Source organism: Balaenoptera borealis (assembly GCF_965194805.1).
Source record: "Balaenoptera borealis genome assembly, chromosome: 10".
In the NCBI taxonomy this organism is placed as follows: Eukaryota; Metazoa; Chordata; class Mammalia; order Artiodactyla; family Balaenopteridae; genus Balaenoptera; species Balaenoptera borealis.
The window spans coordinates 99,144,012-99,288,190 of NC_138874.1; the positions used below are offsets into that span (position 1 = coordinate 99,144,012).

The 144,179-nt window shown below is 40.2% G+C and overlaps 3 protein-coding genes and 1 long non-coding RNA gene across 8 annotated transcripts; 1 reads left to right on the forward strand and 3 right to left on the reverse strand.

Moving 5' to 3' along the window:
* Positions 1-9,155: 9,155 nt before the first annotated feature.
* On the reverse strand, positions 9,156-11,752 carry LOC309636210. The gene is made up of 2 exons (XR_014249305.1): positions 11,670-11,752; positions 9,156-9,669 (listed from the first exon to the last, which is right to left on the reverse strand). It is a non-coding gene; the product is annotated as an uncharacterized lncRNA (long non-coding RNA).
* On the forward strand, positions 11,258-98,683 carry MXI1 (MAX interactor 1, dimerization protein). Of its 3 annotated transcripts, none has more exons than XM_082408469.1 (6): positions 11,258-12,093; positions 30,930-31,062; positions 49,463-49,492; positions 88,743-88,857; positions 89,484-89,655; positions 93,237-98,683. In XM_082408469.1, exons 1-6 carry the CDS (start codon positions 11,832-11,834, stop codon positions 93,398-93,400), a joined length of 876 nt encoding a protein of 291 aa, XP_082264595.1. In that variant the 5' UTR covers positions 11,258-11,831; the 3' UTR covers positions 93,401-98,683. The 3 variants fall into 3 exon arrangements, with proteins under 3 accessions (XP_082264595.1, XP_082264596.1, XP_082264597.1); XM_082408470.1 differs by lacking the exon at positions 11,258-12,093 and adding an exon at positions 28,773-29,044; XM_082408471.1 differs by lacking the exon at positions 11,258-12,093 and adding an exon at positions 29,054-29,123.
* On the reverse strand, positions 11,976-28,629 carry LOC309636176 (uncharacterized protein). Of its 2 annotated transcripts, none has more exons than XM_082408496.1 (5): positions 24,022-28,629; positions 14,119-21,920; positions 13,487-13,632; positions 12,248-12,483; positions 11,976-12,065 (listed from the first exon to the last, which is right to left on the reverse strand). In XM_082408496.1, the coding sequence occupies exons 2-4, from the start codon at positions 14,444-14,446 to the stop codon at positions 12,259-12,261; spliced, it is 699 nt and encodes a 232-aa protein (XP_082264622.1). In that variant the 5' UTR covers positions 14,447-21,920; positions 24,022-28,629; the 3' UTR covers positions 11,976-12,065; positions 12,248-12,258. The 2 variants fall into 2 exon arrangements, with proteins under 2 accessions (XP_082264622.1, XP_082264623.1); XM_082408497.1 differs by having other exon boundaries at positions 11,982-12,065; positions 12,252-12,483; positions 24,022-28,607.
* Positions 98,684-101,559: 2,876 nt separating the features above from the next.
* On the reverse strand, positions 101,560-112,925 carry SMNDC1 (survival motor neuron domain containing 1). 2 transcript variants are annotated; one of them, XM_082408492.1, is made up of 6 exons: positions 112,769-112,925; positions 111,467-111,586; positions 106,528-106,670; positions 105,750-105,911; positions 103,712-103,865; positions 101,560-102,926 (listed from the first exon to the last, which is right to left on the reverse strand). In XM_082408492.1, the coding sequence occupies exons 2-6, from the start codon at positions 111,584-111,586 to the stop codon at positions 102,789-102,791; spliced, it is 717 nt and encodes a 238-aa protein (XP_082264618.1). In that variant the 5' UTR covers positions 112,769-112,925; the 3' UTR covers positions 101,560-102,788. The 2 variants fall into 2 exon arrangements, with proteins under 2 accessions (XP_082264618.1, XP_082264619.1); XM_082408493.1 differs by lacking the exon at positions 112,769-112,925 and adding an exon at positions 108,563-108,750.
* Between the last annotated feature and the right edge of the window lie 31,254 nt (positions 112,926-144,179).

The window sequence follows — 144,179 nt, forward strand, 5'->3', positions numbered from 1 at the left end:
GACAAATTTGGGAAGTTCTCAAACATTATTTCTTCAAGTATTTTTTCAGCCTTGCCATCTTTCTCCCCTCCTTCTGGGATTTCAATGACTTTAATCTTAGACGATTTGCTATAGTCTCATGTTCTGAGGCTCTGTTCATTTTTCTTTTTTTTAAATTCTACTTACTCTCATTTGTTCAGACTAGATGGGCTCTAGTCTATCTTCTAGATCACTGATTATTTCTCCTGTCCCCTCCATTTTGCTGTTGAGCCCATCCACTGAGCTTTTTATTTTGGTTACTGTACTTTTTAGTTCTAAAACTTCCATTTGGTTCTTTTTTAGATCTTTGATTTCTGTGCTGAGGCTTTCCATTTTTTAATTTGTTCCAATCATGTTTGTAATTGTTCCTTGAAATACTTTCATCATGGCTATTTCTCTGTTATCTAGGTGTTGGCATCCTTTGATTGTCTTTTTCCATTTGCTTTGAGATCTTCCTGGTTCTTGGAATGACGAATGATTTTTCTATTGAAACCTGGACGTTTTCATATTATAAGACTCTGCATCTTATTTAAACCTTCTGTTTCATGTGGCTTCCTCTGACACCGCTATGGCAGGAAAAGGGGGGTGCTGCGCTGCCTTGTTACTGCTCGGTGCAGATAGAAGTCCAGGTTCCCCTCTCATCCCAATTGACACCTGACGAGGATGACCTTTTGTTAAGCTGTGCAGAGACAGGAGTTCCCCATGTGATCTGCACTAACACTGTGGGGAAGGGCCCTCTTTACCAGCTGGTAGCAGTGAGAGTCCTGGCTCCCTGTTCTGCCTTCTCTGGGACCATTCTGGCAGGGGATGTTGGGGGGCCTTGTTACAGCCTGGCTAGGGTGGAAGTCTAGTCTCCCCACTTGGCCTTTACTGGTGTGGGTGTGGGTGGGGTCACAGTTTTTCTGCGGCGTTTGGCTGAAGCAGAGTGGTTATTATCTAAAAGTTTTTTGTCTTCCTAGGCTGCCCCTTTCCTGATCATTTGGCTAGAGAGGACAGACTTTTGTTTGTCTTTTTTTTTTTTTTTTTGTCTGCACTTGGCATTTCCAGGTTGCTGTGTTCTTCAATTCCAAGTCTGGGATAAATGAGGCAAAAATAAAACCCAGAGAATTCACCACTGTGTTGTTCCTTGGGTCCTGAGATCCCTAGCTGGTCTGTTTTTCTCTCTCTGCCTCTAAGAGTCTTCTTATGTTTGTTATATACATAATGCCCAAGGTTTTAAGTTGTGCTTAGTAGGAAGAATGAGAAGATTATGTCTACCTCATCTTCCTAGAAGTGGAAGTTCTTTCCTCCCTGTGTTTACTTACACCTCTTAGCAAAAGCAAAAACCCACTGAAATTTCAGTATCATGCTAACTTTTAGCATGACTTACCAACACTTTTAAGTGATCAAAGTCCTTTGCTAATAGATTATCTCCATGAGATATTTTGGGCCCATCTTCCCAAAGAGATGATCAGTCTTGAATTATGCAAGGATCCTCTCTGGGTAAATCTGTTATTAGAATAAAATTAACCCCATCGAAGGATGTTAACATTTTGATAGTTCAAAGGGGGGAGGTGGAGATAGTTTTATACCAGAATGTCTACCTTAAAAACACCAACATGACCAACAATTTGGTCTTCCTTCACCATGCCAAAACTTCAAATGGTTGCTGACAAGTTTCCCCCAAATTAATTATCTGCAACCCCTTCCAACCTTCTGGGTTTGATTTCCCACAGATATTGCCCAAATTCCTATTTTGTTTCTTTCAGCACAGCAATTTACCAAAACCAAATCAGGAACAAATCTCTGAATATGATTAATAAAGGAGGAGTTTCCTTTGAACTAGAGTCTTTTAAACTGTGTTTCCCAGAGATTTCCTGTGCAGCTTCAAAAGGAGTTCATGACCACTTTGATTAGGGCTTTATCTCCAGCGCTCATGGAGACAGGCGTGTTCTCAGACTATCCATCAGAGTGGATGTTAGCCAATTATGTCCCCTTGTAAAACAGTAACACAACCCCTCCTTGGGATCCACACTAATAAAGTGATCTTCTTCATCAGAGGTGAGAGTTGGCTGTTTCTCCAGCTCTGAGCCCTGTGGCAGGAAAACTTGGGGAAACCAAAGAGGACTTTTCTGTTGTTACTTGATTTATTTGTAGGTCCATCCTGATATTGAACACACATGGACAAAATGCTGTCTCTTGCAACCAGATTCTTCTATTGCACTATTATTTCAGTCATTTAGGGGTTTGGAGAAAGATGATGTGTGGGGGATGGCTAAGAGAGACAGATGGCCAGTGCAATTATCACTTGAGAAACAGGTTTGTCCTTCAAAAATGGCAACAGCAGTGGACTCTCAGTGGCAGGTGAACTTTGAAAAAGGATTAGTAAGGGATTACCTAAGAGAAAAAGAACAGGTGTATCCAGGGTGCTCCAGCTGGAGGGGGCACTTTAGCTTTTGAATGACACCCTCAAAGTCGCCCCTTCACATTTCAGGTCCATTTGCACCCGTGGACTTTGGCAGTGACCAGTGGTGATGAGTGTGGGATCATCTTTAAGAAGGGCAAAAGACAGAATAAACACTGAAGTTTCCCTCCATTCTTCGAAGGGAGAACATAAAGGGGAGGTATGTTGAACTTTGTAGCAGAGTATATATGTACCTGAAGAGAAGGCAGGAAACCCACAACTCTCAGAGCTCTCTGCCCGGCATGAACCCTGAAGCTCCACTTCAGAACCCTGGGAATAAGTAGAAAAAGAACCTTAATTTTCTGAGGACAGTGGTTAGGGAGTCAGGGCCAGAATTTCTACAAGAGAGCTGATCACAGAGAATTATGGCTAGATGTGACCATCTGGCCTATATCCATTTTACAGAGAAAGAAACTAAGCCTTGAAAAGTGCAGTGACCTGCCCAAGACCATGACCAGTTAGTGACAAAGTCACAAGTGGAATTCAGGGAGTCAGGTCCCTTTTGTGTAATCTGCCCTTTCCCTTTTGCTATGAGTAATTCTATCTTACAAGGCTTGGTCAAGGGCTCAAAGCCAGAAGGGTGAGAACAAGAGGGTCTGAGCTCATGTTCTGAACTCCTTGGGGAGCTCTGGGTTGGACAGTACTATAGTCACCTGTATGAGCCTCTTTTGCTGCCAAGCCTTGGGAGAGGAAGATCTGCAGGGGCACCTGGGAAAGGCAGCAGCAATGCAATAATAATAACAGCTACATATTGAATGCTTCCTCCACGCTAGGCACTGTGCTAAGCACTTTACAGGCATTATATCATTTGATCCTCACAATAACTTTGTGAGGTAAGTATAATTATCACTTCCATTTTGCAGATGAAAAACCGAGGTTCAGAGAGGTTATGTAACTTGCCCAAGCTTATATACCTGAGTAAATGACAGAAACAGAATTTGAACCTATCTCTGCTTGGCTTTAAACCCCAGGCTTTTTATTTATTTATTTATTAAAAAAATTTTTCATAAAAAAATTTTTTTTTAATTTTATTTTTGGCTGCATTGGGTCTTTGTTGCTGCGCGGGCTTTCTCTAGTGTGCAGGCTTCTCATTGTGGTGGCTTCTCTTGTTGCAGAGCACGGGCTATAGATGCATGGGCTTCAGTAGTTATGGCTGGCGGGCTCCAGAGCACAGGCTCAGTAGTTGTGGCGCATGGGCTTAGTTGCTCCGCGGCATGTGGGATCTTCCCAGACCAGGGCTCATACCCATGTCCCCTGCATTGCCAGGTGGATTCTTAACCACTGCGCCACCAGGGAAGTCCCTCTCCACCACTTTCTGTTTGGGGGTTACCTACCCTGGGCCAAACCACATTTCCCGTCCTTTACCCTCCACAATATTAGGTCCCTTCTATCAGTGATTCTCAAGCCCAGCTGCACACAAGAATCACCTAGGGAACCTTTTAAAAATATTGGTATCTGAACTCCATTTCCAGAGATTCTAATTTTGATTTTTTTGTTTGTTTGTTTTTGGCCACGCCACGTGGCATGCAAGATCTTAGTTTCCCAGCCAGGGATCCAACCCACGTCCCCTGAAGTGGAAGCGCGAAGTCCTAACCACTGGACCGCCAGGGAATTCCCCAGAGGTTCTAATTTAATTGACTAAGTTAAGCTCCCCAATTAAGTTGCCAGATAAAATACAAGACACTTGGTTAAATCTGAATTTCAGATGAACAATGAATAATTTTTAGCATAAGTATGTCCCCAAAATTGCATGGGCCCTACTTATACTAAAATATTATTTGTTGTTTATCTGAAATTCAAATTAAAGTGGGCATCCTGTATTCTCATTTGATAAATCTGGTAATCCTATCTCCAAGTCATTCTAATGCACAGGCCCAGGCTGAGAACCTCTTCCCTATGTGGTCAACAATCCTTCTAAGTGCACTTATGTGTTGTACTCAGCTTCACAACCTCTGGCACGGGCAGCAAATACGTGTGTTTTCTTAGGGCCTTCTGTGGCACGGTGTCTGGCCTCTGGCTCAGCAGTGAGACTAATTGTGTAAAAGGGCAGATAGCTCATGAGAAGTTAGCTTGGGTGCCAAGGGGAGATGGGCAATGTCTGATAAATAACACTGAGGGTGCTGCCTACACCCTGAGTTGGTTCTGTGCGGAGTTCCTAGTAATTGAACAACGTGTATTGCAGTTATTTTACGCAAGGCACTTGTTAGGCACTGCAGTGGATGCTGTGGAAGCTGTGGAAGAGCTCACAGCCTGGGAAGGGAGAATCCACGTTTCCTTTACTGGAGAAATTTTCGGTCTACAGTCTAAAGAGGATTTGCAACAAGCACCTTGTTATGTACATAGGTGCAAGACTGCATAAACTTACACCCAACCCACATGGGCTGGACAGAACTGGATGAAGGTAAGTTGGTTATAAACAGGAAGAAGGAACATCCTGCTGTGCTCGACTGGAGACCAGGGAGCGCCCCAGCACTGCCACTTGCTTGCTGTGCCATCTGGGACAAGGCACTTATTTTCCCTCAGTCTCCATTTCTTCATCTGTAAAATGGGGGTGATGATAATAGCTCATGGAGTGATTATGAGGATGAAATAGAATGTGCTTGGAGAACGGGGCCTGGAATATTAGAAGCATTCTGTGAATACTAGCTCTTATACTTACAGTGTCTCAATATGGGACCCCATTACATGTAAGTATAGTACACTCAAAAGCGCTCATGTCCAAAGGATGAAAAATTAAACTTACAAGATGAGAAGACATTTCCTTAGCATCAGTTCAGCCTAAGATTTGATAGAGTTCAGTTCTTCCAAGACTTTGAAAAATGAACCAGGAAATGGAGAAGAATTTCCCAATTCTAGCCTCCGTGTTTGGTACTTTCTACTCAATTCTACTTTAACAATGATGCAATTAAGAATCAAAAGTCTAAAGCAAATTCTTGCAACTATATGCCAACATGTTATTCTCATGTGCCTGCCTGTCTGGGATGGGTGTTTTTAGGGTGTAGTTATATGGAAATAGCCTCTGATTACATTTCTGACTTTTCCAGGTAAGTCATAATTTTAGACAGTTGTTTTGACGTGACTCTTTGACAGGCCACACATACCTGTGAGATTTTCAGAACTCTGTGAGTTAGAATAACATATGAAAATTTTTAAAAATTTAAGTATTCTGATACATAGTGTAGTATGCCTTACTATGTGAAAACACGCAAAAGGTCAGTGTATGCAAACAAAAGTCAATTTCCAAGGTAAGCAAGAAGAGAGAAAAGGTTTCCAGTGAGGGCAAACCCTTCTTTACTCTCCTTTATGACTGTTTCTGTGATACGTAAAAAGATATAACAGTCCCTCTGTATGAATCCCTATTACTCTGGCTCCAACTTGGAGTTTACATTTCATTTTCTGAAAGATATGGGAGTAAAGGGTTTTGTGTGCATGTATGTGCTTATGTGTATACCTGCATGCATACCACTGGTCCTATGTCACATGTATACCTGGGTAAGAAATAAGTCCCATGAGGGTGGGAGTTTTGGCTCTTTGCTCACTGCTATGTCCCTGCACCTAGAAGAAGCCTGACACGTGGGAGACAATGTCTTCTGATGGAATGAATTAATCCATGTGTTGAGTATGTGCTCGTGCATCTATTATCCCTGATAAATATACCCACTTCAGTGCTCATCAACCTTTTCACCCAGAACTGAGCTCTGGGTCAGGAAAGGGAGAGGGCAACCTGCAGGCCTCAGTCAGGAGAGATGGAAAACGAAGTGAGAGAAAAAAGCCTTCAGAGGGGAGGAGAGCGTGGGTGGTGGACAGGTGTCCAGGCAGAAGGTCAGGAACTAGAAGCAGCACCATTCTGGGCTGCTTCTTCCCTGTAGATTTTGTGTAGCCCCCAATGTGGGCGCTGATTCCCAGATTATTGAGTCTAGTGGTTCACAGACAGGGGTCTTGGTCCCCCAGACCTCTTTGAAGACAGAGATGGGTCTCCTCCACCTGTCTTTTGTTTGTTTTCCAAAAAGAATATCAAAGGGAAGCAGGTATTTTTCCCAGAGATAAGGCAGATAGGGTGACCTAAAATGCCAGTTTCTTCACTTTTGGCTAGAATTTTACCAGCTCGGTGCGGTCATCTGGTTCTCCCATGCTGACCCCAAACCCCATAGGTAGTGACATCCCTGTCTGTGATTAATGAACACGGGGAAGATGAATTAATGATGCTTTTCAGAAAGGGGGAAAGAGGTAGACTGTGTGCCAGTGGAACTCTCCCATCTTGGGTGGGGACACTGACACTGCAGATGGTGAGATTATTTCTCCAAAATTACACAACAGTGCAGTCGAACGGCTGGCCCCAAACTCTGGGGTCCTAATCTTGCTCCCATCCTTTTGCCATTCTTTTAGTTTTCCCTGAAAATCTTCCAAGACTCTCTTAGCCCAATACTATCCTGACATGTGTACAACACAGTTTCCAAATTTCCTTTATATATACCCTTTCAGCAAGGCAAACATTGTTCTTCACTACTGAGGCTCTGAGTGACTCACACAATCAATCAGCTCATCATCAGGAAGAAGATCCTTTGCCACCTGCATACTGCCTTTCCCTTCCATCTCCTGATGCCTAACATTTCACCATTAGAACTGTATTCCTTTAGCTTAAGGCATTGGCCATCTTTTATTTCCAAATGCCCCTGGAAATGATCATATTTGAGCTAGTGTCAGACACTGGTACCTTAATGTACCTGAATTTAGAATCTTTGTTGAATTCATTTAAAAAAATATGGAGATGTTAAAGAAAAAAGAGGCCTGAGGGACTCCCCCAACCCCTCGCCCCAGGTTACACCTTAGAATAAGAAGACATGAAAAAGTAAGCTCTGTATGATTCCCACTTTGGTCTCAGGCCACTGCTTTCATTGCCTGGTGATTTTGGAAGATTCTCCAGTAGAGGCAATTTATTACCTTGGAGACCCATCTTGTCACCAGATATGTAGAACAATAAGAACATGGGAGAAGGTGGCTGGGTTTCTGCACTTTTGGGGAAGGGAACCTCAACCATCTGGCTCAATGGGTTTCTGGCTTCTCTACAGAGGCAGCATTTTGATATTTAAACCTTAAAATGAGTGACTCAGGAATAGTTTTGCAGACAGTGTCAAATGCCTCTTTTTGCCATGCTGGAGCAAGGAAGCCATGAAGGGCCAGCACCAAGTTCTGGCCAGGCAAGGGAAGGTCATTGATCCCTTTGACCCTCCTGGCCTAAGCCTCTCTTCTGTGTCACGCTTGTGCCATGCTAGGTGCCAGGGGCTGGGGATGCTGGGGAAGAGAGGTGTGCTCCCTGCCCTCGATGAGCTCATAGTCTAATGAACCCTGTAAGTACTGGGCGTTGTATAGGAGAAGCCCAGGAGCTGGCTGAGACAGGAAGGGCCTGCCAACCTCAGAGGTCCAGGAGAAGGGCAGAGTCCAGAAGAGCAGAGATAATGCCCAGGAGCAGGTGACGTCCGGGTGAGCGCCCATGTAGGACGGAGGCTCTTTATCCTCTGCCCATGTCTACACCCGCTGGTGAGTGTGAGGTTGGGGGTGGGGGCATGGGGAGCGGTTGAAGGAGACCTGGTCAGCACTTTTAAGTGGGAGCCAGTGGGAGCAGGCAGAGTCCCACAGTTCTCCTAGTTCCTGCCGTTCTGCTTGTGCCTCATCAGTCCCTAACCCCCAACTCCTGGGCTTTCCTTGAAGCCACTTCTTTCTTCTAAAACATGAAGGCAAGATAAAGGCTCCCAAGGAGAGAAGGAGCCCCGAGCCAGCTCCTCAGATCATTATCGGACAATGCCTTTCCGAAGGGAAAGATGCCCAGGAAAAATTTGGCTAGGAAAACTCTGAGGATTAGGACTCAAGTGACAATGCAGGGGACAGAAGATCTCTTGATGGTGTTTACCAAGCCTGAGTGCAAAGACCACAGGTCAAAGACCGGAGGAGAACCTGACGGGGTTGTGCTGACAAGGTCCGAGGGAAAGCGAGATGTTGGAGGGTAGACTTAGGCAGAAAGGGCTAGTGAGGGGAGCACAGGTAAGGAGGAAGGGCAAGGCTAAGGAGCCCAGGAGAGCCAAAGTGGTCCAGGAAGGGGAAGGGCATCCCATATAAATGCAGGATGGGGAGGTCTGGGGGCAACTCATATCATAGCCTCAGTAATTAACCAGCTTGTGTACCTGAAGACATAATTACAGGCAAAACAACTCCTTTGATGTAAGAGTGTAGTGTAGTCTGGGGGAAAGGAGGGGCAAAAAGAAGAAAGAGTGATTTTGCTTTAATATGGAAACAAGACTGATGGAAAAATATTACCAAACAGGCAAACAGGCCAAATAAAGAAACAGAAGGTTGAGAAAACGAGACCAGACTGAGTGGGCACCCAAGACATCTAGGGCCCTTGGGAGCATCATGGCTGGCCTGGTCAGGCACTGCAAAAATTCACTGCTTTCCTTTCATAGAGTTCACATGTTCTTATCAGGCTGGTTGCCTTCTCATCCCCTACCTGTTCTCTGCAGAAATTCTCAGCAAGTTTCCAAAGAGACCTGTTTATTTATGGAGTCAAAGCCCCAGAGAAAGAGGTGCAGAGGGTTTGAATGGCTCCTCCTGGGAAGCAAAGGTAATCAAGAATGGAGCTGCGCTTGTAACCCAGCATCCTGGATGCCTGTCCCAGGATATAACTTCTGAAACACCACCCTTTCTGTTGGGGCCAGCTTTATTAGAGAAATCTGTTAATTGGGGGTTGGTGAGGGAGGAGGGATGCTAACATGATTTAACACTTGGTGGACTCTGAAAAAAATAAGGAAGGACCTTTGAGCTTTAGCACATTCATCGTTCCACAGACACGTTACCAAAATGAATATATGCAACTATACTGTATGTGACACTCTGGGGCACAATAGCATAGACTTTGTGAAACAAAAAGGCATTTCTCCTGCTTCCAATGTGTCTCTTGTGGTGCCATTGTCTGATACTAAGAAGTCACATAATAACAAAAAACAATGCCCCTATGATGGGGGGTGGGAAGACTTGATTTGGCACCAGCAGTGGTGTTTTCCATGGGAATGATGGCGGGGGCTGTGGCTGACTGTGGGAATAGTGCAAATCAGCACTTTTTTGTAGATTTTCTTCAAGCCATTGTTTGTTTTGGCTTTGGTCAGATCCGTGGCCCAGCTTGAAGATTCCCACTGGTCTTTCTGAAGCTTGCAGACCTATGAGAGATGAAACAGGGATAAATTAATAATGACAAAACACCCTACCTCCACCCTGGCACTCATGTGTGGGGTGTGCCTATCTTGGTGCGTGTGTATATACATACATGCAGGTCAGAATACTGCATATGTGCACATTTGGCCCATGCCTCCACTGGGGAATTAAAGAGAGACCAAGGTTTTCTCCGGGCTTAGGTGGTTCGTCATCTCACTATCATCTTTCATCTAGGGCAAGGGAGAGCAGTTTTTGCAAAATGGCATTGGAAAAAACTTGTTTGAAACTTGTTTGTACTTCCTAAAGTCCTTAGACGTTTATAGACTTTTAAGCATGAGTAACTCAGATTGTGGTTCCAATAGAACAAATAGTAATTGTTCTGATGATGGAAGTAATTTACCTCACAGCTTTTAGGAGCTTCTCCTCTACCCTAGCCAAAGGATGCAGAGATCAATCAAGACGGAAAATGAGCAGAGTATGTGTAGTATGATTATATTATGATCCCAAATGTGAATCTATTGGCTTTAAAATGCCAAATACTGATTGTTCCTGTCATATCAGCAGCAGGTTATTATAGACTACAAATACACAAGGCTTTGGTGAGGGTGTGTGTATTCTGTTTTACATAGTGAGTGTTTTTACAAAGAAATGTACTTTCATTTTTTCAAAAAGTTTCCATTTCCAGGAAAAGTCTTCCTGACAAATGTGTGTGAAGCTGACTCTAAGCAGGGTGGCTGGGTTGCACAGCTCCAGGGGCCAGCGTTCACTGTGTCTTCTAGGTAAACGGTTTCCCTGGAGGAAAACTCCAGGTGACCTCGCAAGTTGACAATATTTAGGTGGGCTTATTGCAGATATGTTTTCCAACAAAGTGCAGAAGAGTCTTGTTTCCTGCAACTTATTTCCCCCCTTAGCTGCAGGTAGGGGACTCAGGCTCTTGTCTGGGTCTATACTGGAAGCAAAAGATCTTACTATGGGCCAGGCAGTGTACTAAGTGCAGATATAATTTAATCAGCACACGAATCTTATCAGAGGTTTCGTGGATGGGGAAACTGAGGCCAAGGGCAGTTATAGGACTCGCCCAGGCACACATGCAGTCTGTATGCAGCAGAACTGGGACTTGAATCCTTCTCTATGGCACTCCCAAAGGGCCCTGACTCCCACCATCCTTCCCGGGCCTGGAGACCATCCACGGTTCCTGCAGACTCTCACTGGGTCTGCAGTAGCACTGAAACAATGTCAACTGGGGCAGGGGTCTTCAGAACCAAAAGGTGGAATTCAGCTGGGGTAGGGGTGGGAGGTTCCTGGGCTGCCACTTCTGCCTTTCTGTCAAATAAAAGAGAGCCAGGTGTGGAGGCACCCTACTGTGAGCTTTGCACAGCTGGACTATGGCTGGGAAGAGGAGTGTGGGGAGAGATGCTTACACCTCCTCCCTCTTCCTGGAAAATAACTTTGCATTCGAAGGGAGAAGGAAAGAGTGAGTAAATCTGTAACTGGGATTTGGTGGCCTGGGGATTTCATTTGGCCCCGTGAAGGCAGATGCCCATGCGTCTGTGAGTGAGTGAGTGAGTGTGCGTGCATTGGGGGAAGAGAACTTGAGGTCATATATGACGATATTTTGGATTGGGCTTTTACTTTTTAAGTCATAGCAGCTACCATTTGTTGGAAACCTACTATGTGCCAGGCATTGCTATTACTTTTATGTGAAGAAAAAAATAGCTTAGTAGTTTGTTTTTATGCCGGTGCGCTCAGAGCCTTCGAGTATTTTTTTCCATTCGTGTTTAAATCCTACGCTCTACAATGTGGTAAGATTTGGGGAGAGTCGGAGAAGTGTGCGGGGACGGGCAGGGGGCGGTCCCTGCCTCGCTTGCCTCCACCTTTTATTTTGACCGGTCCGATGGCGACCGGCTCGCACTAGGACCCAGGCGCCAGAGCGCCTCCGTCTGTCCTGTAGGTTCATTCAATCTCCCATACACACAGACCCACTGCGAGACGGACACACACTCACACTCAGACACACAACTGCACGCAGCGAGGCTCGGGAAGTCAGGTCGCCTCCTCGCCTCGGCGCCTTCTTCGCTCCAGCCAGCCAGTTCTCCCCTGGGGCCCGGAGCTCGGCCGGGCCGCGCAGCCCCAAAACAGGACGAGCTCGGCGGACCCCGGTTCCTCCATGGGCAAACGCGGACGGCCGCGCAAGGAGGCGCGCTGCGAGGGTGCGGGGCTGGCCCCCGCCGCGCCCCCGGCCGTGACCGCGCCCCAGCCCCCGGCCCAGCCAGAGGAGCTCGCGGGGGCCAAGCTCAGGTGCCCCTTCTCGGACATTTTCAACACCAGCGAGAACTCGATGGAGAAGCACATCAACACTTTTCTGCAGAACGTGCAGATTCTGCTCGAGGCCGCCAGCTACCTGGAGCAGATCGAGAAAGAAAACAAAAGTAAGTTTGGGGGCGCTGGCTCCTCCTCGGCGCCCGGCTCTTTCTTCCTCGCCCATTTGGGCGACCCCTGTCGCCTGCTTGACCCCCCTCCCCCAACACACACACATCCAGCCCTCGGCAGTAAAGCCGATGACACCGGAGAAAGGACACGCACGCACAAAGCTGCTAAAGATGTAACAAAGACGAGCGGGGGGAAGGGGGGGGCCTGTCGGTGCGTCCGTCTGTCCGTCTCCCAGAGGCTGGCAGGACCGCTGGGCCGAGGAGCGGGGGAGTGTTGTTGTTTGCTGACAACTGAGCCGAGAGCTCATCTCTTCGAGGTCGCCTTTCTTCCTTTTTTTTTTTTCCGGAGTCTTCTCGGGCAGACAAGTGTTGTTTTTCTGTCGCTCGTTCCTGGGTGGGGTGGGGATTAGAAGCCGAAAGTTGGAAACTGTAGGCAGAGCTCAGCGGTTCCAGAAAGAAAACACACAGACACACACGACAACGGTAACACCAACAACCAAACAGCCCTCCGCGGCGTGGGCTCGGGCTGGCTCGGCTCTGTTTCTCCCTCCTGTCTACTTTGCTTTTTCCTCTCCTCTCGCAGCAAGGCTGGGCTCAGGCCATCGCGTCCACGGATACAGTCCTCCTGCGCCTCTGGTGCCCTGTGGTTTCCTCACCGCCCCCCCCACCCCCCAAAGAAACAGGCCGGCAAAGCCAAGCACCGCCAGCAGCTCGCCCCGGACCCGCCGTCCTGCGCCCGGGAAACTTGGCGAGGGGGACGCAGCCAGAAGGAAACTTTGGGATCTCGCAGGAAACAATAGTTATGGAAGAAGGTGTAGGCTGTTATGTTTGGTTTTTTTATTTTCCGGGATACGGCTCCCGAGTGAGCGCGCTGGGCGAGGAAGGCAAATGCCTTCCTCGTGGATTTCTACTGTTCCCCCCCCCACCCCAGATTCAGGTGGAGAGCGATGTTTTGGGGGGGGTGCTGGGAGCCCCACCCCGGCCTGGCCTCCTTTTTGTATTTGTTTGTTTCATTTTTGCCTCTGCCAACTGGGTCCCCCCATCCTCCCCAGGCAGTCGCTCAGCACCGTTAACGGGGGCACGCGTGTGCGGCGTTTCCAGCAAGGTCCTCACAAATAATAGCTGCGAGAAGGGGGAAGGGGCCGAGGAATATAGACCGACAGAGTAGAGAAAAGCAGGCTGTTTTATCTGTCCGAACAAGTAGGAAGATCAATGAGATGAGAGAGAGAGAGGAGGAGAGAGAGAGAGAAAGAAAGAAAGGAAGAAAGAAAGAAAGAAAGAAAGAAAGAAAGAAAGAAAGAAAGAAAGAAAGGGTCCGATTGCAACGTGTCAGATCTTGCAACCTACTCCCCCCTCCCCCAAACACAACAACAACCCTCAAACACAAAAACACCTTATCTGACCGACACCCCAGGCCTTCGGGGTTAAAGTAACCGTGTGATGGCAGCGAAATCGTGCAGTAGCTTAAGGCAAAAACAAGGATTTTTGTAGCGTGGTCGGTAGTGCGTTCTTTTCTTCTCTCCTGTTTTCTCAGAGTGCCTGGGTTGCGAGAAAGGCGCATCGTCGGCCGTGTAGCTGAATGTTTGCGATTATTCACGGGGTTTTGCGGGGGGGGGGGCAGTGTGCATTCGTCAGTAGGGTAGTTTCTGAAAAGCCAGAGCTGGTGGGGAGGTGGGGGAAGACGTGGTTTTGTTTGGTGTGTTCGCTTTTGTTGGAGGGGGGAGGGGCGTGATTTCTTACGCTATCCCCCGCCCGGGTGCCCTGTTCCCCTGAGTCTGTCCCGTGGCGTCGGCTCTGGCCGGGGGTGCACCCAAAGAGGGCACCTTGGCAGTGTGTGGCAAACCTGGTTGGCCCCCTCCGCCCCCCTCTACAGAAGGGTGTACTAAACAGGCTGCTGGAGCTTCCACCGCATCCCTCGCCCTCCGCCCCTCGCACTCGCAGACAATCGGAGACCTCTGCTCCCCACCTCGCCGCCCCCACCCTCGCTCCCCCGGCCGCCTCGGCCGCCGCCACCTCCTTGTTTACCGGTGCCGGGGCTCTGGCGTGGCCACCAGTCACGTAAGCAGAGGGCCGGGCGCGCTGGGCCGGGCTGCCCCGCACCGGGCGGGCCAGCGGCAGCGGAGCCAGGCTCCTGAGACTGTGGAAGCCAAGGGGCTTCCTCCTGGTCCCTTTCCCGAGGCGTCCGCGCTGCAAGACCCCGAGAGGGGCTCGGGAACCTGGGCGCCCCAATCGAAGTCAACTTCGTGTGCGTAATCAGCCCCTCGGCCCCGCTGCCCCCCTCCTTCGGCCGGCTCCCCGCGGGAGTATTTTTAGCTCTCTTGCCTCTTTTCGCAGCCGCTGTTTGGCTCAGCATGACGTGATGCCAGCGGCCCCCAGATTTCCCCGAGAGCGGGAACTCCGCTCTAGGCTCTCGCCCCCTCCCCAACAGCTCACGCAGGCGAGGGTGACCTCCAGCAAACTATGGGGCGACCATCCGCAGGGCCCTCTATTATCTCCCCTTAAAATTGGAGCGGCCCACGGAGGCCACTTTATTTTCCCCACTCTCGCCCCACCTCCCGCCCAGTCTCGGTCTCCTGGTACGGAAAACAGCGGGCCCTACATCTGCCTCATTTTATTGGGGGTGCTTCTTCGCGCTGGCGGCGCTCGCCGTTGTTTTCTGCTCGCTGCACACAATGCCCGCGCGTCACGGCGGTCCGCGTGTGCACAGCAATAACGCGAGTCGGGGGGCGGGTCGTGCGTGCGTCGGATTCGGGCACTGAGGGTCCCTCCGCGCGCGCAGGACTTGTTTTGCTTCAGAGCCCCGCTTTCCGAAACGCTTACATCATTCGGTCGTGGGGGGAGGGAGGGGAATCTAGGCGTTCCGATAGGATTCCAGCGTTTCTCAGGTCCCTGGTTTTTGGAAGGAAGCAAGGACCCTAGCTTTTTAATTATTTTTATGATTGGGGGGGCTCAAGTTTTGTTAGTTGGGCAAGGTCTTTTTGTTTGTTTCCTTGTTTTCTTAGGTCACTACTGCAAAGGGCATTACTGGCCGGCTCAGGTGCACAACCTCCCCGCTTTCATTTCAGCCAGTTCTCCTGTAATCACTTGATCTCAGTTTCTCCGCCTCCTCCTCTTCCCCCTCCCAGCTAGAGACACATGGTTTCCACATGGAGACAAACTTCTTTCCTCTGACTGGACTTGACCTAGCAGCGTCCCTCAGCCAATCGGCAGCTTCAGCTTCCTCTGACGTCACGAGTTGCTGAGGCCAGAGACTGGGGGGTGGAGCCAGGAGGCAAGCCAGAAAATCACGGGGAGCTCTAGTGTGGCCAGCTGGTACAATCCCTTCTTAAAGGGACGCTCTTCACCCGGGTGTTGAGCCTCAATTCTCCATTTCGGGTTCTGTGAGACATCCTCGAAACGCACCGATAGGCCCTGGTCACGAGTTTACACGTTCCTCTTTTACCGTTTGCAAAGTATTTACTTGGCAGGAGCTTGCCTTATTTTCCGTTGTCACCAGAACTGCTTTTCATGGCTTCTTTGAGGTTTCCGTACTAGCAGAGCTGAGTGTACACAGTACTGAATTATTCTCAGTATATATAATGAGTTTTCTTGGGGTGTTCAAATTAAGTCACTCAGTATTGACTGCTCTGTGCAAGGCAAGGATTGCTTAGGATATGCTGGTACATTCTCCCAAAGTTCCAACTGATGTGAATCCCTGAGAATCTCAAATTATAGGCCTCCAGAAATATTAATCATGGATACTGTGACCCTGTTATCACAAATTCAGAAATTATACATAAATAACCTGTGATATATCACCCATATCCATTTGGGGTCCAGTGGAGGGATAGCAATTTAGGACTGACTGATTAGTGGAAAAAATATGTACTTCCTGTTTTAGAAAAGGTTAAAAATGAAAGGGAATAAGAAAGAAATTCACAAAAGGGTGTTCTGTGCATAAAAGTTGTTCAGCAGGCAAGTGGAAGTTACTATAACCCGTAAGGTCTACAGGACAGAAATGGGCTTCCCAGTCTGTAGGGAAGGTGGCTTTGGGGCAATGCTTAAGATAGAAAAGCATGATTAAATGGGAGTAGAAGCCATGGGTGGTTCTCTGGAGTGTATTACCTGGGTTTGAGGGTGAGGTGCTTTCCTAAGGGCATGGACAGGCCCAAGAGCAGCCTCTTCCCTCTGATAGAGTAAGCTGCTGCTGTGTGGTGTCATTTGGCCCTACCCTGCCTTCCTGACTTAATCTCTGCTCCCGTCCAGCAGGTCCACCAGCAAGCAGGCTTTACAGTCATGCCTCTGTGCTTCACTTAGACTCTTCTCTCTGTCTAAAATGCCCTCATTCTCTTACTCCCCTGGGGTTATCTGTGTCTTACCTACCCTTCAAGGCCTAGGTCAGTTCCCACCTCCTCCAGGAAACCTCCCCTGGATATTCCTTAAGTCAGGGTTGTTGAGAGAACAAAAGCTTTACAGTCACCCAGAGCAGGGCCCAAATTCCCCCTTCACTGCTTACTGTCTGTGTGACCTTGGGCACAAGTTACCTAACCTTTCTGAGGTTTCATTTCTTTTTTGTAAAACAAGGATAACAATAGCATCGGCCTCCTGCCATTGCTGAACAACTAACTGAGGTGCTCCTTTTAAAGTACCTGGAATATAGTAGGTGCTCAATAAATAGTCACTTCTTTGAGCCTTGATAATCAGCAATTCTCTACTTGCTTGCTGTGCATTAGCTTTATCCTCACAGGGAGAAGATTAGCATCTTAAGGGAAAAGATCACTTACAGTATTTCAGTATATGTCACCATTGCATAACACTGGGCATACGGTAGACAGTATACAGCCTTTGATTGGTTGGATTTGTCATTTACTGGCTATGGCACAGTGATCAGGTTTGAAGGCCAGGGGACACATGACAGACTTTCTGAAGACTTGGAGAAGAATTAGAAATACTGATCTCTTCCAAGAAGGGAGGATGTCTCCCATTATCAATGCAGAATGCCCTTGGGCTGTAAAGACCAGGGCTTATAAGGAGATGGTAGGTCAGGCCTAGAGAGCTGAAACTACATCAGCTGTGACCCTACAGACGGATCAGTTATTGGTTTAGAGAGCAGGAAACCAGTGCAACTTATGCTAAAATTGAGGGCTTTGGTGGCAACTAATGTTCACCTAGGTCACATTTCTGTACAGAAGGCATCTTACGATTCATTCATTCATTCATTCCACAAATATGTATTGAGCATGTACTATGTGCAATTGCTTTTTTTTCTGAAAACTCCATGGATTGATTTATGATGGGAGTGGAGTGATGTACTTGTTTTTGGTGGAGTTATGTAAAGAGCATTATTAAATCAGGCTTCTGTTTCCTCTGCATCCTAAATTATGTTCCTCAGATTCAACTTTTTTTCCAGTTTTAAATATTATCTCTGCCCATAGGTGAATGCCAGAAATAGACTTTTGAGGATACTGTTGTGGCTTTCAGAGTCCCAGAGCTCCCAGGGACTGAGTAACCTGTGGAGGGGACCCAGGAAAAGCATCCGGACCATGGGAAGTTAGAGAAGCTGAATTGAGCCATTTCTGGTTTGGGATGTGGTGGGGGTGGGGGGAAGCTCTATCAGATCCAAGGCAAAACAACAGCTGCTCACCTACCTGCCCTCTCTGACCAAAACACTCTCCCACTGATGCACCTAGAAATGGGGGTTTTCATCTGAGGATGGCTGGCAGAAGCCTGGGGGTAGAACGGAAGGAAATGAAGAGGGTGCCAGCATGCGGTGGCAGCAGCAACTAATTGCATTGTATAATGTCAACACTGGCAACTATTTATCGAGCACTGACTATACTTGGTAAAGAATGGGGCTAAACATGCGTTATCTCCTCCAATCTTCACAACAACCCCACGGCATATGCACTTCTATTACCCCCATTTTACAGAGGGGGTAACCAAGGAACAGGGAGCTGAGTAACTTGCCCAAAGGTCACGGGGTTAATAATGGCAGAGCTGAGTTTTGAACCTAGGCCTCTGATTCGACTGAGCCTACAGTTTTAACCATATATACGTGTATGCATTTTCCAGCCAAGGAATGAAGTCCAGAGAGGTGAAATGACTGGCTCAAGGTCGCCCAATAATCTGAAGCAGAGCGGGTGTTTGTAACACCCTGTTGATTGTCCAGGGTCTTCCTGCACACACTCTGCTTAGAAAAGGTTTAGAAGTGAAGCTGGAGACAGAAGAGCCAACCAGAGAGATTGTTTTTGTTTTTCAGAGTTGTTCAACTCTGCTGGCCCTAACTCAAGTTTAGGCTCCTAGGAAACACTACCCACCTCCTACTGCCTTTCCCAAGTCTGTCCTCTGGACATATTAGAGGACTTGGGGCTGTTGCTATGGTACTAGGGCCAACAGCAGGTTCACCAAAAGCTGGGTCTTTTGCCTTTTAAAAAAAGCCTGGCCCTGCAGAAATGAATTGGCCACAAAGATTTGCATCAGTCATTGTGGCTTGTTCTGTTTTAGATGCCCCTGCCTCCCTACCCCACCCCCTCTTCCCTACCACCACCACTTTCTATAAATACAGTTGGATAAATATTGATTTAAACTGGGTTTCTGGAGGAGAAGCCCATGGTTGCCCTGGCCTGGTCTTCACTTAGATACCACCAGTATGCCAGGCCTGACACACCTAACCCCCGATAGCACTGGCTTCCAAATGACCCGTTTTGGGGAGGTGACTTGTGGTTTTGTGGCTTTTGAGTTAAAAAAAGAGAGAGAAAGAAAAAGAAGTATAAAAATCAATAACCCAGCAAAAAATGGGAATCTTCCTGCAGAATGAATAAAGGCATTTTCAGCAGGAAGAAACGGGGGAAGGTTTATGGTAGCCTGGCCTTCTGAACCAGTTCTCTGCCCTTTCCCATTCCGCCTTCCACTCCCTTTTGGGTTTTGCTTTTAAAGGAGGCAGGTGGTAAGATGGAGCATCAGGGCCAGAAGGAGCCCCAGAGGTCACAGAGCAGCCATCATCCTCACTATACAGACAGGGAGGCCGAGGCCCAGAGAGGGCCAGTGGCTTACCCAAGATGACACAGGAGAGGCAGAACCAGGTCCTTCTGGGCTGTGTTCCCTCCCGCCTGACGTGAGAATGGGTCCCAGGCAGAGCCCCAAACCGGGCTTTTGTTTTATAAGTCAGGTGCTCATAAAGTCAGCAATTCTCAACCCTGGTTTACTGATCCCAGGGTGTGTCCGGTTATTGCAAAGGTCATTGCAACATTCTCAATAGTCTCTCAAAATTGAGCTAATTTGAATTCACCATTTAGAAGAAATATTTCCTTTTACATTTAGGGTGGGGGGAGTGGGTGGAGCCGGAAGGCGATGACAGTGACAGGATGGCTACCCAGCCTTAACTGAGGAGGAGGAATTCAAGTCTTCCTGGAGGGGCCTCCTTCTGGGGGTGGAGGGTGGAGCTCTGGCTGACACTGGAGAGAAGCTTCAATTCCGCAGGGAGAGACACCTGCTCTCTGGCTCTTCTGCTAAACTAAAGGGAAGTAATTTTCTCGATACTGTTGTCCCTGAGTGGCCTGGCTGGAGGTCTTAAAGCTGTCAGCAGCTGACTTGATCTCTCCGGCCAAAACGAATGGGCGTTTGCCACTATCCTCCGCAGCTGGAGGTTCCTTCTTTGCTTCCTCATCTTGGCAGAATGCTGTACAGGGCCCCTTGCTTGTGAAATATTTTGAAAGTTCAGGTGACCCTTGTTTTGAGCAATACATCTCCAGGAAATATATGTAAATAGGATCTCTTTTTTAAAAATTTAGGTTAGAGAACCTTTCTTTAAAAGGCCCCTGTGGCAAATAATTTTATAAAATGTGGAATTATATTGCATGCCAGGAATTCTCCCTAAATGTGTTCTGTGAGTTTGTTCATTCATCCATCCATCAAACTGGTACTTAAGGGGTACACACTGCTTTATGTCAGGCTCTGTGCTAGGACCTGGAAGTACAGTTTCCTGCCATCATGGAGTTATACTCTATTGCAGTGCCAGATTTTAGAAATTCAGTTGTCTTAAAGTAAACCCCAACAGTGTGGGACTGCATCTGACTTGGGCTTTGTGTCTTTGGTTCTAGCCATCATTACAGATAGAACAAAAATTTATGCCGGGCTTCCAAAATAAGGAATAGTCCCTCCCCTCCCTGCATGCACCCTGCCACCCCCCAGCCTGGTGTTTAAAATCCTTTGTGTTTTGTGTTTATCCTTGTAATATTTACAGATCTGACTCTTTTTTTTTTTTTTTTTTTAAGCTGCCTGAGCTTAGGAAATCAAGTACTGTGTAAGCAACCTTGTAAATAAGCACATTCCACTCCTAGTTCTTTACAGACTAGGGCACTCTGCACTTGGAGGATTGTCCATAGCAGTGCTCCTACCAAGCCTGCTCTCCCATACAACATGCCCTTGGCCTCATACCTCTAATATCCAACTCCAGTGTCTGCTAAGGAAATTTAAACACAGCAAAATTAGAAAGATAAACACAGTGTCCTGAGGGAGAGAAAGATTGGGAAGTTTAAAGCTAATAAAAGGGGATTTGGATTACCTGCTATTAGAGATATTTTACCCTGTGTCTTTATTGCCATTAGCAAGGATACTTGAATAAAGATGATTCGGGACTGTTTTAATACTGTTGTATTAAAATGGAGGGCGTGCCCAGGGCTGCTCTCTTTTTGGCCATGGGTGGCGAGTGTAAGCGCATGTGGCCTTTGTTTTTATTTCTACAGGGGCCCAGAACTTCATTATGATGTCCCTGTGTTATCTCCCTCTTACCTCCACTACACCTGACCATCTCTACCATATTTCTTGACTCCCAAGACTCTGAGTACCTTGCATGCAACTTTCTTTCCTTTTTTCCACCAGCTGTAAAATTTCTAACACCTGTGAGGAGCCAAGCACTGTGCTTGTTGCTTCCAAAGTGCAGTATGTGTGGTCTCCAGTTCTAGTTCTATATTCCAGTGCAAGTGACAGAGAAATAGAGAACAGTAAATAATACTTGCCTGTCTCCTGCGAGTCTGATAGCCTGTCCCCAAGGAGGCTGCTGACAAATACAATGTTGTCTCTGTTTTCCAAAGAAATAGTGATAATGGTGCCCTTTTACTGAGCAGTTACTACGTGCCAGCACAATGCTAAGTGCTTTATATTAAATCCTAACAATCATCCAACAGGAGGGTGCTATCATTATCCTCATTTTATAGATGAGGAAAGCCTTAGCCTTAGCAAGGCTAACTAACTTTCCCAAGGCCACCTGCTAACAAAGAGTGGAGCTGAGACTCAAAACCAGGTTTTTCTTTCTTCCTAGGAGACTTCAGAACTCTGAGAGAAGTGTCAGAGAGCAAGAGGCAAGAAATGGAATCTGGAATGTTTGAGGTTCAGGCTGAGGGTCCCCTTGGGAATGCCTCCCTGGAGCGACTTCCTTTACTTCCCACTCATCCTAGGGCAGAGAGAGGGCAGCCAAAACCTTCCGGGACTCTTTAGGCATTGACACTGAAGCCAGATAGGGCCCTTTTTTCTGGAAGGCAATGGTCTAGGGTGTTGCCACTTGCTCTTGCAGTACCACCTTGCCCAGCACCCCCTGGGGAACTCACCCAACCAGTAGGGCTCCTGACACTCTGGGTGCTACAATGTCAAGGGTGTGAATCCACACCCTGTCAGGCTCTACCAGGTTTCCAGAAGGCACTTGAGCTTGTAGGGCAACTGGTCTGGCCCGTGCTTGGCAAGTGTGAGCTGCACAGTTGAGCTTTAGGCCCTGGCTGCCACCTTGCCAGTGTGGGCCAGCTGGTTCCGGTCAAACGGCGTAGGTCCAACCTCTTCCTCTCCTCCATCGAGATCTAGGAAACAAGAGTGATCTTAGATATAACTGGGTTCATGTCATTTATTTGGTTAAAGCCCTTCAATAGTTTCCTTCCTATCTCACTTAGAATAAAATCCATCTTCCCTGCATGGCCGTCACCCTTACTGTTTAACGTGAGTGTGGTCTGAAGATGGGTAGCCCTGGTGTCTCCTGGGACCTTGTCAGAAATGGGACTCCCAGGTCCCACCCCAGAGCTGCTGAATCCAAATCTCCATTTTAGCATGATTCCCAGGTGATCTGTGTGCTCATTAAAGCTTGAGAAGCTGGCCTAGACAGTCCTTGTGATTGCCCTAATCCCTCTACCCACCTAAAGCTACCCCCCCATCTCATTTATTATTTATCCCTTATCCTACTTATCACAGTTTACAATGATTTTACTTGCTTATCATCTGTCTATCAGGCTAGAATACAAGCACCTTGAGGACAAAGACCACAAGCAGTTTTTGGTTTTTGTTTTTTGTTTTAATAAATTTATTTATTTATTTATTTATTTATTTTTAGCTGTGTTGGGTCTTCGTTTCTGTGCGAGGGCTTTCTCTAGTTGGGTGAGCGGGGGCCACTCTTCATTGCGGTGCGCGGGGGCCACTCTTCATTGCGGTGCGCGGGCCTCTCACTATCGCGGCCTCTCTTGTTGCGGAGCACAGGTTCCAGACGCACAGGCTCAGTAGTTGTGGCTCACAGGCCTAGTTGCTCCGCGGCATGTGGGCTCTTCCCAGACCAGGGCTCGAACCCGTGTCCCCTTCACTGGCAGGCAGATTCTCAACCACTGCGCCGCCAGGGAAGCCCCACAAGCAGTTTTGTTCATTGTTCTCTTTAGCATCTAGGTTAGTGCCCAGCATGTAATTGAGGATTAAGAAAGATTCGTTGAACAAATGATGAGTTCTCTGCCTTTAACCTTCTGACCTAGTGTTTATCAACAAGGGAGCTATTGATGAGACGGTTCTTCTTGAGCAGGATTTAAAATCCTTGGTTCGTACTCACTAAATGCCAGTAGAACTCCCCAGTCATGGTGACACTCAAGAAAGACACTCCTACACATTTCTGAAGCCTTCTAGGCGGATGGTATTACACCTGGGTGAGACCATTGCCCTAACCAATTTTGTCTGACCTTGTCTGACGGAACATACCCTGACGTATGCTGTGGGGTCTAAGAGTTGGGAAATCTAGGTTTGAATCCGTTTGCTACCTATGTGACCTTGGGCAAATCACTTAACCTTTTGGGGCTTCATCTGGGAAACAGGAATCTCAGAGGTGTGTAGAGGATTAAATGAACTGACTATACAAGTGGCACCATGCACATTGTTGGCTCTCATTATGTAGCAGCTAGTAGGCAAGTGGAGGCATATGTTCTAGGATCTCTGGAGAATCCCAGAATCCTAGAATCAGAATGCCGGAAATAGAAGTGAAGGTGAGATCACAGACATCTTTGGCCAGGCAAAGGCCTGGTGTTTTATTCTAAATAGTGCACCTGAAGCTGAGAACTCAGCCACGAGGCAGCAGGGCCGGGTGTGTGATTTAGTGTCCAGGGCCTGGCTGGCCCTAAGAGTGACCTCCACAAGTTTCTGCCGCTTGGAAGGGAGTGGTGATGCCAAGGGGTGGTGAGGCAGGGCAACTGTAGGCAGGCTCCTGGCAGGGGAGGGAGGGTTACCCAGGGCTGTGTCAAGAATGTGGGGCATCCTCTTAGCAGCAGGGGAAGGCCTCTGGTAATATATTTTTTTAAGGCTTTAAAATCAAGTTGCATTTAACTTTGAAAGAATAGGTCATTGCATCCAAAACCTGATAAGTGCAACAAAAAATTACAGTACATTCTTGCTTTTGAATAGAGATGCAAACATTCTAAACAAAATATTAACCCATGGAATGAGCAGTTTTAAAGAACAACATACAATGGCTGACCAGGATATATGCCAGAGATGGCTGAAAGTCACAAAATCTATCAGTATAAATGATTATAACCACAAATTAAAGGAGAATAATACATGGCTACAGCAACACATGATGAAATGTCATTTGAAAAAAAGTATTCGGGAGGCATTCCTAATGAAGGAAGCTACTTCCATACAACAAAGATCATTTACCTGTGCTGGTCTTTTAATTAAAGTGATGTAGCGAGGTTGGGCCCATGGCTTGTGGTCATCACCAGCAGAGGAGTTGATTCTTCCCTTTCCTTAGGGAAGAATGAACCTTGAACAGAAGATGAAACAGGAAACGCTTTGGATCCCTTTGGAATGTAACTTGATCTAGATATTTAAAGGAGAGGGTCTCCATAAATTTAAAAGACCAGAAAATGTATTCCACTTTATTTATCTATTTTTTATTTATTTTATTTTATTTTTTATAACTTTATTTATTTGTTTGTTTTTGTTTTTTGGCTGTGTTGGGTCTTCGTTGCTGTGCGCGGGCTTTCCCTAGTTGCGGCTAGTGGGGGATACTCTTTGTTGCAGTGTGCAGGATTCTCATTGTCGTGGCTTCTCTTGTTGCAGAGCATGGGCTCTAGGCGCGCGGGCTTCAGTAGTTGTGGCACATGGACTTAGTTGCTCCACGGCATGTGGGATCTTCCCGGGCCAGGGATCGAACCCGTGTTCCCTGCATTGGCAGGCGGATTCTTAACCACTGCGCCACCAGGGAAACCCCATATTTACCTATTTATTTTTAAAACCACAAATCAACTAGAAAAAGAATTATGGAGATGGGTAAAGAGCACAGGATGAGAGTCTGTAAGACTGAGTCCTAACCCTTGCTCCATCAGTTTAATAGATAACTGTGTGACCTTGGTAAGTTACCATACCTCTCTGAGCCTCAGTATTTTCATCTGAAAAATGGAGGCTGGATTGAGGAATAAGCTTAATGATACAAACTTCTACGAAACAAACCATGAAATGTTATTCGGGGGAACATTCACTTGGCATGCCCCTAGCAAGATCCTCCTGCATACCTTATCAGTTGCACCCCCAAGTGGGGTGCTCCGGGGTAAGCAAGAGTCTTGCACGTGCATATTAATTGAGTCCTGCAATGCAGATTTCTTCTTGGATCCAAGTTAATGCAAAAAAGAAGGAAGAGGACGTTCGAAAGATTAACACATCCATTACAATCACCGAAACAGGCTGCTGTTATAAGGGCCATTTAATAAAATGTAAGAAGCCCTTTTCTAAGAGGCAAGAGATAAGCCAGGATGGAAGTCAAGTGCAGCTGTTTGAGCTTCTGCCAGTGGCCTGATCTCACCAGAAAACCAAAGTTAAAAAACAACAAACTTCCAGATTCAGCGATCTCAGATTAACACTGCCTCCCCCTGCTGTTTCCTCCACCCTCATGTCCTTTCTTTCCCTTTATCCCCAGCTCAGGCACCTGGGTCGTGGTGCTTTTCCGTGTGGTTGGGATGTCAGCCGGCAGCCCTGGCGACTGGAGCCCTGGGAGGCGGCAGCTACCTCTCGGGTTTAGCATTACGTCATCCCTTCTAGACCCAAATTTATCTCGGCTGCACACAGACCCGCAGCTCTGAGCCGCTGCTGACTCGAGGAGAGCTTACGCATGAAGTTAGGCAAGGCTGACTCACTGGGCAGAAGAAAAGGTTTTCTGCTGCTCCTCACGTTTCTGGGCTCCGAGGAGAGAGGCGAGGAGGAGGCTGCGGTTGTCATTTTGGGGTGGGCAATGGGAAGATGTATAACTGTTAACGGTTCTTACTTAGGAGCTCAGGACTTACCTCCCCTGTTCCCAACCTTGATTATTTGAAGATCCCCACCCTTGAAGATAACTGCGGAAAACAGTGCCCTGCACAGTATACACTTTGCAGTTTCAGGGAAGTTCTCTTAAGCGCCAGGTGTCACTAAGACAGTGACTTCGGACTTGAACCTTAACCTCGTGGCCCCTTCCCCTCTATTCGTCTTTCCTGTCTGCAGAAACGATGTAACGCAGACCAGCCTTCTCCATTGTTCATGGATCTGCAGTAAATCATTTGAAAATTTACATTGAGTAAACGGTGCAGGGAGAGGACCCCTAGGAATGGAGAGCTTTGCCGTGTTCTTCCAGAAGGCAGACTGTCCCCATCCAGGCTGTTTGTTACAGGGCTGGGGGACTCTGGAGGACTTTTTCCGTCTTCAAAAGAGACTCCCCTGAGTGAGATACTTTAGGGAGAGGACAGAAGAACCAGAAACTATGGGTAAGATTCCAGATTCTTTTGTCATAGACTTTGGAAGCCTTGCTTTTCCTCAGTTTCCCCATTTGTAGTGCAGATTGGATTCATCTGCAAAAGAAAGGCCATGGCTGCCTCTGGGCTTCCCCAGGCTGGGCTGGTGCTGAGGGATGGTTTGTGGGTAGCATCACTCTCCCAAGGCTAGAGCCCCAGGCTTTGTGCTGTAGGAGGCCCTTGTGGCCAATGTCCACACAAGAACTCTGGGAGTCAGCCGGAGCCGGTCATTTGCTGTTAGAAGAGGCTGGATATTTCTGTACAGAAACCGGTTCTTAACACTGCCCACCATCACCATCACCTTTTCTCTTCTTCAACATATGCAGGTGGCCTTTTGGTGATTCTCGCACTACTTTCCATCTCCTCATCTCCCTCTTGGCCATGGCTTTAAAAGAAGGGTTGGTTAATTCATCTGGAGGTCAACTGTGAAAGGCCAGGCATGTGCTCCAAGCATCCTGCTTTCTCTTAATAGCCCGCTAGGGCTTATGATGTATGGATTTAAACCCATCTTGAACACATGTGTATTTTCAGTTTGTACTTTTTTCCTTGATTGCATGTCGCATGGTTTACCTCCCATTGGGTAGACTTTTATTTGTTATAAAGCTACCTCTTTTAAGTTCCTGGGGTAGCCCTTAGCAATTTGTGATCTGAAGTGGTAGAAACTTTCAACTTTATTAGAAACTTTCAACCTTATTTTTATTTCTACCCTCAACTTACAGATGTTCTGAGTGAACAGGTATTTTCTTTTAAATAATTCCATTCTTCCCCATCCAACATGTCCCTTGTTGAATGTGGAGGGTGGTTGTTACCAACACCCAATGGGAAAGCCCAGATCTGAAGTGACCTAGCCAACAGCTGAAAAAGTACAGTTCCTGTTTCAAAGCTTTTACCAAAAAAAATCTCCTGTGGCTTGTGAACATCTCTCATTTTGGGTCTCCCTGCATTTGATGGAACATCTATTTGGTTCTTAAATGTGGTGCCAAGTGTAATATTTAATAAGGCTGGTAGAATTTTGCAGATTTTGACCTCATTGGAAATCTTGTTCACTTTGGAAAAAAAAAGGAGGGAGAGCATATTAAAATGCAGCATGAAGCCCATGACATTTTTGAGAGTAACGTTTTCATTCTGAGATGGTTATTTTCTGCAGTAGCCACTGGAATGACCACAGGAAGTTCTCCCCTCACCAAGAGCTTCCTGTTATTCTGGATGTCCACCAGGAGGTTAAAATAATCAGGGTGGGGAAAAGTTATGGATGTTTACGCAATTCCCAGCTTGCTCCTAGAGCTTTCAACAGTTATGACCCTCTTGCCTTTCTTCGCCCTAGACCAGAGCTTCTCAGTCAGGGGTGATTTTCTGCCCCAAGAGACATTTGGCAATGTCTGGAGACATTTTTGGTAGTCACACCTGAGTTGGTGGTGTGCTACTGGCATCTAGTGGGTAGAGGCCAGGGATGCTGCTGAATATCCCACAATGCACAGGTCTCTACCCCCACCCCCAGTTAGGAATTATTCGCCCAAAATATCAATAATGCTGAGGTGGAGAAACTCTGGTCTAGACTTTGAGGACTTGGAAAGACGGTGGTGGTTAGGGCAGCCATTGGCAGTCTTTTAATGTGGTCCTGCTCTCTTTAGCCTCTGCTTTCAGTTCCTTCTCTGTGGAGGAGAGCGTGAGAGGAAATGATCATCATAGCTTCCATTTATTGAGTGCCATGTACTAAGTGCTGGGATTATTTAATCTTCACAATTAGCCCTACTGACTACACACTCCTTGAGAGCAAGGCCCATCTCTGTTTCTCTCATTACTGTACACATTATGTCTAGTACAGTGCCTGACACATGGCAGGCCCTCAATGTTTGGATAAATGGAGTAATTATACCTGATATAGATGTGAGGAAAATGAGGCCTGAAGAGTCCACACAACTAGTGTTAAGTAGCAGAGTCAGAATTTGAACTGAGCCTCATGTGACTCCAGCACCAAACCACTGAATTATATCCCTCACTTGCAGCACCAGAGAGGTTTTCTAGTCTCTAAAATCTCGAGGTTTTCTAGCCTTTTCCCCTCCTGAGGGAGGTGAAAGGAGTTTTAAAAAATAAGATTAAAAAAAAACACAAAACACTACCTCTCTGTGAAAACTGAGGTGGAAGAAGGGCCTTATGGGAGTCCTCTCTGGCTCTGAGAGGATCACCCCTTGTTCCTGAACAGGGATTTTTGGCTTTTCAAGTATTTATTCTGCACATGGGGCAACCAAGGCACACAAGTTACAGGAGAAAGTAGTAGTAGATAGAAAACTGGAGCGTGGCACTGCGGATCAAGCATGCTTCAGCTCCTAGGCGCCCGCCGGAAGTCATTGAGAAAAGGGCTCCCCGGGAGTAGACTCACAGTTCGCTCAAATCCTTCCCTCCGCGAAGCAAAGCCCAGAGAGCTTCTTAGTCTTTGCATCTGGGAGGTAGAAGTCGAGCGGGACTACATCTCCCGGCGGCCATTGCGGAATTTGGCAAGGCGCAGGCGCATTGAAGCGGCGTGCATACTACGACTCCCGGCGTGCAGTGGGCGGGGCGGGACTACATTTCCCAGGAGGCAGAGGAAGGGGCGGGAGGGGGCGGGCCGCGGCACTGCTCCCGCCCCTCCCCCGTGCTCCCGCGGAGAGGTAAACAAACCCCGCGCTGGCTGTCTGCTGAGGCGCGGGGGCGGCGGAGCGGTGGGGAGGGCGCGGAACCGCGGCGGGGCTGGCCCGCCCGCCGCCGCACATGTCCCGGGGCGGTGCCGGATTGTAGCCGCATGAGGCGCCTCCTGTCGGCCAGGGAAGGGAGCGCGGAGAGGCCCCTGTCGCCGCCCGCGGTGCCCATGGAGCAGGTGCGGATGATCAACGTGCAGCGCCTGCTGGAGGCGGCCGAGTTTTTGGAGCGCCGCGACCGAGGTAACGGCTGGACGCCGCCGCCTCCTCCACCGCTTGAGCCCGCGCACTCCAGCTCCGCGCAAGGAGTGCGGTGCGGCGGGTGAGGGGTGCGTGTGTGAGGAGGGTGCGTGTGTGAGGAGGGGGTGCGTGTGTGAGGAGGGGGTGCGTGTGTGAGGAGGGGTGAGTGTGTGAGGAGGGGTGTGTGTGTGTGAGGAGGGGGTGCGTGAGGAGAGTGCGTGTGTGAGGAGGGGTGAGTGTGTGAGGAGGGGTGTGTGTGTGTGAGGAGGGGGTGCGTGTGTGAGGAGGGTGCGTGTGTGAGGAGGGGTTGCGTGTGTGAGGGGGGGTGCGTGTGTGAGGGGGGTGCGTGTGAGGGGGGTGCGTGTGTGAGGAGGGTGCGAGTGTGAGGAGGGGTGTGTGAGGAGGGGGTGCGTGTGTGAGGAGGGGTGAGTGTGAGGAGGGGGTGCGTGTGTGAGGAGGGGTGAGTGTGTGAGGGGGGTGCGTGTGTGAGGAGGGTGCGAGTGTGAGGAGGGATGAGTGTGTGAGGAGGGGGTGCGTGTGTAAGGAGGGTGCGAGTGTGAGGAGGGGTGAGTGTGTGAGGAGGGGTGAGTGTGTGAGGAGGGGTGAGTGTGTGAGGAGGGGGTGCGTGTGTGAGGAGGGGTGAGTGTGTGAGGAGGGGGAGTGTGTGTGTGGGTGCATGTGTGAGGAGGGGTGAGTGTGTGAGGAGGGGGTGCGTGTGTGAGGAGGGGTGTGTGTGTGAGGAGGGGTGTATGTGTGAAGAGGGGTGAGTGTGTGAGGAGGGGGTGCGTGTGTGAGGAGGGGTGAGTGTGTGAGGAGGGGGTGCGTGTGTGAGGAGGGGTGAGTGTGTGAGGAGGGGGGTGCGTGTGTGAGGAGGGGTGTGTGTGTGAGGAGGGGTGAGTGTGTGAGGAGGGGGTGCGTGTGTGTGGGTGTGCGTGTGAGAGAGGGTGGGCATGTGAGTGGAGGGGTGCATGAGGCAGCAGGTATGTGAGGGGAGGAGTGCCACTGGTGCATGCGTGCGGGGGGCACATGTGGGTGTGTGTATGTTAATGAAGGAGAGGAGACTGTCACCTGGGGGAGACGGAGAGAGGGGTCAGGCTGGAACTGGGAGCTGCCCTGAGTGGAGGTGGACCAGAGGAGAGGGAGGGAGGGTGTTGAGAGTGGAGGTGATCTGAGGACCTGGGAGGCAAGAAGATGCAAAGAACTGGAGGAAAGGGCTGGGAGCAGTGCAGGTAGGGGTGGAGGAGACAAGGCTGAGAGCCAAGAAAGGGAATGCCTGCTGAAGAGCAGGGCGGAGGGCAGACACTTGTGGCCAAGGGACCTCTTTGAATCTGAAGTGTGATGCGATGGGATCCCCTTAGGAATGGAGACTAAGGGAGCTGTAAAGAGATTGGGGTATGAAGAGTACAGCCCCTGGAAATTGTGGTGTTGAGAGAAAATGTCCTCCTAAGACTAGGTGATTGATTTATTTGAAGTACGCAAAAACGTGGGGCTTAGAGAGACACCTTCTAGGAGGGGGATAGTTAAAGGAAAAGGGATTTTGAGGCAAGTGAAATAATTTAGGTGAATGGTAATTGGTCTCAGAAAAGAGAGTGTTTGAGTCAGGAATTCTTGGAGAAAAGGATTTTGGAGAGGAGGGAGAAGTTCCTTGGTTTAGAGGAGGTGTTGGTACACCTTCCAGGGGTGAGTTGGGTCTGTATATAATGTCACAGGATTGATGACCAGGCAAGGACTGGGAATTTTATCTTCCAACCAGAAAGAGTGGAAAAAATTTACCTCTTTTTATTCTCTTGTTTTCAACAACCTGTTACTGCAAGGACTTGAGATCTGTAGATCCTTGAATTTGGGTATATTCCTCTTATCATATCTTTTTTTCTTGCCATTTCTTTAGAGTGTGAACATGGCTACGCCTCAGCGTTCCCCTCCATGCCGAGCCCCCGGCTGCAGCATTCAAAGCCCCCACGGAGGTTGAGCCGGGCACAGAAACACAGCAGCGGGAGCAGCAACACCAGCACTGCCAACAGGTAGCAAGCTGGGGAGGTTTAGAAAGGGCAGCTGGAGGGAGGGAGCACATACTCAGGCAGAAGTGCTGGCCCAACTGACCTCAGTTCTCTAATACCGAGTCTAGAGCAACACTGAACAGCCAAATGGGTGCCTTTCCCACCATCCCTCGGGATTTGGCCCTTTTAAAATGATAAAGTCTCGGAATCATAACCTACCTTTGTGTAGAAGGGAAGAAATAGAATCTGGAAAGACAACCAAAGAAGTTCTTGCTGGGGATTATTAAGTGGAGATGTCTGTGACTGTGAGCGATAGTAAGTTCAGAGACCTGGCAGCATGTGTCCATGCATGCAGCCACATGCTAAATGCAATCTTGGGCCAGCTTTAAACTTGGATGATCCAAAAATTTTTAAAAATCAAAAATAGCTCAGGCAGGATATAAAACAGAATCAAGGGTTTTGTCAAAGGAATAAAAATATTTAGGTAGAGTAGGAAGTTAGTGGGCACAGTCTATTTTTTTTAAGGATGATAAGATTGAATTGGGAGCTTTTAAAGCAAAAAAAAAAAAGAAAATGGAAAAGAAAGAAGGTGCTTATTCTTCAATCAAAACAGAAACTTAGAAAATGCTTACTTGGCTGTACTCAGACATAGTTGACTTCTATTTTTTTTGAAAATTTTTGGTAGTGTGTGGCTCTCTCTTCAGTGTTTTTGTTCTAGAGGGTCAGTGAATTCTAAAGATTCATCTCATATGAAGTTTTCAAAAGTCCAGTCTTAAAAGAAAGTCAAAATCAACAGATGCTTGCCTTTTCCATTGATAAAAGGAATTAAATGAGATCTTTTTTTTCCAGAGTTTGGTCTAGAGAATATAAGCATTCATTTTGGAGGGGCACAGAGCAATCTCTGGGTAACTAAGTTTGCCTGAAGACTTTGGAGAGCTCCAGACAGGAAATTGGATAACACCTGGGGAGGTGGATTGGGGAGGGGTCAGGAGTAGGGGCTCTAACTCACTGATGCAGAAAACTTGAGGTTCCTATATATAACACAGCTCAAAATGTTGGATCTTCGCACTCTGGATTACTGAGGCACATCACTAGGATTCACTCTTCTTTCTCTGACTTATCTTTAAAGCTGTGTTTCCTTTATGGCTTCTATTCTTCATTAAGACTATTCTGTGTATTTTAAACAATTTAAAAAATTATAACAATAATTAGCCGTAAGTGTAATATGCTGTATTTATGTTTATGTGTGGATCTAGAGGGTTTGTTGTGGTATGGTAGGTTTGGGAAGAAAATACGTAGTATGATATGCAGCATTAAACAAAAAGTACGTATAAATTTTCTTGCCCCTCACGGTTTCTCTGGTTAAGGTATCGTCAACTAAAACCTGTATTCAGGAATTTATGAGTTTTCCAATCCATGTGTAGGTTAAAAAAAAAATTTTTTTTTAACTTTGAGACATGGGAGAAATACCAGGTAGGAAACCAAACGTGGATTCTGCCATGCTGCAAGTATTTATTGTTTCCTACTTTCTAGAAATCAAGTATATGATCTCATTACATTTTTTCTCTGTCCTTTACTGTCATCATAGTAAATTGAGGGATGAACTATGTACTCACCAAGGTCCCGCCTTCCCCTGAAGTTCTGTGACACTGATTTATTGACAGTTTTAGAGATCAGTTACTATATTGGTTATTCAGTACACCACCCCATCATTGCAAATGTGACATTTTTACTAACAACTCAAGGATTATAGAGGTATAAATAAGATGTGTATTTCTAGATTTTACCAGTTATGTTACAGGTCATTAATGTCTTTGTCATCTGTTGACTTATACTTTGCTTAGCTTGGGGTTTTGACTAAGTGATGTTTCTCTTTCATGCTAGTGTTCTTGTCAGGATTCTACTATTGTGTGTGGGACCACATTGCTAATTACTGTGTATTTTAGCACAGCATGTCAGAAAATTTATAACACTACACGTATGCCATGTTGTTCTTAGTACCCAAGGGAAAATAATTACGTGTACATTGGACCACCTAAGACTAAGTAAAGTAATTTTTCATGGGAATATAAATAGTAAGAAAGAAAGAAAAAGAGAGAGAGAAAGAAAAAGAGATTTTAGGATATATTATCTCAAGGTCGACCCATGTGTGGGATTTAGGGTGGGGCCTTTAGATGAGAACTAGTATGTTAAAGTGGAACACTAGAAATTATTTCTCCTTACCATTTAAGATTTCTGCTTCATGGAGTAGGGAACCAGGGATCAAATTCTAATACTGGGGTACTTGGGAGATAGTGTTGTTGTTTCATTTGTAAGGGAGCACTGTAGACTCCCTGTTAACTTTAAGCCTATTACAGGATTTAATAAAGATTTTATTATACTGGTTGCATAAAGCAGAAAGAAAGAAAACTTGTAAAAATTTTCATTTATTAGTCATCTGAAACAAGGAAAGGAATAGAGTTGATGAGTATATGCCTCTTATTTTCCTGATCAAAAAGCTACCTATATGGAAGTTGCTGTTCTTATGCGTCTTGAACATTGATCTCTTGTATGTCATAAAGTGACATTTGTTTCCCTGACATTGTAGCATCCTTAAGATATAATGTTGGTTGACTTTTCCCCCCCTAATATTCTCAGGTATAATATGATATTCCTGATATAAAATGTTACTTTATAAATTTATGCTGAGAGTTGACTCATAATATTATAAATTCCTATTCCTCCTTTCTCCCAAGCCTTGAAACCTTACTTTCATAGAAGTAAAAAGGAGAGAAAATGAGTGATGTAATGTGAGTTTAAAAGCATGTACCTTGAAAATCCCAGTAATTTTATCATTTGGGATCCTTTTAACAATTAGGAGGTGGGATCTGTAATACATAATTATTTTTTAAATTTATGGTTGACTTTACTGTAGTCTTGGTTCATGGCCTTCTGGCACACTTCCAAAAATCACCCTTGCTAAGATGTTATTGCTGTTAGAGAACTGGCTGCAGTTGCTATCTGGCTTATTGAGTAGTATCAGATAAGTTCAAATTCCCAGCTTCTTTACTGTTTGGTCTCACAACTGAAAAATATTAAGATCTGTCATCTTTAAAACTCTACTGACACTACTGTACATGGCTTCAGCGTAACACCGATTTCCTCCTAAATATCTCTTGAGCCTGCCTTTTCTCTTAGCTTCGTTACTACCCTCCTAATCCAAGATACTATCACTCCTCACCTGGACAGCCGTTGCGACCTCCTGACTGGTATCCCTGCAACCACTCTTGTCCCAAATATAATTCTGATGAATTATATTGGCTAGCCTTCCTTCAGTTGCTTCAGTATACCATGTTTCCTCCTACCTCAGGGTCTTTGCACATACTCTGTTCTCTTCTGAGAATCATTTTTCTTCCCCTTTTGCCATGTTACCTCTATCTAATTACACTCTTACTTCAGCTCAATAATAACTTCTTCAGGGAAGCCTTTTCCTCATCTGCCAAAGTAGAGCAGGTATTCACATACCTCATGGCATCCCTACTTTTCCTTCACTGTTTATCACAGTCTATAGAAATACAGTTATCTGATTGATAAATTCATGTCTCATTTATTGGACTAAAAACTCCATGAAGGCAAGGATTGAATCTCTTCTGCTTAAAGATTTATCCCCAGTACCCATCACAGTGCTCTGTACACAGTACATGTTTTTGAAGAATGGAAGGTTTTCAAACTCCAAGTAGACTGTCCTAAATTGGAACTGAGTTTTTCTTTTGTGCCAAGTATTATATTAGACTCTGTAAGTAGAAATAATGGAAGAATGTGCAACTCCTGCTTTGGCAAACTCTGATTACTTTGTGTTCTGAAGGATATTAATGATAATACATCTGGAAAGGAAAACAATATATAGTATTTGAAGAATAAAAATCTTCAGATTACCAGTTCTTTTAAACAGGTATGTTATTGTAGACTACAGAATGCTACAATTAATTTTAAAGACTACTATTGTCATCCTGTGTCATGAGAATTCAGTGATATCAGAACTCATATATGCAAAGAACCGTAAGTCTGTCAAATATTGGCAGTAAATATTGGTATGCGCTTGTGACACGCATATAGTAATTGTATTATTTTAAGGTGATCTACAAAGTAGTAAGTACAGGCATACCTCATTTTCTTGCACTTCCCTCTATTGTGTGTCACAGACACTGTGTTTTTTACAAATTGAAGGTTTGTGGCAACCCTGCCTTGTCAAGTGATGGTAAGCATTTTTTAACAATATTTTTGAATTGAGATATGTACTTTTTTTTTTTTAGACATAATACTATTGCACATTTAATAGACTATAGTAGGGACTTCCCTGGTGGTCCAGTGGTAAAGAATCCGCCTTCCAATGCAGAGGACACGGGTTCGATCCCTGGTTGGGGAACTAAGATCCCACATGCCGTGAGGCAACTAAGCCCGTGTGCCACAAATACTGAGCTCGTGTGCTTCCACTAGAGAGCCCGCATGCTGCAAACTACAGAGCCCACGCACCCTGGAACCCGAGCGCCACAACTAGAGAGGAAAAAAAAAAAAAACCCAGCACGTCACAACTACAGAGAAGCCTGCGTGCTGAAAGGAAAGATCTCGCATGCCTCAGCAAAGATCCGGTGTGCGGCAACTAAGACCCGACGCAGCCAAAAAAAAAAAAAAAAGACTATAGTATAATGTAAACATAACTTTTATGTGCACTGAGAAACCAAAAAATTTGTATGACTCACTTTATTGAGATATTCGCTTTATTGCAGTGGTCTGGAACCAAACCCATGATGTCTCCAAGGTATACCTATACCAATTTACGGTTGAATTTTCAAGTTGATGAAAAATGTCTTACATTTTTCAGCTGCAGTATTTCAGTACTATGTGCTAAGATTGATGACATAAAAAACAAAACTTTCCTTTTGCTTGTAAGGCTTTAGTTTAACTTTTCTTAAACTACAGAATGATGAAATGTTTTAGTCTTATTTTAGAGGGAATGATGTACTGTTATATTTTCAGCTTTATATCCTTTTTGTCTGTCTTCTTCATGGATTATTAGGGATTTTTTTGTTTTGTTTTGCAGGAGCGGGGTGAATTCTTTTTCTAGTATAGTTGTAGAGGGTTTTTTTTCCCCCTAGTGGAAGTAATTTAAGATATATCTTCAGTTGTTATTCTTAAACATGTACTTATTTGTTCACAGAATAATAGAATGAAGCCTTATTTTTATTTTTGTGAAATTTCTTATTAGTCTATATTTTTCAATTTTTCTATATTAAATAACTAGTTGCTGAGTTTTTGTCCAGTAGAGAACTCCCAAAGTTTCAGGACAAAAGTGGAAATTAGTAGCAGTTAAACTCTTAATGATATTAGTGTTGTTCTTCAAGTACTTTCCAAATGTTGAGTGATGTGATCTGATGTGTTCTGTGATATTCTGTCTTCCACTAAAACCAAGTTTAAATGAAAAATTCTCAAGAATTATTTATATACCTCAACAAACTCAGATTTTCCATTAAATGCTTCATTGAAGCATAAGTTTGCTGTTGTTGGGTTTCTTAAGAATATATCCCCCTGTGGAAGTATCGTTTGAAGGAGACTTGCATGATCATGGCTTGTAAGTTGGTAGGACAACTCCTTCTGTTCCTATTTGATGAGAGGCCTTTCGCCAGAATATTTATGTGATACTGTAATATAGACGATCACAAATCATAGAAAGGGAATTCAGGATTTCATCTGGTACAGCTCTCTGTTTTATGAAGGTAAGATATTATCATATATTTTATGGTTAAAGCTCATGTGGCCTAGAGATGCTTAAGGGATTTTTGTTCAAGCCTTATAGCTATAAGTGATGGTTAAGTTTAATATCAAGACAGATTTTAAGCAGTATATGCATAATTCTAAGCAGGCAGGAATGTTAACCTGAAGAAAGCTTTCTCTTCTAGTTTTTTCCTTACAAATTAAACAGCATTGCCTCCTTTTGGATATATTGTAGCATGATTCTTTGTCATTTCTTAAGTGAAGACAGTTTCCCCAATACTAATCTAATCAAAGAGGTTTTGTGGTGTGGTTTGACAAAATATGTATCCAGATCTCATTTCTGTTCAATAGTGCTAATGTAATTTAAGTATGCATATTTTTTTTAGATTGTTTTTATTTTCATTTTGGCTTCTGACATTTTAAAACACTGGCAGACTTTTCTTCCCCGTGTGTGTGTGTGTGTGTGTGTGTGTGTACACATATGTATACCATCTTCATTATCATCTAACACATGTTATCAAGTAAACATATAAATACATTATTTCAAACTATGATGAGCTTAATAGAGAAAAATAGAAGATCCTGTGAAGGCCATAATAGAGGACCTGATCAAGTTTGAAAGATGAAAGAAGGCATCTCAGTGCTGTGAACCTTTGCAATCCTGCTTTCACTTACCTTGAACATTTTTTCAAGTTCATACACATCTGTTAAGTCGTTTTTAATTACAGCATGATATTCTACTTCATGTGTGTACCATAATTTGTTAAGCCAACCATCTGTTAATGACGTTTTTAAAAATATTTATTTATTTATTTATTTGGCTGCACTGGGTCTTAGTTGTGGCACGCGGGCTCTTTTGTTGTGGTGGGCGCACTCTTTGTTGCGGCACACAGGCTTCTCTCTAGTTGTGGCCCATGGGCTCCAGAGCGTGCGGGCTCAGTAGTTGTGGCATGCAGGCTTGGTTGCCCTGTGGCATGTGGGATCTTAGTTCCCCGACTAGGGATCGAACCCCTGTTCCCTGCATTGGAGGGCAGATTCTTAACCACTGGACCATCAGGGACGTCCCTGTTAATGACATTTAAAATGTTAATTTTACACTACTTTTTCATGCCATGCAGGGCTACTATGAACATCTTTGTACAGATACTTTTGTGCATTTGTCCACCTACATCCTTAGGATAAACATGAAGAATTAGAATTGTTGGATCAAAGGGTAGAATCCATCTTCAATAACACCTTGCATTTAATATGCTACTTGTGTGCAAAGCCCTTTAACATACATTATTATTTCTTTTGAATTTCAGAACATTTCTGTGAGGTGAAGTGGAATTTATTTCTCTATTTTTTTGATAAGGAAACTGGACTGGTATGCACAGTACAACTAGAAGATGAGAGAAATCCCTGCAATTTGTTTCTCTGGAATCAGCAAACAGTCCTTAGTAATAATTTACTTAAAAACTAAGACTCAGTGACTATAACCTGAAATTTATGTGTTTTACTGTTCTCCTTTTCTGCTCTGGGAAATGCCTGAAACGTGTGGTCTGCACCTGCTGTTTTAATGCCTTACCACCAGGGTTCTTTTTTACCCTTTGCAATTTGCTTCCTTATTTGCTAGCTATTGAAACTGCTCTCTTAAAATAATTTGTAATCAAATTTATTGAACTTACACTATAGATATAGAACTATTGCTGTACATGCTTCCCTACCATAGAGGAGCTTGTGGTATATTTGGAAAGATAGTGTATATAGTAAAAATGATAAATAATACAAATCAGCAAGATGTTATAGACAGGGCCATTTTTATTTATGTTGGATGATGGTACAGAGAGTAAATAGCTTAAATTTATAGAAAAAGGTTATTATGGAAATGCTATAGATTCACAATATATACTTGTTCATTGATTAAATTTAATGTGCATTCAAGGAGACATAGGGATTCCACCACATAGAATTAGAGAGAAATTCCTTATGTTTTATCTAAGTAATGAATTTCTTATAAGAGAAAATATTTGGTTTAGTAGATAATTTTGTTATTAATGTTACTGCATACATTTCAGGGGAAAGTGTTACGGATTTTCTTTTTATTTAGTGTTATGACATTGGGTAAAAGGGTTTCCATGTGGTATTTATTTCCTTGTCTTTGTTTATCATGGGAAATATTTTTGCTAGTCTTTTGAGAACACTATGTAAACACCATTTGTGGAGGCCACATGACGAGCGCTTTGAAGCCATTTGAAACGAGCATTTTTAAATTATAGAAGAATATAATTTTAGTCTTTAGTCAGTCATGTATTTTGATAAAGCAACTGATTTTCCTTTACTCTTATTTTGATTAATTAGACAGGGGCAATTTAGGATTCTTTTTGAGGAGCTATAAAGAACCTTTCCTCTCATGTAATAAAAGACTAGAGAGTAAAATGTGGTAAGTTTGCCTTGGTATTAGAAGAAGTAAATTTTCAGGTTTTTAATTTCGATCACCATAGTCCTGTGTGATCTTCTATAGGAACAACAGAACAAAAGTGATCTTTAGTCTCCACAAAAACTCTGGATAGTGTATTGTCATTAATACTTAGTCTGTTGGATGGTTTTTTGTAGTCTTTGTTGGTAACAGTAAATGCACATAAGTTACAATTTAAAATTTAGATTTCTAGGCCTGGCTCTTAAGTTTTGGTGTACTTAATTTTATCATTTTAATATGTTACCCAATCAGTTGTCCTTTGGAAGGCAGGTTACATTCCTGAAAATAGCACTATTAGTCAAAAAGAAGTATTTGAATCTCATTTTTGTATAGAATCATTGTTTATTGCTGGGAGGGGGGGGTTACCAAAAGCTCAGAGTCTAATATTTTAATGGAATTTATCACAAACACCATATTTAATCCACTGACTGTTTAAAGAAACAAAATGATTTATTTGTATAAAATTTAAACATGCTTAAGTGTGTAGAAATTAGTTTAAAAGAATTAACGTGGTGGTTATCTAACATTGTAAGAATATAGTGCCATAGTGTATGGTATATAGTTGCAATTTTCTTAGTAAGTCCTGCGTTATTTTTGCTATTTTTGTTATTTTTACTTTTTGCAAAAATTGGATGATGGAATGTGAGCTACATGAGGGAAGAGACTTTGAAATTTTAGAGTACTTATATTCCCAGTGTAGGCACTCAATAAATCCTTACTAAGTAAATGAATGGCTGAATACTTTGAGCATGATTATGTAGACCTGAAGGTACTTTTTAATGAAATGTTGATATAGTTTTGAGAAGACTTTTAGAGAAACTTAGGCTTAATTGATTGTTTTGTACAAAACTGATCTAGGGATGTTTAATATCTTTATTCTCATCGTCAGTTTATTTGTAGCAGGTAAACTCATTGGAGACAAAGTTGTTTTTGTTTTGTTTTTTTTAGCATTTGAGGTTAAGACCCATATTATCAGAAATAGCTGAGTAACATGTTTCTTTTATTCTTTTAACAAACATTTTAAGTATCAGTAGGAATTTAATATTAATTTATTAAGTATCAGTATGTGCGTCATACTGTTGGCCACAAATGTGAAAAATCATTTGGCTGTTAGTGGTAAAGTGTAACAAGTGTGAGGCACTGTCCTGTAAGATGAAGGTCTCTTATTCTACAGGAGTCCACAGGAAGACTTGAACATGCATGGTCATGGCATTATTCATAATCACCAAAAGCTGGAAGCAATTGAAATGTCCATCAGCTAGTGAATGGATAAACAAAATATAGTATATTGTACAATGGAATACTACCCAGCAATAAAAAAGAAAAAATACTCATACATATGACAAAATGGATGAACCACAAAAAACTTATGTAAACAAAGTCAGATACATAAGAGTACATATTGCATAATTCCATTATATGAAATTTATAAGGCAAAACTATAGAGGTAGAAAGCAGATCAGCAGTGGGTGAGGGGTGGGAGTGGAGATTGACTGGAAATGGACATGAGGGGACTTTTGGGGTGATAGAAGTGTTCTAAAAGTGGAATGTGGTAATGGTTACACAAATACGTAAATTTACAAAAGCTCATTGAATTGTACACTTAAAATGGGTGAATTTTATAGTATGTATCAGTAAAACTTAAAAAAAAGATTGCCTGTCTTATTTATTGCAGTAAGATAATGAAGGGTCTTGGACATAAGACAAATGCTAAAAAGAACTAAAGGTAGAATGAATGAATGAATATTAAGCAATGTTTCCTTTATTTTTTTCTTCCAGTTTATTGAGATATAATTGACATACAGTGCTATATAAATTTAAGGTGTATAGCATAATGACTTACATCATGAAGTTATTATCACAATAAGTTTAGGGAACGTCTATCATCTCATACAGATACAAAATAAAAAGAAAAAAATTCTTTTCCTTGTGATGAGAATTCTTAGTATTTACTGTCTTAACAACTTTCATGTATTACAAACAGCAGTGTTAATATATTAATCATGTTGTACATTACATCCCTGGTACTTATTTATCTGATAACTGGAAATTTAAATATTTTGACTGCCTTCATCCAATTACCCCTCCCGTCACCCCCGGCCTCTGATAACCACAAATCTGATCTCTTTTTCTATGAGTTTGATTGTTTTTGAAGTATAATTGACCAACAACACTATGTTAGTTCCCAGTGTACAACATAGTGATTTGTTATTTCTATTCATTACAAAATGATCACCACAGCATTGATTCCTTTAAAACTTGAAATAAACCAATAAGGAGTAGGGAGTGTAGTCAGTTGGAAGAAGGCACTTCCACTCTCCTGCAGCAACCAGAACAAGGAAAATTCAGCTATCCTGCCAACCTCTCCTCCCTTACTCCCTTTGAGAATCACTTTTCTATGTGATATATTTCCCTTAGACAGGAGGATTCTTTGAAATAGATATATGTATAACATCTGTGTCTGCTTCTAGTACTATAGTGAGGAATGGAGTATACTAACAATGAAAATTGGGATCTATGGGCTTTCTATTATGAGTAGTGCTATTAATTATGGTACCGTTTGGGTTTTTTTTTCCTTCAACAAATATCTACTGAATGTTTATTTCATGCCTGACTCCTTCCTGAAATACTGAATTACAATTTGGAAGTCCAGTGATTTAGGAAATCACTGATATTTTTTCCATTTTCAAATATTTTTAGAATGTTGCTCTGTAATAGAATCAAATAATGAAGCAGTCTAGGTAATTAGTGGTTTGTCTTTTTAAATGCCTTGTTTTAACTTTTGAAAATTTGTTTAAGAGCAGTCATTTTAATCTTGAAAATTCTCTGTAGTTCCCAATATTGCTTTTACCTAAGAAGTGATTATTTCACAAATATTGTATAACTTTAGTATGTATTTAGATGCGTCTTAATTTCTGGCACTAAGATAAAAGTTAGTTAATACTAAATGGCTTACAAATTAAAATAACATTCCTCTGCCTCATCTCTCCCCATCCAATTTCTGCTTCCTAGAGGCTACCACTTGCAATAATTTAACAGTTTCTTCTACTGTTTGCCTTTCATATTTCTAAATTAGGAACTTACCCTGCTTGTTATCTGTTGACTTCCTGTTATGAAGATGAAGATTTGACTGTCTGTACTCTTGACTGACAGCAGATTAATCATATGCCAGAAATGAAAAATAAATTTAAGTAGATGAAAGAACAGATATTCCCCAAAGCGCTTATGTTTTTAAATTATGCACTTTCTAGTAATTTGTATTATTAGTCTTCTAGAATAAGGAATTGATGTTTTAGTCTCATTCCTGAATACTTTGTGGTAGATTAGAGTATTGCCTCAATTGTAGGATGAGGTTTATAACTTTAAAAAAATTTTTTGATGCAGTGTAATTTCTATACAGTAAAATTCCTCAATTTTTAGTGTATGAGTCAGTGACTAGACGTGTATACAGTCATGCAACCCCCAACACAATTATGATACAGAACTTTTTTTTATCATCTCAAAATATTATTACCTCATGCCTCTATAGTCAGTTTCTAAGCTCCACCTTCTGATCTGTTTTGTCACTACAGTTTTGCCATTTCTGGAATTTCATATAAATGGAATCATGTATATACTATTCCGTGTCTGACTTCTTTCACTTAGCATGATGTTGTTTGAAATTCATTCCTGTTGTCCTATGAATCAGTAGCTAAGTCCTTTATATTGCTGAGTCCATTGTATGAATATGCCACAGTTTGTTTATTCATTTAGCAGTTGATAGACATTAGGTTGTATATAGTTTCTAGCTATTATAAGTAAAGATGCTACATACTTTTATGAACAGGTCTTTCTGTGGACATAAGTTTTCATTTTTCTTAGCTACCTAGGAGTAGAATTCTGGGTCACATAGTAAGTGTATATATAACTTTATAAAGAAACTACCAAACCATTCTCCAAAGTGACTGTACCATTTTACATCCTGACTAGCAGTGTAGGGTACTTCCAGTAGCTCCAGATCCTGGATAGCACTTGGTATTGTCAGTCTTTTAAATTTTAGCCATTCTAGTGGGTGTGTTGTAGTATCTCACTGTGTTTTATTTTGCATTTTCCTAGTGATTTTGAATATCTTATTGTGTGTTTGTTTGCCATTGATATATCTTCTTTGGTGAAGGGTCTGTGTCTTTTGCTTTTTACTTTATTTAGTTGTTTGTTTTCTTATTGAGTTGTAAGAGTTCTTTGTAAATTCTGGATACAAGTTCTTTGTTACATATGTGGTTTACAAATGTTTTCTCCTCAGTGGTTTGCCTTTGTCATTTTCTTAACAGTGTCTTTTGAAAAACAAAAGTTTTAAATTTTGATGAAGTACAGTTTACATGTTTATCTTTCATGGTTCATGCTTCTTTTTTTTTTGAATTTTATTTATTTTTTTATACAGCAGGTTCTTATCAGTTATCCATTTTATACATATTAGTGTATACATGTCAATCTCAATCTCCCAATTCATCCCACCACCACCACCCCCCCCGCCAGTTTCCCCCCTTTGTTTCCATATGTTTGTTCTCTATATCTGTGTCTCTATTTCTGCCCTGAAAACCGGTTCATCTGTACCATTTTGCTAGGTTCCACATGTATGCGTTAAAATACGATATTTGTTTTTCTCTTTCTGACTTACTTCACTCTGTATGACAGTCTCTAGATCCATCCACGTCTCTACAAATGACCCAATTTCGTTCCTTCTTATGGCTGAGTAATATTCCATTGTATATATATATATATATATATATATATATATATATATATATATATATATATATATATATATATATATATATACCACATCTTCTTTATCCATTCGTCTGTTGATGGGCATTTAGGTTGCTTCCATGACCTGGCTGTTGTAAATACTGCTGCAGTGAACATTGGGGTGCATGTGTCTTTTTGAATTATGGTTTTCTCTGGGTATATGCCCAGTAGTGGGATTGCTGGGTCATGTGGTAGTTCTATTTTTAGTTTTTTAAGGAACCTCCATACTGTTCTCCATAGTGACTGTATCAATTTACATTCCCACCAACAGTGCAAGAGGGTTCCCTTTTCTCCACACCCTCTCCAGCATTTGTTGTTTGTAGATTTTCTGATGATGCCCATTGTAACTGGTGTGAGATGATACCTCATTGTAGTTTTGATTTGCATTTCTCTAATGATTAGTGATGTTGAGCAGGTTTTCATGTGCTTCTTGGCCATCTGTATGTCTTCTTTGGAGAAATGTCTATTTAGGTCTTCTGCCTATTTTTGGATTGGGTTGTTTGTTTTTTTAATATTGAGCTGCAAGAGCCATTTGTATATTTTGGAGATCAATCCTTTGTCCGTTGATTCATTTGCAAATATTTTCTCCCATTCTGAGGGTTGTCTTTTCGTCTTGTTTATAGTTTCCTTTGCTTTGCAAAAGCTTTTAAGTTTCACTACGTCCCATTTGTTTATTTTTGTTTTTATTTCCATTACTCTAGGAGGTGGATCAAAAAAGATCTTGCTGTGATTTATGTCAAAGAGTGTTCTTCCTATGTTTTCCTCTGTTTTATAGTGTCCAGTCTTACATGTAGGTAATCAAAATCCATTTTGAGTTTATTTTTGTGTATGGTGTTAGAGAGTGTTCTAATTTCATTCTTTTACATGTAGCTGTCCAGTTTTCCCAGCACCACTTATTGAAGAGACTGTCTTTTCTCCACTGTATATCCTTGCCTCCTTTGTCATAGATTAGTTGACCATAGGTACATGGGTTTAGCTCTGGGCTTTCTATTCTGTTCCATTGTTCTGTATTTCTGTTTTTGTTCAAGTACTGTATTGTCTTGATTACCATAGCTTTGTAGTATAGTCTGAAGTCAGGGAATCTGATTCCTCCAGCTCCGTATTTTTCCCTCAAGACTGCTTTGGCTTTCGGGGTCTTTTGTGTCTCCATACAAATTTTAAGATTTTTTGTTCTAGTTCTGTAAAAAATGCCATTGGTAATTTGATAGGGATTACATTGAATCTGTGGATTGCTTTGGGTAGTATAGTCATTTTCACAATATTGATTCTTCCAATCCAAGAACATGGTATATCTCTCCATCTGTTTGTATCATCTTTAATTTCTTTCATCAGTGTCTTATAGTTTTCTGCATACAGGTCTTTTGTCTCCATAGGTAGGTTTATTCCTAGGTATTTTATTCTTTTTGTTGCAGTGGTAAATGGGAGTGTTTCTTTAATTTCTCTTTCAGATTTTTCATCATTAGTGTATAGCAATGCAAGAGATTTCTGTGTATTCATTTTGTATCCTGCAATTTTACCAAAGTCATTGATTAGCTCTAGTAGTTTTCTGGTGGCATCTTTAGGATTCTCTATGTACAGTATCATGTCATCTGCAAACAGTGACAGTTTTACTTCTTCTTTTCCAATTTGTATTCCTTTTATTTTTCTTCTCTGATTGCCGTGGCTAGGACTTCCAAAACTATGTTGAATAATAGTGGTGAGAGTGGACATCCTTGTCTAGTTCCTGATCTTAGAGGAAATGCTTTCAGCTTTTCACCATTGAGACTGATGTTTGCTGTGAGTTTGTCATATACGGCCTTTATTATGTTGAGGTAGGTTCCCTCTATGCCCACTTTCTGGAGAGTTTTTTATCATGAATCGGTGTTGAATTTTGTCAAAAGCTTTTTCTGCATCTATTGAGATGATCATATGGTGTTTCTTCTTCAATTTGTTAATATGGTGTATCACATTGATTGATTTACGTATATTGAAGAATCCTTGCACCCCTGGGATAAATCCCCCTTGATCATGGTGTATGATCATTTTAATGTGTTGTTGGATTCTGTTTGCTAGTATTTTTTTGAGGATTTTTGCATCTATATTCATCAGTGATATTGGTCTGTACTTTTCTTTTTTCATAGTATCTTTGTCTGGTTTTGGTATCAGGGTGATGGTGGCCTCATAGAATGAGTTTGGGAGTGTTAATTAAAAAAATTAATTTATTTTTGCCTGTGTTGAGTCTTCGTTGCTGCGTTGGGCTTTCTCTAGTTGCGGCGAGCGGGGGCTACTCTTCATTGCGGTGCGCGGGCTTCTCATTGCGGTGGCTTCTCTTGTTGTGGAGCACGGGCTCTAGGCACGCGGGCTTCAGTAGTTGTGGCACTCGGGCTCAGTAGCTGTGGTTCGTGGGCTCTAGAGCGCAGGCTCAGTAGTTGTGGCGCACGGGCTTAGTTGTTCCAAGGCATGTGGGATCGTCCCAGACCAGGGCTCGAACCCATGTCCCCTGCATTGGTAGGCAGATTCTTAACCACTGTGCCACCAGGGAGGTCCCCTTACTATAGTATTTCATTGTTTTTGTTTTACTTGTTCTGAGTTTTCTTCTCAGATTAAGGCAGTTAAACCAAAACTTACTAAGAGGGGGTGGGTGGGAAATTTTATTATTGATTACACGTTCAAATTTTGGACAATATTTTTTTGCTTTAAATCTCTTTAAAATACACCTTTTCCCTCTTCTAACTTATTGATTTACTTTGACATTTCATTCAAACAAAAAAGAACTTAAACCTTTTTATAAATACTTATAGGTGGTAGAGATTTGGTTGTAATTTATTTATTGAGTTTTGAAGTCTGAGTCTTGTGTTATACTAAAAGTTCTGTGTTTTTATTGTTTCTCCCATCTGAGTCATACATATCCTTGCCATTAATTTGTCTGAACTCTTAAAGCATCCTGAGATTTTTTTTTACATCTCGAGAGAGAGAGAGAGATGTTTTTTTATTAAGATAGTCTCTTAAAAATGAACATCAGACTACAATGAGGTTATCACCTCACACCAGTCAGAATGGCCATCGTCAAAAAATCTACAAACAGTAAATGCTGGAGAGGGTGTGGAGAAAAGGGAACCCTCTTGCACTGTTGGTGGGAATGTAAATTGATACAGCCACTATGGAGGACAGTATGGAGGCTCCTTACAAAACTAAAAATAGAATTACCATACGACCCAGCAATCCCACTACTGGGCACATACCCTGAGAAAACCATAATTCAAAAAGAGTCATGTACCACAATATTCGTTGCAGCTCTATTTACAATAGCCAGGACATGGAAGCAACCTAAGTGTCCATCGACAGGTGAATGGATAAAGAAGATGTGGCACGTATATACAATGGAATATTACTCAGCCATAAAAAGAAACGAAATTGAGTTATTTGTAGTGAGGTGGACGGAACTAGAGTCTGTCATATAGAGTGAAGTAAGTCAGAAAGAGAAAAACAAATACCGTATGCTGACACATATATTAGGAATCTAAAAAAAAAAAAGGTTCTGAAGAACCTAGGGGCAGGACAGGAATGATGACGCAGACGTAGAGAATGGACTTGAGTACACGGGGAGGGGGAAGGGTAAGCTGGGACAAAGTGAGAGAGTGGCATGGACATATATATACTACCAAATGTAAAATAGATAGCTAGTGGGAAGCAGCCACATAGCTCAGGGAGATCAGCTCGGTGCTTTGTGACCACCTAGAGGGGTGGGATAGGGAGGGTGGGAGAGAGACGCAAGAGGGAGGAGATATGGGGATATATGTATATGTAGAGCTCATTTGCTTTGTTATAAAGCAGAAACTAACACACCATTATAAAGCAATTATACTCCATTAAAGATGTTTAAAAAAAAAAAGGAACATCAGTCTTTTTCATCCTGTGTCACTTGGACCTTATGAAACTGCTAAGAAAGCAAAAGGTGGACAGTAGACAGTAATTCAAAGAAGCCTTTTGGCTCTTGAACTAAGACAGTGGGTAAAATTTCCACAAATTATGAGACTGACAAAAATATTCTTATTGTTAAAGTTTAGAAATTTGATTATTAAATATCCATTAAAATAATAAATCAGATTAAAGTAATCAGTAATATAATAATCTGAAGGCTTTTGATATTAAGCAGAATATATTAAATGCTTAAAGTTTCAGTTCTGATGACAGGAACTTAAGTTTTCCTTTATAAAATTCCGTTATTGTTAATGCTAAACTATTGTAAAAATTAATACGTTTATTCAAGAGAACTTAGTATAACATAATTCTAATAGTAGCTAACTTTAGGTAGAGTTTGTTATATTTTGATGTTCAACATAAACTTGTTTATTCCTCATAACAACCATATGAGGCAAGTACTGTTATTTTTCACATTTTGTAGATGAGAAAACTGAGCACAGAGAAATGAAGGGACTTTTAAAAGGCCACACAATATTTGAACCCAGTCAGTCAGGCCTTAGAGTCTGTGCCGTTAACCTCTCTTCAGTATTGCTTGTCACTGAGTGGTTAAGAACTTGGGGTTTGGAGTAACAAAGACGTGGGCTTAAATCATGGTTGCAACTTATATTCTTGGGACAAGAGCATGTCTGTTTACCTCTCTGAGCCTCAGTATTCTTGTTTATAAAATGAGGGTTGTTTGGAGGATAAAATGAGGTAACGTATGTTAACTGTTTAGCAGACACTCAGCTTGTTCAATAGATGGTAAGTATTATTATAACAAATACTAATAAGTAAAATGAAAAAAAGTCACAAACAGAAGACAACCATTGTTATTAGCATTTTGAGGTGTATCCTCCCAGTCTTTTAAAAATGTGTTTTTTATTTTATTAATATATTTTCTTCTCTTCATGTTATTTTTTTCCCTTGTATAACTTTTTTTGGTTTATGTTTCACATTCAAGGAAAGAAGACTTGAATTTGTCTGTATCACTTAGCAATAAGGCAAGCCTGTTTCAGCTTCTGTGGTGGCCAAAACTTTTTCTCTCCCTATGTTTAGGAGTAGGTAAATGGAGATAGAAGAGGACACGGAAGTACATATACCTTTTTCTTTAAACAAAAAAAATGGGATTATGTTTGAATTAAAATTTCTAATATGATGTCTACAAATCAGTAAAACGTAGGACCCTAGAAGTAGGCAAGAGAATACGTGCTAGTATCAATTTTATTAAAAATGACAATGAGATCCTAATTTCAAAATATTTAGAGTTGTTAACTGAAAACAGTATACCTGAATGAACAGTCTTAATGAACATAGACTATTTCTTCTTGATGAGTGAGATAGATAGAAGTCTGACCATGTATTGCATTGTTAAATAAATTAACTGTGTGAATTTATTTAGCAGTACCTAAACTAATCCCCCTTTCTATAGCCTCGGCAACAAAACATGGCTAATACTCTTTTTTTTCCCCCTTTTTTCCTCCCTTTTAGGTCTACACACAATGAGCTGGAAAAGAATCGGTGAGTCAGTGATGAGGTGCAGCTTTCATATATGTTAAAAAGCAAACTCAACATTTGACCTGTGAAAACATATTGCATATGTAGTTATAACTTTTTTACATGTGTAACATATCATGATTCTGATATATGTGTATTCTCTCCAAAAAGTAGTCCGCATACGCTATCTAAACTGGCAGACATAAATATACTCTAAATTTATTTGAACTTTGAGTTTATGTTGAGCGTTTTTTATTCCTGTCTCAACGGGTTAATTGTGATAGGCTCATGGCTTAAATATGGTCTTGCTAAAGGATTAGGTTTCTGTAATGTAGCTGATAACTATTATGGCAAATTGTAGGATATTGAATTTCTCTTTCTTTGCAGTTCATTCATTCATTCATTCATGCATTCAACAAATCTTTATCTTGCACCATCTATATGTCAGTGCCAGGCAGGCGTAATGCTTTACATAGTAAATACAAGAATGTGTAAGGCAGCTTATGACCTTAAGGAATTTATAGCTTCCTGGGAGAGAAAGATAAGTAATTAAAATACTGTATAGTGTGGTAAGTATGATGATGGAGAAGCAGAGGATGCTGAAAGATCATTTTTGAAGGTCACCTGATTCTCTCTTGAGGGAGTCTTAGAAGGCTTTCCAGAGGATAGTGAGCACTGTTTATTGAGGAAACTGCAAGAGGTTCAGTATGAGTATAAAAGATGGTAGCATGAGGCAAGCCAGGCCAGATGTTGACAGTTACGCTGAAGAGTTTGGACTTTTTCTGAGAGCAGTAAGGAGCAGTTGAATGATTTTAAGGTGGGTTGTCATATGATCAGATTTGGGTTTTGGAAAGATCACTTTGGCTACAGTGTAAAGAATTGGCTGATTGGCAGAAGGGATCTCAGAGACAAGAAAACTCTTTGGAGGCCATTGGAAGCCTCCAAGGTAAGAGATGATGGTAGCCATTGGAGATAGAAGTAGACAGAATAAAGAAATAGTATGGAATATAATCAATAGAAATTGGTGATTAGTTGGCTATGGAAGGTTAAGTTTTAGATTGTATTATCATTTACTGAAAAAAGGAATATAGGAAGAGGACAAGTTTGGGAGAGAAGATGAGGATTGAATGACTAAATATTCTCTTTCTGGTACAGAGGTTAAAGTAATAAGCAACAAACTGGAATTGTTTATATTAGCCATTTTTTTAATTATATAAGTTTCAGATGTACAGCACTATAATTCGACATCTGTATGCACTAAAAAGTGATCACCATACAGTTGACCCCCTTCATCCATTGCACCCTGCCCCACAACCTCCTTCCCCTCTGGTAACCAGTAATCTGTTCTCTGTATCTATAGGTTTGTTTTTGTTTTATTTTGTTTGTTTAGTTTTTTTAGATTCCACGTACAAGTGAAATCATAGGTATTTGTCTTTCTCTGTGTGGCTTATTTCACTTAGCATATACCTTCAAGGTCCATTCATGTTGTCACAAATGGCAGAATTTCATTCTTTTTTATGGCTGAGTACTATTGCCTCGTGTGCATGTATGTGTGTGTGTCTGTGTGTGTGTGTGTATACACACATACATATACATGCCACATCATCCATTAATCCACTGATGGGCACTTAGGTTATTTCCATATCTTTACTACTGTAGAGGTTATTTCCATATCTTTACTACTGTAGATAATGCTGCAATGAACATAGGGGTGCATATATCTTTTCAAATCACTGTTTTCCTGTTCTTTGGATAAATACCCAGAAGTAGAATAGCTGGGTGTACCACCCATTTTTGACAAACAAGATCTCTATGACCTTCAACTTTTTGTCCTGCCCTTTTTTAAATAGAAGGGCCCTTACATATTGACTAACCCAACTGCCTCATTGCAGATGAATTTAAATGTCAAATCCTCTTGAAGAGGCTTAGCATTTTCCTCCAGGCTGACTTAGTGGCTTTTACCACTTTATTTGCACAATGCTCTGTTCATATCTCCTATTGTAAAATTAATCAGGTAGTCTTATAATTATCTGTTTATATGTCTCTTTCTGCCAAATGACTATGACTACCTCAAAGGTAGGGATTCTGTTTTGTTCAATTTTGTATCCTTGGTGTCTAGCGTTTGATGCATGTATAGTAGATGATAGCTTTAATACTGAATGAAGGATAAAACTGGAGCAAAGTTCAGTGGTCTAGTCAAAAATGTTTTGCTAGTTAGAGGCAAAGCAGTTTGGCAGGAAATGTTTTATTTTAAAGAGTCTCTTTTCTGTCTTATATTTCTAGTATATTAAAGGAAGTATCTGGCTAGTTTAAACATGGCAAAAAGACTAAGAAGTAACAGCTTTGAAGATACTAAAAATAAAACCTTCTCTTGACCTTTAGAGCACAGAGTGTATTTTTGGGCCATATGTTTTAAATACTGATAAACATGTGGCTTTTATAATTATTTCACCCACATGAATGTGGCCCTTGGGAGACCCTCATTGGAAATCTAGCAAAAACCTTTGTTTAACACGAGAGTAAAGAGACTGTTTAGTAAAGTATTTGGAATTGAGCTTTTAAAATCTTTGAGTAAACTTCATTCAATGCATTCTGTATATCAATTCCGACTTATTGATAACCTTATACCCATAGTATTACTTTGATATGCCCTGTAAATTGTTTAATCTAGTATTTGTCTGTAGCACTGGAGTAGCATGTGTGGCTTTTATCACCTGGACTGTACCTGATCTCTGCTCTCTCCAGTGAGGGCTTTTTGTTTCCGTTTTATTTACTTAGGTCTAAGACTTTCTGGCTGGTTTCCTACCCTACCTCTCTTAAGGCGTGGTTCACTCATCCTTTTCTGTCCTCTTCTGATAGTCCTAGATGTCTTTATTTCTCAAATTATGTCTTCTCCTCTCTCCCGTCTTCCCTCCTGTTCTTTCGTCCTCCCTCCCTCTCTTCTTTGAGGTTGAAAGGTAATATAGAATTAACCTTTCCAAGATATATTTGTTTTTAAAAGGGATATTTATCAATATAAATAAATCTCTAATTTAGTGGAATGTGTCAGAGGATGAGTGTTAAAGGAAGAATCCAGTTGAATAACCTATGCTCCACTTCTGAAAAGTGGATCTAACAAGAAAACAGAAATATTGGTAGACACAGGATGATTTAAAGGGAGGGGTGGGGGGATGTTTTAGCCAAAGAGCACGAAAGCAGCACAAGAATATTTTTAATATTTAAGCCTGTATTGCTATTACACTTTTTAGGCCCCCACCCAGTTCTATTTAATGATCCTCTTTTCTAAGGCAGTGTTTTTATTTGACATATTAAATAAAAAGTTAATGTAGATTTGGCATCCTTTAAAATAAATAGAATTTTGGCTTTACCTTTCATTTGCTTTTGAGTGTGAGCTTATTTGAGGAAAGTAATTCACTGTCAAAAGAGTGATTTGATTTTGTTTTCATTCTGAAAAGATATTCCTGAAGCAAGTCATATTTTTGAAATTTTGTCCCTCTACATACAATATGTTCATATCAAAAGTTTTTTTAAAAAGCTTAGTTCTAAAATCTTGCGTGTAAAGCTACTCCAAGTTAGTGGTTTTTTTTTTACTGGGGCAATGCAGTGAGAATTAGAGTAGATGATTTTAAATTGTTAGTGAATGACAGAGTAATTCCAGATGGCTATCTTTTTTTTAAAATTTATCTATCTATTTATTTATTTATTTTTGGCTGAGGTGGGTCTTCGTTGCTGCTTGCAGGCTTTCTCTAGTTGCAGCGAGCGGGGGCTACTGTTCATTGCGGTGCGCGGGCTTTTCATTGTGGTGGCTTCTCTTTGTTGTGGAGCACGGCCTCTAGGCGCACGGGCTTCAGTAGTTGTGGCACTTGGGCTCAGTAATTGTGGCTCGTGGGCTCTAGAGCGCAGGCTCAGTAGTTGTGGCACACGGGCCCAGTTGCTCCGCGGCATGTGGGATCTTCCTGAACCTGGGCTCAAACCTATGTCCCCTGCATTGGCAGGCAGATTCTTAACCACTGTGCCACCAGAGGAGTCCCCAGATGGCTGTCTTAAACAGAGCCCTAAGATTGTTGAAACCCTGGGTCTGGCCTTGAGGAGACAATAGCCAACAAATGTTGAGGTTCGTACTCCCAGATTTCAGAGGATCTGGCGAGCACAGAGTAGTTTGCTCTGGCCCACAATTACCCCAAGATGCCTATAGCCCATTAGGGAGCTTTTAGGTAGTTTCAGACCTGATAAAGAAATTCAGATTCTTTCTTGGATAGGTCGTGGGTTTCTTTTTCTGCCTAAAACCTTGATGGTTACACTGAGCCTGGTCTAGGCGGTACAGAACATTTGTTACCTGTGTATTCACCCTGTCCCTCTAGACCTACAAGAGGTCGTAACAGGCTCAGGAGGTAGAAGTAAAGGGAAGTAGAATACCTTTAGCTGTTCTGCATTCCTCAGGAGCCTATGTGAATCATCTCATGGTAAAATTAATTTTACTTTTGAGTCTTTGAGATTTGAAAATTAAGAATTTACATTGCCCCATTGGCTTATCTTATAAGTTGGGTCTTTTGCCAGAGAAGAAACCATTCAGTACAGATTTTAGATCGCTTCATTGCTTTTTCATTTTCTTAATTCAAATTACTGAAGATGTTTTTGAAAGAGTCAACAACTTTAATAGGACTTTAATGATCAAGAACCTTAGTGCTGACAGCAGGAGAGGCCATTTAACCTTAATAGTTGTCATTCCATTGAAACAAAAGGCTTACTCTTATCCCCACTTTGGCAAAGCTAAAAGGACCACATGAGGACACTGGACTTACAATGCCTTCCTAGGCAGAGCAGAAGTACCCGAGTATTTGTGATAAAAGAGAAGCATGCCCAGTGAATGGTAATAGGTGTCCTCCATATAGAGGTTTTCTTATACCTCTGAAGGAATGGTGAAAATGAGCATTTATTGAGTACTTACTGTGTTCTCCCACTATGCAAAACCATTGTTTAATCCTGTAAGGTAGGAAGGCAGAAAGTATAGATCAAAGTGTTATTAAAAACTAGCCATTTTGACCATCATAACTACAATTTGAAACAAGTTGATGGGAACACAAAACAGTCAATCATGATCGTATCTGATCATAAATATGATAGCTGTGTGTAATATCAGTCTTTCTCTTCAGTAAGAATTAATAAATACTGTGTTTGACATCATGGTAGATAAAATGAAGTATAAGATACCCTGTCCTATCCTTAAGGTTAAGGCCATTGTAGTTTGGTAGTTATAAGTTGCCTCTTTCAATACCAGGATATGTATGATAAGTTAACAATTAATGTCTAGAAGGATACATTAAAATTGTTTTTCAAACTGAATGTTGAAACCCATTAAGTAGTCTATGCAGTCATTTTAGTGAGTCATTTGAAAAAGAAGTAGAATAGAATAGAAGATACCAAAGTGCGTTGCTTGAAGTAAAGTTAAATGTAGAACTGTGAAACTTGTATATACTGGCTCGTGATGTAAAAATGCTGTGGTCATAGTCAAACAGCTACTGCCTGGATAGTCAAGGAGAATGTATCCTGAGCCATGAGGAAGAGAGAGACTTTGAATCTAAGGAAAGGATAAGGAAAGGGGTCAGAGCCATGGAAGCAGGAAGGTGGCATCATAAGCTCTGTCCAGGAAAGAGTGAGTAGCCCATATATAGTGGAAGAGTAGAGTCTATCAAATTGGTGTTGGGAAATGAGGCCAGAAAGGTGGTTTGGTATTAGACTGCAGTGTTATTGAATGTCAAGGAATTTGGATTTCATTTTGTTGGTAGTAGTGAGTTTTTGAGACTGTTGATCAAAACATACACATACAAACGCACACACGCACACACAGACATGCGCCCATACGCACACATACTCTAGCTGTGAAATCAGGGAGACTGGTTTGGATATTCTGAAGTAGCCCAGGTAGGAGAAGGATATAAGAACCAGCGTTCAGTTGATGGAATTAGGAATAGAAAGGGACAGAGCAGACTAAGAAACAGTGTAAAGAAAGAATATTATTTTCCGTTAACTGCTACTATTCATTCCTCCTTACATTTCATTCTTTACATAGCAGCAAGAGTAATTTTCTTAAAGGATATATCATGTCATGCCATTTCTGTTTACAATCCTCCACTGGCTTCCTATTGCAACTAGATAAAATCTATGGCCGACAAAGTCCTACACCACTCTATCCCTCATCTCCTATGGTCCAGCTGGCACTGTTTTCTTTCTTTTCCTCAAACACACCATGTTTATTTCCATCTTAAGGCTTTTGTACCTGCTGTTTCTTCTGCTTGGAAAGCCCTTGCTCTAGTCTTTCATCATTATTTAGTTCTCAGTTTTCAGGTCATCTCCTTAGAGAACAGTATTTGCCCCCCAGTCACTTTCTATCCCATTGCCTTTTCTGTCATCTTAACATTTATCTCTGTATGAATTATTTATTTGTTTGAGTTATTTGACTTCTTTTACTAGAATATAAGTTTCAGGAAGGCAGAGACTTTGTCTTATTTACCCTTAGCAGATAGCAGTCATTCATTAAATGTTCACTGAATGAAAAAATGATTAAATGTGCTATTGAGCATATCTATAATCAATAATATGTTATTTATTGAATTATAATGACTTAAGTGAAAAATGACAAATATATAAAATACTCTTGAGAGCTCAAAAGACATATTATTATAATAAAACAATTTCATAGGAGGTAAATGGAAAACTTAATGAATTCTTAAAATGTAAATAAATTATATGGAAAAAATTTGATATCTGGCAACATACTAAAGGATTTTTACCATGCAGAACTTTATCCTGCTCATAAGAAGAGAATTGGTAACTTTTTTTTTAGAAGCTAATTGATTCTTTCAGTTCATTAAGATATCACATAGCACACTAAAAAGAAGACAGGTAATTTTGTAAAGGGGAGCAGTTTACCTGACGGAGTTTATGCTGCACTTGTGAGATCTTTACTCATTTCTCAATCCATGACTTGAAAATGGTTAAGCTTTTTTTTTTTTTAATTTATTTATTTTTGGCTGTGTTGGGTCTTCGTTTCTGTGCGAGGGCTTTCTCTAGTTGCGGCGAGTGGGGGCCACTCTTCATCGCGGTGCGCGGGCCTCTCACCATCGCGGCCTCTCTTGTTGCGGAGCACAGGCTCCAGGCGCGCAGGCTCAGTAATTGTGGCTCACGGGCCCAGTCGCTTCGAGGCATGGGGGATCCTCCCAGACCAGGGCTCGAACCCGTGTCCCCTGCATCGGCAGGCAGACTCCCAACCACTGCGCCACCAGGGAAGCCCTGGTTAAGCATTTTTTGAGGTAAAGATTTATATATACTTGGAGACTGGAATGTCATAAATAATTTCAACTTTTTTGTGTTAGAATTTTTGGTGTATTATGTTTATCTCAGTGGTTTGGACATGATAATGAATACAGTTTTTTTTAGACTATATACATGTCCTCATTTGACATGGACATTTTGACAGAGTGATTGTTTTGGTCTACATTATCTTAGAACAAGACATAAGAGTAAATCTTTGACCGTGGGTTAGGCAATTGTTTCTTAGTGTATCACCTGACTATTTAGGATTCCTTGGCAGGAAGAGCATATCTTAAATGGTTTTAGCTGCATATTTTGGGTGCTTTAATGACACTTGTTTAAAAAGAACATATGCTTTTATGTACAGTATACACATTCTAGAAAAAAATGTACATTTGTTAGGAGGAAAAACAAATTGCAAGATTGGTTTGGTAGAACTTTCATTAAAACTCTTATCTCAACTAATATTGAAGGATATTTGCTTGCATTAAAAACAGGTTATGTGGGACTTCCCTGGTGGCGCAGTGGTTAAGAATCCGCCTGCCAATGCACGCAGGACACGGGTTCGAGCCCTGGTCCAGGAAGATCCCACATGCCGTGGAGCAACTAAGCCCGTGTGCCACAACTACTGAGCCTGCGCTCTGGAGCTCGCAAGCCACAACTACTGAGCCCGCGTGCCACAACTGCTGAAGACCGCGTGCCTAGAGTCCATGCTCCACAACACAAGAGAAGCCACTGCAGTGAGAAGCCCACGCACCGCAACGAAGAGTAGCCCCCACTCACCACAACTAGAGAAAGCCCACGCACAGCAATGAAGGCCCAATGCGGCCAAAAATAAATAAATAAATAAATTAAAAAAAGAAAAGTTATGTAGTTAAGGAAACTATACCTTTATTGTAGGTTTGAAATATATAACTGCAGCCGGATCAAAAGTCTGTAGTTTTAGATTGGGTCCAATAATTCTGGAAAGTTCAGTTGAAAGTTTTTCTTAGCCTTGGTTTATTACTAAGATATAAATTTCATTATGAAAATACCTTATAGTAACTTCCTTAGCCTGATAAAAAGGTCATTTATGAAAAATCCACAGCTAACATTGTACTTAATGGTAAAAGACTAAATTCTTTCCCCTAAGATCAGGAGTAAGACAAATATGTCTGCTCTCATGCCTTCTACTCAACATTGTACTGGAGGTTCTAACCAAGACATTTAGGTGAGAGAAAGAAATAAAAGGCATTCAGGTTGGAAAGGAAGAAGTAAAACCATTTCTACTTGCAGATATCATAGTCTTGTCTTATGTATAGAAAATCCTAAGGAATACACATAAAAAACTAGAGTTCATTAAAAAATTTAGCAAAGTTGCAGGGTTCAGGATTGACACACAGAAACCAGTTCTGTTTCTATAGATCAGCAGTGAACAATCTGAAAATGAGTTTAAGAAAACAATTCTATTAACAATAGCATCTAAAAAAATAAAATACTTAGGAATAAACTTAACAAGGGAGGTGAAAGATTTGTACACTGAAAAGTACAAAACACTGTTTAAAGAAATTAAAGAAGACCTTAGCTGGAGAGAGATCCTGTGTTTATGGATTGGAAGACTTAATATTGTAGTACTCCCCATATTGATCTGCAGATTCAGTGCAAGCCCTGTCAAAATCCCAGCTTCTTTTTTTAGCAGGGATTTACAATTAATCCTAAAGTTCATATGGAAATGCATAATACCCAGAGTGGCCAAAACAATCTTGAAAAGAACAAAGTTGGAAGATTCATACTTCCCAATTTCAAAACTTACCACAAAGCTATGTAACCAAGACAGTGTGGTATTGATCTAAGTATTCTTATACTTATAGACTTATAGATCAATGGAATAGATTCCAGAAACAATCCCTCATATTTATGGTAAATTAATTTTCGACAGGGATGCCAAGACAATTCAATGTCTTTTCAACAAATGGTGCTGATACAACTGGATATCTATATGCAAAATAATGAAGTTAGATCCCTATCTCACACCATATACACAGATGAACTCAAAATGGATCATGGACCTGAATTTAAGGTATAAAACTGTTATAAAATTCTTAGAAGAAAACCTGAGAGTAAATCTTTGTGACTTTGGCCTAGGCAATGGTTTCTTACATAAGACACCAGCAGCACAAGCAACAAAAGAAAAAATAGATACATAGGACTTTATCAAAATTTAAAACATTTGTGCTTCAAAAGACACCATCAAGAAAGTAAAGACAAATTACAGAATGGGAGAAAATACTTGCAAAACATATATCTGTTAAGAGACTTGTATCCAGAATATATGAAAAACTCTTACAACTAGACAATAAAAAGACAACCCAATATAAAAATGGGCAAAGGATTTGAACAGATATACAAAGGGTCAATAAGCACACGAAAAGATGCTCAACATCATAATCATTAGGGAAATGCAAATCAAAACTATTGAGATACCACTTCACCACTCACTAAAATGGCTAATTGCTCACCAACTTTGTGGTCATCCTTTCATCATACCAGTCACCACTGGCTGGGGAAAAGGTCTGAAAAAGTCTACTGAACTCACAGTTTGGCACTTAAAAAGTGCTGATTTCATCATTGTCTGATGGCATTGCACAAATGACTCAACACTTTACAACTGCTTAAGATGTGTAATTAACCACAGGTAAATTTCCAATATATTATATGGTGCTACTACCTAATGTGGTTCGAGTACTTGATAATGAGGAAAGATTGAGTTCTGTAGCATATAAAAAGGGAATATTTAAAGATTTTTCAGAGCCTCTAATTAACAATGAAACTTAACAAAATTAAGACCATATATTGAAAGCATATAGTAATTGTATCAGTTTCGCTTAAGGTATACTAAAATATAACTTGATTGTATTTGTCAGGCCTTGAACAACAAAATTTTAAAAGTATAGCTGTGGGGGGCTTCCCTAGTGGTGCAGTGGTTAAGAATCCGCCTGCCAATGCAGGGACACGGGTTCAAGCCCTGGTCCGGAAAGATCCCACATGCCGCACAGCAGCTAAGCCCATGTGCCACAGCTACTGAGCCTGCTCTCTAGAGCTCGCAAGCCACAACTACTGAGCCCAAGTGCCACAACTGCTGAAGCCTACACGCCTAGAGCCAGTGCTCCACAACAAAGAGAAGCCACCACAATGAGAAGCCCACGTACAGCAAAGAAGAGTAGCCCTTGCTCACCGCAACTAGAGAAAGCCCGCACGCAGCAACAAAGACCCAATGCAGCCATAAATAAATAAATAAATAAATAAATAAATAAATAAATAAAATTTTTTAAAAGCACAGTTCTTTGGAGGATTTTTTGAAGAAAAAAAAAAAAAGAAAAAGTATAGCTGTGGAGGGAAGGAGAAACGGCATTGTCCAGGTAGCAGGAAATAGCTACTGATCTAGTTTTCTGATTAGGCAAGTAAAAATGATGGCTGTTTCCTCTTTTTAGTCTAAAGATGGAAAACTGGCCCTTATTTTTTAAATTCGTGTAAAAGTCCCTGAAGAAGTTAATTTTATTCTTTGTACTTTTTTAGACAGTAGGAGTCCAGTTACAGTACTGAGTTATCGAGGGTAACTACAGAACCCTAAAAAAGTAGCTATGCACTGGAAAGTAGGGGACACATATTTAATAGAATTTGGCTATTTATGAAACTGTAGAACCAGCTATATGGAGATGTTAACATTATCAAACAGTATGCAGAGTAACATCATCATTTGTCAGAGAAACATGTAATTGATGCATTTATTGTTGTATGCAAGTAAATGAATATTTTAACTGTAGTTTTATAGGGGTAGGAACGCTGAAAACTGTAGACAAACTAAAAATAGCTGTCCAAGTGCAGAGATAGGCACCTGTTAGAGTTCAATTCAATTATAGTTGAATGTTATATGAGATAGAGATGAAGTAATGGGTGGGTTTTAGAGGTAAAATTTATGGTTAATAGAGGAAGCATAGCCAGGATAAAATTACACATCTAAAATGCAGCCTATACAGTGAAGTCATTGCAGCAGTGTCTAGACAGATTCACAGTTTCTATATTGACCTTTGTTAGAAATAGCTCATTAAGGCTAAGCTTTCTATTCCCTGACTCAGGCTGCAAGGTGACAGAGGCTGACTCAGACAAGGATTGCATTCTAGAAACTAAGTGTTCTCAGAACTTCAGTTATCCAATTCCTAAAGTTTAAATCAATTCTACAGATGATACCTGGGAAGAGATGAGATCATTAGGTTTTAAAAATAACCAAGAAATATTATAACTTGAAACTCAGATTCTAAAATTATGTCTATAAATAAATAAGTCAGACTTTAAATAATTGACATGGTGAGTATTATAGTGAAGGTGTAGTAGCTTTTTATCCAAGTGATTGCAGAGTGTGTATCTCAGGGCAACTGTAACTTGTTTAGGAAAACACTTCCTCTCAAACTATGAATTTGTAATTTAAAGAGGAATAGTAATAGATTTTCCTGATATATTTTAGATGATGCAGTATACAAGAATTTATTTTATGTCAGCTTTAAGGAATATTGTAGTATGTCAGCTTTGATCCATAAAATTGGGTATACCTTTTACACTGATGTTCATAATAATTATACAGCAGCAGAATTTCACTAGATTTTAAGGCAGTGTGCTGTTTTGCTAAATTCTTTTGTTGCATACAGTAATTAATGCAGTGTAAATGCTCTGATAAATATTGGTTTAATAATAATAACTGCAATTCAAATACTTTTTCTTAAACTGTCATCTTCTTCATGTAAAGAAATTTCTATTTTGGTACAAATTTTGGCAGTTAAAGCATGCCAAGAGGTACATCAGTGAGACATCTTTTTATTACATGAGATACTTTTTTAGTATCTTCAATTTATTTACTTTTAAAAATGAAGAGATTCAGACCGTTTGATATGTTTTAGCTGTTGCAGAGAAGAGGATAGTTATTTTGTACATGCTTATCTTTTTCTGTGCATTCTAGTGAATAATGCCAGTTGCAAGTCCCATGGGTGTTAAGAGTGAAAAACCACAGTTCTAAAGGAGAATTCAGTAATAAGAATTTTCTAATATGGTTAGTTGCTAATCTTTTTTTTTTTTTTCGCCGCACTGTGCAGCATGCGGGATCTTAGTTCCCCAACCAGGGATTGAACCCATGCCTCCTGCAGTAGAAGCGAGGGTTCTTAACCACTGAACCACCCGGGAAGCCCACTAACCAGCTTTTGAAGATAAATTTGCTTGGAAAATAATTGATTCAGCCCTGGGACAACCACATGACATATTGCTTATATTCATATCTTCTAAATCAAGAAAAGTTGAAACTTTGTGAACTAATAAGTATGAATGACTTCCTTTTTTTGTTGGTATTTTGGGGAAAGCCAATAGAGAAAGGTAGATTTTAATACTAAATGTGATTTAGGAGCTAAATTGTCAAAAAGGATACCTGTAATCCAACACAGATGACTTTTTTGGGGATATGTAATGCATTGATGTGAGAATTGTACCATAAGTTAGAAGATAATAATTTTTCTTTTCATCTCTACTACTGGTAGAATAATTTTTCTTTTCATCTCTACTAGTGGTAAGTTGTGGATATTATAAGTCAACTAAATTCTTGGGGTCTTGCTTTCCTTGGCTGTAAAAAGGAGGGGACCTAGATGATCTCTGATTCCCTTCCTACATGAAAAGTTTTATAGTTCTGTGAATTTTTTAAGTTCAATAATTATAGGCATATTAAAAACTTAAATATTATTCTACTATCTCCACAGCATATATATATGTATGTATGTATGTATGTAAATACCCCCCCCCACACACACACAAGATTAAAGAGCAGCTGGAAAAATGAGCTTAGAACCTCATCTCATTCAAACTAGAGCTTTGTAAAATATCTATAGATTATTGTAACACATGGTGCTATAGCTACAATAAAAGCTTATTTTGTAACAAGTACTTATTTTATAATGATAAATAGTAAATATTTCTGTAAAACTAGAACTTGCCCTAAGAAGCATATATGTCTTTTATAACTAATATAAACACATTCCTTAAAGCTGAATACACACATAAATATAGATATGAGTTCTGAGATTTAAATACTAATGAATATTAGGACCTTGTCCCTTTTGGAAAAATACTTACCATTGACTCACTAAGGAAATGTAACAAGTTAATCTGTAAACATTATTGTGCTAAATCCTGGTCACTTTTTTTTTTTTTTTGTATTCTCTGACAAGTTTAAGTTTACATTTGCTCAGGCTCCAGAAATCTGGTTTTGTGGTTGTAACTGTATTGTATTGCTATATCTAATCAGTCATTTTAATAGGCCCCACTGATCATTAGATGAGGGGTGCCATACCCGGAGGAAAAAGCACACTGCTGTTACACAAAACTCCAGGGAAGGGCAGCTTAGCTTATTTAAAACATTTGTCTATAAACAATCTGAAGAAGAAGTAGATAGGTATATTGGGATCTTTCTTCCTTACCATTTGGACAAAGTAGCTTTTCAATAATGTCCTCACTGCTTTGATAGTCTGCCAAACCCGTCCCTAATTTTAGGACATCTCCACTGTTTATTTTTTTTCCTCTTCAGAGTTGGTAAAGTTTGCTGGAAATCAGAGCTGTGCTGACTGGGTCCACTAGAAACTTCTGCTGTCTTTAAATGTAACATTATGGGTTGGTTATTCTCACTTCTTATTGTGTTTCTGTAGTATTTTATCACAGTGACTATTCAAGCCCTTCTAAAAAAATCCTTTCAGCAGAGTGTGGGGTAGAAACTCAAAGCTAGGGGTCATCAAAATCACATTCTAGATTACAGATAAGACTTCAGTTTCTCTAAAATCTGGAAGTATAAGTGAATGATCTTTAAGATCCCATCTAGTCTGAAAAAAATTATGAGATTTGAAATACCCAATTCCACTTTTTACTGTCAGATCTAGTTTGTGAACCAAGGGCTAGGACTCATATCTCCCAATTCCTAGTCTTAAAGCTACTTGCAGTATATTATTGTGACTCCCGTTTCCTCCTTTGCTGAAAATAAGAACTCCTGGTTTGAACTTCTTCATCTTCCTCTTTATTTTCTACCTTTATGCTTTTGGCTCAAATTCCTTCCTCCCCCCCCCCCGCCCCCACACTCCCCATTTAAACTTCTAATGCACAGAGAGGGATGAATAAGAATAACAAAAATGTTTATAATAACCTCAAATTAAAAGTAACATGGCTATTGTACATAGAGCTGCAATGAACTAAATAGAGCCGCAATGAATAGCCAGGACATGGAAGCAACCTAAGTGTCCATCGACAGATGAATGGATAAAGAAGATGTGGCACATATATACAATGGAATATTACTCAGCCATAAAAAGAAATGAAATTGAGTTATTTGTAGTGAGGTGGATGGACCTAGAGTCTGTCATACAGAGTGAAGTAAGTCAGAAAGAGAAAAACAAATACCATATGCTAACACATATATATGGAGTCTAAAAAAAAAATGGTTATGAAGAACCTAGGGACAGGACAGGAATAATGACGCAGACATAGAGAATGGACTTGAGGACACGGGGAGGGGGAAGGGTAAGCTGGGACAAAGTGAGAGAGTGGCATGTACATATATACACTACCAAATGTAAAATAGATAGCTAGTGGGAAGCAGCCGCATAGCACAGGGAGATCAGCTCGCTGCTTTGTGACCACCTAGAGGGGTGGGATAGAGAGGGTGGGAGGGAGACTCAAGAGGGAGGGGATATGGGGATATATATGTATATGTATAGCTAATTCACTTTGTTATAAAGCAGAAACTGACACGCCATTGTAAAGCAATTTTACTCCAATAAAGATGTTTAAAAAAATTTAAACAATTGATTAATGTCATAACATAAATTCTCCTAAAATTAATATATATTGATAGATGTCCTATAATATTTTTTGCTAAACTGACAGCTTTTTAAAAGATTTGAATGAAATGTTCCTAAGTGTCATATGGGAAAATAAATGTCCAAGTATATCCAATAAATTATTTCCATCTTTAAAAAAAAAAAAAAAGAAGTAACATGAATTCCTATCAAAAGAGGTATGGCTAAGTAGATAATAATACATCTGTACCTTGTATTGGGTGAAAAGAATGATATAGATTTCTATGTGTTTATGTGGAAAGATTTCAAAGACACACTAAGTGAAAAAAAGCAAATTGAGAAGTGGTATTACCAGTATGATCTCATTTATGTTAAAAATAACACAATCAAATGTGTAAATACATTGGAAAAGTTTTGGAAAGATACATGTCAAACTGAAACACTTGTTGCCTCTGGGGAGGGGAGTGAGAATCAAGGAGAAACTATCATGTTGATTTTGTTAGAATTTCTGTGGTAAGAGTGTATTACTTGTGAACTTAAAGATTTTTTTGAAAGGCAATAAATGCAATTCTACCTATACATTTCCATAGGTAATAAAGCTAGAAGGATTCTTAGAAAATCATCTAGTCTAGTATTCTTATTTAATGGATAAGGAAAACTAAGTTCCTCCAAGTTTTATACTCCACCAAACTAATGACAAAGTCAGGATGAGAAAGAATCTAGATTTTCTGATTCCCAAAGGAACTTTTTCACACTGCCTTCAAGGTGTAGCTAAAATATGTTTTTCACGAAGTCTTTTCTGTTTATCCAAAATGATATCTCTTCTAAATTCCTATCTGTTCACTGTTTGTGTCATTTATATGAACTTTAACCCGTACTACCTCATACTGTAATGTCTTTCCTTTCTGGATCATGTGGAAAGGGACTGTAACTTGCTCGTCTTTATATCTAACCAGTGTCTTGCATATAACAGGTGGTCAGTGAATTAGTAATTTACATTTTTATTTGATTTTTATAGCTGGCTATGCACATTGTGTTAGATTAAGAGAAAAAAGTTAAGTGCCAAGTCAAATAAGTAGCTGGGGTTTTTTTGGGTTTTGTTTTTTTTGAAACCTGCCACTTCAAGATAGAAAATATTTTAGAAAGGCACATAGTGAGATATTTGCTACCCTGAAGATATCTTTCGTTTCCAAGGAAAATACTTTTGTTCTCCACTCCTGCTTCAGAGAGAACAGTTTGTCCTCATAGGGTATTCTAGGTAATATGACCCACTTAGGAAGTATGTGATGATAGTGCTTCATAATGGGACCTCTCCTAAAGTTGTATCATGGGAAAATGCCTCTTGAGTGTGATGGTTTTACAGGTGCAAGTACATATCTCTCTGTATCTGAATTCGGTACAGCAGACTGAGAAACTCAATTGTGACTTAAAATAAAGTTTTGCTATAAATAGCAAGAAGCAGTGACAGATCTTTTTGTTGTCGTTATAAAGACATTTCCTCAGAATGTTTAGAATTTATACGGGTGTCTTCCCCTTGATGTGTTGTTACCTTGTTCTGTCTACATAGCTCTAAGATGTTAACATCTTATTACATATTAGCTTGCTTTTTGAGATATAGACTCTTCCCTGTAATTTTTATCTGCAGTTGTGTTAATCCTGTTTTGCTTCTGATTTTTTGGTAACTTGATTTATTCTGATAGCTATGATTTTGACATCATTAAAAGCCTGTAGAATTATCTAAATAGATTATGACATGGAAGTTTCCATGATCACTTAGAACATTGTTCTTGGGTGGCACCTTGGGAAGACATTACTTTCTTTTAAATTTTATTAGAGTATAGTTGATTTACAGTGTTGTGTTAGTTTCAGGTGTACAGCAAAGTGGTTCAGTTATACATATACATATATTCATTCTTTTTTAGATTCTTTTCTCTTACAGGTTATCACAGAATATTGAGTAGAGTTCCTTGTGCTATATAGTAGGTCCTTGTTGGTTGTCTTATCTTATATATAGTAGTATGGTATATTCATTCCAAGCTCCTGATTCTCCAGATTTATCCCGCCCTCCCCACCCACAATTTCCCCTTTGGTAACCATAAGTTTTCGGTATCTGTAAGCCTGCTTCTGTTTTGTAAATAAGTTTGTATCATTTTTAAAAATTAGATACCACATATGAGTGATATCATATGATATTTGTGTTTCTCTGTCTGACTTATTTACTTAGTATGATAATCTTTAGGTCCATCTATGTTGCTGCAAATGGCATTCTTTCATTCTTTTTTATGGCTGAGTAATATTTCACTGTATATATGTACCATATCTTTATCCATTCCTCTGTCGATGGACATTTAGGTTGCTTCCAAAGACATTCTTTTTTGGAAGGCTAATGTCTCTCTTAGTTTAGAATTAATGGCTTTAGGAAAACATCATAGAATGCTGAGAATTTCCATAAATGCTTCTAGACAAATAGATTGTTATTGAAATGGCCAATTGGTGCTCATAGGTATTCATCTAGAGCCGTTTCTTTTATGCCTGAATTTAAAAGTGTGTGTGTGTGTGTGTGTGTGTATTTGTTTATAAAGTAGCTATGAGTTTGGCTCACTTGAAAGCTGTGAAGTAATTAAAGTAAAGGTAACAAGTTTAGTAAATAGAAAGTGATCCGTAACTACTTAAGTGAATTTCAGATATGGTGTATTAAAACTTGTTCTTGTCGGGCTTCCCTGGTGGCGCAGTGGTTGGGGGTCTGCCTGCCGGTGTAGGGGACGCGGGTTCGAGCCCTGGTCTGGGAGGATCCCACGTGCCGCGGAGCAGCTGGGCCCGTGAGCCACAATTACTGAGCCTGCGCGTCTGGAGCCTGTGCTCCGCAACAAGAGAGGCCGCGATGGTGAGAGGCCCGCGCACCGCGATGAAGAGTGGCCCCCGCTTGCCGCAACTGGAGAAATCCCTCGCACAGAAACGAAGACTCAACACAGCCATAAATAAAAAATAAATAAATAAAATAAAATAAATAAATTAAAAAAAAAAAACTTGTTCTTGCTCTGTTGAGCATTTTATTAGAAATTTTAAAAATAATCATGTTTAGCACTCTTTGATCTGCTCTGCTTAGAAGGAAAGATACTAGTGGTTAGTTTTCCCCTATTCTTGAGATCTTAGATTTTTTATTTTCATACTGACAAAGATATGTAGATTAATTTACTTGTGATAAAGTTAATAGATATTTGCTGTCATTTTTCTAAACTTTTAATTGGCCTTACAATTTGCTACAGTAAAATTCATTTTATTTTAAAATTGTTGTCAACATGCTTAGTTTAGTAACATTTGAATGGAGTAGGAAAAAATGGATTTTTAAATGTGAGCTTCAGGGTATTTTCTGATTAGTGCTTTAATTTAAAAATAATTTTTTTTCAGATGGTAGTCCTCTACAGAGAAGCTTTTTTGGAAATGATATAAGGAACTGTATTTTACTTCTGTCCAGGATTTCTTGGTTTAGACCTAACAAAGCTGGAGCTCAAACATATGTTTGAACTTAGCAGCTTCAATTTGCAAAATGGCCTTACCTTTGCTCGGCAGGTGAAGGTTTATTGGAGGTTTCTCAACATTTTTGGTAGCGCTTTGAGTACTTTGAAGAGTTGGTTGGATGCTAGTACAGGTCCCAAAGACAGGGGTTAGGAATAAACAATTTTTGTCTTTTAGCAGCAGTTTTACTGTTTCAGCTAAGGTACTATTTGACCTCTCCGTAACTCTCTCCCCTCATCCACCTTTTGCACTTTTATTTTAACTCAGAAATATGTTGAAAATTTAGGTTTAGGATTTGTTTCAAGTTTCCTTGATCTTGAAAATTTAGAATTTGTTTTGAACTTCCTTTGAATATCAATCTAGGATGACTTATAAGTTATTGGTAATGGTCAGATGTCTATGCTAATGTCTCTTAACAGGCTTACATACTGTTAACCCCAGGATCATGTTTTCTGATTTAAAATCTTTGTGTGGAAATGGGAGTTCATTTGAAGTGGCTTAATTCCTGGCACTGACAAAGGACTCCTAAAGATAATTATAGATCAACTGACAAGCATTTATTAGGCATTGACTGTGTGCTAGGTACTGGGGATAGGATAAAAGGAGGAGAAATCCCAGGCCCTGCTTTTGAGGATTTAGTCTAACTAGGTAGAAGACAAAATTATAAAGCCCCTGCAAACAGTATGTAATTAACTGCTAAGTTGTGTGTGTTCCAGATGGGAATTGTGGTAAACTCAAAGCAGGGGGTTATCATGGGCTGAAGCTTGTATGAACAACTTAGTTACGAGTGATTATTCCTGTGACTTGCATGATTCTCTGTAGGAGTTTGCCAAAATTGGTTTTAAAACATTGTCAGTGTGTTTGAAAGGGTTTTCAGGAGAAATGTTGCATCTGAAACTTTTTTGTTCTTTCAGTCATTAAAGGATAATTTGTCACTTGTTCTGGGGTGAAAGTGGACTTTCAGCTATTCAGCATGGATAAGACAGATATGGGCCTGGGACTACATTTAGAGAATGTGATAAAGCCTTTTTATTCTCTTAATCTATAGTTTCTTTCCTGGTATTTCTTTAATGACAGCTAAAATACAGTGTCATTTGTAATGGCTATGTTTTCCCTCTGAAGGGGTGTCTACTAGGGTTCTCCCTCTTTTGTACTGGCAGTGTAGATGAATGCCCAAGTGTCTTGTGAAAAGAGCCAAAAGCTTCAGCTGGGGCAGGTACATCTGCTGTAGCTTCAGGTAAATAAGGATAACACCAAAGGCCAGTTTTCTTAGCTCTCCAGAATCTCTTGGATGTCATTTTGTTTTGGAGTACTGTTGAAGATGTTCACTGTACTCCAGTAAGCCCTTTATGATGAAGAGCCAAGTAACTTTTGCTATCATGTGTTTCCCCTTGTAACTTATATTTCGTCTGAGTGTGTCTCAATTTATCCTTTAATATAGAACCCTGAACAAGATATATCTGTGAGAAATCCTGTGCCTTTGTAAACTCTGTGCCTGCTCTAGTACATCAACCTTAGATCGTTGACTTTTAAAAATTTCAACATACAACCTGTCACTCTTAAGTTTGCCTGATATGGGAGGTTGATGTAGGATTTTATGCCATTACCAAAAAATCTATTTTTTTATAGAATCCTTTATTTTCCAGTACTTTTATCCCAAAGTAATTAGGGCAATGCTGAGCCTTTAAAATAATCTAAAATTAAATGAGAAAAATATCTTTCTAATCTGGAAATGCAATAGCTAAATTAGAACAAAGGAGAAATCTGGAAATTAATAAAGAATACAACTAAGATTTTTTCACCAAAATCATAACAGACTAGAATTAGGAAGTGTACTCCTTTGAAGCTTGGAAAGCTTGAAGGAGGAATTTTCGGATTAAAAAGAAGGACAGTCCTACTGTACACAGTGAGTGCTAACTACATAGGGACTTATTACCCTAATAAAAAACGAAAATAAAGTCAAACCAATCTAGATCAGTTCTTTGAAAAAACATTGCTATTTGACTTTAGTAAGAAGATGTTAGGGGTATGTCTCTGTAATATACATGTATTGTCATGTAGGACAATCATCATAGTTTCCCTGAGCCTGCTGGTGTCACTGACAAAACTTACTCTTTGGCATTTGAATCATTGGTGTGACCAATTATTGCATTTTTCTCTAGGGTTGTAACGTCTGTATGGTTTTTCTCTCTTGATTCATTTTAATCCAGCTGGATTCACAATTATTCCTTTACAGAACAGCTTGTATTTGGCATAGCTGTAAAAAAAATTCAGTGTCTTCTAAATAAGGTTCTTTTTCAATTGGAAATTCCGTCTTCGCAGTTAAAACATTTGTAAACATAACACAGTTTAGATAGAGCTGAACGGCTTTGCAAGACTGCTATTTTTGAAATGGAGGAGGCTTTTCCTAAAGAGCAGTTTGGTGATATTGGGCTCTTAGAACTCCCTTGAAAGCTGTTGGAGTTTACTGCTGGGTGTATTGGGTCAGATGAAGGAAGAAACATGTATTTGTTGGCTTGCAATATTCAGGAAATATTGGTGTGTCTAGAAGAATACTGAATAAATTTTGGGTCTTATTTTCCTTTATTTCAAAGGATCCTTCATGTATCTTTTGTTCCCTGAGATTAGAGATGTTGGTGATCCTGGAAGATGTTCCAAGACTTTCACCCTGTAGTATTTCTAATAACTGAAAGGAACTGTGGCCAAGTTGGGCAAACTTAACCTCCTAACTCTACCCCCTTCTTTGGCTGAAGCAACAGTTTTTATGTTGTTGTTGTTGGAATATACTTAAGTGAGAGAGCCACACAACCTCCCCCATGAACAGCCAGGATTTTGATTGAGTGGTAACAAAATGGAACATGTTCCCTCAGCATGGCTTTTCCTTCTTCTCAAATCCACAGAACAATATAGATTTTTCAAGGCTGTTCTCCTGGAATCAAAGTGTAATGGCACTTTGTAGCAGTCCTTGAACAGAAAACTATAATGGTATTGCCTTGAGGCTGGAATCATACAAAATAAATATTATATCTCTGATTCTTCTCTCATTTAATTTTTTTCTGGGCTTATCCAGAGGAGAGTCAAACTAAGATTTAGACAAATATAAATAGAAACAAGCCACAAAGTGTAGTGTTGCAACCCAGTCTTAATTTGAACTCAGTCTTTTACTGATAAAAGTTTACCTTTTAGGAGACTATTGTAATTGTTCTTAATCCTTTGAATACCTTTCCTTTTCAGAAGGGTTTTTTAAAGTAAAGTAGTTCTTAAGGCATGTTCACTTTCTACCTGCCTAAAAATGCTCTTCTGTCAGTGCCCTAATACAACACTGAAAAATTTTCTGCTTTATCAGAGAAGAGCATGTCCAGGATTGGTGCCAGCTGTTATGCGAGGCTGCCTCCAAAAGTAACTCTCAAAAACTACTCTTCAGTTGGGCCCTTTGTGGTCAGAAAAAAATGTGATACAGTATATAATGAAAGAGAAAGATCAGAGGAGTTAAGTAACTTTGACATAAGAACATTAATTCTCTGTCATTGTCAGGACTGTGAATTCTGTGAATCTTATTTTAAAATTCTGTGAATCTTATTTTTTAAAAGGTTCCAAATGCCCTACAAATACCTCAGGATTAGTTTTTTTAAAAATTACACCTGGCCAACAATTGCTCTTTGGCACCCTTTTTCCTGCCCCAAATTTTACCTCCCCAAAGCAAAAACAAAACCAGAAAACCCCACATTTTGATTTTGGGGAAATTTTACTAAAATGGGGCTTTAAAAATAATCCCTGGCTTGGATTGACTAAATTGGCAGATGTCCAGCAATGCCAAACCATTTGCCGTCTGCTAGTAGTAAGCATAGTCACCAGTTTTAGTCATTTAGCTCTCTATTTCAGGTTACTTATATTCAGTACAAATTGTGAATATTCATCTTCCAGGGATGCATTAATTCTTAGGCCAGAGTGTTTCTGTTTCATGTAAGAAAGGTGCCTCTCCTCCTAAGTGCATACACCTCCTTAAAGTGAACTATTACACTAATCACATCTTAATAGTGGGACTATTTTTAAAGGTATCACGCTATTTTCATTTTATGCTTCTAAATGAACATCTACATTACAAAGCATTCTTGGAGTGTGCTGTTTGTGCTAAGCAGGATCGCCATTTTATTAGAGGTCAGTAACAATAGTTCTTCCTTTCCCTCTTCCACCCTGGACTGTGATTTGATAAATTGTACTGGGCTGTGGGTAGGAATGGAGCTGTGAGAGGCAGACTTAAACTCTTACAGAATAATAGACTGATGCTTGTTGTGTGCATTTTGTATATAAAACTAGGGCAGTGTCTTACAGAAAGTTATCACTGTGTCTCAAATCTGACTTGCCAGCACGTAGGAAGTTTGTTTTGGTTTCAAAATGTACTTTACCCCATGGTGGCTGGCAGGGTACAATACTATTGACATCACTGTGTTTCAAATAGAAAATTAACAAGTAGCTACTGTTGTGATTGCAGATTGCCTTCCCAGTCCCTGTGAGAGAATGCTTTTTCTTTTGGACAGCAACACTTCTCAGCCCCTTGGTACCATTAAATCAGCCAATGGGGGCTGCCAGAATAGGGATGAACACCAACAAAAGACTGAAGAGTAGAAAAACTGTTAATAATGCAAAAATCTTTAATCAGTTTCCAAATTGATGTGAAAGATAAATAATTTAAAAAAATTTCTCTCCCACCCACAGCTAAGTTTTGACAGTAGGCCAGGTTCAGAGCCTGATCTCTCCAGAGAGCAGTATCCTTTCCCTCCACCCAAAACCCTGGAGAGTTGCCAAAGGAAAATAAGCTATTTTGTATTTAGAACAAATTGCCACTGTTTTCACCAGTGATGTAGCCCTATTTCCCAGACTTTGAAACTTGGAACACAGAAAGTTCTTGTGTGACCAAAGAAGAAATATGGTGAATGAATGATCAAGTTTTTTTTTTTTTTTTTAACAAAATTCTTGTAAACAGATATGAGAGGGAATGAGACATATGCATGGAAGTTAAGTTGAGCACAGAATGGATATCAAGTGAGCAATTTCCGTTAAATCACTTTGGAGATTGGGTTCCTTGTGGGAGTTTCAGTAGAGAACATATGCCTCTGGAACCAGATTTTAATTATTTTTTTCACATGAGGCTGTCAAGAGTCAAGTCTCCCTTAGAGATGAATGCAGAACAATAAAAATGAAATAATTTATGTGTTCTGTACTGTAGGCTTCAAGGGATCAGCAGTCCTGAGAGCTTGTAAAACTATGGAGACATGAGTTTCTCATCTTATCAAATGAGATAAAAACTGTTCATTTAATTTTTTTCCCCCTTGCATTGTGGAGTATTTCTTTTTAGACTTTTTCCCCTCATACCTGGGTTTTCTTAGCTATTTTTTTTTTCTATTTTCTCCTTAATAATTGCCTTCCTGTCATCATACTTGTTATTATCACCATTTCTTGAACAACAGCTGGAACAGAGGCCAGACTTATCAGTCAGGTTTTCTACTTGCTAGGAGGCCTGTCAGTAAGGTCAGAAAGTTGATATTGGTGACCAAAAAAATGGATTTAAAAAAATTATCTGTGAATTTTATTTGATATTGTTGACCTAGTCCCCCATCACTGTAAATACTTTGATAAGTCACTCTCTTGTAAATGGATGCAGTTCCCAACCCTCTGCTTCATGTCTACTCTTAACAAGAGTTGGTTGGAGATTGTCAGTTACTCTACGTGTAGTCATCTTGGGTGGCGACCACAGCTGCACACCAAAGTATAGAGTTCTGGCATCCATAAGCAAATCTCTCATGAATGTTGGCCTGCCATCTGATTATACTGTTTGGAGGCCCCTGTATTTTTACCTCAACTTTGCTGAGTTAGGGAGGCCCAGAAATATCCACTAGAAATTGTTACATCCCTTCTCCCCACTGTGGGCCAGTCATTCTGTTTGGGTATTGGAAGAACTAAAACGACTAAGAAGTATGGATTCATTCTTATCCAGAAGATAATTAAAATATAGTGTGATTAGTGTAAAAATCAAGTATTAATTATCTGAGGAAGGGATATGACAAGGAAGGCCTCATGGAAGAAACAGTAGTTTGGCTGTGGGCTGACAAATGAGTTAGATGCCCACTAGAGGACAGTGGAGGAAAGAGTATTCCAGGTAGAGAAATCCGTAAATACAAACCTTTGGTTTGTGGAAGAGGTTTGCAAAAGGGAATGGATAATGGTAGGTGGAGCTGGAAAGGTGGTAGGCCAAATTATAGCATCTTCAAACAGATAAAGATTACTACTGGCATCTTTAAAAAATTTTTACAGCATCTAATTCAGTGGCATAATAGAATGTAGCTCTTTGTTTACTGATGGTCATTGTTATTGACTGAGTGCCACTTCATCCTCTTCATATCTCTGAGATGTAAAGACTAAAATTTCAGCCTACATGGAATCTGTGTAGTTTAAGAAAGAATATGTCACTGTCATCATTAATTTATTGAGTACTCACCTCTCCCCGGCTCACTTCCCCCGCTCCACTCTTTCTCTCTCTCTAAACCTTTGAAAGACATAATCCCAACAGTAATTCAGAATTGATGTTCTGAAGTCCCGAGCTCTGATAGTGATCTGTAGTAATTTGCTCTAATAGTTTAACATAGATTCCTGGAGGTCCTGGGTTGTACTATGAAATAATGTAAGATTTATTTGAAGTCTTCTTCAAATAAAGAAGAACACTATTTTATATAAACACTATTATCAGTTCTTGTTTTTATATAAAATAGTGTTCTTTTTCCAAACCTTTGAGGAAAATTATGACTTCTGGAAGGCATACTATATTTAACTTTCTGGCTTTAAATACTCTCTGGTGACTTCCCTCGTGGCACAGTGGTTAAGAATCTGCCTGCCAATGCAGGAGACACGGGTTCGAGCCCTGGTCCGGGAAGATCCCATATGCCGCAGAGCAACTAAGCCTGTGTGCCACAGCTACTGAGCCTGCGCTCTAGAGCCTGCGACGCACAACTAGTGAAGCCCGCGTGCCACAGCCACTGAAGCCCATGCACCTAGAGCCTGTGCTCCGCAACAAGAGAAGCCACCGCTATGAGAAGCCCGTGCACCGCAACGAAGAGTAGCCCCTGCTCGCCGCAACTGGAGAAAGCCCGTGCGCAGCGGTAAAGACACAATGCAGCCAAAAATGTTTAAATCCATAAATAAATAAATTTATTTTTAAAAAATAGAATAACTTAAAAAAAAACAAAAAACTCTCTGGCTCCCTACCCTGAGAACTACTTTGATTTTACTGGGAGAAACTGATTTTTAAAAGTTTTCAAAGAATGAGTAACATGTATCTCAACCTTACTGATTTTCTTATCTTGTATATAGATGAGCCCTTTAAGTGCTGAGGTGGATAAATGTGACTATAGAATAATTTATATTATCATAATATTATGTACTTTATATAATTTACAACTTCATTATAACACTTGTAAATATTCCTATCTGGTTATTTTACAAGATACCAGTTGAATTAAGAGGAATATTAATGAAAGCAGTTTTTTTCTGAAAAGTGAGAAGAGGGTCCTAGCTATTCTCCTAAGTTTTAATTTTATTGTCCTTAAGCCCCATGACACCACAGTCAATTCCGACGTTAGGGAAATGCCACTTACTAAGTTACTCACTGGAAGTTAATAGTCTATTTTTTATGAAGTAGATAATATATAAGTTGTAAATGAAGCATATAATTATCATGTGCCGTTTTATGGGAATAGCTTGTCTAAAGCTTATTTCACAAACAGAGTAAGCTGAACAGCAGAATATGATCATATTTGTTTTTTGTAATAAAGTTCATGTGTAGCATGATTGTGCTTGATATCTGGATCCATCTTTAATGTCATTTTTTTTTATAAGAAAAGGAGGCAGGCAGTTTTTTTTTTTGGTAACTGTAGATTTTCAGAAAATTCTCAGCATGTTACATTTTAGAGAAATGCTGGAGTACAAAATGTGTAGGAAAAACAGCTAGTTGCTGTCATGTGCAAAAGTGTTGTGTAGAGAGTTGGGAAACCTGGCCACAAGCCACTGCAGCTTTGAAGAAAGTGGCTCAAGGGAGGACTCACAGCCCATTGCGTAACATTCAACAGAGAGGAAAATACAGTACTGTCCCTATCGCTTGACTTGTTTTCCATTTTTATTTCGTTACTTGGCAAAGTCTTGGTATCCCGTAGTGGAGGAATGAAAGACAAGTAAGTTCCAGTGAAGGACCGTGCCTCCAAGGGCATCAGCCAATGGATGGTTTGTGAGGCTGGGCGGGCGTTAAATTTCTTATTGTTGTTGGGCAGAGGGATTAGAGTTTCAAGAGACGACTTGAAAAACATCATCGTGAGATAGATGCTTGCAATTTCTTTCTGAAAGGGAATTCTTTCCTCTCTCCTCCCTCAATAGTGTGCTTCTTCTGGTTGATATACCTATGCATTAAAATATCACACCTACTAGCAGGGACCATTTTATGGCAAAATCATTTCCCCTCATGTTCTGTGATATTTCACTTTGGCAGTAGAGTTTACAAGGTTTGAAATCAAAAGCAGCACTGGTTCTTTCAGGGAAAAATGATCCCAATCTACCAAAATAAAAGCCAAACAGACTCTAATTGTTCCTTCTCCCACAAGGGGCTTGCCCTTTTTGAAGGTGTGGGTAATTCTGATAGGACCTTCTCTCTAACAGGGTTAGTCACTGGGAATTGCCTCTTCCCCTGGGTAAAACCCACTTTTAAATCTCATTTTAAAACAGACCTCAAAGTGTCTTTGAAAATAAAAGTACTTTGCCATCTCTCCATTGTCTTGCCCCCTCCCTCTCTGCAAGACTCCAGTTTTCTCATAAGGCACCTCCTGCTGCAGTGTCTAATCTTAACTTTGCTTTACAGTCGCTCACGCTAAATTAGGAAAGATTTTAGTTGTATAGTTTTTATTGAGCTATTGATGCGTTGTGAAAAGTTAAGTAACTGCTAACCAGGGTGCTACATTTTTTTCCATCAAGTCTGATTATGTTAATTTTACAATGTGAGGTTTTTTCCTATTGACTGTTAGTCTAATGTTCATCAGAATATTCAGAACAGCAGCCTTAACTTTCCCCAACCTTCTTACCCTACTTTGACTAAAGGTACAGAACCATGCCTTTCATGAATCCTTCTTCTTTATGTCAGTTCTTCCACTCCTTGAAGACTTGAAAAACATCGTCTCATGATAGTTGCAAGTTTTTTCTCAGTACATAAGGATTTTCAAATCAAACCAAGCTTTTTTTCTTCTCTGTCTCTTGTCCTCTTTTTCCCCCATTGTCTTACAGTTCATGATTTGGCAGCTCTGTACAAGAGACTCCTGAGCCACCAGTCACATGAGAATGAAGGCAAGAAAAGAAAGAACCAGATGGCATCAAAAGATATGCCTTTCTAGGTCATTGGTGGTTAAGCTTGCAATCTGGTTACCAGCAGGGAGACTATGGGGGAAAGGGTGGAGAGCAGCACAGCACCATTGTAAGGGAAGAAGAATTTTGCCATACAGTTCGTTTTGTAATTTGTTGGAGAGAAAAAACTTACACATGGAAGAGAATGGATTTTCTGATTGAACTTTCCAGTTGACAGTCACAGAGAATCCATTGCATTTACTTAAAAGTGGCATATAAGCACATGTGAAAAACTGTGTGCAGTATTTGAATGGCAACTTTGAAAAGTGTGGCTCCGCCTTGGTCAGCTGCTATCGTTCAACTTCCATTAACCCTTTGTTATTCTATTCTCCAAATGCCTGATTCACTTATAAGTACAAAAACTGGAGGAAATGACATTTGGCTCCCACACATACACTTGTCCCCACAGAAGAGCAGAGGACATCATTCACCACTCATCCTTCATAATATTATCTATTTTGAAGGACCCTATTTACAAAACATGGAAAATGGCATCACTGGCCTTTGTGAGACATGTTATCTCAGGGTATGTTTTCTTAGTATAAACTGCATCTTGGACCACATTTAAAATTACTTGACTGAAGAAATGTTCAATAGTGGAACCCTCCTACACTGTTGGTGGGCATGTAAATTGGTGCAGGCATTATGGAGAACAGTATAGATGTTCCTTAATAAACTAAAAACAGAGTTACCATATGATCCTGCAATCCCACTCTTGGGCATATATCCAGAGAAAACTCTGATTCAGAAAGATACAGGCGGGATGTACCTGGTGGTCCAGTGGGTAAGACTCCATGCTTGCAATGCCGGGGGCGCAGGTTCGATCCCTGGTTGAGGAACTAAGATCCCACATGCAGTGTGGCCCCCCCAAAAAAACCAAACTCCATGCCAGTGGTGATGGTTACACAACTCTCTAAATATACCCAAAAATCATTGAATTGTACAAGTAAAGCAAGTGAATTATATGGTATGTAAATTATAACTCAATAAAAATTCAAAAAAATACATGCACCCCAATGTTCATTGCAGCACTATTTACAATAGCCAAGACCTGGAAGCAACCTAAATGTCCATCAACAGATGAATGGATAAAGAAGATGTGGTGTATATATATACAATGGAATATTACTCAGCCATAAAAAAGAATGAAATAATGACATTTGCAGCAACATGGATGGACCTAGAGATTATCATATTAAGTGAAGTTAAGTCAGACAGAGAAAGACAACTATCATATGATATCACTTATATGTGGGATCTAAAAAAAATGATACAAATGAACTTATTTAGAAAACAGAAGTAGACTCACAGACGTAGAAAACAAACTTATGCTTACCAAAGGGGATAGCAGGGTAGGGGTGGGGGAGATAAATTAGGAGTTTGGGATTAACATATACACAGTACTATATATAAAATAAACAACAAGGACCTATGGTACAGCACAGGGACTTATAGTCAATATCTTGTAATAGCCTATAATGGAAAAGAATCTGAAAAAAAAAAATGTATGTATAACCAAATCACTTTGTTGTACACCTGAAACTAACACAACATTGTAAATTAACTATACTTCAATTTTTAAAAATGGCTAAACAAATTGACTTGACTGAAGAAATGTTCAATAGTGGCTAATAAAAAATATTTTAGAGGGGCAGTCTGCCTTCCCTGTTCATTTAGGCATTACTTACACCTTGACTCCTTTGGCCTGGGTAGCTCCTGATTTGACAGTGCTATTGTAGATCACCAGACTGCTGAACTTGGCTGATATTTCCTTATAGAATTCCAATTCAGTTGTTTTCTCTTGAATGAAAAAAGCTATTTTTAATTTTTGGTTTAAACTTGGTCCCAATGTGTGCACTTTGAATCCTTTACTCTTTTAATTACCTTGAAAATCCTTGCTTTTTTCATAAACAAATTCAGCATCCCTCAAGTTCAAAGTCAAGTTTCAACCTCTTTTAAAAGGCTGCCTTCTCCAAGTACAATCTCTCCTTTTATTCAGATTCTGTTGCCCTTGATACCTGTATGACTCATTTCATTGTGAACTAAATGAAACAAAATGTTTCATTTTGTAGTCTAGATTATAAACTCTTAAAATATACGTTTTTTTTTTACTTCTCCCACTCAAGCAAGTGTCTGGAACATCATTGCTGAGTACACAAAAGTCATGTAATATACAACTGAATGATTTTTTAAAAAGAGAAAACAGACATTTTAATATTGTTAGTTGATTTCTTCTCTTTTTTTGGGGGGGACTGCTTTTTTTTGTGGTCTTCATTGCTGTGCACGGGCTCTCTCTAGTTGAGGCAAGCGGGGACTACTCTTCGTTGCAATGCATGGGCTTCTCATTGCAGTGACTTCTCTTGTTGCAGAGCATGGGCTCTAGGCATGCGGGCTTCAGCAGTTGCAGCACGCAGGCTCAGCAGTTGCGGTGCACAGGCTGCAGTAGTTGTGGCATGCGGGCTCAGCAGTTGTGGTGCTCAGGCCTACTTGCTCCACGGCATGTGGGACCTTCCTGGACCAGGGATCAAACCCGTGTCCCCTGCATTGGCAGGCGGACTCTTAACCACTGTGCCACCAGGGAAGTCCCTTTTTAATTGATTTCTGCCTAGATTGTTTTTTTTTTTTTTCACATTAAAGCATAGTTTTTTTTTTTTCATCTTTTTTTTTTTATTGAAGTATAGTTGATTTACAATGTTGTGCCAGTCTCTGCTATACAGGAAAGTGACTCAGTTATCCATATATATATGTATGTGTGTGTATACACACACACACACACACACACACTCCTTTTTTTATATTCTTTTCCATTATGGTTTATCCCAGGAAATTGGATATAGTTCCCTGTGCTATACAGTAGGACCTTGTTGTTTATCCATTCTAAATGTAATAGTTTGCATCTGCCAACCCCAAACTGTCAGTCCATCCCTCTCCCTTCCCACCTCCCCCTTGGCAATCACAAGTCTGATCTCTGTGTCTGTTTCTGTTTTGTAGATATGTTCATTTGTGCCATATTTTAGATTCCACACATAAGTGATATCATATGATATTTGTCTTTCTCTGTCTGACTTACTTCACTTAGTATGATAATCTCTAGTTGCATCCATGTTGCTGCAAATTCTGCTTAGATGTTAATATGACTTTAACTTAGATCTCACAAAACAGAAAACTGACCCACCCATTTTTTTCTTGATATGAAACTATAGTAAGGAGTCATTTTGAAGTTTCTTAAGCTAAAAGTAAAAGTTCCTATATATGCACTGAATTGCTGGGGTTAAATAATTTAAACAAAATTGACAATTTATTCCTGTGGCAAAATACTTGTTAACTTTACTAGTTAGTTGCTTTGTTAACTTTTTTAGATGACTGAATTCAGAGCTCCCTTGGGAGCCTCTAATTATTGCAAGAGAACCACCAGTCTCTCTCCACCCTCCAGTCATCTCACATGAGTTCGTTGTTAGGCATATGCTATAATAATCCTAATGAAGAGTTTAAAGGCACTTTTAATTTTTTTTATTTTTATTTTTTGAATTTTATTTATTTTTTTATACAGCAGGTTCTTATTAGTTATCCATTTTATACCTATTAGTGTATATATGTCAATCCCAATCTCTCAATTCATCACACCACCATCACCCCCGCCACTTTCCGCCCTTGGTGTCCATACATTTGTTCTTTACATCTGTGTCTCAATTTCTGCGCTGAAAACTGGTTCACCTGTGCCATTTTTCTAGGTTCCACATATATGCGTTAATATACGATATTTGTTTTTCTCTTTCTGACTTACTTCACGCCATATGACAGTCCCTAGATTCATCCACGTCTCTACGAGTGACCCGATTTCGTTCCTTCTTACAGCTGAGTAATATTCCATTGTATGTATGTACCACAACTTCTTTATCCATTCTTCTGTTGATGGGCATTTAGGTTGCTTCCATGACCTGGCTATTGTAAATAGTGCTGCAATGAACATTCAGGTGCATGTGTCTTTTTGAATTACAGTTTTCTCTGGGTATATGCCCAGTAGTGGGATTGCTGGGTCATATGGTAATTCTATTTTTAGTTTTTTAAGGAACCTCCTTATTGTTCTCCATAGTGGCTGTGTCAATTTACATTCCCACCAACAGTGCAAGAGGGTTCCCTTTTCTCCACACCCTCTCCAGCATTTGTTGTTTGTAGATTTTCTGATGATGCCCATTCTAACTGGTGTGAGGTGATACCTCATTGTAGTTTTGATTTGCATTTCTCTAATAATTAGTGATGTTGAGCATCTTTTCATGTGCTTTGTGGCCGTCTGTATGTCTTCTTTGGAGAAATGTCTATTTAGGTCTTCTGCCTATTTTTGGATTGGGTTGTTTGTTTTTTTAATATTGAGCTGCATGAGCCATTTGTATATTTTGGAGATCAATCCTTTGTCCGTTGATTCGTTTGCAAATATTTTCTCCCATTCTGAGAGTTGCCTTTTTGTCTTGCTTGTAGTTTCCTTTGCTTTGCAAAAGCTTTTAAGTTTCATTAGATCCCATTTGTTTATTTTTGTTTTTATTTCCATTACTCTAGGAGGTGGATCAAAAAAGATCTTGCTGTGATTTATGTCAAAGAGTGTTCTTCCTATGTTTTCCTCTAAGAGTTTTATAGTGTCCGGTCTTACATTTAGGTCTCTAATCCATTTTGAGTTTATTTTTGTGTATGGTGTTGGGGAGTGTTCTAATTTCATTCTTTAAGGTAGCTGTCCAGTTTTCCCAGCACCACTTATTGAAGAGACTGTCTTTTCTCCACTGTATATCCTTGCCTCCTTTGTCATAGATTAGTTGACCATAGGTACATGGGTTTAGCTCTGGGCTTTCTATTCTGTTCCATTGATCTATATTTCTGTTTTTGTTCAAGTACCGTATTGTCTTGATTACCGTAGCTTTGTAGTGTAGTCTGAAGTCAGGGAATCTGATTCCTCCGGCTCCGTTTTTTTCCCTCAAGACTATTTTGGCTATTCGGGGTCTTTTGTGTCTCCATACAAATTTTAAGATTTTTTGTTCTAGTTCTGTAAAAAATGCCACTGGTAATTTGATAGGGATTGCATTGAATCTGTAGATTGCTTTGGGTAGTATAGTCATTTTCACAATATTGATTCTTCCAATCCAAGAACATGGTATATCTCTCCATCTGTTTGTATCATCTTTAATTTCTTTCATCAGTGTCTTAGCGTTTTCTGCATACAGGTCTTTTGTCTCCATAGGTAGGTTTATTCCTAGGTATTTTGTTCTTTTTGTTGCAGTGGTAAATGGGAGTGTTTCTTTAATTTCTCTTTCAGATTTTTCATCATTAGTGTATAAGAATGCAAGAGATTTCTGTGCATTAATTTTGTATCCTGCAACTTACCAAAGTCATTGATTAGCTCTAGTAGTTTTCTGGTGGCATCTTTAGGATTCTCTGTATAGTATCATGTCATCTGCAAACAGTGACTGTTTTACTTCTTCTTTTCCAATTTGGATTCCTTTTATTTCTTTTTCTTCTCTGATTGCCGTGGCTAGGACTTCCAAAACTATGTTGAATAATAGTTCAACATAGAGAGAGAGACATCCTTGTCTTATTCCTGATCTTAGAGGAAATGCTTTCAGTTTTTCACCATTGAGAATGATGTTTGCTGTGGGTTTGTCATATATGGCCTTTATTATGTTGAGGTAGTTTTCCTCTATGCCCCCTTTCTGGAGAGTTTTTATCATAAATGGTGTTGAATTTTGTCAAAAGTTTTTTCTGCATCTATTCAGATGATCATAGGGTTTTTCTTCTTCAATTTGTTAATATGGTGTATCACATTGATTGATTTGCATATATTGAAGAATCCTTGCATCCCTGGGATAAATCCCACTTGATCATGGTGTATGATCCTTTTAATGTGTTGTTGGATTCTGTTTGCTAGTATTTTGTTGAGGATTTTTGCATCTATATTCATCAGTGATATTGGTCTGTAATTTTCTTTTTTTGTAGTATCTTTGTCTGGTTTTGGTATCAGGGTGATGGTGGCCTCATAGAATGAGTTTGGGAGTGTTCCTTCCTCTGCAATTTTTTGGAAGAGTTTGAGAAGGATGGGTGTTAGCGCTTCTCTAAATGTTTGATAGAATTCACCTGTGAAGCCATCTGTTCCTGGACTTTTGTTTGTTGGAAGATTTTTAATCACAGTTTCAATTTCATTACTTGTGATTGGTCTGTTCATATTTTCTATTTCTTCCTGGTTCAGTCTTGGAATGTTATACCTTTCTAAGAATGTGTCCATTTCTTCCTGGTTGTCCATTTTATTGGCATAAAGTTGCTTGTAGTAGTCTCTTAGGATGCTTTGTATCTCTGTGGTGTCTGTGGCGACTTCTCCTTTTTCATTTTTAATTTTATTGATTTGCGTCCTCTCCCTCTTTTTCTTGATGAGTCTGGCTAATGGTTTATCAATTTTGTTTATCTTCTCAAAGAACCAACTTTTAGTTGTATTGATCTTTGCTTTTATTTTCTTTGTTTTTATTTCATTTATTTCTGCTCTGATCTTTATGATTTCTTTCCTTCTACTAACTTTGGGTTTTGTTTGTTCTTCTTTCTCTAGTTCCTTTAGGTGTAAGGTTAGATTGTTTATTTGAGATCTTTCTTGTTTCTTGAGGTAGGCTTGTATAGGTATAAACTTCCCTCTTAGAACAGCTTTTTCTGCATCCCATCAGTTTTGGATCGTCGTGTTTTCATTGTCATTTGTCTCTAGGTATTTTTTGATTTCCTCTTTGATTTCTTCAGTGATCTCTTGGTTATTTAGTAGTGTATTTTTTAGCCTCCATGTGTTTGTGTTTTTTACGTTTTTCCCCTGTAATTGATTTCTAATCTCATAGCGTTGTGGTCAGAAAAGATACTTGATATGATTTCAATTTTCTTAAATTTACTGAGGCTTGATTTGTGACCCAAGGTGTGATCTTTCCTGGAGAATGTTCCATGCGCACTTGAGAAGAAAGTGTAATCTGCTGTTTTTGGATGGAATGTCCTATAAATATCAATTAAATCTATCTGGTCTATTGTGTCATTTAAAGCTTGTGTTTCCTTAGTAATTTTCTTTTTGGATGATCTGTCCATTGGTGTAAGTGAGGTGTTAAAGTCCCCCACTATTATTGTGTTACTGTCGACTTCCTCTTTTATAGCTGTTAGCAATTGCCTTATGTATTGAGGTGCTCCTATCTTGGGAGCATATATATTTATAATTGTTATACCTTCTTCTTGGATTGATCCCTTGAGTGTCCTTCCTTGTCTCTTGTAACATTCTTTATTTTAAAGTCTATTTTATCTGATATGAGTACTGCTACTCTGGCTTTCTTTTGATTTCCATTTGCATGGAATATCTTTTTCCAACCCCTCACTTTCAGTCTGTATGTGTCCCTAGGTCTGAAGTGGGTCTCTTGTAGACAGCATATATACGGGTCTTGTTTCTGTATCCATTCAGTGAGCCTGTGTCTTTTGGTTGGAGCATTTAATCCATTCACATTTAAGGTAATTATCGATATGTATGTTCCTGTTACCATTTTATTAATTGTTTTGGGTTTGTTTTTGTAGGTCCTCTTCTTCTCTTGTGTGTCCCACTTCGAGAAGTTCCTTTAGCATTTGTTGTAAAGCTGATTTGGTAGTGCTGAATTCTCTTAGCTTTTGCTTGTCTGTAAAGCTTTTGATTTCTCCATCGAATCTGAATGAGATCCTTGCAGGGTAGAGTAATCTTGGTTGTAGGTTCTTCCCTTTCATCACTTTAAATATGTCATGCCTCTCCCTTCTGGCTTGTAGAGTTTCTGCTGAGAAATCAGCTGTTAACCTTATGGGAGTTCCCTTGTATGTTATTTGTCGTTTTTCCCTTGCTGCTTTCAATAATTTTTGTTTGTCTTTAATTTTTGCCACTTTGATTACTATGTGTCTTGGCGTGTTTCTCCTTGGGTTTATCCTGTATGGGACTCTCTGCACTTCCTGGACTTGGGTAGCTATTTCCTTTCCCATGTTAGGGAAGTTTTCGACTATAATCTCTTCAAATATTTTCTCGGGTCCTTTCTCTCTCTTTCCTCCTTCTGGGACCCCTATAATGCGAATGTTGTTACGTTTAATGTTGTCCCAGAGGTCTCGTAGGCTGTCTTCATTTCTTTTCATTCTTTTTTCTTTATTCTGTTCCACAGCAGTGAATTCCACCGTTCTGTCTTCCAGGTCATTTATCCGTTCTTCTGCCTCAGTTATTCTGCTATTGATTCCTTCTAGTGTATTTTTCATTTCAGTTATTGTATTGTTCATCTCTGTTTGTTTGTTCTTTAATTCTTCTAGGTCTTCGTTAAACATTTCTTTCATCTTCTCAATCTTTGCCTCCATTCTTTTTCTGAGGTCCTGGATCATCTTCACTATCTTTATTCTGAATTCTTTTTCTGGAAGGTTGCCTATCTCCACTTCATTTAGTTTTTTCAGGGCTTTTATCTTGTTCCTTCATCTGGTACATAGCCCTCTGCCTTTTCATCTTGTCTATCTTTCTGTGAATGTGGTATTTGTTCCACAGGCTGCACGATTGTAGTTTTTCTTGTTTCTGCTGTCTGCCTTCTGGTGGATGAGGCTATCTAAGAGGATTGAGCAAGTTTCCTGATGGGCGGGACTGGTGGTGGGTAGAGCTGGCTGTTGGTCTGCTGGGCAGAGCTCAGTAAAACTTTAATCCACTTTTCTGCTGATGGGTGGGGCTGTGTTCCCTTCCTGTTAGTTGTTTGGCCTGAGGCGACCCAACACTGGAGCCTACCAGGGCTCTTTGGTGGGGCTAATGGCGGACTCTGGGAGGGCTTATGCCAAGGAGTACTTCCCAGAACTTCTGCCAGTGTCCTTGTCCTCATGGTGAGACACAGCCACCCCCTGCCTCTACAGGAGACCCTCCAACACTAGCAGGTAGGTCTGGTTCAGTCTCCTATGGGGTCACTGCTCCTTCCCCTGGGTCCCGATGCGCACACTACTTTGTGTGTGCCCTCCAAGAGTGGAGTCTCTGTTTCCCCCAGTCCTGTCAAAGTCCTGCAATCAAATCCCGCTAGCCTTCAAAGTCTGATTCTCTAGGAATTCCTCCTCCCGTTGCTGGACCCCCAGGTTGGGAAGCCTGACGTGGGGCTCAGAACCTTCACTCCAGTGGGTGGACTTCTGTGGTATAAGTGTTCTCCAGTTTGTGAGTCACCCACCCAGCAGTTATGGGATTTGATTTTATTGTGATTGCGCCCCTCCTACCGTCTCATTGTGGCTTCTCCTTTGTCTTTGGATGTGGGGTATCTTTTTTGGTGAGTTCCAGTGTCTTCCTGTCAATGATTGTTCAGCACCTAGTTGTGATTCCAGTGCTTTCGCAAGAGGGAGTGAGAGCACGTCCTTCTGCTCCGCCATCTTGAACCAATCTCAAAGCCACTTTTTAATGTGGACTTTATTTTGTTTAGTTTTAGCCTGTTCAGCAAGAGCACTCTGTGATCATGTGAGAGTCCTCACCTAAGGGATTTTCCAATTAAAAATGAAAATTCTACTAAAGGTTCTATGATTTTGGGTAGCATAGCAGGGGAGGAGAGTGACTTTAAAATTGTTTAATCTCATTAAGGGGAATCCATTGATAATCCTTTAATTTAGGGAAAGTTTAAAAATTTTTTTTCATTATCCACATTAGGTATGTCAGGTTTCAGCCTGGAGCCAATTAGTAGATTTTAGTTGTTGAACTGAATAAAGAGACTTGGAATGGAAATGCTAGCGGACCTTTAACTAGCTGGGCTAGTGGGTACTGGAAGAATCTTGACAATTCATCTGCCAGATCTCTGACCTCACTACCCTTAATCATCCTTACTTGTCAGTGACATAATTGGCTGCCTTCTCCTATTCCTCTTTGAAATTGCTAGCATTTGAGAATGTCTCTTAACATTATTTCTTATGTATTAAGACAGAGAAAGCATAGTTCGGTGGCTGAGCTAGTAGACCGTTTTGGCCCTCTTTGAGGAAAAAATGGAGGATGTGTTCTGTTCGTGGGGCAGTTGAAACAGTTGCTAAATGTTCAATTATGGCTCTTTATGGAATAGAGCTAATCTATGAACACATCTGTGGGTTTTCTTTTCAGATATATTATTAACTGATGAATTATGTTATACCTTATGAAGCACAGGACCAGATATACGAACTAGTATTGTTTCAGGGTGAAATTATGTACCCAGAACTCTCATCATGGTAATCATAGTTCCTGTAGGGTATAGGGAATATAAATTCATGAGGCTCTCTGCTAGCATTTACAGGAGAAATTTTCCCTAACTTGCCCACAGGATGGGTGTATTAAAGAATACAGTGACTTTTAGTGAAGAATTCTGTCATGGCTTTTTTCCATGTGTAGAAAATTGGAGGTGGTAAGGGGTAGTAAGAGAGAGGGGAGAGGGAACAAATAAAAATGAAAAGCTAATGATAGCTGGTACACTTAGATATTAGGAAATAGGGAACTATTTTATGGGTTGTTGTTTCAGTGGCTAGAATTGACCTCAGGGCCATATATTTTGCCTAACCCTGTCCTCACTGGCCACAGAATTTTGCTGTTTCTATTGTGTTGGATCATATGAAGTTGCCATTTTTATAAGTGAGAAATGGTTGAATATCAGAAATTTTGTATGGTTCAACCTAATACATAATAACAAACACTGTAGGATGGCTACAGTTGTGGAGAAGGGTGTGTGTGTGTGTGTGTGTGAATGAAAGGTGGAAGGGAGGAAATGGAAATTTGTGAGCATTTTGGGGTGCTTTGAAGCTGAAAACCTCTACTCTAGCCTGTGGTTTTACACATTCAAAATCAAATACAGTTGCCCAAATATGTTTTCCTACTTCCACATTAATACAGTTGAGACAGTTTATGGGGCAGGTTAAAATTAAATCACCTCTGACAGAGATAACCATTGGGGATAATAATCTGAAGTGACTGATGTCTTCAGAGTACAACAGAAATGTCAGAAACTGAAAACCAGTAGGCACACCTGCACTTGCATGCAGATACTTTGTTGAAACTGAAGAATTAGGGGCGTAACATGGTTATAGACTGAATAATGTGAAAATTCTTATTTTTCTTAAAATAGGCTTTAGGATGTTTTTAGTGGAATATTCAGGCTGTACTGATTGGACTTTTTTGTCTTTCTTAGACGAGCTCATCTTCGCCTGTGTTTAGAACGCTTAAAAGTTCTGATTCCACTAGGACCAGATTGCACCAGGCACACAACACTTGGTTTGCTCAACAAAGCCAAAGCACACATCAAGGTAGGAATTTTTTGTCATATTTTCTGATGATTCTCAGTCCTGCTCTCTTTTTAGCAATGATTCCTATTCATATATATCAGCTAGCACAGTGTCCTCCTTTAATAACTGACCTCAAGAGAAATTTTCTGAAAACTTATCAGCTAATCTGATGGGAGCAACATAACCTGATTACATTAAATTGTTTTGACAGCATGGTCATTTGAAGAGCTGAGAATACTAGGAAAATAACAATTACTCTGCTGATACCCTGAAGGAAGGCAGTTGTGCCCTCTGGTGGAGATGACTTCATTTGGCTATGTCTCTCAGTAATTTTCCATCAAACTATACTGCAGAGCAAGTTTCTCTTTTGTGCTGGTAACTTGACAGACAGACTTTGAGAATTCTGTACTGTTCTAGTAATGTAGCATTCATTACACACACGCACACACACACACACAAGTGAAGAAAGAACTATTTTTCATGTTTAAAAAATATATACTTATGTATGTTTTTATGTATATACACATATGTATAGTCATTCATGTTTTCTCTGTCAAAGAAGAAATCTTTTGAGATGTTAGGTAGGAATCAGTTTTATTGTTTGTACTGTACCTCACACAAACTTAAATATCACTTTATCATTTTAGAAACTTGAAGAAGCTGAAAGGAAGAGCCAGCACCAGCTAGAGAATTTGGAACGAGAACAGAGATTTTTAAAGCGGCGACTGGAACAGCTGCAGGGTCCTCAAGAGATGGAACGAATACGAATGGACAGCATTGGATCAACTATTTCTTCAGATCGTTCTGATTCAGAGCGAGGTAGGCAGTGAGCTTCTTCGCTAATGAAACACTAGCATCCCTGTATCTGAATTTAGAGAGGGGAGGTTGGGTGGCATTGTATTTGCTTCCTTTTTTGCCAGCACTGAATGTAGCATTCTAGATTTTATGTAGTCACATTGTCTAGCAATGCCTGTATGAATTATAGAATTTTTTTTCTTGATTATATATATATTGAAAATTTTCCACTTTGAAACAACTTTAGACTTAAAAGTTGTAAGTTTTCTGTAGAAAATTGTTGAGTTCTCATATACCCTTCACCCAGGTTCCCCTAATGTTAATATCTTATGTAACCATAATACAGTTATTGAAACCAGGAAATTAACATTCATGCAATACTATTAATTAATCTATAAACCTTATTCAAATTTCACCACTTTCCCCAGTAATGTCCTTTGTCTGATCCAGGATCCAGTGCAGTATCCTACATTGCATTAGATATTTCTTCAGTCTTTCTTTCATGACCATGACACATTTGAAGAATATTGGTCAGTTATTTTATGCAGTGTTCCTCAATTTGGGTTTGTCTGATGTTTTTTCATTAGATTGAGGTATTATACATTTGGGGGAAGAAATATCACAGAAGTGATGTTGTGCCCTTCTCGATTCATTGTATCTGGAAGATACATTATGTTGGTATGTTTTATTACTGGTGATGTTAATTTTTATATCTATATTTTAAAGTACCATGCCCTTCATTTCTCTTTACATCTGCCCCAGAACATTTGTCTTTGGCAGAATTAAGGAACAAAAAACAACCAGAAAAGAAATTGTTTGAATCTTACTGATCTGCTCATCTATAGCTCCCACTACATCAGGCCTCACACCACAATAAAAGATCCCAGAGGTGAACTTTAACTAGAGCTCACAAGATTTTGAGGATTCTAAAACAAAAAAAGAAAATTTTGTAAAATTTCTTTTGACTTTGTATTATGGAAATTTTTAAACATACACAAAAGTAAATAGAGTAATGAACTCTCATGTACCTGTCATCCAGCTTGAACAGCTGTCAACATTTTGTCATTCTTGTTTCACCTGTTCTCTACTACCCTTACTCCCTCACCATTTTTTCTGGAGTTTTTTTAAATCAAATTTCAGGTAACATTATCATTTTGTTCCTAAATACTTCAATATGTATCTTTAATAAATAGGACTTTAAGAATATATATAATACTATTATAATATCCCACAAAATTAATAAAATCAGGTAATCCTATTTAGTGTCATCTAATACCCAGTCTCTGAAAGACTTTCTCAAAAATGGCATCTTACCATTGGTATGTTTGAATTAGAATCCAAACAAAGTCTACATTACGTTTGTACCTTTTAAGGTACAGTTGGCCCTTGAACAACACAAGTTTGAACTGCACAGGTGCACTTATGTGTGGATATATTTCAATAAATATGTGCTACAGCACTTACATGATCCATGATTGGTTGAATCTGCAGATAGGGAGGGCTGACTGTAACGCTAGACTCAGATTTTTGACTGTGTGGAGAGTTGGCATCCCTAACCCCCTGAGTTGTTCAAGGGTCAACTGTACTTCTAATCTATAATAGTTTTCCCTTTCTCACTTTTTTTTTTCAATGCCAATTACTTCTTGTAGAACCTGGGAAACTGGGCCATTTTTCTTATAGAGTTTCCCACATTCTAGATTTGGCTGAATGAATCCTCATGGTGTCATTTAACATGTTCTGTCCCTCATATTTCTTGTAAACTGGTTGGTAGATCTAGGGGCATGATTAAATTCATGTTCTTTTTTGAGGCAAGAATACTTCATGGGTGGTGCTGTGTACTTCCTGTTGCATCAGTGTTATTTTTGATTGTCCCATGATAGTGATAATTGGTCAGTGGGTTCAGGTGATGTCATCTTTTATGCAGATGTATCAACCTTTCACTTAATAGTTTTAACAGTCATTGATGATTGTTGCTCAATCACTATTTCATTAGGTGTTACAAAATAGTGATTTTTCTAATTCTGTCATTCTTCTTGTGTTTATTAACTTTTTCTTCTCTAAAGAAGAACATCTCATCAACTTTTTTGGTTACCCTCAAATAACCAAAAAGTGGGTACCTCCTTGTACCCACCCCACCTCCAAATTGCAGAGAGAGGGTATGTTTTCAACATTATAGTTCTCATTTTTTTAGTATTCCCAAAGTGCAAGTACCTTACCAAGTACCAGTCTTGTTCTTCTCTGGCAGCTCTCTTTCCCAGAGTTACAGGGACTTTTTTAGTAACATCTCTAGTCCATTTGGCTAGAACAGTCTCTCATTTTATTTTGTTTTAATTGAGTTCAGCATGCTCTGTTGGATAGGGTGTCTTGATTTTGTTTCCCAAATGTAGGTTGGATGAGTGTTCTGTGATACTGGGAAACACTAAATAGCCTGTGAAGCATTATGGATATGAAACAAATAGTTATGAATTCATAGGATTATTTGTACAGCTTGTTTGGACAACTGCCTGCATTTTAAAAACAGATTGCTAAAACTTTTTGAAGCAACAAGCCCTTTTGAAAATTATGCTCTTTAAAATAACTTACTCTGTCTTCTTGCGCTCAGCTAGAATCTACGTTTCCTAAAGTGATTGTGTGATCGGTGTGAACAGCTAAAATCAGTGCCAAATATGAAACATCAGGCTTTGAGTTTGTTTTAAGAGAATTGAAGAGTATTGAGTTCATCCTGTCTGTTATGGGAGAAAATGGTCTTTCAACTGCCTTTTTAAAAAAAATGTGTATTGCTTTTTATATATTATTGGTGATTGTATATGTAGTATTTAACAATTAAAATATCTATACATAGCTGGGTCATATATGTATTTAGATTTTTTTATCATGTTTGGTTTTTGAAGTAAAGTTAAATACCACCAGTATTAAAATAAAATGCCTTTACTGTAATCTTTACTATAGATCTCACTATAATCCAGAGACTTTTAAGCCTCATGCCCTCATTTCAAGCTATATTTGATGCAAGAGAATTTAATTGAAGACAAATCTCTCAGAGTCCACTTTATAATGACTGGCTAATTTTGGTTACTGAATAGTCAGAGATCTTTATGATGAATCCTATAAGTCTATAGAACTATCTGTAAAATAATACCACCAAAGGCCTGGATGGATACATTTTCTAGTTCACCTGTATTCAGTTTATGCTTTTTTTCCCCCTTTAAGGCAACTCTGCTTAATAAAGATCACTGAGAATTAGTTTCTAGTTTAATGCAAAACAAATGTTGTTAAACTACTTGGGGTTGGGATCTTTTAATATTAAGCACTAATTCCCAAGTAGCTCAAGTGCTTTTGGTGGAAGGTCTAGACTGACTGGTGTCAAAGGCTTTAGTAAACTTGCTGCTTAAATTGAGACCACCACTGTATACCAGACATTTCCCTTGCAAAATATATCCCTGTGTCTCTTCATCTTTGGGTCCTTCTGTTCTTCACAGATGACTGATAGTAGTTTGTGTAACAGTTTATACTACAAAAAGTAATTTCTTTTCCTCATGCCCCCCTGTTCTTGAAGGCACACGTATACTAGATTACTAACGTTCTTCCTTTTTTCCCTTTGGCAGAGGAGATTGAAGTGGATGTTGAAAGCACAGAGTTCTCCCATGGAGAAGTGGACAATATCAGTACCACCAGCATCAGTGACATTGATGACCACAGCAGCCTGCAGAGTATTGGGAGTGACGAGGGTTACTCCAGTGCCAGTGTCAAACTTTCGTTCACTTCCTAGAACCCAGCATGACATAACAGTGCAGGGCAAAATATTCACTGGGCCAGTTCAATCCAAACAATCTCTTAAATTGGGTTCATGATGCAGTCTCCTCTTTAAAGCTAAACAAAGCTATACTTGAATGGAAGGGTCAAGAGACCTCTATTTAAGCAAATACTTAGCAAAAAGTGGAGCAGAGGCTCCTCAACAGAATATTCATAATATTCATATCTGAAAATCAGTTTCTAATGGCAGCAGAAAACGTGTGTGAAATTTTCTCGATTTGATTTAGTTGATTTGAAAGAGGACATTGGAGATTCCATCCTCTTTTTCTTTTCTAGTTTGCTCATACTACATTGATTGAGTAGACACATTTAAGGATGGGATTATGAACCCTTCCTGAGCTTTTTGGTCCTAAAAACAAAAACCAAACCTATAGTAATGTGACAAGACAAGATAATCAGGCATTAATCTTGGATAGCTAAAGAGCTAGTAAAACTCAAGCCTGGGACAGCTTATCCTGAAGCCTGTGGATGATCAATTCTTTAAAAAAAAAAAAAAAAAAAGCTCATTTCATGCTCTGCAAAAGGAGAGACTCCCATGAAGCCTTTTGAAAGGGATCATCATGCAGCTCAGCTTTCTGTTGGATTCCATGCTAAGCAAGCTAACCTTATCCAGCATTGTTAGCACTAGGGCACCCAACCGCCAGCTCTACAGTCAGCTGCCCTTAGGCCCTTGGGTCTGTGTGCATGACACGCTCTGCCACACAGGGCCTGAGTTCGGACTGAGGGGCCAGAAGGAAAAAGCTCCATGTGCCTCTGTGTCTGCGTGGGCCAGAAGAGCTGGGCACACAGATTAGCAGGCCAAGGTCTGAGCCATGGCAGCATTTTTATTTCAGATTTTGATAACTGTTTGTATGTGTTGAAAACCAAAATGACATCTTTTTAAAGCTTGTCCATAAAAAACATAGACGTCTTTTATAGTGAAAAACACATGGGAAAAAATCATCTATTTTGATGCAGCATTTGATAATGATAAAACACCTCACACCTCACTCTTTATAGTGCACAAAATGAATGAGGTCTGGGCTAAGTAGAAAAAAGGTCAATGCTGTTTTTGTTTTCTTTTAGAATCATTACCTTTTACCATCTTTTAACCATCTGATATCTATAGTAGACATACTATCATAGTTAACATAGTTAAGTTCGGCACTTGTCTCATTTTAATGTAAAGATTTGCTTCCGTTTTCCTACAGGCAGTCTCTCTCCTTCCTCACAATCCCATTGTGCAGGTGCTATTGTTGCTCTTGTCAATATTTTCAGAAATGTTATTTTAAGTGAAATTCTAGCCTGCACTTTGATGTCATGTGTTCCCTTTTTGTCTTTCAAACTCCCAGGTTCTCCCCTGGCCCTCTCCCTTACCCCAGGAAGCCTTGGAGACCTTACCCTGGCTCTTTGGACTTTGTATACTTTAAATAATTTAACTACCCTTAATTACTTAAAAAAGAAAAAAAAAAGCTTTATGATTTTCATAACTTATTGCTGATTTTAATGGGTTAATTTCAGTCCTGTAGTTTTATTTTGTTTAGATAGGGCTGGGCAAGGAAAAAGAAAATAAAGACAACCATATTTAGCAGTGCAGTTGAGTTGTGTGTGTAATGTTAGACCATCCTTTGTAAGTAGCACTTTTAACAGCTCTCACTGCTTCTATATATGACGTGAACCATCTTGGTCATACATAAGGCCTCATCATATACTTACTTGTTCTTGTGCTCTTCCCGTGCCTCCAAAAATATTTTGTCCTTGACTGTGGTATGTTTGAGTGGAAGAAATTCTTTGAAGTAGATGTGTGAAAAACTGCATGCCTTTAGAAGCCCATTATTAGAACTTGCTACTTCAGGTGCTGGGGACTTAATGAAAAACATGATAAAAGAAATTCATTTCTGTGGCCCAGGTAAATTATTTCTGGTTTCATTTATAATTACTCCTGGCCAGGTCAAAATGTTGCTCTATATGTTTGCTTATTTTTGACTTTCCCAAGGGAGACAGTTTGAAGACTCTGCTAACTACCATGGAAAGTAAATGGAACCCAGTGACAGAGCTTCCATTTTGTAATTCCCATGGCATTCACTTGCATCACTTGCCGAGGGCTGGAATTTGGGACTTCATTTAGGTGAACTTGAGGTGCTGCAATTTTGTCGTATATGTACAGGATGGTGGGCTGGGAAGCCTTTGTCACGAACCCATAGTACCTATTTCAACTGCCCCCTAAATTACTCCTTCCCTGAATTTGTTTTCCTAGGGGGAAGGGGATGGATTGTATGATGAATAAGTATTAATTTTTTTTAAAGACAAATGGACTTTGAAGATACAAAAAGTTAACTGCAAGAAATAAAAATTGTGAATGAAGAACACACGAGTGCTTTTTGTACCACCCTTCTCTATGAAGGAAAAAATATGAATGAGCATCCATATCTTGAGAGGCAACTATCTCCTTAAATGTCTATGTTTATACCACTTCAGTGGTCTGAATTAATGGCAGTTTAAATCATTGCCATTTCCTGTTCAGTAATTTACAACAGGTGCCTTCTTGACTGATAATTCCACATAACTTAACTGCAGATGGTTTAATGTACCCAATAATCTTAATTTCTTCAGGTAGGACACAAAGCCATTTGTCATTCTAATAATTATCTGTTCTCCAAATAACTTTTTAGGGAATCCCTTTGACTCTACTATTATTCAAATTGAAAACCAATCTGGAAGTTCCCATTTAGTCCTTACTAACCTGAGTTAACACTGCCCCCTATGTAAAATGTCTGAGTGATATATTAATAGGTACAGGTAAATCCTATTTCTGTGCATATTATTACCAAAGAAGATTGTGATGAAGTCATTACAACTCGTTTCTGATTAGAATAGGTATGAGAAACTCCAGCAGAAATGCCTTTTTTAGGGCCATAACAATGACAGTTTTTAGCATTATGAAGGGATTTTAAAAGGCAATGAGGATTGTTCAGGCAAGGCTCCTAACCTAAAGCCACACTGCATCCTGGGTCATTTCTCAAAAGGAAATGGTTTACCCTTTCGGGGAAGGGTTTTTTGAGGGTTTGTTTTCTTCCACTTGAAGAAGCAACTAGCTGCCCTTTTTATTATCCTTCCACCTCAAAAATTCCATACTCCCTTCCAAAAAGAGCATAACAGGGGAAGAACAAGGGTTTTGGTTACATTTAAATAGCAGTTCTAACATTTGCTAAGGACCCTGGGCAAGACACTAAATTTCTTCATGGAGACTTGTTTCCTCCTGGAAAGTTGATAGAAATACTACCTCTATTTTGAAAGACTGTTAAGGATTAAAACTGATATATGTAGACTGAGTGAACTGATGAGGATGATTATAATTTTTGTGACTTTGTTTGAATAAAAAAGGAAAAAAAAAAGAATTACAAAAACGGACACCTGTGGATCCACACCACCCCCACAGCCCAGGAGCATGTAGTGCTAGAAGGAAATTAACAGGTGTTATACTTCTCTACTTCCTCTGATGAATGCAGCCTTCTAATCTCTTCGTCCTTAATCTTGAATTTTAGTTATTCTGACTCTGGGTCTTGCAGAATAAGACTATTAATAAAATGGTTCATTTTCACAAAATTCTGTGGTAGGTTCTACATTGTAAGAAGTAAATTTTGACATCCTATAGAAATTTTTAAATAAAGGCTTTATAAGATTCATGTATCATTGGTTTTAGTGATTACCTGGTCTTCCTAAAAAAGGGAAAGGACCTGAGCTTGAGTATGTTATACACTGATAGTAACCATTGCATAATAAATTGAGTGTCCTAGTTAATATTTTAGTGCTGGCCTCACCATGAAGAAAAATCCTATTGGCCTAGGTACCAGATCCAACAGGAAACTAGTTTTCTTTTGGAATACATCTGATTCTTGTAAATAGTAAGTGTAGTTCAACATAGATGTACTGGCTGACAGCTTCAGTTGTTTGTTTTACCTTTCTATGTAGTAATTATTAGGGGAAATGGTTTAAATGAAGCTCTTCTAAAGTACTGCCAACTTCCTATAATTTTGGGATATTTTCTATTTTTTCAAGCTCTTAGCTATGGAAGAATGCTTTTACTCTTTACTAGTAGGACAATAATGGGGATATTTTAGATTTTCACACCAGGGCACAGAATAGCATTGTAAAAACATAAAAGCCATAAAATATCTCTAAAATGTATGTAAGAAATACAAATTTAAGAAGTCAGTTGTTTCTAAATTAGCAGCTTCATCACACTCACTCTGAAAGCTAGGTCAACTAACCTGACAGGGCTTTTGGAGGGAAAAATTCTGAGCAAAAGAACCAAAGGGATACTTACTCCTCCTTCCTGCATACTTCTGAGCAATGAACAATTGGGACAATTACCATCTATTAAAGACTAGCCTAGCTACGGATCTCAGGCTTCAACTCTAGTTTTCCCAGGATGTAGAGTCAAGTGTTTCCTCCAAGCCTGAATTCTTTGTTTCTCTGGTCAGAAATTCACTGCATCTTGCTAAAGTGAGTGCAGGGCTTGAAAGGAGAAAAAACAAAAGCACATCAGTTTCACCAAAAAAGGAAAATCATGAGCCAGCAAAATAATAACCATGATTTTTGTGTGAAGTAGCTCTTCACACAAAAAACAAACCTTTTCTCCCAATGAGAATAACCATAGCTTCTTTAGCTGTGCTCTTAAAAATAACTGGGGAAACAAGTTACAATTTTAATAATTCCAGTAACAAGTCCGTACTCGTTTTGTAAAAATGAACTGGTGAGGTGCTTGGTGGAAGTAAATTGCCAGTTTTTATTTCTGGGAACTAAAAGATGACAAGTAGCCATAATTTGATATTTTTAGTTAGTTCAGCTGTCAGCTAACCCAAGCCCAGCATTATTCTCAGATATGCTTTTCCCCACTCAGGGCCACAAAAGAACATTTATATACCTAAGCTGAATGGCAGAAAAGGCAAGTGGCGAGCCTCACAGAAATCTAACACCATCTGTTTTTGTTTGTTTTACTACTTTTGGCTAGGCCAAAACAAATTCTTAGAATGTCAATATTAATGGCTTCTGAACCTCTTGAGATGTTTCTTAAGGATACATCTATACCCATCTATACAGGTACGCTTTTTTAAAAAATCATAGTATAAGGGGAATCAATAGCTTTGGTTTTGTTTAAACTATGGCATTACCTGTTATTTTACCTGCTATGCTTTTCCTCTCCACTGCAGTAAAAATTCAGTTTAACTTGCAACTCAAAAATCCTAGACACAAAGAATATTTACATTTACTGTTGAACTTGTAAATTACCATTTATACTAACTGGTTGTTTCATAGTTTATACAAATACTTAATACAATTCAGCACATGTTTATTGAACTCTCTAAATATTTTAACAAATACAAAACCTTGTTGGTTTTAATACATTTTCTTCCTTCTTTTATATCTCAGTTAATACCCAGTTGAGGCAAAAAGCCAAATCAACTCTAATACTTCGCTTAATTTGCAAGTGGTATTTTTCACCTTATATAATCACAATCTACAAACACCACACAACTTACAAAACTGAGTTTCCTTTGTCACCTCATGGTTTTCCCTTGCTATTTTAAAGGCAGACACAGCATTAAAACTGCATTGTAATGGAAACACACACGTGCATGCACATGCACATCCTTTGTTGTGAAAAAACAAGTATTTAAAAAAATGAGTTGTTACATTAAATGGATGCATTTTCACTTTGGTTTGATGCCTAAGTCTTCATAATTGGGCTCAGAAAATTGCCACTTATAAATTTTTTCCTTCGTTTCAAAAATCCAACCGTTTTCACATTTAACCTAAAACATGGTGCTCAGCCAGGGATGCACATCAGAATCACCTGTGTGGTGTCTGTCAAAAAAAACAAGACATACCTTGGCCTGGATAGGCCTGGGGTAGGACCCAGATCCAAGAATCCCTCATTAATTTTAATCAAGAATTACGAGTGGGGCTTCCCCAGTGGCACAGCGGTTGAGAATCCACCTGACAGTGCAGGGGACACAGGTTCGATCCCCGGTCCAGGCAGATCCCACGTGCCACGGAGCAACTAAGCCCATGCGCCACAACCACTGAGCCTGCGCTCTAGACCCCACGAGCCACAACTACTGAGCCCACGTGCCACAACTACTGAAGCCCGCGCGCCTAGAGCCCGTGCTCCACAAGAGAAGCCACCGCAATGAGAAGCCCACGCATTGCAACGAAGAGTAGCCCCCGCTCACCGCAACTAGAGAAAGCCCGCGTGCAGCAACCAATATCCAACGCAGCCAAAGATAAAAATAAAATTTAAAAAAAAAAAGTGATTTTTTTTCTTAGGAGTGTAACCCCCTTCCCACTAAGAAACAAACCCTAAAATATTCTAATACAAAAATTTAAACCTCTACCAGGATTACTTAATATGTCTTAGAACTTTGGTAACTTGGTAACATTTCAGTTAACACATTTATAAGCAATAGTATTATTTCCATTATAATGTGAATTGTTATTCAAGTTAAGGAAAAAAAGATCAGATAGTCACCATTAGCTCTGCACAGTAGTAGCAAACACTTCTATCTATAGTGCTTACAACATACCAGGTACTCTACTAAACACTTCACACATATTAACTCACTCATCCTTACAACCTAATGAAACGTATTAATTTAATTCTACAGCTGAGAAAACTGAGGCAGAGAATTATGCATACAAATAATAAATGAGGGAGCCAGGATTCAAACAGCAGTCTGGCTCCAGAGTCCTTGCTCTTCCAATATGACTTTTCTACATGTTAATTAAAACACTGTTATCTGATTAATATTAAAATTTAAAATTGTTTGTTTTGGGGGTGTTAGGACTGTTCTTTCCTTGAAAGAGTCAATGACAAAGTCAAATGTCAAGTTCTGAGAAAAGACAGATGCAACCACAGCCACGTGGGGGCCATCAAGTATGGTTCAGTCTGTCCATTTCAGAGCTTCACGTCTCCTTTCTTGACAAGAGGGTAACCTCTAGATTAAATTTTATAACAAACCTTCATAGACCAAGCATATTTGATTTTAGAATATTGAGAGCTTAACCACCTGCATTTGTAAAATACCATTGGTATCATGCTCCTCATTAAGCATTTCTCAACTTCAGCATCCACTATGAGACAGGTCCCCCCAAGATTCCTAATTCTTAAGTTTAGTCCAGAGACACTATCATCATCCTGACAACAGGACTTTACAAAGGACCACATCTAGGTCTTCAACACACAGGCTCTTGACTTCATGCTATATGCCTATTTGTTAAAAAATGTTTTATACAACACGGTCACTTTTTTTTTTCCCTTTTCTCTCCTCCTACTGAAAAGCCCTCCAGGAAAATTAATGTGCGGAAAGGAAGGCCCATAGAGTCAAAGGAGGCACGAGTCTCAACACAAGTCTTGCCTACACAAACACCAGGTGAACTATTACTCCAGCAAACATACCAAGATAATCTCACCAAAAACCACTTTGTGTGGCCACAGAGTTATACCAAATTTCTTTCCAGTGCTTTTTAATTACTAGGGTTCCCTTGCAATCCTTTAAGGATACCATTGATTTAAAGTTTGTTATACTGGTAACAAGAACATTAGTATATTTAGAAGTTTTTCAGGCTAAGTAGCTCCTTTTCTACTGTAATTTGTGCCTTGTATTGAAAAACTACCTCACCTTTCATTCTGTCCTATGTGCTCTACCCTTTGGCCATAAATTACAGGGAAAGAAACAAGAAAACAAAACAACAGTGATCTCCTGGGTTGGGAGGGAGATGGAGACACGAGGAAATCTCTCTCTCATCACTGTCCTCCTGAAAGTTTCAATTTGCCAGACTTCCCTGGCGGTCCAGTGGTTAAGACTCTGAGCTTCCACTGCAGGGAGCACGGGTTCGATCCCTGGTCTAGGAACTAAGATCCCACATGCCGTGCTGCGTGGCCAAAAACTTTTTTAAAAAGCTTCAATTTACCAAAAAAATTAAAATTCATGAAATAAAAAAAAATTTTTTTTCTTAATGAAATAAAAATTATTTTCCCCTCTATCAAAAATTTACAAACACCCCTATGCAAGCACAACCCTTAAAACTAGTCTGTCCTTTCCAATTTCTTATGTCCGATATAAGGAGCACATAAGGATTTATCGAAACATTTATTACACACTCAATATTCTTTCCTGTGGAAATGATGTATGCTTAATCACTATACCAATGCTGGCAGCTAACTTCACCTTTCTGTTAACACACCCTGGAGATTTTAAAAACACTTTATTTAATAAAAGTTAAACATACAAAAACTGAAATTAATACACATCTTAAAAATCACCATCTTCCATTAATAGGAAGACCCTTTTCTACGCATACATTTGGCTTAAACTCAACTCAGGATAATTGTGATGTTCACTTACCAACAAATGCTGACAACTTGATCTAGTTAACAAAAATTACAAACTCAGCTACGTGAACATAATATACAGGGAAATTATGGTCAGATTAATGCACAAGAAATACAGTAAATTTTTAATGATGAAACATTCGGTACTCTTGTTCATTAATTTAGCCTTGGTTTTTTACAAAAATAGTATCTACATTGTATACAGGGCTATACATCAGCTTTTTGTTTTCTCATATAAACATTACACATCCAAAAAATGGTACCACTACCATAAGTGAAAATCAACACAGGAGGAAAGCAAACGTACAAAAAACAAAAAAAACATTAGAAAAGGTAGCTGGTTCTAAACATGGTTTCTTACATAAAACTAAAATTCAATGAAAAGAATACAGAGCTGGATCAATTTTAGAGATGGCCTAATAGGCTTAGGAAACGAGTTGAGAAAAACCTCAAGAAAAACTCTGCCGTTTACAAATTAACCTACTTTTAGGTTAACTGGGCAACAGCTAGGCTTAAGCTGAAGATTAAAAAAAATGAAGAGAAGTTCTCTTTAGCAGGTTGGTATTTTGCCTTGATGTTCCAGTGAATTGCTAGAATATGTGGCAAGTTCAAAGCATCTGAAAATTCCCAGTTAGTTAGAGCCTTACAAAACGTATATGCCATTCATTAAGTGGGGGCCTGATACTAGGAAGATCAATAATTCATCTAAGTGCTGTATTTATCCAGCATCTATCTAGAAAAGTTGCTTTATCCAACAAACTTTGAGGAAACTGGTAGTAGTAATGAAAAAAGTTTAAATGAATAGCAGTTATCAAATACAATTTCTTCAAGTTTCATTCTACTGAAGTCAAACAATGACGACAATGGTATCTTCCTTACTCGTCTAACAAATAATTTACCTTTAGAAAAATATAAGGATAAAAAGGTAAATGTAAAGCCCTGCAGAGATGAAATCCAACAGTTTTTCTGATTATTGAGGCATCAAATGCCTAACATTGTATTTAGAGGTATCTTGATACTGTGTCATAGGTTTATCAGCAATTCCACAAGTTCCTACTCCAACTTTGCCAGTTACACTCTCAGGTGAAGCAAAAATACTCCTCTTTACCTAGGAGAAATGAAACAAACAATTCTTGATTAGTTTTGGAAAAAATTAAAATTCCAAAATACACCTATAAGGAAAAGTACCTCAAGGGAACCTGAGTGCTCATAAAACCCACTAGTGATACCCAACATAAGGCATGTTAACAAATCAGGTAGGGTTCAATACACTCTAAGCAGTATGTAAGATAACAAATAATTTTTCAAATTTTAGTTTATAAAAGGAAATCAGGGATTTCCCTGGTGGCGCAGTGGCTGGGAATCCGCCTGCCAATGCAGGGGACACGGGTTCATGCCCTGGTCCGGGAGGATCCCACACGCCGCGGAGCAACTAAGCCCATGCGCCACAACTACTGAAGCCCACGCACCTAGAGCCCATGCTCTGCAACGAGAGAAGCCACTGCAATGAGAAGCCTGCCTGCCGCAACAAAGAGTAGCCCCCATTCACCACAACTAGAGAAAGTCCGTGCGCAGCGATGAAGACCCAACACAGCCAAAAATAAATAAATAAAATAAATAAGTTTATTAAAAAAAAATTAAAAAAAAATAAGAGGAAATAACCTAGATCTTTTGTAATTCCTGGTATAAACTCATTCATAGTGCTTCCATTGCAGAGACAGTGGCTAATGGAGATATTTTTCAGTAAGTCAAAATGAAGATTAAAGAGGATTCTGAATTCAAGATCCAGTTACTATTTCGTTAAATCTATGAACCTCCTTTTTCATTTTAAAGTTATTTTAATGACAGTTGCACTTTGCAAATTTACAAAGTATGATGAAAGGATTTACTAACCTGGCCTTTTTTGTTTTTAGAATAGGCTCTGTTGTTGAACTGCTGCCATTTCACCTTCTGGTCCTCTCTTTCTTGTTCAAGTTCTTTTATTCTCTGTGCTTTTTTCAAAGCTTTCTTCTTTTTATATTCACGCTGCTGGGCAATCATTTCTTTTCTGTGTGGACAGAACAGGTAAATGTCAACTCTGAAAATTTAAAAGATGACTTCCTTAGAGATATTTAGCAGTGCAACCACTGCCACCCCCACAAAAAAAAACCCAAAACCTAATGAACTTACACATTCTTCACCGCACGAATAAAAGCTAACGTCAATGCCGATCACTCAGGACTACTAAGAAATAAATGTTATTTGAAATATACAGTATCCTTGGAAGCTTTTGAATGCAAGTGTAGTAATCTACTACCCATTTAAATCAAACATTTCAACTATGACTTTTAACTTGCCGTTTACATGGCTTTTGCCAGTTGTGTTTTAGGAATAGGATGAGTTTCAACATTAAAAGCTATCTAAACCTGTATCAATTGTTAAATGGGCAGTTAGCAAGTGTGATATGCTGCATTTGGAAAAACTGTATGAAGAGATTCAATGCAGATAAAACTATTTCATGTAGATTGGAACAGCACAGCAGTACAAAGGGAAATCATAGCTAACAATTATTAAAACAAAAACAACTAGGGTTTTCCAATCAGAGCCTAAAGCCCTCTCAATAATTTCTGCTCAGTCTGTTAACACTGACTTCTCACCAAAAGAAGGATGAAGAGAGAGGTCTTTAAAAACAAGGCTATACGATCTAGACTCCTCTGTATCATATAATCACTACTATGAAGTGTGGTTTTTACACAAATATCAAAGACTAAAAATAGAAATGTCATGTTATTCTACAATCTTTCTTATTGGGATGCTTAAACCAAATTTACTTTAATAGATGATATAATTTTCCCAAATTCAAATATATTTATGTAGCAACTTAAGTTTTGAAAACTGACAAATCCAAAAGATAGCAAATTGTGGCAAATATGCAGAACTGAAAATTGTTCATTCTATCTCTTAAATACCTCTCAAACTATACATGGGTCCATCCTTAACTGCTACTCCCTGGGTTCAGGTCCACGATCATCTTATACCTGGATGACAGCAGTAGCTGCCTTCTCTCTGCTGCCAGGAATCATTCGAAAGCTCCAATCTGAACACATCAGATCCTCTCTACTTGAAATACATCCGTGGCTTTCAAGCTTTTTATGATCTGACCTCTGCCCCTCTAACCTCTTCTCTTGTCAAACCACCCACCCTCGAGCCCCAAGTTTTTACCAAAGGAATTTCTTTCTGTTACCTCTATGTTCCCACCTTGTTTTCTTCTTTAAATGTAAACATTTACTGAGTGAGATCTTACTACATGTCAAGAACTGTGCTACATGTTTTACTCATGCCGTCATTTAATCCTTACAACCCCATAACGGATATACTATTGTCCCTGTTTCACAGATGAGGGAACAGAAGTTAAGCAGCTTGCCCAAGATCATACCTTCTAGTTCATTAACTGGCTAACACCTGTTCTTTTCAAATCTCAGTTTACACATCATTTCCTCAAAGAAATTTGCCCTGATGACTAAAATGCAGTTTAGGTACCTTTTCTTTGTTCCCTAAAAGTACCCGTTATGTTCCCTCCATTACTTTTACATATTATTAAAGTTCTTCTTTAATTATGTGTTTGTTCTTTAGACTATAAACTCAGTCAGGACAAGGCCTAATTTGGTCTTCTTTGCTGTGATGGAACCCAGAACCTGGTTTAGTGAGAAGTATCGATATATAGAATCCTCTTAATAATTATTCATTAAATGCCTAAGTGGGAACCAAAATGTCTTCACTTTACCTAGGCATACATATACAGACAATGTTGACCATACACTGCTAATCTTCAAAATAATGGTGAACAGTATTATAAGTTTCTTACTCTAGTCTAGCCTGCATAGATTCTGCAGACCTCAAGTACCCAAATGGGGAAGATTACATTTAAAATGCTAAAGTCAAAGTCACTTACTTTGACATGGGTTTGTTGCCACTGTCCTCCTTTGCCTTCCTTCCTTCTTCTACAGGCTTGAGGTTCAACAGTGGAGTCACTTCAGCATTGCCATAGCCAGCAAAAGTGATTGCAGCGGTGCCGTTTTCTTCATCTATCTCCTCAATCTCCGCTTCATAACACCTGTAAAGATATCATGGCTGTAAGCAGGTGAGTAAAGGTTTAGCACTCAGCCTACAAGACTTATACTGCAGTGATTCAACTATTCAATGTGTCTAAAATGAAACTCCTATAATCAAATGTCCCTTTGGCAAAGATAATAGTGGCTGGAGTTAGCCATCTGCTTTTAAAAAAGGAAGTCCTAACCAAAATATTGCCAAGGAAGTCTCTTACATGTCTACTATATGTGCTTTAGTCAATCTCTTTTGAGAAAAGATACTTATTATAGGAATAATTTCAGTGTATGTGCTTCACAAAAGTCTAAGATAACCAACCATTACTCAATTTTCAATTCAAGGAAAAATGAATTTAGACTATTTTTTTAAAAAATATCCATTCATTTTCCTCTACTTTCATGTTTATTTCCTCTAGGATCCAAGCCATTCTTCTGCCCTAAAACTTAATCTAAAGCTAAAAATTAAACTGTATTAATGGTAACCACCCAAGAATCAAATTCGTTCTATAAGTCATACTGGCTATTATAGAAAGATTAAAATAGGGTAGTTCAAGCTGAATAAAATCACCTTACCATTGTACTTTACTATTTCATGTTATATTTACAGTTTTTTTCTACACTTACTGTCCATCTTCACTCCAGATTGCCATACACTTGTCTCCTACTTTCCAAGAATGAGTGGGCTGAGTAGAAGCAAAATTGTCTGAACTTGCCAGCGTTTCAGAAGGTTGAGTTGACAGAAGGTCTTTGGTTAGTTCTATAACTTCCTAAAAAGAAAAAACAAAAACCATTAACATTATTTTTATAATTCACATTGTCAACTACTTTCAACAAGCAAGTTCTTTCAGTTTTTGGTTAACAGCTCTCATACCACATAGCACTCATTAAGTACTCTACACATATTCATTTGCAGTTCATAACAATACTATGATGTAGATACTGTGATTATCCCCATGTAGAAACTGAGATACAGTATTTTATACACTGGTGCTGGGATTTAAACCCAGGCAGTTGCCTTTCAATTTAATTAACCTCAAATACTAACAGAAATAGGGTAGACTTGAATTTACACTGTACATTATTTTTAAGCACCTATTTTAGCTGAATAGATCTCTCTAAAGATGAGAAACAGTCAACTGTAAGGCACTGACTTAGATTCAAGATCACTTTTCTCTCACATCACTGTCACGTGTACGTCGCGCAACTGCACTTTTTACAGGGCACTGCTTGGCAGTCGTATTAACTGCCTGCCAACAGTTGAGTTCCCCCTCAAAAACCCCCAAACACTTGAAGCAGCCTTATTAGTAATAAAAATGTTCCTGCTCATACATATTTCTACAAAGTACTGTAGATATATTAAAAAAACAGTAGTTTCTCTATTCATTTATTATAAAATCTATCCCATCTGGGTAGGTAAATTACCAAGTCAGATTTAAAATATCCCAATACCTTAATGTTAAGCACATTAGCACAGCTTCATTTAAAAGAAAAGAATAAAATAAATGTAACACACACAGGTAGGCAAAACCTTTCTGTGTGGCAAATATATTTTCTAACTCAGGCTTACACTTACTGACTTTAAAGGTGTTTAGTAGGGTTGGTTAAAAAACTTAAGAAATAGAACAAATTGATAGATTCTGCTACCAATCTGCTATATTTTTACTCTGATGAAGACTCATATTATGCATCACCTTATCTGATTTAAGAACTTGCATACCTGTTCCTCTGCTGTTGCAAATAAAATACCTTAAACATCACATTGTATGTTCTGGGAGAAAAATTAGCAAAGTTACACTCTGTATTGAGTTTCTTCTGGTTCACACTGAGGTTTTATAATAGTAGTTCTGGTTCAATAGCCAAGAAAGTTTAATGTTACTTCTCTCCTAAAGATTTTAAATCTTCCTGGCTATTTCTTAAAAACTTCTATTTGAGCCTTAAAAAAAAAAGGATTATTAAAGCCCTTGGAGAAAGATCAGTTTTATTAATTAAAAAATTTTATGAATGAAAAAACTAGAAGACTCAGATTTAAGTTAAAAATTCAGTAGATTAACATCTTTAATGAAAGTTTTATTAGGTGCCAAATATCCATTCAAATACTTTTTAATAAGACAATCTTTTGCAAATAAGCAAAGAACTTCCAAATAAATAGATCATGTACTACACAAAGAAGGAGAGTAAATTATCCAGTCTTGTTTTTAATTAACCACTTCTAGGGCCAAGAATGTAATCCAATAAGCCTGACTCAAGAGCCCATACAATCCCTATCATTAAATAATTCCATTTAACTAGGGATCATTTAACAACTAAAGCACAAACATGAAGTCTGTGTTTGTAGGTCTCAAGATTTAGAACTCTACTTCTCTTGGGATAAAACATCTCCCCACTATATTTTCATAAGGAAATACATTTTCACCAAAGAAAAGGGTCCTGAAAAGCTGTGCATGTTATAATTTCCAGAGTCCTGCACTGAAATGACGCTTTAAAAAATCTGGAGCATTTATCTCTAGTTGTCTTTTTACTTTGCCATGTTTTACATACCCCTCCCAACAACTATGAAGACCCTTCTAAATGGTTTTTTTTTTTTTCCTTCACATGTGTATATGGACCAAAGTATTAGAGAAACTATTTTATGTATGAGGGAGTTCTTAAAGGTACATACCATTAATTACTTTTCCTCCCCCAAGTCTGAGTTCTGAAACTGCTCCTTCATTGACAGATGGGCAGCAGTTACAGTAATCGGCAATCCCAGGAAGCATCAGATGTTGTGATCTACATATCAGCAGGTCAAAGGGGGTGCACTCAAGCACTCTGCTTACTGAAGGAAGGCGTTTCGGGGATGCAGAGCCACTGTAACATATGAGACAAGTGACTTGACCCCTGCCTCCTTTAGAACCAGTGTATTCAGCAAACAGCCTAATAAATTGACTATATTTTGTGATTATCAGAGACTGCCTGGGGAGCTAGCCAACTAGCTAGCCTGGATTTTACTAAACCCACTTCTTTTAAGTGAAAAAAGAAAGGCAATTAGGACTTTAGTAAATTAATCTGCTGCCTGTTGAGTAACTTTATATGAAAGATAGTACATAAAGAAATAAACATAGAAGCCTTACTGACAAAATGAAGGTCACTGAAAAATATGCAGAAAGAACATTTTGCATAAATGAAAGGGCAAACAAATTCTTAACCAGAGTAAGGATATTCCATAAAAGGAACACAAGAAAATAAAGGAGGTCACAAACTCAAGTCATCAGTCTGAACAGATTCTTCAGCAAATATAAAAGGCAGGATTAAATATCAATGGCACAAGGTATATCCCAGAATGCAGAGAAGGAAAAGGATTTTTAAAAAAACAAACACACAAAAAAAACCTATGACAAAATAGAAGCTGTAGCTGTAGTCAATGGAGATAACAATTACTAGATGGAAGCAGACAGCAAAAAACTTTCCAGAATTTTATGTAATCCTAAATGATGCCTTCCACCTTTGAGTAGTTTTCAATTCAAAACAGACCTATTTCTAGTAACCAAAATGATTTTTTTTTCCAAGACAGAATAAGAGGAAAAGAATCCAAAGTCAAGACTGGTCAGGAAAAACATTCTCTATTATTTCTAACTGAAGTGTTAGAACTTATGCTTCTAAATCTGTGCCATCTGATATGGTAGCCACATATGGCTACTTAAATAAAATTAAAAATTCAGCTCTTCGGCCATCCTAGTCTTATTCCAAATATTCGACAGCCACATGTGGGTAGTGGCTATAATATTACACAGCAGATATAGAACATTTCCATCACCACAGAAAGTTCTATTGTACAATGCTTTTCAAAATGGTTACAGAAAACAGGACATTTTACAGATAAATGGCCCCCCAAGTCATTATTAACTGAACCGTAAGTAAGCCATTTACCTAGTTACTACAACGCCTACCACAGTGGTCTGTCTCCCAATAGTATTTCCACTATGGATCATGTCCTAATAAGACAATTCTGCCCAGGCTCTGACAATTTACTCTGTAAGTACTAAAAACACCTCATAATAATGTTCTCAGTCTTCACTCCCAACTCCCCCCTCCACCAGTTCCACATATACCCCTCCCTCCTACTGCCCAGGAAGCAATATATACAACATTAGCACATGACGTTTTATTTTCTTCAAAGAAAAAAAGCACTGCTTTTAAGTTGGGTTTAAAAAAAAAAAGAGAGACAGAGAGATGGGGGCATGCCAGGCTCTCTCCTTGAGGCAAGCAGAAAGTTGGCCTGAGAGTGGGAGAAACTGCTCCCAAAACATCTTTTTCTTATTGACTGGCTCCTTGAAATCCACTGGCCTGATTTCCACGTATTGAAGAGAGGCCCTGGTTTCTGTGTTTTTAGGAAAATAACATACTATTGCAACTTCATGAAAGTCTATCCTAAATCCAGAATTTGAACCTGAAAATATTTAACTCATCTTAATTATGCCCAGGTAAGCGCTTTCAGAATCCTGAATCTGGACCCCATTTCACATAAGTTTCATTTGTTTGCAGTTCTAATATCCCTAAAATTTAGTAATTTTAATGGGCAAGAGGATGATATAAAGGGAGGGAAAGGATTACTTAGATAGGATGAAGATGATTCAAGTTTTGTTTTGAATCAGTGAATATAGGCCATCTAATCAAAACATCTTTTAAAACTTTCCAAAAAATCAGGTTCAGAATTTTAAGTTCACAAATTTGTCAAGATGAAAACTCATACATATTTACAAGTATTATATATGGTATTTTTATTAATCAACCTATTGTTCTGAAAAATAACAGATATTTACTATTATGGCTTTATGTTTGTCTCGAAACCCCAGAGCAAGTTTCAAAAAGCAGGTTTCATACTTACTGCCCTTCCACAACAAAAAGAACAAATTAAGATCTCCTCACATAGATTCGGTTTAATTTTAAGTTGCTAACAAGTGTCAAAAACTACATGTAAAACCTAGCCTTAAGTTCAAACATTATATAACATTTATGCAGAAAACAGGCATCTTTTTAGGTATTTTTATAATGTGTTTTCAACACAAAGCACTAGAGCTAGCTCTGTTACACACACACAGGATCTCTGGCATGCGCGCTCTATTTCATTTTCAAAGACTCTTTTGGCATTAAAAAGAATCTTAATCAGGTTATATTTTCCTCCTTTAATTTTAGTTACCCTTTGAACTAATTCCTTTTCCAGGTCTTTAAAAACAGAAGTGCTATTCCTTGTAAAGTTGTATGTACCTCTTTCTCTAGAAAGTTTGACAATGACTTCTAACGTTAACTCCTATTTTTAAAAATTATACGAGCATACAAGGTTGACGTTAACAAAGAACAATGTTTCAATCATTTTGATGCACACAAACTGAGGAAGCAACCCTACTCCTAGAAGCCATGTATGCCTATGTGCGTACACACTTGTACACACAAGGGGTGAAAAGGGGTGAAACACTCCCTCCAAATGGTGTTCTGGATACCCACAGATTCTTAACAATAGATCATTTGTAAAACACAGAAATATTCTTTTCAAGCAATGTAACTATAAGTGTCCCCTCATACTTACTTGCAAATCTTTCTTTAATTTTAGCAAATCTTCGTTTTCTCCATTTCCAGACAGCGCAGCTTCAACTTGCTGGAGTTGAGCTTTGTAGCTTGCCAGTTGCTTTGCTAGATCCTCTGACATCTGAAGAAAATAAAAAGAGTAAGGCCATGAAAACAGAACCGAAAAAAAAAACAAACCATAAAAAATAATTTTCCCTGTCTACCTCAATCAACCCTAACCAATTTTGCTCCCAACTCATTATTATAATTCACTGCAGCGTAATTTATCACTACTACCTTTACTTTCAATTCAGAGAAAAGCTGTGAGCCAAACCCAAACTTCAAGTATTCTGATGATTATAAACATGTCAGACAAATAACATATAGGAACAGAAAACAAGAGGTAAGAGGAAAAAGAAGAATTTCTAATTTTCTTTAAAGTCCTGTAACAGGGAAGGCACTGTTAGGCTCAATTAACAGGATTGTTACACTGTCACCAAAAAAAAAAAAAGGCACTAAACTGTTGAAAGAGTTGAGGCTTCTGATTTTTAAGCACTAAAAAATACTTCCAAAACCAATTCCAACTGATTTTGGATTAACTACACAAATAACTCTCTCCACAAGAGCTATTCAATTAATATGAATGTGTTTAGAAACTCTTATCCAGAGCAAAAACCCAGTCACTTAAATACTGACGATGCATTTTCTGCAATTAAAGAAACAGCACAGATACTCTCCTATTTAGGCAATCTAAGGAACGTGGCTTTCACCAAATCTGGCTCATTCTTCTCCCGAAAATAAGATAGGAGAGAATTCTTTCTCGCTTCATTAACGAACATACGGGGTTTCCGAGGACCCGTCTGTTTTACAATCCCCGTCCAACCACAGCCTGGAGCCTGGAAGGACTCCAAAAGGGTTAGAGCAAGCCAGGCTGCTCCCCGTCGGTCACCCAACACCTCAAAGCCCGCCACAACTTGCTCGACCATTTCAGACCTCGAAATTCAAACAGCTTCCAGGGAAACCGAAAACACGAACCCAGCGGAGGCCCCCGGAGCCGGAGCCCCACCCGCAAACAGGCACGGAAGGGCCCGGAGCGTCCTTAAAATGCCAACTCCACCCGCTGGGTTCCCGCGGCTAGCCCAACCCCGTCCGAGGCCTCTCAGGGCTCAACTCTGGGTGGAAGAGGAGGCCGGCGCTCCTGACACTCCGGCCGGCGCCCGGGCCTCTCCAGCGCGGCCCGCTCCTCGGCCTCAGGCCTCCGCTTCAACTAGGGGGAGGCCAAAGCCCGGCGAGGCCTTACTCTCTCCCTCATCGCGTTTGTTACCTTGTGTGGGGCTGGGGGCGTGGCGGCGGGACGGGGTCGCGGCAAAGGAGCCCAGTGGTGGTTGCGACAACGGCAGCAGCAAGCAAAAGCTCCGCCGCGACAACTAGGCGACTCGGTGTGGAAAAGAATACCTCACTCAACGGCAAGCGGGAGAGGACTAAAGCCGGGCACTGGAAGGAGGAATAGAGGAGGCGGGTGAAGTCTCGCGAGAGGTTAAAAATATCCTCGCAAGACGTCGCTCGACTCACGTGATTCCCAGCTCCCTCTAGGCCGCCGGCCCTTAATCACGTTAGGGAAGTAAAGTGGGCGGGGTTTCGTAGGAAGGAAACGACGTGCTGGTATGCGCCAGGCGCCGGATGTAGGTTCGTTTTATTTTAGTTCCGGCTCGGAGTTGGGGTCCGTTGGTTAGTTACTTCAGGGCTGGGTGCTGTTGGGCACTTCTTGAGGTTCCCAGGATGCTGGGTGGTGGGAGGAACGGGGTTTAATACAGCATTCATACTACCGGTTGGTTCTCTGAGTGTGGTCCCGGTACCATCAGCCTTGCGTGGTATTTTTTTTTTACAGTAATTTATAATTTATTGCAAAAATAATTTACTATAAATACGATTTCTCAACACCCACCTCACACCTTTGAGTCAGAAACTCTGAGGATGGCCTCAGCAACCTGTTTCAACAAGCCTTCTAGGTGATACCAATGTCTGGTCAAGTTTGAGAACCACCGCTTCACAGAATAATAAAAGTCTTAGTGGCAACAAAAAGCTGTTTAGATTGTGGCAGAACCTATTCGAGAGTAGATTGGTTTATTTAAAACCTAATTGGACTTTTCGAGGGCGGTGACCCAATCTGTGGAGTCGCCCCAGGAGCCGGAGCTATCGCATCCCCGCCTCTTCCACTTCCCGTAGCAAACAATAAAGGCCATGCGTACCGTGAAAAAGAAAAGAAAAACCTATGTTGTTAGCACTTACTGGTTTTAATTAAGTTATATAGGTTAATACCGCCTGAAAGGGGACAATCTCCAAGTTACAATCTTGAATGATAAGTAGTGGTGTGAATACGTCCACTTATGTTTAAAAAGAAATGCGTGTTAAGTGTGTATGTTTGTAATAATATATACCGTTTATGGACGGATGCACGAATATATGTAGACATTTGGAGTGGAAGCCACATGTTTTCACTAATAATCCTTTTTATCCTTCTTTTTCCCCATACGTATATAATTTTTTCCAATTAAAAAAAAAAAACTAGTTAAAAAAAAAGATAAAGGTCTGAGACACGAAGAGGCTATGTGAATGCCAGGAAAGAACGTTACCTGGAGGATTGGGGTCTGTTGCTGGACCCTTAAGAAAGCCTTCCTCTAAGGTGGGTTTGTGATGATTAAGAGTGGCAGTCAGCTTGCAAGAATGGAGAATGCTGCAGAGGGCAGCAGTGTGTAGCTAGAATTAAGAGGGAAGACAAACCAGAGAGGATGTACTTTTCTTTAATATAGTAGAAATCTATTAAAAACACAATGTAGTATTTGACAACTGCTCTTATTTCAATTGTGTATTTTAAGAACTAATGCCAGGAGGATCTTCCATGAATATAAAGTAAACTTTACAGCTGTTTTAAAATTTCTCAAATAAGAACTCTTAATGAACCCCCAAGATCAGAAAATAGGAAAATATTTATAAGCTTCAGTATAGTTTTTTGATAGCTTTTGTTTTCAGGATTGCTTTTAATCTCTCCCTGTGTGCAACATAGATTATATTTGGAAAGAAAAGTTATAGTGAATGTTATTAGTTCTCACAAAGAGATAACAGTTGTGTGTACCAGACACCATTATAAACACTTTACATGTATTCATTTATTTTTCACTGTGATTCTATGTGCTTTTAAAGACAAAGCTGGAGCAAGTACAAGCTTTGACTAAGAGTGTTCCTTCAAATAGGCGTTCTGACTTACCACTTCCTTTGAAGTGTCAAAATCTTAAAATATTCTCACTCAAATTTAATCGTGTTTATCTTCAAAAAGAACAGTATCTAAAACCTCTAGTTCTTTAAAGCTGGTATTTATTTTATTGAACTCAGTAAGTACATAAAATTTAAAGACTCCACATTGTCATATATGCAGCTATTTTCTTTCACTACTAAAGATAATTAAAGTATAGCCACTGCCTTTGGAAATGTACCAACTCACTGCAGAGCATAAAAGTATAGAATAAACTAGCACATGTTGGTTAAATGGGAGATTGCATTCTTTAGCTTAGCTTTTATTGTATTCCTTCTTGACTAAAAGTAGCCCCAGATTTGCCTAACTTTTTTGCTATCTGTACAAATGCCTAAGGTAATGAATTAGAGATGTGTACATAGTCAAAATAACTATCTATGCCTTTTGCCCTTTTTAGTCATAATAGGTGTTTTGAATGTTTGCATGGAGATTTGTTGCAGGGCAAGCTACTGGCTTTTTCTTCCTATTGAGTGTTTTTGGGTACAATACCTTGCAAATATATCCTGAGATGACTCTTAGGTTATATCATCCATTTAAGTTTGATGGAAAAACAACCTTAAATGAATGCTGACCGATGCAGGTGCTCACCAGTCATAGCAATCCTGATTTGTTCACTGAAATCTGCATTGCCTTTCTAGTCTTAGGATGCACAATTTTCAGCTATTCTATGTTTCACGTGTACCACTAAAAAAAGAAAAAAGGATTAGTTTGAAAAAGATGATAATCTAGGCTCTACAAGGATCAGAAATGTCAGAGTCATCAAAGTTCTTTAGATCTATTTGAAAGTGGTGTTTAATAGTACTCCTACATTCTTATTGGGATATATTCTGAGGGCAGAAAGAACAAAAACAAAAAATCTCAAACATCACAGATTTATTTCTAATAGTACTATTAGTAATGTAATTTTAAAACTTTTATGTTTATCTACTCTAGATAAAGTGAATAATTAATAAATTTTGTTAGTTAAAACTCTAATAAGAGGAAAGAAAAATATATTAAAAAAGAAGTTTTTTGGGGGGAAAGCCCTCTGATGTTAAATTTGAATTTTGGAAAAAAAATATATATACACATATATCTTAGAAGTAATGTTACCCCAGTGGAGGGTGCCCCTATCTTGATATTTAAATACCATTCTCCACAAAAGAAACAGTATTTCTTGGGGAAATGGTTGCTTTTGGGTCTTAGGCCCGGAAAGTACAATAGTACAAAGGTGAGCCTGGAACATCTTGCCAGAAAACAAGGAAGTGCCCCAAAACTAATAGGATCAAGTCAAAAGTTCACATAACCCAGCTTGAGGGGACTCCACTGGCTAAATATGAGTCAATCACGGCACTAAAAAGAGTAATGACTGTGATAGATTGTCAAATCATTAAATACATTTTAAAAATCCGTAAGTCCAGAGTGATACTCAAAATCAAGGGTTGGGGAAGGGATTTTTTTTCTTTATAGATGAATGCCAGCCAGTAAACATAGATGGAATTATGGAATTGGAAAAATCACCTTGTGCAGTCCCTAATAATTCAGGCAAAGGTCATCAAGAGAATCTAAAACCCATCTTGTAAAAGGAGGTAGCGAAAAGGAGGATGTTCGCACAGTGTCAGAGTATCACTCCATATATTAATAATTATACAGGGGAAAATATACCTTACAATGAAGAAATTCAGCAGTCACCAACTTAGCCTAGTGATCACACTTAGCACCACTAATGGTAGAATAGTTCTGCCAAAAAATTATATAAAATTTTGCTAAATTTGTTGTGTGTATGTACACACACATATATGGAGAGAGAAAGAATTAAAACGTGGCAAAATATTTAACAGTCATTGTGGAGGATGCATGTGTTTGCTCATTGTACTAATCTTTCAACTTTTTGTTGAAAAATTATGTCTCAGAATTTTCAAAAGAAAAAGATGGAGAAAAGTGTTCATAGACTAGTTAGAATAGTTATGGCCGGTGTTGTGCATGTTGGCGGGGAATGGTGAGGAAAGGCAGCAGATAGTTGAGGAGAAATCTAGGAGCTAGCAGTAGTTTAACAAGCTCAAAAGTAATATAGGAGATTATAAAAGCTTATGTGATTGTCAGAAACAAAAAGCCACAGAAAGCCAGATGGGTCAAGATGTGGGCAGTGGAAGTTGAAGTAGTCACAGGAGCTCTTTGAAGGCCAGGAAGGAAAGCATGAGAAAAAATTACTTTGTCCCCACATGCAAGGGAGAGTCCAGTGGGCCTTGCCCTCTGATGTGGTGACAGGAGCATTTTTCATTTTTTGGTTCTGTTTGGCTTTCTCGTATAACAGCCTCCATCAGTAGTCTTAAGATGGTCTTTTACACCCAGAGTTAATTGGATTCATCTGCATCATAGCCCCTGAAAGTACCCTCCTTATCTGTGTTTCCCACCCCCCATATTCATGTTGCCTGTTTATTTATCTTAGAAAAAGCTTATCACAGAAAAAGCAGGGAAAGCCTGGTACATTCCACATCACTTTTATTGCACAGTGGGTAGATAATAAAACAATCTTTTTTTAAAAGGATACATATTATACCAAACAACCATGGGAAGTAGGGGGATATACATTCCCAAATGTAAAGAGGAAAAAGGAGACAGTTAACATGACTTTTTCCAGAAGCCAGAATGAGCCCCAGAGTTTTGCCACAGTAAGACTAGTGGTCCATAGTTTGATATGGTCACATTTAGCCAATTTATTGGTATAGTGTCAGCAGTTGGGAAAAAAAGAACTACGCAATGGAGACCTTAATGCTCAAAGAACCATTAGGTGGCAGTAGGGACACAGGTATCTTTTTTTTTTTTTTTTTTATTTTTATTTTTAGCTGTGTTGGGTCTTCGTTTCTGCGCGAGGGCTTTCTCTAGTTGGCGGCGAGCGGGGGCCACTCTTCATCGCGGTGCGCGGGCCTCTCACTATCGCGGCCTCTCTTGCTGCGGAGCACAGGCTCCAGACGCGCAGGCTCAGTAATTGTGGCTCACGGGCCTGGTTACTCCGCGGCATGTGGGATCTTCCCAGACCAGGGCTCGAACCCGTGTGCCCTGCATTGGCAGGCAGATTCTCAACCACTGCGCCACCAGGGAAGCCCCACAGGTATCTTTTGATGTCCGATTTCCCTCCCCCTGCCCCACCCCAGTGATGGAGCCTTAGTGAAGGAACATTGCCGAACAGATTTGTTGGGGAAAAGACAGGGAAAAACAAAAACAGCCAAAAAAAACTATGGTTTATAGTATCCAAGTGATGAAGGCCTGCTATTCATCTATACTCAACTCCTGTTCTTGGTTTTAATGTACACATTTTTACTTGTACTTGCTATAATTTTTTAATAAAATAACTTTATATCCAAATTCCTTTAGATCACCGTGTTCTGTTTACAACATCTCTCTGTTGTCAGTTTTAGAACATAAGCTGAAACATAAGTAGGAAGTGTGGCTCATCTTGTTCAAGACCCAGTACATTTAATACATACATGCTTCTATAGGGACACCTTCATTCTCTGTAATTAGTGACCACGAAGGGCTCTTTGTGGTCCTGGTAGGTATAATGGGTTGGGGTTCCTGGGAAAAGGACTCGGATTTCTGTGCAAGAGGTTTATTGGGGTATACCCTTGGGAACATCACCTGTGAGAGGTAACAGGAGCAGGATGGGGCAGAGGGAGAAAGAAGGAGCTGCAACACAGTTGCAACAAAGGCCTCAGCCAGTCCTGTAGGAGCTCTGGAGCTGGGATGGCCCTTCAGAGATGCTCCCCACCTGAAGTCAAGGGAGCCAGGGCTTTATACCCACCCAATCCCGAATAATCAGCCAATAGATATGGGCTGCCCCTGTGCAGCAAGAGCAATTCAGCTGAAAACTCAGCCACCAACACTCCCTCCCTCTGGGAGAACAAGCACCTCAGTCCTGAAGAGGGAATCTGGGTAGGGCACCCAGCATCCACAGTAGGGAAGAAGGCAGACTTTCCCCATGGCACCCCTGTTTTTGGCACCTCTGATGCTGCCTCTCTTGCAGAAGCTACCCATTTTAGAAACCATGAAACAATGTCACCTTCTCATCTTGTTTTCCTTGTGTTAAAAGCTAATGGAAAAATGTCTCAGCACTTCCTGCAGGTGTTTGTTTCGAATTGATTTCTGATATATATATACATATATACATATAAAATGCTGTAGGAGAGCTTGCTTATGCTTAAGCATCTCAGGTACCAAGATAAAGCATTTCCAGTGTTGAAGGATGCTCCAAAATTTTTTGGCACAATTGGTGATTATTTACTCTGGCACATCGAAAGCCAATAGGGCAAATTTTGTAAAAAGAAAAGCCATTAAGGTAAGATTTTTTTTTTAAGGAGGAATAAATGATATGTTCTGAAAATAGCCTCTTTGCAGGCAGACAATGCATGATCAACTATTTATAAATAAGGTTTTTTTTAAATTAATTTATTTATTTTTGGCTGTTTTGGGTCTGCATTGCTGCATGTGGGCTTTCTCTAGTTGCGGCGAGCAAGGGCTACTCTTTGTTGTGGTGCGCGGGCTTCTCATTGCTGTGGCTTCTCTTACTGCAGAGCACAGGCTGTAGGCATGCGGGCTTCAGTAGTTGTGGCACATGGGCTCAGTAGTTGTGGCTCGTGGGCTCTAGAGCACAGGCTCAGTAGTTGTGGAGCACGGGCTTAGTTGCTCCACGGCATGTGGGATCTTCCCGGACCAGGGCTTGAACCGACGTCCCCTGCATTGGCAGGTGGATTCTTAACGACTGCGCCACCAGGGAAGTCCCAAGAAGTTTTTTAAACTTTCTATTTTTGCCTGATTTTGTCTTCTTTTGTATTCTGTGATACTGATGCCCTTCTTATTCTTTTTTTCCAGTTTCAGCTAAAGGAATCACTTTTCTCCCTTATAGTAGTTTGACTAATTCTACTCACTAAATGTCTTTTGGATGTATTCCCTCTTCTCCATCCCAGTGCTGCAGACCAAGCTGTCAGCATTTCTCACCTAGCCTGATGCAGTAGCCTAAGAATGGGAATCCTTCCCTGAGATGCATCTTCCACACTTGGCTGCCAGATTGATCTTCTGGAAACACCAATCCAAGAATACCCACACCTAGTTGTCAAAATCCCATTTGTTAACCCACCATATAAGGCCATTAGTGATATGGCCACAACCTGCTTGTCAGCCTGAGCATTGACCATACTCTCCACGTATGAACCTACCCTGTTCTTTCATGCATTACTGCTTTGCCCCTAGTGTCTGTTCTACGTCACATGCCTTTCCCCACTTTCCTGCTTGGAAGAATATCTTTAATGACCCAGTTCTGATGAGACTTTGGTGACTGCTCACCAGCTTGCACAGAACTCCTTGTTTCCCATTTCTGCTCCTTTAGTGTTTTACATCTAGTAACAAACACCCTGGGCTATTGGGGTTTAGAATGGAGCTACTCTAGACATCATATCTAAGGGGCAGTGATTACATCTCGTTCTTCTTTGCATCGTCAATATTTGGCAAGGTGTGCCTGGCACTAGTAGAATTCAGTCTCCTTGAGACACATGGAGTTTGCTATCAAAAGCAAACTTTTGACAGCAGTGAACATTATATTTGACTTTGGAGAATATCCTAAAGATTTCTTGTAATTAGCATCATAGTATTTCTCTGACACATGGGCATATGATATCAGTTGCCTCATAAGTTTATTACTACAGTAACATATAAGGAGTTAATGTTTTGAAGCATTTTCTTGGTGGAGAGAATTTCTGATTGATCCTAATTAATGACATGTCTCTTTTCAGGCAGTTGAAAATGATTTTTACATTCCTGTTTGCTGGTAAGTATATAGATAGGAAAAACATGACTGTAATTGCTTGATTATGAGCAATCAATGTATCTCTGGTTTATTTATTTTTTCAGTGTTACTGATTAGGTGCCTAATTTGATACTTTTTCCACAGACAGAGTGAATAGAACCAATTAACCTGACAGTGGAAGAACAAAACTCATGTAACTGAGACAAGAAAGTGACTACAATCTATAGATATATGTGGCCATTCGTCTTATGGTTTATGAAGAGAAAAGTATTGAACACAGAGCCCATGTTTGTTTACTCTCATTTTTGCCGTGACTTGTCAAGTGCCCTGGGTTAAGTCACTTTCCTTTTTTCTGTCTCATCTAAAAAAAAAAATGATAACATATTTCTTGTATCCTCATAAGACAAACAAGTTGATGTGAATATAATAGCTGCTTCTAACAGTTTGTGAGCCCGGATTAAATGGTTGTGGGCTTTTTTTGGTTGTAATTGATGCTCTGTCTTGTCTTACTCCATTTTTCTTTTGCATTGCTCTCAGGTCTCTATTTTATGATCAAAGGAAGACATGACAACTTGCTTGACTGGCAGGTAAAACAGCACACTGGACCTAGGATCTGTAATTCTAGTGTGGATTCTGCCTCTTACTAGCTGTGAGACCTTCAGCAGGAAGACCTTAACTTTGGCCAGCCTCCATTTCCTTATCTGAGCCCTGAGATTCTGTGATTCTTTGTTTATAGGAGGTCAAGAAAGTTGACATATGATCTTCTCTGATTAATCCAGTCCATAGACAATTACTCAATATTACCCCCATCTCTCCTTCCTCTGAGTTTCTACTGAAGTATATCAAGGCTACACCATCTAACCAAATTAGTCCTCTGATGGTAAGCTCTAGTAAGGCAGGGTTCAATGTATGAAATCCCATCTCATCTCCTGCCTCCCTGCTCCCACCCCGGCCAACTCCCAGATCTAGGCATTTGTTGTAGAGTCAATTAATATATGTTGGCTAAAGGAGGAAGCTCAGGGACTCTACAGCTATCTATAAGAGTTGACTTCTTTTACCTTACTGAGAAAAGAAAGGTCATTTGGCAAGAATTTCCTTTGATAACTTCTTCCTCCAGCACATACACCTAAAAATAATTTGTGTTAATTCATCCTTGAAAAGATCAAAAAAATAGGACTATATTAAAATTCAAATCATGCATACAACCAAAAGCATCATTACGAAGTTAAAAACAAGCAACAGACCACAAGAAGGTATTTGCAAAAAGAAGTAGTAACTAGAATATTTTTTAAAAATCCTTCATATCATTAAGAAAACAGACAAATAACCCAAGAGAAAAGCGAAAAGAATGGGGAAGAGGAGGAAGAAGAGAAGATATGAACAAACAATTTACAAAATGACACCAAATAGCCAATAAACATATGAAGAAGACTCAAACTTATGAATAATCAGAGATATAGCAACAAAAACTTATCAAATGGGAGAAAATTTAAAATTTTGAATGAAGAAAAAACCACTCATGCACAATTGCTGGATATTGTTTTATCCACATTGGAGAGCAAGTTGGCTTTATCTACTGAGGGGAGACTGACATCAACAGTTTAAAAATTAGATCTGTAGTATTTACATGGTGATAAGTTCCATGGAGAAAAATAAAGGAGAGTAAGGGGATGGGTAGTGCAAAAGGAGGGCATAGGTTGTATTCATTTTACAGCAAATAGTCAGGAAAGCCTCACTGAAAAATTGACTTTGGGGCAGATATTTGAAGGGAGTAAGAATTGTGAGCCATGAGGACATCTGGTAGATCATTCCATGCAGAGGGAACAGCAAATGCAAAGACTCTGAGGTGGGAGTGTTCCAGTTTGGGATATGTTGAGTTTGAAAGGTCAATTATACATTCAAGTGGAAATGCCACAAAAGCAGTTGAATAGATAGATATATAGATGATACAGAGATAGATATCTCCCCTCACTAGAATGTAAGCTGCATGAGGGCAAGGCCTTGTCTGAGAAAAGAGCAGTGCTAGGGCAAGGCCCTAGCACTGAGAAAAGAGCTTGGCATGGAATAGGTGTTCAACAAATATTTGTTAAGTGAACGTTGAAGCTACCTGAATAGAAGAGAGTGAGAAGAAAACATGGATGAGGAAGGAACACTAGCATTCACAGGCTGAGTGGTAGAACAAGAATCTGTAAAATAGACCAAAGTCCCAGCAGCCAAAGGAAGGAAATCCAAGATAGAATAATGTCACAGAAACCACAAGAAGAGTTTCCATAAAAAAGGTGTCAAATATTGTGAAGATCAGGTGAGGTGAGAACTGCAGAGTGGCTCTCTGTTTTTGAGAAGTAGAAGAGCCTTGGTGACTTTGTGGATGACAGTAATTTTAGTCATATCGTACATATTATGTGTATATGATATGTATGTATCTCATATGTATATGAAATAAATAAAGTAGACTTGGAGAGGAGCAGGTTTGCTGGAGGTGAGAGTGAGAGAGAGAGAGAGAGAGAGAGGAAATAAAGGGTTTAGTTTAATTGGGGCTAGGTTAAGTGTATGGTGTCTGTTAGAGATCAGCATGGAAATATAAAGTGGGTGCTTGAATTTGTTTAACAAATATTTATTGGGCACCTGGAATTCCAGGTCTGTTAACAGCAGGTAGTTTATATTGGATTAACCCTTTTGCAAATAATAATTATAAACTCTGGCGGGGGAGATTATCTAAAGACATTAAAGAGTAACCAAACTAGAAACTAGAGAAGAGTTGACGCTTAGAAGGAGGGAATGGCACTAGATGAGTTTTCTGTTTGTTTTTAAAAATGATTTCTTCTGCCTGAGGGCAAGCTCCAGTCAACTCCATGCTGAGGCTTTTAGAATGTGGACAGAAACCCACAGTTTTGGTGAATTGGTTTGAGGAATTAGAAGACAGAGTTTGAAGCTATCACAGCAACTGGAAAATATTAGTGGTCATGGAGGTATCCTAGAAAGGAGAAGACAACAGAAGAGAACCTCCAAATTCTGTGCATTAAGTTTTCCCAAACCTCTGGCTGATCTCTGAACAATACTCATGTGAGGCAGACTTCAATCAGCCCAGCTAATGATGAAAGAACTGAATAGAAATTTCAACCCTTGCCCACCACAGAGGAGAAAAACAGTCTAACCAAGTTAACTCTTTTTTTTGTGGGAGAGGGACTTAAAAATTTTTTTTATTGAAGTATATTTGATTTACAATGTTGTGTTAGTTTCTGGTGTACAGCAAAGTGATTCAGTTATAAATATAAATATATTATTTTCCATCATGGTTTATTATAGGCTATTGAATATAATTCCCTGTGCTATACAGTAGGAACTTGTTGTTTAGCTATTTTATATATAGTAGTTTGTATCTGCTAATCCCAAACTCCTAATTTATCCCTCCCCCACCCCCTTTACCCTTTGGTAACCATGCATTTGTTTTCTATGTCTGTGCCCTATGTTATGTTATGTGAGAGGAACATAACAGAAACCATAGTCTCTACAATGTATCATTCACATTGTGCAAGCACAATCTAAAATTAGAGACAATCAAAGAAACATAAAAGTGGAACCATGTTCAAGAGAAAAGACAATCAATGATGCAGAAGTTGGGATTAGGAGACAATTATTTTAAACTAGCTATTTTAACTGTTCAAGGACATAAACAAAGATATACTCATAATGAATGAATAGACAGGAAACCTCAGCAGAGGAACAGAAACTATAAAAAGGAACCAAAAATTCTGGATGTGAAAAATACAATATCTGAAATAAAAACTCACTCAATAAGATTAACAGGTGACTGGAAATGTTAGAAGAAAGAGTCAGTGAACTTGAAAATAGATCAAGAGAAGTGATCAAAAACTGAAGAGAGAAAAAAATGTTGAAAAAAACTAATAGAGCCTCAATGACCTCTGTGTCAATATCAAAAGTTCTAATATGGTTGTAATTGTCACCCCCAAAGAAGATGAGAGAGAAAATAATTCAGAAAAAAATTTTTAGAAAATAGTGGCTAAAATTTTTCCAAATTTGATGAAAGACTTGAAATTACAGATTCAGGTAGCTTAGTAAATGCCAAGCAGAGTAAGTAAATTTAAAAAACAAACAAACCATACATAATACTCAAACTGCTAAGAGCAAAAGATCCTTAAAAATACAGAGCACCTGCTGTGTGCTAGGCCCTGGAATAAAATAATGCACAAGACAGTTGTAGCCCCTCTACTCAGAGCCAATACATTTTTAACTGAGAAAACATTTTTAAGTATCAACTGACCATTAGCCAGATGAGCCACCGATCACCCACATGTCTAAAATGGAATTTATCTTCTTTTCTCCAGTGTTGCTTCATTTCTTATATTTCCTTTTTCAAGAAATGATGTCACCTGCCACATTCTCCTGAGGGAAGCCTGGAATCCCTCTGGGCTCATCCTTTGCTTTCTTCTCTACCTCAGTGGGACACCAACTCCATTTATTATACCAAATCTCTTTCCCCCTCACAGCTGCTGTCTTAGTTCAATCCCTTATCATTTAGAGCTTGGAAGCCTACTACATTGTCATCCTGCTCTTTCTTCTTTCAGCTGCCAGAATCATTATTTTAAGCCCCAATTCTTATCAGCCCAAGGAGAGAAACTTTGTACACATGCTTAGGTATGGAGACCTGAGGGTACTGAGACATATTGGGCTTATTTTCCCATCAAGAGGATAACTTGGGCTAAGTGTTTCACCTCCTTAGGTGATCACCTCTTTGTATGATCGCTAGCACATGGGTAGACCAGCTAACTTAAACTAGGAGAGTGGTCTTTTTCAGTGAAACTGTTTTTGTACTCTCCCCAGTTATACATGATTGACTACCCTTATTTACTTTTTAAATCACTTTTTGTGGAATAGTATTCATGCCCATCATTTATATTCCTTGGGTCTTTGCTTCTAACCTAGATTTAGTAGGCCCCCTTATGTCTATCTAGAATGGGTTTAAGCAATTCGTTTGCCAAAACAAGGTCCAAATTTCTCCAAAATATTATCTTTTGCTTGTAATCACTTTTGGCTCATCAGCATTTTTGATTTCAGATCCACCACGAAGAGAAGACTATGGCATTGACACTAGGGAAATGGTTCTCTCTGAACTTAGAGACCAGCTCTAAGTAGGAAAGATAGAACCTGCAGAAAGATTTGGCTCGCCCAACTGAACAGGGGTGAGTCTTCTTTAACTTTGTAGGGATGCCTCCCCTACTGCATCGCCCCTACCTGAGCTGCCCTCTCTCACATTCCTGCTCTTGCTTCGGCTCCGTCTTCTATCTTCCAACGTGGTTGGGAACAGAGCTGGAACCAGGTGAGCCAGCTCTTACCTCTGCCCTCACTGGCTTATGCCAGCCCTCTCCTCTGTGGCCTGGTGTTCTCTTTCTAGGAGCTCCCAGACAATAACCATTCTCTGGTAAAGTTTATAGTATGACACCTACTTGAAAAGTATGCACATATTTTGTTTTTTCATTGCTGAAGCTAATTATCACATTAATACTTTCTGTAAATACCTCTCCTACCCAGAGTTCTCACCCTGAACCCATTGAGTAATAACATAGGAAAGGCTCTTGAAACCTGGGAGAGGAATATTCCTCAAGAGTATCCAGCCCAAGACACATATGGCAAGTCTGTTGCCAACTCTCTATTTCTGAGAAACTCCTTTAGCATGCAGGAGACCCCTTTAGAGTTCACTAAAATGCAAGTTAGATGCAGCAGAAGTAGTAACAACAAAGGTATAAAAAAGAAGGAAAATAAGTTGTTACAAACAGTGAGTAATGATAGCATTTTTAAAAAAATCAGTGTCTGTCCACATATTTCTATGCATGAGGTGCATCCATCAAAGTGAGTGGGTGATATTTGTCCAAGCCCAGCTGAGCGAGCCAGTGCAGCATGACTCACCTTCTGTGCTATCAGTAAACTGCCAAGCCTCTTGCCTGGAGTTAACAAATAAAAGAAACTCTACTCTGAATATGTCACTAGTTGAATCTTTAAATGTAATCCAATTACCAGTCAACTTACAAACTTTCTCCATATTCTTCAGGTTGTTTCTAACCTTCCTCCTAATCACTTCTGCAGCCTGGCTGGATTTTATTGGGTTTATCTTAGTTTGCTTTGAGAAGGGATTGAAATGTCTCCTTCTCTAAGAAGATCATTGTGTATCCACCCCCCCACCTCACAACAGGTTGGGTAGAGCAGAAAGGTGATCTCATAGGGTTTTTCCACCCAATTATTCTGATTTTTCAAACACAAATATATGAAAGCCCCAATCGTTGCCTCTTAAAATCCCCTTTGTGCTCAAAGAGGAAGCTTGGTGAATAGTTTCAGTAAAGTATCAGGAATATCAGATAGCACTGATTCACCCAGTTCTGGAAACAAACCTCAGTTTCTTCAATCATTGGTTCAAGATGAGAAAACTCTAAAAATGTGAAAACTTCCCTTTGTCATGTACTAATATGGCAACAAACCAGAGATCAGCCTGTCCTCTGACAAACATGACACATGAATTTGACAAGTGTTCCATCTTGTTCCACCCCAGCTCATGCTGTGCCCTTCTGGCTACATTGCTCCCTGTGTTCTCTATTCAAGTCTTATTCATCTTTGGAGGTCCCACTCTCTCCCAGTAACCTTCCCCAATTTATTGGCTTAGAGGGAGCTTTTCCTCCCCTAAACTCCTCTGGCACATATGTCAGAATGTCTTAATTGGCATTTAGTTGATTTCCAGGGTAGAGATTGTGCTGAATTCTTACTCTCACACCTATGGGGTGCTGGTGCTTTACTTATAGCACTGGACTGGTGTGCAATGTTGCCTGGGCATCAGAATCACCTGTGCAGCTTTTAGGAATTACAAATGTCTGGGTCTCACAACAGAGTTTCTGAATCAGACTCACTACTTAGGTGATTCTGATTTACCCCTGGAATGAGAACTACCACTTTGCCATCATTGTAAGGATTACATGAGCTAATATGTGGACAGGCACTTTTTAAAAAAAAAACTATAGACTTTCATTACACATTATGACTTGAAGTGAATGCTATGGCTGCTCCCTAGCCCCACCTTTAGCCCTTAGACCCGACTCCCTTCCTTTCTAACAGAACCTCTGTATGTTCAGAGGGCCACCCCTCCTCAACACAGTCCCCTTACTTCAGAGGAAGTCCACCCCATCCTCACTGTGTGGTGAGGGGCTGAACGGTCTGAGGCTAAGTCCATGGTTCAGGAATGGGTGTGTGACCCAATTCTGGCCATTGAGAAGCAAGAGGAATGCTAAAGACTTTGGGAAGGGTCTTCCTCTTTACTCTTTCTCCCGCTATTACCTTAGTTGTTACTGGCAGCCACCCTATGGTCTTTCTCTCTCCTTCCCCTCTCTCCCTTTTCCAGAGGGGAGAAAAAAGTTTAGGATGAAACTGTGAAAAATCCTGGATCCTTAATGGTGGGACAACAAACCTGAGTTGATCTAAATTTGGACTTCCACTTATGTGAAACAATAAATACCTAATTGTTTAAAATAGTTCTGTTACTTGTGGCTGAAATATCCTCCCAGGTATACTTGTTTTCATTCCTTCGATCCCAAGTATCACCTGGCACAATGCCCTCTTTAGTAAATGCTCAATAAGCATTTGTTGAATGAATGAATGAATAAACACATATGAGTGCCTATATATGCCAAATACTGGAGATATAGTAACTAAACAAAGTCCCTGTCATCATGGATCATTTTGTATTCTGGTGGGAATAAAACTGCATTTGTGGGTCAGGTTAGCAGCTTCTCTACAGAAACAAGCTGTATGTTTCCACTTTGTAAGGAGATGGGTTCAACCATCTTAGTTAGAAGAGGAACACTTGTGCCAAAGGGTCACTGCTCAGGAATTCACCTGACCACCAGAGTGACTTTCTTTTCTTTTCTTTTCTTTTTTAATTAATTAATTTATTTATTATTTATTTTTGGTTGCATTGGGTCTTTGTTGCTGTGTGCAGGCTTTCTCTAGTTGCGGCAAGCGGAGGCTATTCTTTGTTGCGATGCACGGGCTTCCCATTGCGGTGGCTTCTCTTGTTGTGGAGCACGGGCTCTAGGTGCGCAGGCTCAGTAGTTGTGGCTCACAGACTATAGAGCGCAGGCTCAGTAGCTGTGGTGCACGGGCTTAGTTGCTCTGCGGCATGTGGGATCTTCCTGGACCAGGGCTCGAACCCATGTCCCCTGAATTGGCAGGCGGGTTCTTAACCACTGCGCCACCAGGGAAGCCCCAGAGTGACTTTCTGAAGTTAAAGAAAAAGGAAATGACAAGTGGCATCATGAAGAATACTTTGTTCCCAAGTTTATGATTTAGAGGAAAAACCGTGCTCTTATCACTATACCTCAGCCTCAGAGCATAAGACAGGTAATTGCAGAGGACCAAATGGGGAGTAACAATCTGAAAGGGTTAGCAAAATGTAATTTTAATAAATGAATGGAATTTGGAGAAGGGAAACCAATGACCTACTGAGTGTCAATCTGTGAGTATGTGAAAGGTAACCACAAGAGGTAGTGATCAGCTCATCTCCGAATCTTCCCTCTGTGTGAATGCAGGCAAAGGGAGGATGTCTTCCCCTTAGAGACTGTCCAGTGCCAGTTTAACCTGGGGATTGGCCTTCCTTAGAGATATTTTAGTATAGGATAGATTCTCGTTTAAGACCACCTTAGATGTATTCTTTGCGTATGTTATAGGATGACCTCATTCATTTTCTGGGGTAGTGAACGCTGGTGAGGGTGAATGCAGCCATCACTGAAGATTAAGGAAGGAACCACCTGGTGAGGACTGATGTGAAAGCAGACTTTGGACAGCAACAGGCCTAATGATTCAGCTAGCTGGTCAGAAAACAAATTCAGAGGGATCATGTAGGAAGGAGCAGTCCAGCAAAATGAGTTGAGGGGCAAAATCAGAAAGATTAATGATGATGCAAAGCAAAGGTAAACACTCTAGACCTACGGAGATGAGGGCTTCAGGGAGCAGGTGTCATTGAAGCCTGACACCAGGGAAATAAGAGTCAAGGACGTTGACGCTAAGGTTCTGAGGTCAGGTCCTAGTAATTAAACTCAGCACCAGCTCACAGACAGGAGACTGACAAAGCATAACCCCTGCCAGGGTAGAAAGTGTCACATTGACCTTGTGAGATAAGCATGGTTAGTGCTGTGTAAACGTTCAGTGGGTGAATGAGCTCACCAGGCTGTCCTGTAAGATGGCGGCAATCAGACAGTTCTTCATCCTTAAGCTCTAAAATTGTAGGTTCTTCTGGAACTGGCAAAAATTTCAGTTCTCTGAAACAAAAAGAGCATTGTAATGGACATCTTTTTCCCCCCCACAACTTGCATCTCTTCCCCTGGTGATAGCATTGCAGTTTCCTTTGGGAGACCACGCCTCCTTGGCTCTCAGGTGATGCCAACTCCCAATCACACTCTCCCATCTAGGAGTGGGTAAGTGACTTGGTTTGACTAATTAGCATATTCCATCCCTCTAGACACAGTGATTGGTTCAGGAAGGCATGCGATCCAAGTTGGTTCAATGAAAGTCAATTCTGAGATTTTTGCTGGGACTCCTGGGAAGAGGCAGTTCTCTTTCTGCTGGGGCTCCTGAGCTGTACAATGTAGAATGTAAGCACAGAGCTGGCAGGAGCCACTTCATGGAGAGGACTTGCGTGCAAATGGAACCAAGCCAGAGGTAAAGAGAGCTAAGGCGGGAAGAGGGAGGGAGAGATTGAAAGACAATTATTCAGATGATATAATTTGAGTCTCTGGAACCAGCTGTGCCTGAAGACAGACCTAGCCTTTTCTGTTACAATTAAGACATCCTGAATTGGGTTTCTGTTACTTGTGACTTATTAATTATCATTGAAATGATAAATAATGGGGACTATATTATGATGAATAACTTTGCTTCCCCATCTTTTCAGATGAGTTGATGAGATCTAGCCAGTCAACTTATGTTGTGCTTTCTATTGCCAAATACTGTTCTGAGCACTAGGGATACAGCCTTGAATAAAATAGAGTCCTTGCCCTCAAGAAATTTACCTGCTAGCAGGAGGAGACAACCATTAAACAAGTCAACAATAAATAAGAAAAGTTTAGGTATAGATAAGAGATATCAAGAAGATTTAATAGGATCGTGAGTAGGAGAGGCCATTTTTAGTGAGAGTAACCAGGGAAGGTCTCTTGGAGGAGAAGGTGACATTTGAGCTGAAGTCATAATGTTAAGAAGAGACAGCTGTTCAAAGATTGGGGAAGAATGCTCCCAGCAGAAAGAAGAGCAAATATAAAGGCCCTCAGACAAGAACAAGACTGACCTGTTCAGGGGATGGAAAGAAGGTGAGGGTGGCTGGAGTGTCCCGAGTGATGGGACAAGTGGAGGGGAGTGAGACTAAAAAGGGACTAGTTTGGGACAGACCCCTTGACCTTGTGAGAGTTTGGGTTTTATTCTGGATGCAATGGGCACTCACTGGAGTGTTATCAGGACCTGACTTACCTTTTAAAAACATTATTCTTATTGTCGGGTGAAGTTTGGACTAAAGGAAGACAAAAGGGAAGTAAGAAAGACCCATTAGGAGATAATGCAATGGTCCAGGCAAAAGATGATGGAGGGGCTGTGAACTAGGGTTGGAGCAGCAGAGATAGAAATGGAGAAAGGTAATTGTATTTAGGATACATTTTGGAGGCAAAGCCAATAGGGTGTACGAATGGATTAGAAGTGAGTTATGAGGGAAAGAGATGATTCAATATGTTGACTAAGTTTTAGCCTGAGTAGCTAGGTGGATTATGGTGCCATTTACAAAAATGAGAAAGCCACATTGGGGAGATTTGGAGTAGAAAAGGATCCATAGTTCTGTCTCAGCTGTGTGAGACATCCAAGTAGAGATGCCAAGTGAGCAGTTGGCTAGCCATATCTGGAGTTCAGGGGAGATGTTTAGGCTGGAGATGTTTAGTCATAGACATACAGATGGACTAGATGAGTTCACCCAACTAAAGAAGAGAAGAGAGATGGTCAAAAACAGAGCCCTAGGCTCTGCACCATTCAGAGGAGGAGATAAGGAGCAAAGGAGAATGAAGAAAGGCCAGTGAGGTAAGAAGAAAACCAGACAAACATGATGTTACAGAAGCCTAGATAAATGTTTCAAGAACAAGACAGATGTCATCTAAGTTGAATGCTGCCCAGAGGTTGAGTAAAATGAGGACAGAGCACCGACTGTTGGCTTTGGCAAGATGACCCTGTTAAGGGACCTTTCAGTGGAGGGATAAGGGTGAAAGCAATGAGAAGAAAGCCAGAGGAAAACACCCAGGTGGTGCTTTAAGGCTTGCTGGCCAGTTCTAGACGTGTGGAATGTACTGACAAGCCCTTGTTAGGGATAGGCTGTCTTCTTCTTTTTTCCAAGAGTCAAATATTTTTAAAGTTTATTTTTAGTTTACATACAATTAAATGCACATAGCTTAAGTGATGACTTTCTTTTATTGAGGTAAAATTCACGTAACATAAAATTAACCATTTTAGAGTGAACAATTCCGTAGCATTTAGTACATCACCATGTTGTGCAACCACCACCTCTATGTAGTTCCCTAACATTTCCCTCACTCCCAAGGGAGACCCCATACTCCTTAATGGGTATGGGGGGTGTCCTTTTGGGATATACTTTTTTTTCGGCCACCGCTCATGTGGAATCTTAGTTCCCTAACCAGGGATCAAACCCGTGCCACCTGCAGTGGAAGCACAGAGTCTTAACCACTGGACCGCTGGGGAAGTCCCGGGATATGCTTTCTTAATACACCATTTAAGGCACTCCAAGAAAGCAGATTTGTTTTTTAGCTCTGAATAGCTAAAATCCACATAAAACAGTTCTTTATTGAAAGGACATTGGCCAAGCCAAAGTAAACTATTGTGTAAGAAGTCAGGATTGTGGTTACCCTTGAGAAGGAGAGAGTTTGTAGTGAATGGAGGGAGAGCATCAGGGGGGTTTCTGGGGTGCTAGAGATAGTCTGTTTCTTGACCTGGGTGCTGGTTGTGGAACCGAGCAGGACCCTGTGGGGCTCCTGGGTCTGGAAGCCTTTCTGTTTCCCCCGTTCCTTGTTTGTAGGGAACAGACCCCAGCCTCCCTGACCTTCCCTGAGTTCCAAAGGGAAGATTCGAACAGTTTCTAATCAAGGAAGGGAGGGGATGCAGAGACAAAGGAGGAACAGCCAAGAAACAATAGTGCAGCCTTGGGGCAGGGTCCTGGTTCCTCCTCAAGTGATACACATATCTTTAAGCTCTGTATAGAAGGAAACCCCGAACAAATGGAAGATGTCAGCATTCTTCAGAAGACCACCTGAGGCCAGATTAAAGGAACCAGAGAAACTCATCAAAATATTACCTGAGACCAGATTAAAGGAGTGCAGGCCCTGCACACACCCTAACCTTATCAGCAACCCCACCCTTGAATGATTGCTATAAAACTCCTCACCAAATCCTCCCGGGTTGGGACACACAGTTTTCGAGGGCAGGAGCCCGCTGCGTCCCCCTTTGCCTGGCAAAGCAATAAAGTTATTCTTTTCTACTTCATCCAAAACTCTTGTCTTCGAGATTTGATTCAGCACCAGTGCACAAAGGCCAAGTTTTCGGCATCAGTTGCATGGATGTATTCACTTAACAATAATTATTCAAGCTGTACAGTTATAATATGTACCCTTTTCTGTATGTATGCTTCAAGTTAATTTTTAAAAATAGCTAAGGAATCAGGATGCCTAGGCTTTAGTTCCAGCCTGGAGGTGACTAGCTGTGTGATACTAGGCAAGCCGCTTAACCTCTTTGGACCTCAGGTCCCCTCACCTGTAAATGAAGAGGATTGAGCCAGATGCCCTCCAAGGTCCCTTCTACCCAACATGGTTCCACATGTGGTTTCCTCCGTTTGAAGTCGGGCACCTGTGCTCCTGAAATCAGCCTGAAGCCTCGCTGAACTTGGCAGAGAGGGAGCCGGACCTTTTTTGAGTTCCTCCTTAGTAATTAGGCGGCTGGATATTCAAGCATTATTGTTATTTAAAAAAATCAATTAGCTGAATAAGAAAATGCCATTGAGACAAACGTTGATTTTTCTCCCTAGCGTGATTCCAGCTGAGTAGGAAGATAATGTGGTCAAATCCAGAAAGGAAAAATATGTTTCTGATATATTGGAACTAATACATATATTTAAAACTGCATATGGGACTTCCCTGGCGGTCCAGCAGTTAAAACTTCACCTTCCAATGCAGGGGGTGCGGGTTCGATCCCTGGTCAGGGAGCTAAGATCCCACATGCCTCACGGCCAGAAAACCAAAACATAAAACAGAAGCAATATTGTACCAAATTCAATAAAGACTTTAAAAATGGTCCACATCAAAAAAATCTTTAAAAAAAAAAAACTGCGTAGGAGAAGATGGAGGCTTTTAATTTTTTTTTTTTTAAGTTTTGTAGGGGAAGAAGCTTCACACACTTACTTGTGATTTGTACCCACTGCTGCATTATTAGCAAGCCACTGGCTCTGGCAATGACCACATCCCCATTTCCTCCTTTTGGAAAAAGTTTAGTTAAAAAAAAAAAAAATGCTTCTAAGACATCTGGAATGTTATCAATCAGTATTCCTATCTCTGGGATTAAACCTGGAGAGTCTATGAAACAAATTAAATGAAACAAACATTTTTTCCTATAGTCCTCTTGTTCATTATTCCAATAACTGCATTTAGCCAAGCAGAAAATATGATATTGTTGTGTTTGTTTAAAGCTTTTTTCTGAAGATTACCTGGGTCTGTGTCCTGCATTAACCAGGTAACACTGGGCCAGTTTTTGTTTGTTTGTTTGTTTTGGTGCATTGGGTCTTCATTGCTGCATGCAGGCTTTCTCTAGTTGCGACGAGCGGGGGCTACTCTTCGTTGTGGTGTGTGGGCGTCTCATTGTGGTGGCTTCTCTTGTTGTGGAGCACAGGCTCTAGGCACACAGGCTTCAGTAGTTGTGGCATGTGGGCTCAGTAGTTGTGGCTCATGGACTTAGTTGCTCCTTGGCATGTGGGATCTTCCCAGACCAGGGCTCAAACCCGTGTCCCCTGCATTGGCAGGCAGATTCTCAACCACTGCGCCACCAGGGAAGTCCTGGGCTAGTTACTGAAATTTCCTGAGCCTTAGTTTTCCTTTCTGTGAAAGAAGATACTGTTAGTACCCACCTCAGGGTGTGTGTGTGTGTGTACACATGTGTGTATGTATACGTGTGTGTGCATATACACACAGGCAAATTCGTTTACATAACCCATGGAAAATGCTTTGCTCAGTGCTTGACGTATAACAGGCACTCATTAAATATTAGGTGTTTTTACTCTGGGGAAGAAGAGACGTTCTTATGTCTGTGGGGAAGGAGCAGGGCAGGGTCAGGCAGCAGAAAGTGGATCTGACCATTTTCCTTTTGTGTGGCCTTGGGGACTCCTGCCCCCAAGAGCTCTTGGCCACTGTGGCTTTCACAAGACCCCAGCAAGGCCTTTAGACTTCTCTGCGCTTGTCAGTTTTTAGTCCCTGTTTGTTGCACTTTAGAACCACAAATAGCCCTGGAGAGAGGGAGTCAGAAGTTCTGGGAGTAATGTATGGTGACCACACCCACTGCCACCACAGCTGGTGACACAGGCCTTTAGCATAATGGAAGGCATTTGGTGATCTATTTTTCTCTCACTGCGCAGAGCATTACTCACCTCACACCTCTGTGTCACAAGGAGGGAGGAAGGAGGGGGACACGATAAATTGTCAAGGATGAGTCAAGTTTCAACAGAGCATCTTTGCTCAGAAGGCAGTGACTGCTGTTTCTTTTGCATTCCTGAGATTCAAATTGCAAAGCGAGTCCCAAACTCCTGTTTCTTTCTTCTTCTTCTTTTTTTGTCCCCAGGGAAGGACGGCAACTGGAACTGTATTTTGATTGTGTTCTTTCTAGGTTAGAGAGTGAAGGAAAATGATACTCTCAGAGCAGGCTTCTTTAGGGCCTCTGTGATTGTGGGTTTTTTAAAATATATTTCTATTATACTTTTTTTTCTTCGTTTTTCTGCCGTGCCACACAGCATATAGGATCTTAGTCCCCTGACCAGGGATTGAACCCATGCCCCCTGCAGTGGAAGAGCAGAGTCCTAACCACTGGACCACTGGGGAAGTCCAGGGCCTCTGTGATTCTTGATCATGAACGCAGGCTGGTTCTTTGCCGCCTCAGCCTCTCACCTTCTGTTAAGACATCAACTCCCATCTTAGCTCTTCTGCCCTTCCTTCCCTTCTAGCAGTGACCACGATCATGTGATGGTTTCTCAACTGGCTCTAGATTAGAGATGAGCGTGGAGAACTTTCTCTTTCCCGCTGGTGTACCACCTAATCGCTGCTGTGTTCATTTCAGGTAAGAGGCTGGTTGATTCCTACATGGGCACAAGTGCCTCTTCCTATGGCTCTGATGTCCTTATAAAGCTCTCTTCTCAGGGTAGCATGAGGTCTTTCCCCAGGAGGTGTCAAGAAAGAGGAATACTAAAGGGAAGGAAGAGATGTGATCAGTTTTATGATCATTTGGTGTTTAAGCTAAAGGATTTTTCTTATAACACATTATATTTGCATATATTTTCTTATTTCCATGGTACAAAGCAATGGAAAGATTGGAAGGAAGATAAGGGATAGGGTCAATTTCAGGGTGTAGGGCAGGAAAGGGAGCATATGACATTGTTGAATTGATCGGCCTTCTGTCTGGCATGAGACATATTTTGAGCATCTCCAAAGACCACAGGAAACAACACTGCAGAAAACATTGATTTTAACTGAACTGGTGTACTTGAGGCCTGCGGTTCCCAAACTTGGCTGAGCGTTAAGAGGTACGGGGAGCTTGCTGATGATATAAGCTCTGGGCCCTGGGCCAGGGAATTCTGAGTCCCTGGTGTTGGGTGGGAATCTTTATTTTAGAAGTTCCCCAAGGTGGTTCTGATGACAGGTCAGGTTTGGGAACTAACTAAGTGAGGCCACATTTTCAGGGGAGATGGTCACATATCACATACCATCAATAAGGCAGTTCTGGTTTATTCCTAAACCTTTTGCTGTGACGTGTAACACACATTCAGAAAAACACACAAATCAGAAATGTTGTTCAGAACAAACACCCGAGTGTTTACCTCCCAGTTGAGAAACAGAACATTGCTAACAGATGCATTTTTGGGCAACTAAACAAAATCTAGAACATTTTTCTATTTATAAATCATGGGAGCTATTCCATTCTCTAGCACCTGAATGTGAGCCTTGGGTTTTAGGTGTATCTCTGATGCTCTCAGGCTTTTCTCTGATTTAAGGAGCTGACTTTTCATCCTTCAGAATCTTGCACTTGGATCCTGTAATTAATCAGGAGTCGGAATTTTGCTTCAAACCCCAACGCCTCTGCTTGCCGGCAGTGTGATCTTGGGCAAGTTACTTTACACCTCTGGCCCTTAGATTCCTCCTCTATAAAATAAGAAGAATAACAATATCTACCTCATAGGATTTTGTGAGCATTAAATTTACTGAGCAAACTCAATATTGCCCAGCAATCTACAATTTTTCTTTCAGAACCCTTTTTCACTTTGCTCCTCTCCAAAACGTCTCTTCCCAGAAATTATCCTCTCTCTCCCCTGCATCTGGACCCTGTGCCAGAGACCTGTGTCGTGTCCATCCGTATAGAGACATGCTCTCTTCTATCTTGACTTAAATGGAAACAAGCAAACAAACAAAACACCCTCCTTGACCCCATATCTCTCTCCTGACATCACCTTATTTTTCTGCTTCCGTTCATGGCAAAGTTTTTGTAATTACCGTCTCTGCTTATTCACTCTATGCTTGATTCTGGGCTTCTGTAAGCCGCCCCTAAGCCACTGAGAACCACACCTGTCAAGATGACCAGTATTGTCTGCATTGCCCCAGTCCAGTGATGACTGCTCTGCTCTGAACTTACTTAGCCTTTCAGCAGCATCCGACAGAGTTGACCCTGCTGAGAGTTAGAGGCAAAGGCTTTTAGGTGTGGGAAACTGCAAGTGCAAAGGCCCTGAGATGGGGACAAGCTTAATGGGTTCAAGAAACAGAAAAAAAGGCTGGTGTGGCTGGAGCACAGAGAGGGAAGGGTGGAAGCTGAGAAGGCAGAGGTCCAGTCACGTGTCAACTGGAGTGAAGCTTCAGCACTGGGCCTTGTGCAGAGCAGGTGCCCCGTGTTTATCACTGTTATAATTAAGAGCTTAATAGTGCCACGTGGGAGAGGTGGGAAGGGAGCTGGGCAGGGAAATGAAGAGAAGATTCCAGGTTTTGAAGATCCCCTAGTTGAGGGTCTAGATTATACCTGTCACATAGGTAACGGGGCAAGCAAGCCCGTGAGCTGATTTCTTGATGGTCAATCTGTTGTCATCACCTTCCCTCCAACAGTAACCCTGCACACACTTTCTTGGTGAATTGTGTCCCATCCAGTGATTCTCTCTGGATAATTAAGGTTTAGTTTTTCACTTGAAAGGGAAGAAAAGTGGGCTATGAGTCTCAGTGAAGACAGAGATGACTAAGAAGATACCAACCATGAGATCACAGTGTGGGCTGGGGACATAGACCAGCCTCTGCTTTTCCAGACCACTCAAAGTCATCTCCTCCAAATAAATAATAGCTGGTCTCTGCTGTTGTTTCATTTGGGCCAAGCTAGAAATCAGGCTCTGGAAGCAGCCCTTTGGATTCCTGATGCAACACATGTGACCTAAGGCGAGTGTGTTTTTATCCTCCTGGTGTCCTTGCCACACACATCTCTATCACAGGCACACACATGCAATCACACATACACACACTTACACACACAATCTATGCACATATACCCTCAACACCCAGACATTTAATGCACATATACACTCAACACACACCCTCAACACACACAACATACAAGCACAACACACATACTCAATGTATACAAGTACAACACACATACTCAATATATACAAGTACACACACTTGATACACATACATACTCAACTGATACACAGAGCAATACACACACACACACTCAGCACCCACACATTCAAACACTCATGCAAACGTTCATGCACAATCTGAACATTCATGATCCTAGTGGACTATGAAATTCTTCCCATCTCTATACCTTTATTGCCCAGCAACTGAAAGTGGGCCAGTGTGGAAAGCTGAAGTGAGTCAGGAAAGACTCACCACTTTCAATTATAATTTTATGCCTCTTATCTGCCAGATCAGAGTCTGGTGGAAAGGAGATCGAGAAAAATGAGTAAGTAATTCTTGTACATGAAGACACAACTGACAGAGTGCACTCTCTTTTTCTATCTCTGTCTCTCTGGCTGTCTTTTTCTCTATCTCTGATCATGGAAAAGTTGGCCCAGAAGGGTGACCCATTTAGAAATTAGCTCAACAAAAAGTTAATGGGTACTATGATGTTTAAAGGGATGTGTTTGAAATAGGCCACCCTGAGTTTACTCCCACAAAGCTTGAAAGTTTAGAGAATATTCCAGATACCATCTAGGCAAATTAATTGATGTTGGATGATGTGAAACCAAAACTTTAGTGAAGAATTCTGTGAACAAGTGGAATAGATGATTTCGCCTCATCTAAAATTAATTTACGTTCATTTCCAAACTTGGACACTAGCAGAGTTCTTCCTCAAAACGATAAACCCATAGAGCCTCCTGGGTGATGGCATGTAAACAAGTAAGATCACTGTGTTCCCTGTTTTTGATTCTGGTAGACCACTCATATGGCAAGAAATATGCTAGGGAAGAACGGATTCTGTTCTTAATCCGGTTGTTTTCAGACTTTTCTGCCTGAGGACATTTTGTCATTACACTAGCTTTCTAGTGTTCCTCTTTTTCATGTCTGGTAGCTCAAATTTTTTCTTCTGTCATGCTCGATTTTCAGCACTCCAGGACAGTGTGATATATTTACCCTCTCCATTTTAGACTCTAAGGCATCTGTCAAGTGTCTCAATGTGTCTGGCTCAGTACAGGTGCTTCATTGAAGAAAATCTAGCAGAGTATTAAAAGTCAAAGTGACAGAGAAGGACAATTGTCTTAGTACTTTTAATGTTTCTAAAACATTTTAAAATTTATATTAATCTTATTTTATTTTAGAGCATATCTATCTGCCACTGACAGAAAACAAAACAAAACTGGTTCATCACCATTAGATAGTCTGAGAAGCAATGAAATAGACAATGTTAAAACCGAGACGTTCAGTTCATGAAAAGACACATGTGGAGAAACTAGCCCCAGAATGGAGAAAAAAATGTTTGCAGCACAGTAATTGTTAAAGGAGTTATAAGACTCAATTCAAATAAAAATGGGCCCAAAACGTGAACAGATATTTACATGAGAAATCCTAATGCCTGGTGAGCACGTGTGGAGTGGTCAACCTCACTATTACTAGGGGAAAGAATATTAAAGCCACAGTGAAAGCCACAGAGCCACCAGATCAACAGAAACAAAGCCTCATAATTCCAAATGTTGATGAGGGCGCTGAGCAGCAGGTGCTCCCTGGTGGGAGAGTAAACCAGCCCAAGCCTTCGGAACACTCTTTGGCAACACTCACCAAAGCTGAACCTAAAAAGCTGGATTCGTGAGCCACAATTCCACTCCAAGTCCTAGTCCTAGGAAGTAACGACAACTTGTGCACAAACCCGACGACGAAAGCAGCATGATTTGTGATGGTTGCAAATTGCAAACAAGCCATATGACCACCGACAGTGGACCGGATAAGTAGATGCTGTGCTCCTTACACTAGGAAACAGTAAACAGCAGCAAAGCCCATCAAGCCACAGCTTTAGACAATGACGTCGGCAAAGCCCATAGGATGCACCCTCTGTCGGGACATCTCAGGACATTTGTGCAGGACATCTCAGGACATTTCAGGGTCAGACTCTCCTACGAATTCAGTAACATTTCGTGCTGCAGTCATTTCTGTCTTCAGAGCCCCTGCTTGGTGCCCAGATGCTGTGGGAGTGAGAGAGGGTCCTTGAAAGGGTCTTGGGCCAGGGGAGTCCAATGCTGTGGTGTTCTGTCACTCTTGTTGAGAGCATTCAACCCGCTGGTTCTTGAACCACAGGGGCTGGTTCAGATTGAGTTGTTAGCCCTCCTGTTGCTCGTAGGCTGGCTGCCTGCCCTTCTGAAAGTGTTTCCCCAGCTGCTGTTGCTGTTCCCTGGTGTGGACCTTGCGTTCCTGGTGCCACCTCCTCTGGGGCCTGGTGATGGTATGGGGCCCATGAGATTCTTAGGTTCTTACATCCTTCATTCCTCTGTTCATTCCCCTTGAGCTTGGTACATTTTTTAATGGTTTTTCTCAATTGTATTTCAAGCCATATACTCGGCCAGAATAGGGTCCCCCAGAAGCATTAGAGAATGAAGCAGTCATGGCTCTAACCTCTGTGGACATAGCCCAGATTGACTGGGTAGAAGACACACAAGGAAATGTTAAGACATTGAATGAGGACCGAGGACCTACCGAGAACCTACCTTTTCCTCCAGGGAATAACCAGCCTCCTCTTTTCCTTCCCAGCTGCAGGCCCCCATAGTTCTACTCCTTAACCATGTCTTTCAATCCCACCCCAAAGATCTCATTTTAATTTTGCCTAATTGCTCCAATAGGTCTTGTGGTTATTTTCCTTCCGAGATCTCTCAAAATTGACTCCCAATCTGCCCACCATCCCTAATCAGCATCCTAGTAGAACAAGCCCCAGCCTCAGCTTTTGGAAGAAGCCAAGTTAAAAATCAGCTCAGGGCTTCCCTGGTGGCACAGTGGTTGAGAATCTGCCTGCCAATGCAGGGCACATGGGTTCGAGCCCTGGTCTGGGAAGATCCCACATGCCACGGAGCAACTGGGCCCGTGAGCCACAATTACTGAGCCTGCGCGTCTGGAGCCTGTGCTCCACAACAAGAGAGGCCACGATGGTGAGAGGCCCGCGCACCGCGATGAAGAGTGGTCCCCATTTGCCGCAACTAGAGAAAGCCCTCGCACAGAAACGAAGACTCAACACAGTCATAAATAAATAAATAAGTAAAAGAACGTGAAAAAAAAAAAAAATCAGCTCAGAACTCTGTGGTGGCTTCACACTGAAATGGGTATGTGTTTATAGCTTTTAATTGTTACATTGCTTTTTTTTTTCAAGTTAGTCAGTCTAATTAAAAAATATAAAATAGGTAAAACATGTACATTGTACAAAATTCAAAAGGTAAAAAGGGGGGTATAAAGCGAAAAAAAGTCTCATGCTCTCATTCCTGTCTCCAGCCTCCCCAGCCCACTCTCCAGAGGCAACAATGTCACTAGTTTCTGCCAAAGACAGTCTGCATATGCAAGATTACATGTATAGATAGCCTTGGTCTTTTTAAAAACCTAAACAATGGCATACTGCATACAATGTTTGCCTTTTTACTTGAGAGTTCTTGGCAATTGGACATTTAGCTCTGACTTGTTAAAGGCACCATACTACTCCACTGTATAGAGATTCCAATTGGGGGACACTTGGGATTTTTCCTGATTTTTGTCTGTTACAAGGTTGCAGTGAAATAAGGACCTCTCTGTTTCAACTGTCCTTCTCTGGACTGAGTTTCCCTGGGTAGTTATTAAAATGCTTAACTTTCCTTTCAAGAAAAGAGGATGTGGGAAGGGAGGGGTCTTCTGCAGGCCTGCTGGGAAAACAGGGCTCTTCTGTCTACTACCCCGCCCCCTTAAGAGAGCTGCTTGTCACATGGAGGTGATGTGGGAAAACTTCCAGAAGAATGGTCTGCACGTAATGCAGTAACACATTGGTCAAGGTACTTTAAGAAGCTAAAAACATTTTTTAAATTTAAAAAAAAATTTTTAATTTAAATTGTTTTTTAAATAAATTTTTAGGGACTTCCCTGGTGGTCCAGTGGTAAAGAATCCACCTTCCAATGCAGGAGACGCAGATTCGATCCCTGGTGGGGAAACTAATATCCCACATGCCGCAGGGCAACTAAGCCCCTGGGCCACAATTACTGAGCTCGCGCCTCAACTAGAGCCCGTGTGCCTCAAACTACAGAGCCCACGCGCCCTGGAGCCCTTGCACCGCAACTAGAGAGAGAAAACCCTCATGCCACAACTAGAGAGAAACCCGCGTGCCACAACAAGAAGCCCGTGCCACAGTGAAAGATGCCACGTGCCGCAACTAAGACCCGACAGAGCCAAATAAATAAAATAAAATAAAATAAATAAATATATTTTTTTTAATTTTAAAAGAAGAAGTCAAAAACATTATACAGATATAAGGTGTGACTATAAAGTAATGGGGCAGATTCTACTGGAATCAGATCCTGGAACCAGCCACTTTGCTTTATGCTTGGATAGGTGATACCCAGAAGATTGAAAATAACTAATTAACCTAATAACCTAATAACCTAAATAACCTAATTCAGAATAACTCAGGGGAAAACTGGAAATATATTGTCTCACGTACAAGTCCACAGTGTAGGGCTGGCTTTAGGAACCACTGGATTCGAATGCTCAGATGATGTCACAGGACTCAATTCCTCGATCTTGGCTTCACCTTCTGGTGTATTGGCTCTGTTCTCAGAGGTCTACCCCTTGTGGGGACAAGATGGCCATAGCAGCCCAAGCCTCAGTTCCCCTTCAGCTTTCACACAACAGGAAAGAATCCTCTTTCCTAGTAGCTGTAATTGAGTCTCCTTGACCCTGATTGGCCAGTCAGGTGGCTGTCCCTGAACCAGCCAGAGAATGTGATTCTCTGGTTGTCCCAGTCCTGAGACTCAGGTCAACATCAACTCCACTGGAATCCCTTGGACTGAGAGGAAAAGAGTGGATATCTGAACATGAACCCCATGCTATTCTGGCATTAAGTGACATGGACACTGGGCCAGCAAGAAACTACACATTTTCATCACACTCAGGACTTACTGTTCATGAGCCTGTCATTTTAAACTTCTGGCTCAGAGAGCTGAGTTCCCTTTAAGGGATTTCTCCACATTCTGTTTTACGGGGTGGTAGAAACAAGCAATTAGATGCATGTGTGTGGCAAGAGGAGTGTTTATGTATTGAAATGAACTTTTAAAATGTTTCTTCCTTTATGAGACCCAAGAAAACTCTTCTTCCTGTCAAGTAAAGAGGTTTGCCCTATAAAGAATGAATGTAGTTCTTAATCAGAGTTGCAGGGAAAGCAAACACAAAAAGGTTGAACGTCTTCCCTCTGCACGACTGAGATCAGGTGTAGAAAACCCTGCAATATGTGGAAGGACATTTAAATCAAAGAGGAAAAAAAGCAATTATTGTTTTCTGATCAAACATGATTGCATTTAAGAAAAGCTCAGCCATGCCTTTACTGTCACAAAGGGAAAGTGAAGGAGGGCCCAAATAAGCTCCCCTACCCTCAAGCTTTGAAAGAGCCAATAATGGGATGCAGACGATCCAAAATTGTGCTAGGTGGTTAACGCTGAAATAATCAATGAGTGTCAATTCTCCAATATTATTTTCTCAGCTTACACATCTATTTTAACTCCTTCCTACATCTTCCTTCTGTTTATTTTCCCAGCTCCATCCTATCCTCACATCTTCACTTGCCAGTCTCACTGAGCACAGGGGAACCCAGCAGTGCTTGCAACCCATG

Coding starts and splice junctions, on each gene's coding strand:
- MXI1 (XM_082408469.1), top strand. CDS start 11,832: ATGGGCAAACGCGGACGGCCGCGCAAGGAGGCGCGCTGCGAGGGTGCG. Junction 49,493..88,742: donor AATGAGCTGGAAAAGAATCG/GTGAGTCAGTGA, acceptor TGTCTTTCTTAG/ACGAGCTCATCTTCGCCTGT. Junction 88,858..89,483: donor AAGCCAAAGCACACATCAAG/GTAGGAATTTTT, acceptor TTATCATTTTAG/AAACTTGAAGAAGCTGAAAG.
- LOC309636176 (XM_082408496.1), bottom strand. CDS start 14,446: ATGCTGAGCCAAACAGCGGCTGCGAAAAGAGGCAAGAGAGCTAAAAAT. Junction 13,633..14,118: donor ACGCCAGAGCCCCGGCACCG/GTAAACAAGGAG, acceptor CTCGCAACCCAG/GCACTCTGAGAAAACAGGAG. Junction 12,484..13,486: donor TGGGGTGTCGGTCAGATAAG/GTGTTTTTGTGT, acceptor CACCCCACCCAG/GAACGAGCGACAGAAAAACA.
- SMNDC1 (XM_082408492.1), bottom strand. CDS start 111,586: ATGTCAGAGGATCTAGCAAAGCAACTGGCAAGCTACAAAGCTCAACTC. Junction 105,912..106,527: donor ATCTGGAGTGAAGATGGACA/GTAAGTGTAGAA, acceptor ATATCTTTACAG/GTGTTATGAAGCGGAGATTG. Junction 103,866..105,749: donor GGCAACAAACCCATGTCAAA/GTAAGTGACTTT, acceptor CTGTCCACACAG/AAAAGAAATGATTGCCCAGC.